Source organism: Lepus europaeus, chromosome 17 (genome assembly GCF_033115175.1).
Source record: "Lepus europaeus isolate LE1 chromosome 17, mLepTim1.pri, whole genome shotgun sequence".
Taxonomy (NCBI): Eukaryota; Metazoa; Chordata; class Mammalia; order Lagomorpha; family Leporidae; genus Lepus; species Lepus europaeus.
Window position 1 is genome coordinate 16,114,331 of NC_084843.1, and position 144,179 is coordinate 16,258,509.

At 41.7% G+C, this 144,179-nt stretch overlaps 3 protein-coding genes across 4 annotated transcripts in view; 1 reads left to right on the forward strand and 2 right to left on the reverse strand.

Moving 5' to 3' along the window:
* Positions 1-3,759: 3,759 nt before the first annotated feature.
* NHLRC2 (NHL repeat containing 2) lies at positions 3,760-62,385 on the reverse strand. Its single transcript, XM_062214928.1, has 11 exons — positions 61,999-62,385; positions 58,136-58,288; positions 42,617-43,072; positions 39,688-39,809; positions 30,307-30,436; positions 19,768-19,867; positions 14,749-14,980; positions 14,048-14,170; positions 11,784-11,993; positions 10,557-10,776; positions 3,760-7,570 (listed from the first exon to the last, which is right to left on the reverse strand). Exons 1-11 carry the CDS (start codon positions 62,174-62,176, stop codon positions 7,314-7,316), a joined length of 2,181 nt encoding a protein of 726 aa, XP_062070912.1. The 5' UTR covers positions 62,177-62,385; the 3' UTR covers positions 3,760-7,313.
* Positions 62,386-62,408: 23 nt separating this feature from the next.
* Positions 62,409-90,839, forward strand: DCLRE1A (DNA cross-link repair 1A). 2 transcript variants are annotated; one of them, XM_062214927.1, is made up of 11 exons: positions 62,409-62,672; positions 63,132-64,121; positions 65,755-67,458; positions 70,631-70,764; positions 72,157-72,275; positions 74,856-74,996; positions 76,842-76,987; positions 77,922-78,076; positions 88,793-88,934; positions 90,275-90,474; positions 90,621-90,839. In XM_062214927.1, exons 2-10 carry the CDS (start codon positions 63,656-63,658, stop codon positions 90,433-90,435), a joined length of 3,168 nt encoding a protein of 1,055 aa, XP_062070911.1. In that variant the 5' UTR covers positions 62,409-62,672; positions 63,132-63,655; the 3' UTR covers positions 90,436-90,474; positions 90,621-90,839. The 2 variants fall into 2 exon arrangements, with proteins under 2 accessions (XP_062070911.1, XP_062070909.1); XM_062214925.1 differs by having other exon boundaries at positions 90,275-90,839.
* Positions 90,840-137,537: 46,698 nt separating this feature from the next.
* Positions 137,538-144,179, reverse strand: part of PLEKHS1 (pleckstrin homology domain containing S1) — a 26,077-nt gene continuing 19,435 nt past the window's right edge. The window contains exons 9-12 of the mRNA XM_062214929.1: positions 143,779-143,985; positions 143,023-143,124; positions 141,662-141,797; positions 137,538-137,714 (exon numbers count right to left, since the gene is read on the reverse strand). Of these exons, the coding sequence (XP_062070913.1) occupies positions 137,538-137,714; positions 141,662-141,797; positions 143,023-143,124; positions 143,779-143,985 (622 nt within the window). The remainder of the gene's footprint in view (positions 137,715-141,661; positions 141,798-143,022; positions 143,125-143,778; positions 143,986-144,179) is intronic.

The window sequence follows — 144,179 nt, forward strand, 5'->3', positions numbered from 1 at the left end:
GTCTTCTGCTCACAAATGCATTTGAAAAAGTCACTGCAGAATACAGTCTTGAAATACATGTAGAAATACACTGTATAAAAATATATTAATCTGTCTATATAGAACGCTTAAAATACGCACACCAAGTAAAGTCTTTCAGAACTAGACCATGTTGAGAACTTGTAAATTAGGCTTTCATTGCATTTTCAACCATTAATTTAACAACAACAAAAAAATCAAACCTTTGGAATGACAGGTATGAAGTCAGCACAGCAGACCAATTCTTGTGTCAAGAACAAACCCACACGCTTTAACCACACAGAAGGTGAAAAGCAGTCTGAGTCTCTACAGTTTGAGAAGTCCATGAAATGTTACCACTGGAAACACTGATACACATACACCTCCACCACACAGCACACTTTGACTTGTCCACAGCCCACAGGTGAAGTAACCAGAGCAGTCACCTTTCTCAGCTGGGTCTTCGTGCAGCCTAACAGTAAGAATTCAGATGTGTGGGGTTTTTTTTATTAGCCTATGTAAAATATCGTGAAATAGAAAGCAGAAAGAAATCATCTGAAGTCACATAGGGTATTTGCTCCCTTCCTTTTGAAAACAGGTATCAGGAATTCTAGAAAACAAAACAATTCTGCCATATTTGGGATTGTGTAACCAGATTTCGTCATTGACACTTCTACAGGAGCAACCACTGTTTTTAAAGAAAGGGAAGCCTAGACGTGAAGAGGAAGTGAGAGGTTATCCTTGACAGCTAAATTTGATGATGAGTATCACAGGCATGCATGCACAATAAATTTCAACTCCATCCAAACAAGAACTTGCTGGCATTTTAAAAGCAAAATGAATGGTTCACAACAGGCAGCCCATCCTGTACATGCTCAAAGAATGAGTATGTTTCTGGTGGGACGAAAAATAATGCCCACAAATTCTGAAAACACAAGACAGTCACATGGCAGAGTCCCAAATTTTCAGAAACGAACTTGTCTGTCGTTTCCATTACTAGCGTAATCTATCAACTAACGTTTTGCCCTATGTACTTCAACATGTGTTTCTCAAAAGCACAGCATTCAAAAGATTAGAAAAGGATAACAAAAACACTGGTTAAATTGGTCATATTTAAATGTGAGGGCTGATTTTCTCCATTTCTCAGCATTATGAGGTCTTACTCACTTAAAAGTATGTAACCAAGGACATTAAACGCAAAAGGTAGTAAAGTCATTGATTCGTATTACTCAGAGTTTCAAGTGTTTAACATCAAAAGCATCTGACAGTTTTGTTGAACTCTGTATGATTTAAAACACTAGACCTGTAAGTTGCTGTTTAAAGAGAAAGGTACCACACTCCACGCCCTGACAGATACAGGAATGCTGCTGGTCTGAGGCTGTGAAGTGCTCCGTCGTGCTTGTTTGGTGCTCTTCAGTGTCTGGTTGCTAGCACAGGTAAGGGGAGGAGGCCTGTGAAATGTTCCTTTTGGTCCTGGGGTTTTCAACGGAACAAAATGTCCTTTGGTGCACCTTGAGAGTGACATGCCAGCAGAGGAGAGGGGTACACCAAACAATGACTAAGTCGTTACTAGGCAAACATGACACAACAAGTGTCTGGGGTTTTAATTATCTAACTCTAGCCTTTGAAAATAACTGAACTGAAACCTAAGAGATGGAAGGGTGCAGTTAGAAAAGCTAAGTAGGGCTGGGCTGTCTCCCTGTTACACTTTGCCAGGCTCTCTGCCATCAGACCAGCCACCTGAGAGCTGGAGATAGGCAGTCTAAGCTGCAGGTCTAATGTGTGAAGGGGTCAAGGTCTGTCAATCATGGAATAAGCCTCCAGCTTTCAACACTATACTTTATATCACCCTCTTGCAAAGAAATGTGAAACTGCAAACTTAACTATTCATGACAAAATAGTGACCTATGATTACCGTTAATTCTTCACTTAAATAACCTTTGTCTCACAGGAGGAGGAAAAGGCATCTTGGTGACTGAGTGAATTCCACTTTTATTATAATAATAATAATAGTAGTAGTAATAATATTACCACTTTCTTAAATTTTCTTATGGGTTTCAGGAAAGGGATTTTTACCACAGAGTTAACAACTGCCTCGCTGCACTGCTCCACTACTTCATTAGCAGACTATTTCACAATGGAAAGTGTCTGCTTGTGTACCTGAATGGTCATGAGTTACACCTGCTGGTATGCAGCATTTGGCTTCATTGTTTTTAATGTTCCGAATGCTGGAATAATAGGTTGGCCCTGGCAAAATTTTTCCTATAATAGAATTGCATATATTTGAGTCACTGTGTATGTGTGTGTTGTGGTGGTGGGGAGCCTACATACCAGTGTTATTTACAAAGCAACGAAGCTGGACAAACTTGGTATTTCTAGAGATCACTTTGGCTAATGAAACGAAATTTTAAAAAGATATGAATAAGCTTGTTAGGGTATAAGACAATCCAATGCTAAGAATTCAGTTATTCTTTACAAATAGGTCTAAATTATCTTTTGAAGATCAACTGGAAACAGCACTGTTAAATACTAGCACTAGATAGCTATTTCTTTAATGCTCCATTTGTCAGAAAAATTAGATGATATCTGAAACTAACAAAGAGCAGTACATACAATCTTTTTGGATATGACAAAGACCTGTTCCGAGGCCCGAATGGTAACAGTATATAAAGAAAAGTCACATAATTAAATGAATTTATTTAAATTTCAAAAACAATTATTGGTAGGACTTTAAGTTATTATATAAAGCTATTAAAGATTTATGTTAAAAAAAATGGCTCTGAGGGCCAATATAGAGGTAGTTGACCTGTCATGTAGGCTCTGCTACTTCTGTGTGATATGGATTAAGCTGGGGTGCTGCTGACCCTCTCTGTGTCTGCTTCCTCATTGGTCAAACAAGCAAAAACAGTACCACTACTCATAAGGTTATGAGAGGATTAAAGAAGTTAATATACACCAAGCACTGAGAGAAGTCCTGGCAAACAGAGCTCAATGCATTTAGCATGTTATTCTTTTTATTCTAGTGTAAGGCTAGGTAATTGCAGACCTGGATCTGAGTAAGATTCCCCACTCACTTCTCATACTCAAGCCATTCGACAGACCTAAGCGTTGGCTGGCACCAGGCCTGGCACTGGACATCAGGCACAGTCCCTGGAGCTTTCTGGCCTTCAGATGTCACCAATTCTTCCAAGGCTATTTCCTCATCTACAAAATGGACACCTACCTGTCTCATAATGTCACTGTAAGGATCAAATGGAGCACCATACGTGAGAGCACTCTGAAGACTTTGTAAAGCATCATCGAGTGAGACTTCTTGGTTAAGGTGTAAGTATTCTAGGGGCCAGTGCTGTGGCGTAGTGGGTAAAAGCCACCACCTGCAGTGCCGGCATCCCACATGGGTGCTGGTTTGAGTCCCAGCTGTTCCACTTCCCATCCAGCTCTGTGCTATGGCCTGGGAAAGCAGTGGAAGATGGCCCAAGTCCTCGCGCCCCTGCATCTGCAGGGCAGACCCAGAAGAAGCTCCTGGTTCCTGACTTCGGATCAGCCCAGCTCTGGCCATTGCGGCCATTTGGGGAGTGATTCAGCGGATGGAAGACCTCTCTCTCTCTGTCTCTGCCTCTCTGTAACTCTGCCTTTCAAATAAATAAATAAATCTTTAAAAACAAAAAAGTATTCCGGTGTAAGCTGCTGGACACATGTTACAGGAATGTGATTCAGACTGGATTTTCTCAAGACAAGCTTATTACTCACAGTTCCAGAAGGTCCTTTAAAAATTTTTAATAATACTGTAGGAATGTTTCTTTGTAACTATAAGATTATTTATACAATACTAATATGATTCATTATAAAACTACATTTCTCTTCTTGAGCCTTAAATTGATGGAAAATATTAATGTATCAAATAGTTGGTAGAGAAATAATCACCTTTAGAAATTGCAGTTGCAAAGAAAATGTCAAGCTATTTGTGCCTATGGCCACAATTTATTATTATTACTAAGCCAATAACTAACAGTTTTATAAAATACTAACCGCTCAATGATAAGGCAACTATGTAAGCCTCATTTTAGAGAGTCAGAATCCAAGTCCATGCTCTGAACCGCTGCACTACATTATACAACAGAAATACTAGAAGGAGAAAGCCATAATCATTTCTGTCTTCACCAGGTCGTATACTTAAGGAAAGAGAACCAGTAGATCAAAGGACACCAAACAGTATTCTGATCTTTGGTAATAAAAGTGACTTTAGGGAAGTTATGTAAGTGCTTATGACTCAATTTTAAGTACTTAAAAAACTTTAGTTCTTTTCCACTGGTTTTAAGAATAACAAACTGTTCACTGAAAAAAAATCCAGAAGTGTAGAATTAAAATTAAAACATCCATCTGTACATGTTTTTAGGTAATTCTGAATTATGGAATCTAGTTGGTTTTTGATGATTGGTCTTAAGCAGGAAGCCAACTATGATGGATAGACTGAAGTGTTTTTAATTAGCAGATATAAACTAGTAGTCAATATTGTGCAGGTAGAAAAGAAAATTATATTATAGAGGTAAGTATTTTCAATATCTTCCCCAATCTTTCAACTATGGAAAAACAAGCAAAGAACAACCTGGTTCAGTGGAATTAGCTTCAAAGTGTACTGCCCATCAAAAGAAACATGTAAGTAATTCTTGAATGGATCTTTTTCTCTGTGTATACATACACACACAGACACACATACTCATCCAGACACAGGTTAGGCTGTGTTCAGATGTACAGTTTTTTCTGAAGGCCTGATAATAGAACATCTAAATATATTATTCAAATAGTAAAGGAGAAAACTCATTGAACTTTGCCAAAGTTACACTTTACAGGTGATTAAACTGCAAGGTGTTCCTTTGTGAGTAGGTTAAATATTTGCTTGAGATAGAATATTCAAGATAAGCAAGATTCTTCATAGGGATATTAATCCTGAGTACAAAGTCAGAAAAAATCTAATAACTATGAAATATCACAAGGATGGAAAAAAGTTAACAAATCAGCAGAATAATTTAGGGCAAAGATTAGGTATTATGTTGAAGTGTGTGTAACGCTACCTCACTGCCATTTTGATTAATGTGACCTACACTCTTTAAACTATCACCGAACACAATAATTTAGAAAGGGAGAAAAGCACAAATTAAAAAAGTATACACAACCCTTACAGAAAACAGAAGGCAGACATGGATCAAGAAGTTTTAAAAATAAACTGTGTAGTACTTCCTCTTATATTAGAGGCTTATGCTAGTCATAGATTCTTGGAACCTATTTACATTGCTTTAGTGTGACTTATCAAAATAATACCAATCCACTATAAATAATATTTTCAATGTAAAAAACAAAGCAGAGTGGCAGTGGGTACGGAAACAAATTCAATAAAACTATACTTTGAAAGTCAAGAAAAGGATAAACTTAACAATAACCTAAAACTCTGTTTAAACAAAGGGAAAATTAAGGGACTCTAAAAGATATTTCTGGATTTTTAACATATATGCAAATATATAATATATACTGTATGTTTGTATATTACACTGAAAAATAAATTATTAGTTATTTCTAAACTAGCAAGTTAAAATTAAATACACTTCTTTTAGAGAGTGAAACTGTTTATGTCCTGAAACAGGAAGTCTTTGCATCCTTTCAACTAAAATGAGATTAACTAAGGCCTATTTTCCACAAAAGAGAATGTAAATGTTACACATCCTTTTATGACAGAACATTTTTTTCCTGGTTATTTGTGGAGAGAAAGGTTTATGAGGTAATTACTTGTGCATATAATTTTTAATTTTACATTGATGCTTCTCTTAAAAACATATTAGAAGGCTACTAAGTAAATCAAAGTCGTAAGCTATACATTCTCTTAATTCAGAGATTTAACCTTATGAATAAAAGAAGCGAATACTATATTTCCAGAAACAGTGAAGTGGGCAGATGATGGTGCTAAAAAGATTACATTTCAAATACAGCATTGTTTTTGAAGGAGGGGAAGCATATTATGCCATACTGTCTATAAATATTTATTGAATAAATAAACATGGTTCACCTGTTGTTTTAAAAAAATCCTATAAGTGCCTAAGTCACAAATACGTTCAATTAGTTTTAGGAAAAACAGGAATAGGCTAAATTATGGTAATTCAAAAAACTACCTTCAGTGGCTTTTTCTTTTGTGGTTAAAAAACCAAGAAAGCAGTGTCATCAAATCACTACATATTTCAGGCTTAATATATTCAAGAGTAATATATTAGAATATACTATACTTAATATAGTATTTTGGTACTATAGTATTATAGCACCATAACAGTATGAAAGTATTTCACATTGGAAATTTCACTTTGACGAGTTAAAAGTGATATTTAAAAACATCATAGCAAGTGATCATAATTTAAAATTTGAATATAAGAACCACAAAACCCAAAATCATAACCTAGCAAACCTTCATTGAATACTTACAAATGAAATGTAAGTGCTAAAACAACACATATACCCATTCACATGAGATTCAGCTACACAATAAAGTCTTTATCACACACAGTAATGTATCCTTATGTCTCTTTCTCCATGGAAGTCATAATACTTCTGAGGACTCATTTGTTAACTGGAAGAAGTTTAGAGGAGTGGGTCTATATGCACATAGAGATTCTATGTTCAACTGTTTCTGTATAAAGTTACAAGGCATTAATAATGGCATATTAAAACAAATAATTTATAATAAAAATAGATAAAAATTATCTTTAAAAATATCTCAGTAGAGAAAATCACAGAATAAAGATCATATTTACCAGCCATGTATTCTTCAGCTTCTACTGTGATGGAAATACCTTTAGTGGGGCAGAAAACAGACCTCATGTCTTGAATGGCAGATGTCCTTATATAAACACGTGGACTAAAGTGTAGGCTCTTTCTAAAGTTACTGTGAAATGTACACGTTCAAGTGTGCCAACAGCTATTAATAATGGTAGCAAAAGTAGGTTAAAATACCTAGTATTACTATTATCAGTATTCACTGCAAATTGTGATCATATTCTCTCCTCTACTGTGGACTTCAGTCTTATGCAAAATAGCAGCATAGATTATATTACAGTTCAAATGATGGTCAGTGAGTTAGCTTGCACACAGCCAGAATGAAGGAATTTTTTTTTACAATATAAAAAGTAAATAAAGAGCATGGCTTTATTTTAGTAACATTTGCTAGAAACGGGGAATGGTGGCTTGGTTTCCAGAGGCAGAAACTAAGTTTTCCTCGTAAGTTATAGTGACGGTCAGGAAGGATGGGGCTGTGGTGAGGACTGCCAGCTGCCTTGCTAGAATACATGCCTGAGCTCTACAGGAGCTGCGCAGCCCTGCTGCGTGTCACTTATCTGCAGAGGCTGCCGGAACAGAACTCCCTGCATCATACAAGCGCCACTATCCGCACTGCAATAATAGAGCAGAACATTGACACATACAACAGCTTCAAGTGACAAGCAATGGCCAGGAACTTGCAGTGAAATTGTTGGTTGATTGGAAATGCTCTCTATGTCTCCAGATGGTATCTGTCCTTGAAGAAGCCATTCATTGCCTAGAAAACAAAAAATTAGTAAGACTGTAGGAAATTAGAAAAAAATCTCATGAAGACTTGTACCAACAAGTATTTACTGAAAGCACCTGAGTGCCAGGCATTCTGCTCTGTGGGAAGACCAGGACTACAAATAAGAGGCAGTGTCCACCCATGAGCAGTTCCCAATCTGACCATTTTGAATGCAATTATTATAATTCTTCCCTTTGTTTAAACACTACAAAATAAATTATAAATTTATTTCTATTGAAATCAACTTAAATATTGCAAATATGGTTATAGATCCCCAAAGATAAAAGTTTTAGAAATACAAAAGATGTTGGAGAAAAAGACCACTTTTATCAAATATATAAATCTTCAGAGACATAAAAACTACAAAATAGACTTTATATAGGGAATACAAATAAACTTTATAATTCTGCAATGACTTTCTAGTTAAAATAATGATGAGTTATTGAGTTTCCAAAAGTAATAAAGAAACCACTGATTTCTTTAGAAACAGGTACAGGGTATACATATTCTCCATGGACTCCCATTGTCTACCTGATTCTAATATGTAAAATTCTTCTTAGACTTAAATACAGATTATCTAACAAAAGTCTAGCAAACCACTTAAAATTGTTTAAATAGTCTGGTGTCAAGGTTTTCTTTAAATGTCTTTCTTCACCTCAAGGCTTCTCTCAGAGGGTACACACACGTGCTTCGCAGCGAGAAGGTGCATATGTAAACTGACCATCAGCTCACGCAGGGGTAGGAGCAGTCTTCCAGTCATTTTACATAGAGTGCAGTGAACACAATCTAAGACTTATGAATGCCCAGGACATCTATACACAACCTACACCAGTCCTCTACAATCTCCTTTAGTTTACTGCTTATAGGATTTTGCTGACTGAAAGGAAAACTCAAGAAAGATATTTTACATAAGAAGGTTCAAGGCAACAACATAAGTGCGGTGCTTTTATGTAGGAGCTTTTAAATAATTTTTTAAAAATTCTCTATAAAATTCTTTGGCATGCTTTCTGTTTTATTTAATGCTTAACTTTGCTAGTAAGAAAATCAGTAAAGAACTTATATTTTAAATCAGAGTAAGAAAATAATAAACTATGTTATTTTAATGTCCAAGTCTAGAAATAAAACAAAAATGTTTTAGATATTTCTCACATATATCATAGGGTTTGTAAAGTTATAACAGGAGGGGCCGGCACTGTGGTGTAGTGGGTAAAGCCGCCGCCTGCAGTGCTGGCACCCCATATGGTTTGAATCCCAGCTGTTCCACTTGCAATCCAGCTCTCTGCTATGGCCTTGGGCTCCCGCACCCATGTGGGAGACCTGGCAGAGGCTCCAGGCTCCTGGCTTCAGATCGGCACAACTCTGGCCATTACAGCCAACTGGGGAGTGAACCAGTGGATGAAAGACCTCTCTCTCTGCCTCTGCCTCTCCTCTCTCTGTGTAACTCTTTCAAATAAATAAATAAATCTTTGAAAAAAAAGTTACAATATGACAATGGTGTTATTACACTGCTTTTTTGAGGGGAGCAGGAGGACTTAAAAACTTTCACATATTCTAACTACTTTAAATTATAGGGACCAAAATTCAGTTAAAAATAAGTGCTTCCATATCTATTTAGCCAACTAAGAGAAAATGTTTGTTATTATAAGTATACAAATAAACTCCTTGAAATGGTTCGCAAAACCCTAAATTATTTGGCTAAACCTTATTTGCCTAAATTAAAAGAATGAAGCTGTTATCTTGGGTAAGTGATTAAAAAAGCTAAATATTTTCTCTATAGACTTTTTCACTTTCCTTTAATACTATCCATAATTTATGTTCAAAGAACTCAATTAATTTGTGCATCTGACAAAACAGTTAAAATAAACATACTAATTTGTCAATATGCTATTTTAAAAATTAACACACTATTTGTTAACCACACAGTGAATACAGAATGCTTTCAGACAGAAGTTAAACTGGCACCTATGATTTGCTGTGAACCTAGCAGGCTGTGGAATGGCCAGAATCTAAGTACTCTCTCCACAGGGGTACTCCCAAACGTCAGCGCCACGTGGTCGGCCTCTCCCTTGTGAACGGTAAGATGGTTCGGTTTCCCCGAGAGCTCAATCCCAAGAGCCAGCCTCCTAAACTCTCAGAGGCGGTTCCTCATGGCTTGCCTACTAAGATATCTTCGGCCTCTTGGTTTGGACACAGGGCTGAGAGTTACAGGCCAGCAGCTGCTGCCCCTGAGAATGTATGAAGGTAAGAAGGCATGGGGCAGGATTTCGGTCAAGTACAGAATAAAAGTGTGCGAGAGGGTATGAGGGAGGAGGAGTTGGGGAGGAAATGAAAGATGGGGTGAGAAGGTGTGAAATGAGCATGGACAGAGGAAGACCATTAGGGACAAGTAGTCATGCTTTAGAGCTCTGGACCACTACTATTTGACTTTAAAACCGCTGGCCCCTCTGTACAGCGTTGGAAAGCACAGCCACAGGCAAGCAGCCTTCTGATTTGCCATCATCAGTTCATGAAAGAAGGAGCTGGCTCACACTGATTCACACACAGGAAAGGAACGGAAGAATGAATAAAGGGGACTGGGAGGCGGGGTTACAGAAAAAGACGCTCAGTAAGAAGAATCTGCATTGTTGCTCTACTTCAGATCCGAACTCTGGGAAGTCCACTTTGGGAATAAGAAAAGAATAAAGACCAAGGTTAGAATAGGGGAAGAGGTACATGAAATCTTACACTCTAAGAAAGCATGCTAAAAGCTGACACGTGACTTCCGGTGAGTCACACTTTTCTTTAATAAAAGGAGGGGAAAAGATCTCAAGGAATAAAGAAAACTGCCAAAGTGGAGTTAGATCTGGATTTGGTTTTTCACATTCTCTCAATTTTGCTCAATCACAGAGTGAAAATGTCTCAAACAAATGAGAAAAAGTACTAGATTAAATATCAGGAATTTATGAAGTATTTCCACTTGCAAGATTAATGCCCATACCTTCAGCTGTCACAAACCAGCAACTGGGCATTCCTTCGGTTAGCTTCGTTCCCGATGGAAGGTCGAGCCGTAGCTTGAACTGAAGAGTCTGGCCAGGACGTGCGGTCACAGGGGAAAGCCTGATGCTTGCGGCAGATTTAGGCAGCTTGGGTAACGTCTTCTGTGTTTCTCCCGGAACTGGACCATCTACCACAGAACTTGCAGATCTGAAGATGGGGAGCTAAGAAATAAGAAAATCTGTTACTAAAGTATACTTCGTAGTACTTGTGGAGTGAGGAAACTTATTTTTAGACTTTGGAAAAAAAATGAAGTTCTGTATCAATAACCTAATTGCCACTCTACTCTGAGTTAGAATGTTTACGTAAGACACCCTCAACATTATTTGGAGGTGCAGAAAACTAATTTATCTTAGCAAAAAGATTATCAACTTGGGAAAGAGACAGCATTACATTAATTGTCCAATATGTTTACAGATGATGGGAAATGAAAACTGAACTATGAGTGCAGGAGAGACATTCTCTTATGTGTAACTGTATTATTCATCTTATATAGAGATCTGTATGAAGAGAAATGACACTTGTGATGATATACCTTGTAAATTACTAGAATGTTAGGGAACAAAAAGCTTTTGTATTTTTTCCAGTTTCACCAAGAGGCAACTTTTAATAGATGTTTCTCTTGAAAATTCTATTAGAGACTATGTCCATATTTTTAAAAACTGATTATAATTTAAGTTTCTTCCAATCTTATTTTCAATGTCTTGAGAAATGTAGTTTTTAAGCTCCCTTTGGGCAATTATTCAAAATGGATTCAGCACAGGAAACAAAGTCTTTACATTAACCCAAGGATCACTGAAAAGACAAAACAAAAAGCTGAACAACCCAATCTACCCTGCACAGCATGAGATGCAGCGAGCTTCAGTATGTCTGCATATTTAAACACTTATCTGAATCTTTATTTTTCTTGAAAGTTCATCAAATTCTTTCCAACTTCCAGTATCTTCGTCAAACCCTCAGCATACAAGATAGAACTTGTATTTTAAAAATAACAGGATTTCATTAAAGAAAGCCTGCAGGCATAGTCATCAAAGAAAATAATGCGGGCATCTACTTCCTGCTCTAAGTGTATTAATTTCATCACTGGAGATGTCCTAACCCAAAATGCCTCTGTCAGTGCTGTGGGGATCTTAGCATAGTTCTTAAAACCTTAGGCTTCGAGATTACTTACCACAGAAATCGTTTTTGTTTCTAAATCCATCACTTTAATTTGATGATTATTGGTGTCTGCTACATATAACAATTGACCATTTTCTCCAACACACAAGCCTCCCGGCTCATTAAAAGTTGATTCGGTGAAACTGGAACCAGTAACGTTATCTGTGTTTCCAGTTCCTGCTAATGTTGTACAGCTCTTTGTTTTAGGATCCACAATTTTAATCTAAAGAAAAACAAAAATGTATATATCTTTAGATCAATTGCATGCTTGTAGTATGAAAGTGTATAGTATCAAACAAAGTAGAGAGTTCCTGATTGCCATTATTATTAGTAAGAATCAAAAAAGGTAGTTCTATATATTTTTAAAAAATTCAAACATTAAAATTACACAGTCTAATGAGAGATATTCCATTCTAAGGGCTAAAAACTTTGTAAAATCTCAGTTAAATCTTGCCTTCTAGAAGCAATCTTTGATGAAGCCATCTGGAATTAAAAACAATTAAATTTTATTGTTTTTCTTCACAATGGGACACGTTTCCAAAAGTGAAGTGACTTTTTTTTTAAGGATTTAATTGAAAGGCAGAGTTACAGCAAGAGAGAGGGAGGGAGAGAGAGAGAGAGAGATAAAGATTATCTTCCATTCACTGGCTCACTTCCCAAATGGCCACATTGGCTGGGGCTGGGCCAGGCCGAAACCAGGAGCCAGGAGCTTCATCCAGGTCTCCTACATGGGTGTAGGGGCCCAAGGACTTGTGCTGGCTTCCAGTGTTTTCCCAGGCACATTAGCAGGGAACTGGATTAGAAGTAGAGCAGGAGCTGGCACTGTGGTATAATGGGTTAAGCAGCCGCCTGCAGTGCTGGCATCCCATATGGGTGCCAGTTCAAGTTCTGGCTGCTCCACTTCCAATCCAGCTCTCTGCTGTGCCCTGGGAAAGCAGTAGAAGATGGCCCAAGTACTTGGGCTTCTACATCCACGTGGGAAAACCTGGAGGAAGCTCCTTGTTCCTGGCTTTGGACTGGCGTGGCACTGGCTGTTGCAGCCAACTGGGGAGTGAACCAGTGCATGGAAGACCTCTCTCTCTCTCTCTCCCTCTCTCCCTCCCTCCCTCCCTCCCTCCCTCCCTCCCTCCCTCCCTGTGTAACTCTAACTTTCAAATAAATAAAATAAATCTTAAAAAAAAAAAAAAAGAAGTGGAGCAGCTGGGATTTGAACCAGTGCCCATATGGGATGGGCATCACAGGTGGTGGCTTAACCCTCCATGCCACACTGGCCCCACAGTGACCTGCTTTTTCAAGAGCATTTAGCATTGTTTGATGATTTTCTACCTTTTTTAAACTTACTGATTATTAGTTATATCCCAATTACATTAAATTTATGGTCTCTTATCATGAATAATTAACATTTACCATCTACTGATTTTCTTTTCTTTCTTTTTTTTTTTTTTAAACAACAGCCTTTGTATATAAAGACAATGCAATGGCTGAGAATAAACTTCTTTTTTTCTTTTTTTTTTTTTTTATTTGACAGGCAGAGTGGATAGTGAGAGAGAGAGACAGAGAGAAAGGTCTTCCTTTTTGCCGTTGGTTCACCCTCCAATGGCCGCAGCAGACGGCACATCTTGCTGATCCGAAGCCAGGAGCCAGGTGCTTCTTCTGGTCTCCCATGCGGGTGCAGGGCCCAAGGACTTGGGCCATCCTCCACTGCCTTCCCGGGCCATAGCAGAGAGCTGGCCTGGAAGAGGGGCAACCGGGATAGAATCTGGCGCCCCAACCGGGACTAGACCCCGGTGTGCCGGCACCGCAAGGCAGAGGATTAGCCTGTTAAGCCACGGTGCCGGCCCATCTACTGATTTTCTAAAAAAAGTGCAATAAAAATGAAAGAGCTGAATAGACAAAAATGGAAAAGCTGCTGAAAAATGGAATTATTTGCCAACAGGCACTGCATCTATTTAATAGTTTAAAAATGAAAATTTGTTAGTTAACATATTGATTTCTCAGCTATCTGCCTCCCCTTTATCCACTGAGCGTATTACAAAGCAGTTTTGATGGGTCACAGCCACTAGAATTGGATTGGGTGCTTCCCCAGAGAACCATCACAACTTCTTGGCAAAGAAAGGACCAGAAAAGAAAAGAACAAGCTGGTGTCACATATGGTGTCAAAAACTGCTGTTCCTCTCTGTATTTTAGAGTGGTACTTGTAGAAGGCCCACAAGTCTTTCACCACTTTAAATAGCACATACAAAAGGCAAGGTGTTATATAATTTTGTCAGGACTCACCTTGTGATTATAGGAGTCTGCCACATAAAGTAAATTCCTTTTGTTGTCCCATGCTACTCCAAGTGGGTGCTGAAGTTTTGCGTTGATTCCTACTCCATCAGCATCACCAAAAGCAAATAAATTCTATTAAAAAAAAAAAAACAGCAGTTATTAAGATTTTTATGCTGCTTTGTTAGGCTATAAAGTGAAAATTAAGATAGGTGAATATGCTATTACAGTTAAAGGTGAAAATCTGATTTTCATAAGAATAGAGCTAGGTATATAAATAGAGCTTTCTTGATTCAGACCAGTGAGAAATGACAGAATTTAGAACCTGTATTAATCTGTGCTGCTTTGTAGTTTAACTCACAATGGTCACAATAACTGATCAGGTATAGGCCAAGTCTGCTAGTGCAGTGCTTTTTCCAATCCACTGCCAAGCATCAAATTTACATTTTTCTCTTCTCTCCAGTAATCAATATTTTATCCATTCTTTCTCCCTGAAGCCTTAACATTTACATACAATCAAGCAGAGTCAGTTTAACTTTCCTAGATGGTCGTGTTATTTATATTTCTTTATATGCACATTTCCTTCAGTGTGAGTTCCACTGAAACTCATGGATAGCTCAAGAATGATCTCCCCTCAATTGTATGAACTCTCCACACTTCAAGACCTGCCAGCGTGGTCAGTGTCTGAACGCACATGTGACGCGATGTCATACCATGGGGTCTCTTTCTCCTCCGACAAGATGCTTCACTGCTCCATCCTTCAGTGAGATGGTTCTCACAGTACTGCTCTCACTGTCCGCTACAAAAAGGCAGTTCCAGGGCTCCTCAGAGGCCAGAGAAAGACCTGAAGGCTGGGCAAAACCTGCCTTGTGAGGATAGGCGTTGTTTCGATTCTCTTCATTTCCACTTCCAGCAAACCGAAGACAGGTTCCCTTTTTTAATTCACTGAAAGACAAGTTCATAGATGGGGTCAACATGTGGTATGTTGTGTCCACTATAGTTATTAAACACATGAATGCAAATGACTGAATCACTGGTGATAGGCATTGTTAAAAACAAAAGCAAAAACAAAAACTAGTGATTTTGGCTTAAACTGTGCAAATCAGCATTCACTGTGCTTTTTCTTTCTTTCTTTCTTTTTTTTTTTTTTGACAGGCAGAGTGGACAGTGAGAGAGAGAGACAGAGAGAAAAGTATTCCTTTGCCGTTGGTTCACCCTCCAATGGCCGCCGTGGCTGGCGCACCATGCTGATCTGAAGGCAGGAGCCAGATGCTTCTCCTGGTCTCCCATGGGGTGCAGGGCCCAAGCACTTGGGCCATCCTCCACTGCACTCCCGGGCCACAGCAGAGAGCTGGCCTGGAAGAGGGGCAACCAGGACGGAATCCGGCACCCTGACCGGGACTAGAACCTGGTGTACCGGCGCCGCAAGGCGGAGGATTAGCCTGCTGAGCCACGGTGCCGGACCACTGTGCTTTTTCTAATTGTTGAATTATTTAGCCACTTCATAGGGATCTGTTCATTTTTCTTCGAAAATACATAAAACTGAAACTACTCTCAAAAGTCAGACAGGAAATCCCTGACAGGGTGAGAATTATAAAGTAATAACAGTGATCAGATTATTGATGAGATAGTTATTTCTCTACCTTACCCTCTTGACTTCCAAGCTTCATGTAATATTAGTTTCTAAAATGGAACTAAAAAGATTATCCTGATAGTGTAAAACATAAACTTTCATTAAAATGTTTTGTGTTCTTATTTATAAGTAGAGTCTAGCAAAGGAATTAAAGAATAGTTTTTGAAAGATACTCCTCAGGTATTATAATCTTAAGAGAACAATACAAGATAATTACGTTGCTTTAACTGATCAATTTCTAATATACTAGGAAAATTTCTATTGAAACAGCTATTGCAATGATTCCTTTTGTAATGCAGAGAAAGCTTATATATCTATCTATCTATCTATCTTTGTTTACACCAGAGGGAATGCAGAAGCAGTGTAGTGTGTTCATGAAAGGGAAGAAGTTGACTTAGGATGCAAAGTGGGAGACTATAAATATCATTTCTCAATAAGGCATAACATGCAAAAATCTAAAATGACTGTCACTTATTTGTTGATATGTGGCCAACTCTAAGTTAGTAGGGAGTAGGATACAGAAGCAATGGTATACACAATGCATAAAATATCATCATTTATTCAAGAAACTTATAAAAATAAGCTTACCAGAGAGATATATGTAATAACTAACACGCAGACCAAATATACTTGGAGTCTTAACACTTTAAAGCAGGAAACGCTCTTAAATAAATAAAACAGTGGGGAAGGAGGTAACTTCTAAAATGTTAGGGGTCATTACCATCTGAAGACTGATATTAAATAAAGCTTCCTAGAAGTTAAGATGCAAGACAATGTGATCAGAGTGACTATTTTCCTATTATGAATGAGAGTGACAACTCTACTTATTAGGAAATTTAGGTAGCCCTTGACCATCTATGTCTAAAACAGCCACCACCCAGAACAGCATATTCCAGCAAGCTGTCACTTCTGCCTGCTTTTTATAGTTATGCCCACGTGCAATGTTACTGCTAACCTCAGTGCTCAGGTTGCTGTCATCTCTTGCCTGGACAGCAGCAGTACCTCCTCCAGGGACCTCTGTCTCTAGTCCTGTCCCACTCTTTCAAAAACACAAATCTACTCACGTCACTTCCAAGGTTAAAACTTTCTGCAAGGCACTGTGTGATCTGGCTTATGCTGACATGGTTAGTGTTATCTCCTGCCTAGAAAACCTCCCACTCTTCCTAATTCATACTTCTCTATCAGGTCTCAGTTTAGAATGCCTCGTCCAGGATGCCTTCCCTGAATCACAAACATTTTTAAAATATTTATTTATTTGAAAGGCAGAGTTACAGAGAGGCAAGGAGAGACAGAGAGACGGATCTTCCATCCACTGGTTTACTCCCCAAATGGCCACAATGGCTGGGAGCCTCTTCCAGGTCTCCCACATGGGTCCAAAGGCCCAAGAACTACTGGGCTATCTTCTGCTTCTTTCCCAGGCACATTTGCAGGGAGCTGAATTGGAAGTGGAGCAACTGAGACTCCAACTGGTGCCCATATGGGATGCCAGTGCTGCAGGCAGAGGCTTAAACAGCTACACCACAGCACTGGCCCCAGGATCTCAAATCTTACTGGCTAGTTCTCTTCTATAAGGGACAGTTTCAATGTAAAGGACTGCTACAGTGGCTCTTTTCACACATACTATTTTTAAAGTGTGTGCTGATCAGATTATCCCTCTGCAAGCCAGCTATATTCATGTTATCCTTAACACAGCAAGCCTATCATTTCATCACCACCACCTAGCATAGAGCCTAGCAGGTAGTATGTTTATTAATACTTGTTAGATGAATGATTAAATGTTATAAAACATAAAATAAATGCACTGCAAAGCAACATACATACACTATTAGGAGTAGCCAATATTCTTACAACAGTATTATACAACTGCTTCTTTCTACTGATAAAATAACTGAGATGACCAGCATTTAATTTCTATGTTGATTTACAGCCTTAATGGTCTATAACATTTTTCTGCAAATTTTTCCTGGGCTCCTACTATGTACCAGATTCTGTGCTACATATAGCAGACAGAAAAATGAATGGCACAGGGTCCCTTCCTTTAAGAGGCAGTCCTATAGTAGGAAATAGTTAAAAATGAGTGTAGGAAAAAAGAGAGAAGGAGAAAGATAGAAAAGGAGGGAAGGCAGGTGAACTTGTCAGTGCAGTGGGTACAGTGAGGTCACAGAGGAGAGCGTGGCCAGTGCTGCCTGAGGTGACTGGGAGAAGACGAAAGGCTGTATACGTAGGTATGAGAAACTTCATAGAGATGTTACTTTTATACCTTTATATGCCCTCCAGAGGCTGCAAAGCCACCCATGTTTACTGCATATGTCACACACTGTGCTGAGCTCTTTACACACATTAAGTCTCAAAACAAGTCTATAAAGAAACAGATTTAGAAAGCTGCAGTGGCCTCCTAAACTCACACAGATAACAAGTGATAAGCTAGGACTCAATTTCAAAATCTGAGCTATCAACCACTCCGCTTTGCTATACTCAACTGTTAAAACAAATGATTGGAGACACCTACACTACATCTTAAAAGACTAGGGCCTGGGGCCGGCGCTGTGGCATAGCTGGTAAGGCTGCCTCCTGCAGTGCCGGCATCCCATATGGGCACCAGTTCAAATCCCAGCTGCTCTACTTCTGATCCAGCTCTCTGCTATGGGCTGGGAAAGCAGTAGAAGATGGCCTAAGTCCTTGGGCCCCTGCACCCACGTGGGAGACCCAGAAGAAGCAACTGGCTCTGGCTTCAGATCGGCGCAGCTCCAGCCATTGCAGCCAAATGGGGAGTGAACCAGCAGATGGAAGACTCACTCTCTCTCTCTCTCTCGCTTTCTCTGCTTCTCCTTCTCACTCTGTGTAATTCTGACTCTCAAAAAAATAAACAAATCTTAAAAAAAAAAAAAAAAGATTAGGGCCCATCAAATATTTCCAGTTCTCTTTCTGGATGCTTGGGAAGATTGTTCTTTCTGGATTCACTGTAGGTGTGGCTTTAAGACTGGCTGGGGCTAGCATTGTAGTATAGCGGGTAAAGCCAATGCCTGCAACACAGGCATCTCATATGGGAAGTGGTTCAAGTCCTGGCTGTTCTACTTCCAAACCAGCTCCTTGCTAATGTGCCTTGGAAGGCAGAAAAAAGAAGGCTCAAGTCCTCAGGCCTCTGCATCCACATGGGAGACCTTGGAAGAAGCTCCTGGCTCCTGGCTTCAGCCTGGTCTGCCTCAGGCCATTGCAGCCATTTGGGAGTGAACTACCAGATAGATCTCTCTCTCTGTCACTCTCTCTCTCTCTCTGTAATTCTGCCTTTTGAATAAATAAATAAATCTTAAAAAAAAAAAAAAAAGGACTGGGTGATGAGATGTGAGAAGTGATATGTGTCACTTTTGAGTAGGTGCCATAGGAGCTGTAAGAGCCAGTGACTGACTCACCGCCCCCCTCCCTCTTACTCTGCCAGGATGACTGGCAAGGCTCCAGGCATTGGCCACTTGGTCAGCCTGAGTGGCAGAGTAGTACTCCCCAACACATCTATGTGATAGGCAAGAAATAAGTCTGTTTAAAGCCACTGGGAATCTGCATTGGTTGTTACAGAAGTATGACCTAGCATATCCTAACTCAAATAATGGGCATCATAAGGATGGAAAAGGGACTTCCAGAAATTCCAAGCAGTGCAGTCCACACAGAGAGACACAGGTGCTGGCACTGTGGTACAGCAGGTTTAAGTTGCTGCCTGCAACGCCAGCATTCCATATGGGCACTGGTTCAAGTCTTGGCTGTTCCACTTCCAATCTAGTTCCCTGTTAACGTGTATGGGAAAGCAGTGGAAGGTGGCCCAAGTATTTAGACCCTTGCACCCATATGGGAGACCTGGATGAAGCTCCTGGCTTCAGCCTGGCCCAGCCCTAGTTATTGTGGTCATTTGGGGAGTGAACTAAATGGATGGAAGATCTCTCACTCTCTCTCTGTAACTCTTTCAAATAAATAATCCTTAACGAAACACAGAGAGAGAGAGAGAGACAGAGGGAGGGAGGGAGCAAGGGAGGAAGATAAAGAGAGAGGGAGGGGAGGAGGGAGAGAGAGAGGAAGGGAAGGAGGGAGGGAGAGAGACACAGCCACTTACTTTTTCTTTGGCAGTTTGCAAGAGTCCAACAGGAGTGCCCATATCTGATGGGTCCCTGCCATGGCTATCCATAGAATGTCATCTCTTTGGACCTCTGAACCTTTAGAAAAATAGAGAGCAATTAGTACATACATAGTTGGTAAATAGGAACACTCCAATTGCTTCGGAAATCCAAACCCATGAAAGATAACAATATTGTTTATGACTCATTTGATACAAAATAAGATCATCTGCAATGTTTTCAGTTGTTTTGAAAATTTTCTGTTATCTTTGTGTATAAGGTCTGTTCTGTTTCCTTAGATTTATAATTTTACCTGTATTTCACAGGAATCCAAAGTATACTTAATAGCAACACATTCTTCTGTATCTCTGGTTACAATATTTTAAAAATTTTATTTCTTATTTTGTGTGGCGGAAGAAAAAGGCTGACACATACTCTTCAAAGAAACTCTTTACCAATCAAATACTGAGCTCTTATAATCTAAGATATATTCTTAAGTAACTGGTTCTTTGAATAATTTCAGTGAAAGAACTATATGTTTTAAGAATTTAAGAAATGTAGGCCGGCGCTGTGGCTTAACAGGCTAATCCTCCGCCTTGCGGTGCCGGCACACCGGGGTCTAGTCCCGGTTGGGGCTCCGGATTCTATCCCGGTTGCCCCTCTTCCAGGCCAGCTCTCTGCTATGGCCCAGGAAGGCAATGGAGGATGGCCCAAGTGCTTGGGCCCCTGCACCCACATGGGAGACCCAGAAGAAGCTCCTGGCTCCTGGCTTTGGATCATCCCAGCTCCAGATGTTGTGGCCATTTGGAGATGGAAGACCTCTCTCTCTCTCTCTCTCTCTCTCTCTCTCTCTCTTCTTCTCTCTGTTAACTCTGCCTCTCAAATAAATAAATGAATCTTTAAAAAAAAAAAATTCATGTTGGCAGGGCTGGCATTGTAGGGTAAGGTTACCACTTGCTATGCCAGCATTCTATACTGGAATGCCAGTTTGACCCTGGCAACTCTGCTTCCAATCCAGCTTCCTGCTAATCACCTGAGGATGCATTGAAACATGGTCCAAGTACCCAGCCCCTGCCACCAGTGTGGAAGAAGACCTAGCCTGAGTTCCAGGACTGACTGTTGAGGGTATTTGGGGAGTAAATCAGCAGATGGACAATCTAATTCTCTGCCTTCCTTTCAAATAAAATAAAATAAATAAAAAATGTTGAAACATCATTATTTGGGGGTGGCTAACAGTTAAGATGCTAGCGTCTCATATTAGAATGCCTGGGTTTGATCTCTGACTCCACTCCTGATTCTAGTTTCTTGCCAGTGTGGACAGAACCTGGAGAGTAGCAGGTAATATTTCAAGCAGTTGGACCCCTGCTACTGGGAGCGCTGGATAGAATTCTTGGCTTCTGGCTCTGGATCACAAAAGCAACGAGGTAAGTAATGTTAGCAAGCACAGTTTACAAATGAAGGAACCAAGGCTGAGGAGGGTTAGGTAACTTGCCAGGATCACGGAACAAGTAAATTACAGAACTGGAATCTGAACCAAGGCAGCCTGAGAGAAAAACCTACACCCTTAATCATTTCACATGTTGCCTGTTTTTAACACTATCTGATAAAGCTAAAAAAAATTTTATTTTTTACTTTTTTATACTCAATTATGTTTGTAAAGTTAAACTGTACTAAAAGTGACAATGATGTCATATATTCTGGGAAGTCGCTGCCTAACTGCCTTCAAACTACATATAAATAAAGCTTTCCATAATTAGTTTTTAACATACAAATTACTCTTCTGGTCATTCTAGGGCCACAAAGTGGGACTATTAGAATAAATAAGAAACCTAAGTCAATAAAGCATTATCTGGTATGTTAGAGATAAGTGACATTCCAATGAAAGATGGACGCATGTGATGCACATAAAACAAGGCTTGGAGATGACAATGCTCAAATATTAGCCATGATCATATAATGAATCTGGATCTGAATTCTACAGCATCCCAGGAGAAGTATCCCCCATGGACAGGGGACACTACAGTCATGCTAGAACATTTACATAAGGAATACATTATTATAAAATACTTTTATGCTTAAAAGCTATGTAAATTTTTTAAAAGAAAAATATGTGCATGTTGGTGAATTATATTACTTATGAATTTAGGTATGATAAAGGAAGCTTTTCAAATACTTTGTTACAGGAAAGGGGTTTGGAGATCTTACAGAGTTGAGAACTCATATACAAGTAAAATTTGCCATTATCTATAACAAGTTTCCATTCATGACAAAAAAAACTCTTAGCAAACCAGGATCAGAATACAACTTACTTAATTTGAGAAAAAGTATTTTTTAAAGAACCTATAGCAAACATCACATTTAAAACACTGCAAACATTTCCTAAGAAACATACCTACTATCAACACCTCTGCTTAGCATCATATAGAGGGTCTAGCTTGGTAACAAAGTAGGAAAAAGAAGTAAAAACCACAAAGATTATAAATACATTCTAATTATCAGCAAATGACATGATTATATACATAGAAAATCTTTAAAATTTTACAGAAAATTCCGTATGCCTGTGTATGTAAAGTCAGTAAGCAAGAATAAATCCTACTTCTATACTAGCAAACAAATAGAAAACATACTTTGTAATGGCATTAGAAACCCATCAAATACCTAAGGGTAAATTTAGCAAAATATGTATACAAGCCTTTGCCCTGAGCATCGTTACTGAGGGAAGAACCACAGGTTTTTATGCAACTTACTCTCATTGAAAAGTGAGCGTTGGCCAGTGACAGAATCAGTTAACAAATGGATGAGGCATCAAAAATTAAGATAAAATGACTCCATTCTTTCAGCTTCTAAGGCCATAAACCCTGGAGTCATCCTTAATTCCCCTTTCTGTAACATGCCACAAAGCACTCATCAGCAAATTCTGTTGGCTGTCTGGAATCCGGCCAATTGTTACCTACTTGACCTTGATCTAAACCACCAATTACTGCAAAGATTACCTCCTACCTGATCTGTCACTCATTCCCATCCTGATCATGGCCTCCATATGCATATCCTAGAGTAAGAAAATCTGGGACGGGTGAGTTAAGCAGATTTAGCTAGACCAGTACTAGTGTGTATCTGACTGAAGGACCAAATTTGGTCTCCTTATCTATTTCTCCCATTAATGTAGCTGAGCTTCAGTAATAAAATATAAGCATTTATTTGTTCTTGGTCTTTCTTTCTTTCTTTCTTTCTTTCTTTCTTTCTTTCTTTTTTTTTTTTTTTTTTTTGACAGGAAGAGTGGACAGTGAGAGAGAGAGACAGAGAGAAAGGTCTTCCTTTGCCGTTGGTTCACCCCTCAATGGCAGCTGCGGCCGGCGCACCATGCTGATCCAAAGCCAGGAGCCAGGTGCTTCTCCTGGTCTCCACGTGGGTGCAGGGCCCAAGCACTTGGGCCACAGCAGAGAGCTGGACTGGAAGAGGAGCAACCGGGACAGAATCTGGCACCCCAACCGGGACTAGAACTGGGGGTGCCGGTGCCGCAGGTGGAGGATTAGCCTAGTGAGCCGCGGTGCCGGCCTGTTCTTGGTCTTTGTGTCCCACTACCTTTAGAAGCCCAAAGAATGAGAAAATGTATAGAAGCAGAGGCTGGCTCAGGCCAAGACTAGGGTGTGAGGGTTCTATACCAACTGGGGTTGGTGGTGGTAACGATAACCGTCCAGAACACTTCTTTGGTTAAGGCACTGAGCTGAACACTATTATGCAGTTTACTTCCTTTTACGTAACAATTCTAAGTCTTATTAGCATCACCTTCATTATATAAAGAAACAGAAATTCAAATTTAAATAATTCACTGAAATTCACATGGCTAAACTTGAATGTGAGTCTCACTGGCAAATCCGACTCAGGATCACAGGTGCTCTGGTTAAGACCGAAAGAACCGTGGAAGCTGAGTTTGTGTTCTGTCCAGTTCTCTGCTCAGACCCATTTCTTCCACCTTCTGCCTCTGATCCGTGGATGTGGCTCTGGCTTCAAGTATACCAGGGCATTTTCATTTGTGATCAGAAGTAGGAATTTGATCGAATGTACCCACAGCTAGCTACTTGCTGCAGGATTTATAGCTGAGTTAACCCCTGTCTATCTTTCTGTAGCCTCTTAGAGTGTTCCACAATGGTTGGATAATCTCCTAAAGGTGTATTTTCCAGTCCCTTGACTTCCCTTTTTTGCTTTGGTTCAGATTATCAACATCTCTTGATGACTTTTATGACAAAACTGTTTTACAGCAAACAATGATAACAGCAAGCACTTAAATAGTACTTTCTACGCACCAGGCACTGTTGTTAATTCTTATAATACTCGGCGGATGCCGTGGCTTAACAGGCTAATCCTCCGCCTTGCGGCGCCGGCACACCAGGTTCTAGTCCCAGTTGGGGCGCCGGATTCTGTCCCAGTTGCCCCTCTTCCAGGCCAGCTCTCTGCTATGGCCCGGGAAGGCAGTGGAGGATGGCCCAAGTCCTTGGGCCCTGCACCCGCATGGGAGACCAGAAGAAGCACCTGGCTCCTGGCTTCGGATCAGCAAGATGTGCCGTCTGCTGCGGCCATTGGAGGGTGAACCAACGGCAAAAAGGAAGACCTTTCTCTCTGTCTCTCTCTCTCACTATCCACTCTGCCTGTCAAAAAAAAAAAAAAAAAAATTCTCATAATACTCTCATAAGCCGTTGAGTAGTTACTATTTGTATCTTCAGTTCAGATGAGGAAACTGAGACACGCAGAAGCCAAAGACCTTGTTCAGAGTCACACAGCTCTGAGACATGGAGCCCAGGCAGTCTGGTCTCAGAGCCCATGCTCACAGCCACCGCCAGAAGTTTTCACCCTGCCTCATCTTTCACTGAGCGCTACACAGTCTGTTCTTGCAAACAACATGAGCTTCAAAAAGTAAACAAATAAATAACAAAAAAAAGTGGCTCAGTATTCACAATGTCCATGAAACTAGCAAGGATCAGAGCAATCTAGAACACACAGCTGCACCACTGAGTAGGGGCATTCGTTTTGCTCCTTCAGCCACTCAGCATTTCTAACACTGGACAGTCACAAATTAAAAATTAAAAAGAAGAAAAGACAATGCCAAAAGCTGGAAGTGGGTTGGGAATAAATATTTTTGAAGGTAAAGCTGCTTGTAATTATCAATAAGGATCATAGACTTTCAGAAAAGAATAAGATCAACAAATGAAATATGAATATTACTTAAAATTCAGCTTTAAAAATATCTGTTATTTTAAGCAACTATGACTAGAACCCTCTTAATAGCATCCTTCTAGTCTCTAAATCTCCTATGAGGCAAAGCCTTAAGCCACTAGGGAAAAGCAAAAAAGTCATCCCTCAGGGAACAGGAAAAGAACAATTACAGCCAGGGGACAGCAGATGAAAACTCTCTACCCCTGGGGAGGGGCAGGGAACTGTCTTCTGCCCCAGAGCCATCCCGACACCAAGCAGAGGTCTCCCTCTGCTGGGAGAGAAGCTGGACACTGCCCAAAGCAACCACAGACACAAGACAGAGTTCAGCTGCTGCAGGAAGGAGGGATGGGATCCATGAAGAAGCTCTGCACCTTCCTTCCTCCAGGCACTCAGGGCCTTCCTAAGAACTACCGCTGACCAAAACATGGAGGACAACCCCATCCTGAGGGCAAGCCCGGTACAGAGTAACAAGAGCAGCAGCCTGTCCTTGGGGAGCTGTCAGAGTGCAAGGGCACACTGTAGGTCAGTGGAGCAGGGATGGCTGGCCAGGACCAGCGCCTTCAGTACTCAGTGAAGCCCCTCCTGGCCACCCCGCCCAGCTCAGGCCACATCAGGAGGCAACAGCAGCCTGTCCTTGGGGGAGCTGTCAGAGTGCAAGGGCACACCGTAGGTCAGTGGAGCAGGGATGGCTGGCCAGGACCAGCGCCTTCAGTACTCAGTGAAGCCCCTCCTGACCACCCCGCCCAGCTCAGGCCACATCAGGAGGCAACAGTAGCAGCCCAGCAGAGGAATCTGAAGGCCAGGCCTGCTGACAGTGACCACAGCAATCGACAAAACCGGGTCCGGCTCAGCTTCTGACCCAATTCACGCAGACTCTCACAATAATGCCATAAAAATACTAGTGATTTCAGCCTCCACAGTTCCACACAGAATGAAAAGACTACATAAAAGCAAGAAAAAAATTAACAACTTTTGATTGGTAAGAGAAATCAATAGACCCAGACTCAGATAAAACCTGAAATTTGGAACTATTAGACAAATATTTTGAAATAACTATGCTCACTATATTAAAAGACTAGAATAGAGGATGGCCTATATAGATGGGGAATTTCAGCAAAGAGATGGAATTTACAAGAAAGAGTACAATGGAAGATGAGGAACTATAAAAAAAGGCGGGGGGGGGGGGGCTTATAGTGGAGATGAAGAATTCCTTCTCCAGTCTCAGCTGACAAGACACAGCTGAGGAAAGAATGAGTAATCCTAAGATAAACCAAAGGAAATGACCAAGTTGATAAAAAGGGGGAAACAAAGAGTGAAATAAAAATAACACAATATAAGAGTTGATAGATAATATACCAAATAATCTCACACATGGGTAACTAGTGTCCCAGAAAGAGAACAAAGAGAGAAGGGAGCAGAAGAAACATTTGAAGAGGTAATAAATGAGGATTTATTGAAAATAATGAAGGACATCAAACACAAACCATTGATTCAAGAACTCCAACAGGTTAACCCTTAAATATATCAGGCACACTGCTGAAAAGCAAAGATAAAATCTTGAAGGCAACAAGAGAAAAAACATATTTTACATGTAAAGAAACGAGGAAAAAAATCAAAGCAGATCTCTTGTGGAAAACTATGCAAGCCAGAGAACAGGGTGATATCCTTGAAGATTTAAAAGAAAAAAAAAAAAAAAAAAAAAAAACAGTTCATACAGATACAGAGTAAAAGTATCTTTAAAACCGAAGGCTGATACTTTGCAGACCAGAAAAAAGCCGAGAGAAATCTCTGCCAGCAGACCTGGGTTTCAAGGAACATTAGAGAAAGTTCTTTAGGCAGAAGCCTAAATCCCACAAAAGCTGGGGATTCCAAGAAAACAGCTATTCTGGAAAACTGACAGTTTTAAGTAAAATTACAAATAACAGTTATCATACGACCCAGCAATCTCATTTCTAAGCATTTTTCCCAAGGGAAGTAAATATAAATTATCACAAAAAAACTTATAGACAAATGTTTACAGAAAGATTTATTGTTCACAATCACCAGGATATAGAAACACCTAAAATGTCTATCACCCCCAAATGAATACATTATAGTATACCATGGACTACAACTCGGTAATAAAAAAAAGAGCAAATTATTGATACGGGGAACAGGAATCAATTTCAAAAGCATTATGTTAAGTGGAGAAGCCAGAAATACTATGTAGAACTACACATTCACAGCGGCTGGAGTGGGTAGCAGGATGGTGGGGTAGGCGGAACAGAGGATCTTGACAGAGCTTCAGGGGATGAAGGAAATGTTCTGTATCATCATTGTGGAAAATTAGAAGCCTGTTTAGATCTGTCAGAATCATAGAACTATAAGTCTATACCCAAAGAGGGTAAATTTTACTTTATGTAAATCAAACCTCATTAATCTAATTAACAAATTTAACACCAAGACAATTTTAGAAATTTTGGATAGAAACATACAACTGTTTTCCCAAATAAAAATGGACTAATTGAATAAAATTTATTCCTTCAAAATTTTCTTATCATCTGATTTTTTCTAAAGCACAAGTACTTCATGCTATTTTATAGCACATTAATGGAAGTCACACAAGTACATCATCTAAGCACACGAGGACCAACACTGTAGATTATCAGACAGGCAGGCTAAATAGCTGATTGTCACCCATTAAAGATTATATAAGAAAAGCTAAATTTCGACCTAGGGAAAATGCTGATTAAAGGGTGAAGGACGGCTAATGGAAATCAGGCACATTATCCTTTCTATAAATGATTCTAAATCAGGTAAAGTCTGAAGTGCTTAGAGACTGGCAGGGGTTTTGATTTTCATGATAAAACATCTTTCAGATTATTGTTTGCATGAGTGCAGTTGACACAGACCCAATCCACAAGGTACATGTTAAAAAATAAACTCATTATATTTAGTAACTATTTTTGACATATGATGAAGAGAACTTATTTACAACCATATTTAGAGCAACAATAAAAAAGAAAAATGAACAAAGATGAAATACTTTTGAAAACATCATGTTATGCCAATTATTTTTATGTTTTTATCACTGTAATGGCATAGTTAACTATTCAGGTATTATTTTTTAATTTTACCTTTCACTTTACTTTTTTTAATATTGTCATGTCTGTTTTGTCTTGACCACTACTGCATTTTCTAAAAAAAAAAAAAAAACTACATTGTAGGTTTTATACATAACTTGCTTTTCTCACTCAAAAATACTCTGGGATGGGCTTCTGCTGAAGTGGTTAAGACACCGCTTGGATGCCATATCCCATACTGGAGTGCCTAAGTTTGGATTCTAGTTGTTTCTGATACCAGCCTCCTTCTAGTGTGCATCCTGATAAGCAGCAGGTGATGGCTTAAGTATTTGATTCCCTGCCACCCATGTGGGAGACTCAGATGGAGATCCTGGCTCCTAGGACATCAAACCATTTATTCAAGAACTCCAACAGGTTAACCGCTAGATATATCAGGCACACTGCTGAAAACCAAAGATAAAATCTTGAAGGCACCAAGAGAAAAAACATATTTTACATGTAAAGAAACAAGAGAAAAAAACCAAAGCAGATCTCTTGTGGAAAACTATGCAAGCCAGAGAACAGCCTGGCACAGTCCCATATACTGTGGGCATGTGAGGAATAAAACTGGCAGAGATTTTTCTTTTCTTTCTCTGCCTTTCAAATAAATAAAAATAAATTAAAAAATTTTTTTAATTTAAATTTTAAAAAATTTAAAGACTCTGATACCTGTCCATGCTGCAGTGTGTATCTGTGGTCTACTTACAAGGCAGAGAAGCCCATTAATAAGCACAAAGGTATCACAGTACCTCCTGTTAATTCTACCCTGTCTTCCACTCATAACTATGGTTGAATTTTAGAAATACTCCATGAAATTTTTAAAATATTAAAAAATTTAACTGTTTAAAAGGCAAACACTTTTTTCAGATAAGTCTCCTTCAAGTTGTGTTTAGTCCCACATCTATTTAAATCACGTGTACCATTATGTACCCCTCCACCTGAGACGCCTGTATTCTGTATCTGAGCGATGGCTGAGTCTCCACTACTCTGCTTCCAATTCAGCTCCCTACTTATGCACCTGCAAAGCAGCAGATGATGGCTCAAATACTTGAGTTCCTGCCTCCCTAGTGGGAAACCCAGACTTTGGCCTGGCCCAGCCCCTCTATTACTGCCATTTGGAGAGTGAATCAGAGAACAGAAGAGCTCTGTGTCTCTCCCTCTCTGTCACTCGATCTGCCTTTCCAATGAATCTTGAAAAAAAAATTTTTTTTTCATAAAAACCTAGTGGATTTCAGCCCTCAGATTTCATTCAAGGGTTTTAAAGTTTCACCACACTTTAAGGAAAAACTATCAGGAGTTGTTTCAAGAATTGAAAAGGCTTTATTCCCACATCAGAACATTGGCTTAAAAATGAACATTTATATTTCTTAAATATTTTTAAAATTTTTTTAACAATTTCTAACATAAAAGTTTATTTTTCTATAAATGGCAATGGTAGCAAGATTTATAAAAGTTAATGAAATTAAAGAAAATCTTTGAATTGTAACCAAATTGGCATCATACGAGTAATCTCAAATGTAAAGCCATCAACTAAGCTAGTACTTATTCACTTTTTAAATACATTATGACCACACAACCATTTAGTTCTCAAATTCATCTTCAATGTGGTCTGCCTTCTTCATTCATCTGACTTAGACATGCAGATAATCATCTTAACATTGAAGAGACAATGAAAAATTAGGGCACTAACAAGAAGTCCTGGATTTTAGTCAATCAATATAAGTATCAGAAATGATAAAATTAACAAGCTTCATTATCAATATCAACATAATCCAGTAGGGAAAAAGTTTTAATTGCTCAACAGAAGCTATCCCATTTAAATAATTCACAAATTTTTAAGATCTAAACAAAAGTAGTTGCCTTTTTGAGTTGTATTTTTTTCAAACTAGAGTATTATAGTTCATAAATCACCTTTTGAAATTCTGAAACTGTAACTCTTTCAATTTAAGAATATCTAAAGCTCCATAATTGTCAGATGCAGCTAGGATGAAGTTACCGAACTCTATACACTATCTCCCATGTAACATGTCATCTGGTGTCAAGGAATATATTCTGTCTTGTAAAGATTACTAATGCCTTCGTTTTTACACCACTAACTCCCAAGCCATAGGTATCAAAGTATAAAATAACCAGCAAAATAAATCCAAGTGAGTTCTCATGAAAATTTAATTATTCTGCATTTATCCAGCACGGTTTACTTACATTCGATATTAACAGGGTACTCACCTGATGTTCCAAATGTCACGTCCCAGGGGGAGCTAATGGGCTGCTGCTCGCCTTCTGCCCCTCCTTCTTTATCTGTTCCTTGAATTCCAATGCCAGCCACAGTGCTCACCTTCTCAGCTTGCAGGTCAATCTATGGGAATTTAAAGAATGTTTTATGCAATCCAAGTTGCTTTTCATTTTTCTTTTGGTATGTGAATATTTCCAATAGAACATGTAGAAGATCTGCAACAGAATGTTTTTTAAAACTGCTAACTACAGGGTGAACCTGTTATTCAAATGCACAGAATTAGTCCTACTCAATTCCCCGCCTGTCCATTCCCCTACTTTCCTCTTCTTTCTCCCCACCATGCCTCCACTAACACTGCTGCTGACTTTATCTTAACAATAAAATACTTTAACAGGAAGTGAAACTTTAAGACATAATCTAGCAAAATGTTTAAAATGTTCAATGTACATATTTCAGTTATGCTCATCTGGTAACTGACACATACAGGACTTAATATGTGCCAAGCACTGATCCAAGAGTGAGCCCAGTCAGCCAGTCAGCAGGCCTCATCACAACCCAGTGACTGTAGGTTTGATTAGATATAAAGAAAACTGAGCCACAGATTGTTAATTTACTTTCCCAAGATTCCATGGCTAAGTCAGCAAGGACATGTTGACAGTCAGTTCTAGGACATGCTCGAGTCCAGTTCATGAACTGCAAAACTAAAGTACTTCATTAGAAAAAGCAGACGCTCTGCTTGAATCTTCTAAGATCCCTGACCCAATATTTTACCATGCAAACATACAGAAAAACGAAAAGAATTTTACGGTAAGCATCCAGATACCTACCATCTAGTTAGATTCTACTATCAACACTGTACTAATTTGCTTTACCACATATTTTACCCAGGTATCAGGCCCTCAACTTAATTTATATTTTTTTGGTGCATTTCAAATTAAACTACAGACATCAAAACACTGTCAATAAAAGATCAGTAAACCATTATGATTTTAATTTACCCTTCTTCACTCACGATGTTGAACTTTTATGTGCTTGTGGTTGGTCTTTTGAAAAATGTTCAAATTTTGGCCTGCATTTTTATTGGGTTGTCCTTTTTTTTTTTTTTTTTTTTTTTTTGACAGGCAGTTAGACAGTGAGCGAGAGACAGAGAGAAAGAAAGAGAAAGGTCTTCCTTTTTCCGTTGGTTCACCCCCCAACTGGCCGCTATGGCCAGCATGCTGTACCGATCTGGAGCCAGGTGCTTCCTCCTGGTCTCCCATGCAGGTGCAGGGCCCAAGGACCTGGGCCATCCTTCACTGCCTTCCTGGGCCACAGCAGAGAACTGGACTGGAAGAGGAGCAACCGGGACAGAATCCGGTGCCCCGACTGGGACTAGAACCCGGGGTGCCGGCTCCACAGGTGGAGGATTAGCCTAGTGAGCTGCAGCACCGGCCCCTCCCTCTCATTTTTCAATTATATATCATGAATACTAGTCCCTTGATTTGTGAATTTAAAAACAAACTTATTTATTTGGCAGGCATAGAGACAGAGGGAGACATCTGCTGGTTTACTCTTCAAATAACGTAAGGAATCAAGAACTCAGTCCATGTCCCCCTCGTGGGTAGTAAGAACTCAATCACTTCAGCAGAGCCAAGACTCACAACCAGGTACTCCAATGTGGCATGTGGACGTCCTAATCTCTGTCTGTTACCACTAGGCCAAATGCCCATCCCTGCCGTGTGGATTTTTATTCATATTTTCTGACAGCTGTGGCTCATCTTTTCATTTTCTTAACAGTAAATTTTAGTGAGAAAACATCTTAAATTTTAATGAAATCTTTCTTCTTTTTAAAGATTTTATTTATTTATTTGGGAGGTAGAGTTACAGAGAGAAAGAGGTAGGGACAGAGAGAAGCGTCCTGAATCCACTGGTTCACTTCCCATATGGTCACAATGACTGGAGCCATTCGAATCCGGGAGCCAGGAGCTTCTTCTGGGTCTCCCACGTGGGTGCAGCAGCCCAAGCACTTGGGCCATCTTCCATTGCTTTTCCAGGCCACAGCAGAGAACTGGATCGAAAGAGTAGCAGCCAGGACACAAACTGGTGCCCAATATGAGATGCCCGCACCACAGGCGGGGGTTTAGCCTACTGTGCTAAAGCGCCAGCACCTAATCTTTTTCTTTTATGATTATCATTTCTGTTTCCTGTTTTGAGGAACCTTTGCCTGGTGGCAATCAAGAAGGTACTCCTAGTCACTCCACAGTGTGTGAAGTGGCTTCCTGGAGTTTGATATGCATTCCCTTGATGACTAATACCATCAAGCATCTTTTCTGTGCTTATGGGCCACTGGCATCTCTTCCTATAACGAGTGTCTTCTGGAAGTGGTGAATCTTCAATGGATGCTTGTGTACTGTATGTGAAGTAGAGTGCGTTTCTTTTATTCCACACAGGTTTCTAGTTGTTCTAGTACTATTTGTTAAATGATTTTCCTTTCTACATGTGATTGCTGTGATGCCTTTTGGGAAATCAGGTGATCGCCGGGTAGGAAGCCACTTCTAGATTCTCCGCCTCTCTTTCTAACCTGTATCTCTACACTTGTGAAAGTACCACACTGTCTAGATTAGTGCAGCAGATAGGAAGTTTGAACTTTGTTCTTTTGCAAGACTGTTTTAGATATTATAAACTCTTCATTTTGCATTTTCATCAAAATTTTGGAATCTACTTGTCAATATCTATAAAAGAAAGTCTGAAGGAGTTTTGGCTGGGATTGTATTGAATATATAGATCAATATGGAGAGAACTGACATGTTAGTGTTAAGAGTCCTCAATATTAATTCTATTTAGTATATCTACATTAATTAATATTTAATATTGGATTGATTTTTGCCAAATTTTGTAGTTTGAAGTACTCACTCCTCAACATCAACAGAGAATTGGTTCTAAGATCCCATAAGCATACCAAAATCCTCAAATTCCTTACATAAAATGGTTTAGTATTTGCATATAACCTATATACGTATATGCTATATATACTTTGAATCAGTTCTAGATTACCTGTAATACCTAATATAATGTAAATGCTAGTTGTTATGCTGTATTGTTTATGAAATGACAAAAAAGTACATATTTTCATTAAAGATGGAATTTTTCTTTCCTGAATTTTTTCATCTGTGGTTGGTTGAATCCCCAGCTGTGGAACCCACAGATATGAAGAGCTGACTATCTAAAAGCTTTGCGTGTGTTTTGTTTAATTAATTCCAAGTACTCTGTTTATTGCTATTGTAAATAGAATTTTTAAATTCCAATTTCCAATTACTACTACTAAGTAAAAATATAGTTGATCTTTTTATATGGCCTTTATAGTCTGTAGTCTTCCTAAATTCACTTATTAACTTTAGTAGCTATTTTGTAGACTTCTTAACATTGTCTACATACATGACATGTCAAAGGCAAATAAAGACAATTATTCTGGGCTGGTGTTGAGGTATAGTGGGTTGTGACATCAGTAACCCACATGAGTAACTGTTCGAGTATCAGCTGCTGTGTTTCTGATCTAGCACCCTGCTAATGTGCCTGGAAAAACTAGTGTAGGATGACCCAAGTATCTGGGTCCCTGCCACCAAATGAAAGACCTGGAAGGAGATGCCGGCTTCAGCTTGGTCCAACCCTGGTCACTGTGGCCACCAGGGAGGGAATCAGCACATGGAGGCATGTGCTTGTGCACACATGCTCTATCTCTCCCTATAAAGCTGCCTTTCAAGAAAAAATCAATTTTTTTGAACGATAGCTTGTTTTCAACCTGTATGCCTTTTATTTCTCTTTCCTGTCCTATTGCAAAGGCCAGGACTTCAATACAATTGTTCCCAATCTTAGGAGAAAGCAGTCAATATTTTGCATTAAATGAAGCTGCTGGTTTTTACCGACACCCTTTATCATAATGGGGGCATCCAGTTTCATTTCATGCTTGCCTGAATAGGTATTAAATTGTTCCAATTTTTTTCCCAAGTCTAGTAAAGCAATCATATATGGTTATTATCCCTTATTCTGTCACTCTGGTGATTTATTTTAACAATAACTTTTTGCATTATTCTTCAATGCCTGCTCTATAACTCCTGAGATTATAAAGCAAATTTATCAGTTTATACTTATCTATTATTTTTATTGAACTCAAACTATGAAAATGCAACAGGAAGAAAAAAATGCAATAGGTAGCTAGGGATGGGCCCTACAAAATAGATCTTGATTTAAGAAATATATTACAGAAATTGACATAATGAAAAATTCCTTTTACAGAAGGTATCAGGTCAAGGTAAAGTTATAAGTGAGGTCTAACAAATGTTCAAAAAGTAGTAATTCCTATATTAGGCAGCCAAAAAATGGAAAAAGAATGAAACTAGCTCATTTGATCAGGTCAGTGTTACTCTTATTCCTATACCAGATGTGAACAGTTACAATAAATTATAAATTCATAAAATTATTATAAATCATAATTTATGAACACAAATTTTTAAATATCATAATTTTAGATAACCAAATCTAATTTTATTTTATTTTTTATTTATTTTTTTTTGACAGGCAGAGTGGACAGTGAGAGAGAGAGACAGAGAGAAAGGTCTTCCTTTGCCGTTGGTTCACCCTCCAATGGCCGCCGCGGTTGGCACGCTGTGACCGGCGCACCGCGCTGATCCGATGGCAGGAGCCAGGTGCTTCTCCCGGTCTCCCATGGGGTGCAGGGCCCAAGCACTTGGGCCATCCTCCACTGCACTCCCTGGCCACAGCAGAGAGCTGGCCTGGAAGAGGGGCAACTGGGACAGAATCCGGTGCCCCGACCGGGACTAGAACCTGGTGTGCCGGCGCCACAAGGCGGAGGATTAGCCTATTAAGCCGCGGCGCTGGCCTCTAATTTGATTTTTTTTTAAAAAAATTCATGATTACATAAGGTTTACCTCATGAATAAAATGATAGTTCAATACCAAAAGAATCAATCAATATAATTCATGACACTAATAGGCCAAGGATAAAAAATTATATATATATTTATTTATTTCAAAAAAATGTAGAAAATGCATTTAACAATATTATATAATCCTTGTTTTAAAAATTATTTATTTGAAAGGCAGAGTTATAGAGAGAGAGTGGGAGAGAGAGACAAATACAAAGAGAGAGAAAAAGATCTTTCATCCACTGGTTTACTCCCCAAATAGCTTCAACAGGTCAAAGCCAGGAGACTGAAACTCCATCTGGGTGCCCCATGAGGGTGACAGGAGTCCAAGCACTTGAGCATCTTCTGCTGCTTTCCCAGGCACACTAGCATGGAGCTGGACTGGAAGTGGAGCAGCTGAGCCTTGAACCAGCACACCTATGAGATGCTGGTGTCACATGTGATGGCTTAACCAGCTACGCCACAACGCTGACTCCAAAACTTTTTAGCAAGAAGGAATAGGAAAAACAAATTCCTAAATTCCTAGATATTTATCAAAGCAACTCAAATATTAAACATTTAGGGAAAATTTACATGCATTTGTTCTAAGATTATGAAATTGAAAAGACACCCACATCATTGCTAATGCTTAAAAGCAACAGAGGTCCTGGCCAGTGATATAACAAAAGGGATTAGAAAGTTTAAAAATTAGAAGGGAGGCCGGCACCACGGCTCACTAGGCTAATCCTCTGCCTTGCGGCGCCGGCACACCAGGTTCTAGTCCCGGTCGGGGCACCGGATTCTGTCCCGGTTGCTCCTCTTCCAGGCCAGCTCTCTGCTGTGGCCAGGGAGTGCAGTGGAGGATGGCCCAAGTGCTTGGGTCCTGCACCCCATGGGAGACCAGGAGAAGCCCCTGGCTCCAGCCATCGGATCAGCGCGGTGCGCCGGTCACAGCGTGCCAACCGCGGCGGCCATTGGAGGGTGAACCAACGGCAAAGGAAGACCTTTCTCTCTGTCTCTCTCTCTCACTGTCCACTCTGCCTGTCAAAAAAAAAAAAAAAAAAAAAAAATTAGAAGGGAGTTTGTTTTTGAGTTTGCAGACAATAATTTATATATAAAAAAAGTTATTGGAAGAAATGGACAAGCTGATCCTAAAAATCATATGGAACTGCAGAGGACCCAAGACAGAAAAAACAAAATTTGAAAAACAAAAAAATGGGAGGACTGGTACTAGCCGTTTTCAAATCTTATTCAAAGCCACCACAATCAAAACCATGGGGAGGGGGACTTTGGGTGAGGTATACCATTTTAGACCCTGGTTTTGACTCCACTCTCAGTTTCAGTTTCTCCTTGATGTGCACCCTGGAGTCATGAGGTGTGGGTCAAGTGGCTGGGTCCTTGCCACCCATATGAGCAATCTGAGTTGAGTTTTCAGCTCCTGCCTTCGGCCTAGCTCAGCCCCAGCTGTTACAGTTATAGGAGGACTTTCTGCCTATCTCTCAAATAAATAAAAGTAAATAAAAACAACAGTGTGGTATTGGCATAAACACATACAGATCAATGGAATACAACTGGACATCCCAAAATAAACCCATATATGTATGATTAACTGATATTCAATAAGGTTGCCAAGAGGATTCAACAGGGGAAGTATGATCAGTCCAATAAATGGTTCTGGGATACCTGCAAACCGAAAGCAAAAGAATGAAGTGGGCCCCTATCCTACATCATATACAGACATAAGCTCAAAAAAGAATAAAAGACTTACGTATGAGCCATAACTATAAAACTTTTGGAAAAAACAGGAGTAACCCTTGTGATCTTGGATTTAGCACTGGATTCTTACACAACACCGAAAGCATCAACAACAAAAGAAAAATACAGGTAAGTTAGACATTATCAAAATTTAAAACTTTTGTGCATCAATGGACAATAAAAGGCAAACCAAAGAATGTGAAAAAAGTTTGTGAATTATGTATCTGATATCTTTTTTTTAATTGTTATTATTTGACAGAGTTAGACAGTGAGAGAGTGAGAGAGTGAGAGAGAGAGAGAGAGAGAGAGAAGTTTTCCTTGCGTTGGTTCACCCCCCAAATGGCTGCCACAGCCAGAGCTATGCCAACCCGAAGCCAGGAGCCAGGTGCTTCTTCCTGGTCTCCCATGCGGGTGCAGAGGCCCAAGCACTTGGGCCATCCTCCACTGCCTTTCTGGGCCACAGCAGAGAGCCAGACTGGAAGAGGAGCAGCTGGGACTAGAACCCGGTGCCCATATGGGATGCCAGTGCCGCAGGTGGAGGATTAACCAAGTGAGCCATGGTGCCAGCCCCTCTGATATCTTTTTGACAGCAAACATTAACAATTTCTACAACTAACAATAACCCAAATAACCCTACTAAAAAATAACGCAAACAGACGCTTCACAAAGGAAGATACGCAAATGGTCCATGAGCACAGGAAAAGGTGCTTAGACAGACAGCAGTCCTCAGGGAAATGCATGTCAAAACAACGAGATGCCATAAGCATATATTCAGCAGGATGGCGAGAGTTTACAGGAAAAAAAAAAAAAAACTAACAAATGATGGTGACGGGAACAACTGTAACCCACAAATATTTCAGGCAGAAATGTAAAATAATGTGATTGCAGTGCCAAACAACTTAATAGAGTCTCAAAATTGAACACAAAACCTACAACAAAAATTCTAGTTCAAAATAGCTACATGAGAAATGAAATGTAGATGCCTGCAAAATGAACGTATGAATGCTCACAGCAGGAGCACTCATAATAATCAGAAAGTGTAAACAACCTAAATGTTCATAAGTTAGTGAATGGATAAAAAAAACTGTGGCATATACAATGTTATCAAGCAACACTGAAGAATGAACTACTGACACGCTATTCCATCAACAAACTTCAAAAGCATCACACAAAATGAAAGAATCCAGTACAAGAAACCATATATTGTGATTCTATCTATATGAAATATTAAGAAAAGGTAAATTCATAGAGATACAAAGTATGTTAGTGATTGCCCAGAGCTTGGGGTAGGAATGGGGATTACCTGTAATGTTATGAAGATCCTTAATTGGGTAAAAATTTTCTAAAATATAATTATGGTTATAATTTTAAAACCTATGAAATTTACTAAGCTACTGAATCACACAGTTGAAAACAGTGAACATTCTGACATGTAAAATATACCATAATAAACTTGTTTTTTTAAAAAAATCATGCACACAAAACACTATGATTCAGAAACACTATGTTTCTGTGGAGAAACAGAATTAGAAGGTAAGTTTAGGGTCCAGTGTTGTGGTACAGCAGGTAAAGCCACTGCCTGCAAAGCAGGCATCCCATAGGAGTGCTGGTTTGTGTATTAGCTGTTCTGCTTCCTATCCAGCTCTCTGCTCATGGCCTGGGAAAAACAGCTGAAGGTGGCCCAGGTGCTTGGGCCCCTGCACCCATATGGGAGACCTGGAAGAGGCCCCTGGCTCCTGGCTTCAGCCTGGCCCAGACCCAGCAGTTGCAGCCATCTGGGGAGTGAACCAGCAGATGGAAGATCTTTCTCCATGTGTCTGTCTCTCTCTAATTCTTTCAAATAAATAAATAAATCTTAAAAGATAATGTTATTTTGGTGCAAAAATTTTTTTAAATGCATGAATTCTTTTTCATAATACAAATTTTCCAAGCAGTTCTTGAAGACCCCTCATATCAGAATGGATGCCTGTAGATGTGTTCATGTAAGGGGATTGACAATGGGAGTGGAGAATGATGACATAGTGAAATTTATAAATCAATAAATATGCTATTCCAAACAACAGGAATCTGCTCGGAATAGCAGTGTCCATGAGCTGTGAATACAGGAGTAAGATCATCTTAATACTCTGTAAATGAGGTCTGATATAACAGCAGAATACAATATTCATATTTTTAGAAGGAATGGAGGAAATAATAGTACCAGCCCCTATTTTAACGGACACTATACTAAGTCTTACAATCCAAAACAACTTCAGGTAACCTAAGTTTGCTGAAACTGTGCTGAACACATAAGCTTTGAAATACAGCATCACTGCCAAAGCTCAAGAATAAGGAAAAACAGTGTACAATACAGAAAAAAAAAAAAAAAGCAGAAAAAACAGTGTACAATACAGAAAAAAAAAAAAAGCAGGAAAAACAGTGTACAATACAGAAAAAAAAACAGCAGGAAAAACAGTGTACAATACAGAAAAAAAAAAAAGCAGGAAAAACAGTGTACAATTCAAAAAGGATGAGCATTTCCCAACAACAAAATCTTAATGGTTTTTTTTTCCCATGGCAATTACATACTGATACTCAGATATACTTCAAAGTAAAGCAAATACCTCTGAAAAAGGATGCTCTGACATGCCTGAGTGTCACCCTTAAATTTCAAATATTAAATATAGTAATTGTCAGTATTTCTGATTAGAAATATTAAAACTTTAAAGTGGAAAATTACCTTTCTTATAAGGTGGTTCTCAGTATCTGCCACATATATGATATTATTCATTATGGCTACACCTTGTGGAGAATTAAAAGTTGCCTCCGAAAACATCCCATCCTTTCTTCCAGGGTTAGGTCCTAAAAGACAAGACAGTTATAAGACAAAATTTTTCCACATTAACAAGTTATTTTAAAAGGTAAATTCAAAGAATAACCAAAATTGCATTTAGTGCTGAGATTTTTTGTTTGTTTGTTTGTTTTTTGACAGGCAGAGTGAGAGAGAGAGAGAGAAAGGTCCTCTTTTTTTTCCATTGGTTTACCCCCAATGGCTGCTGCGGCCAGCGCGCTATGGCTGGCGCACTGTGCTGATCCGAAGCCAGGAGCCAGGTGCTTCTCCTGGTCTCCCATGTGGGTACAGGGCCCAAGCACTTGGGCCATCCTCCACTGCACTTCCGGGCCACAGCAGAGAGCTGGACTGGAAGAGGAGCCACCAGGACAGAATCCGGTGCCCCGACCGGGACTAGAACCCGCGGTGCTGGCACTGCAGGCGGAGGATTAGTTTATTGAGCTACGGCGGTGCCGGTGAGTGCTGAGATTTTTTTTTTTTTTTTTACAGGCAGAGTGGATAGTGAGAGAGAGACAGAGAGAAAGGTCTTCCTTTTTGCCGTTGGTTCACCCTCCAATGGCCGCTGCGGCTGGCGCATCGCGCCAATCCGAAGCCAGGAGCCAGGCGCTTCTCCTGGTCTCCCATGCAGGTGCAGGGCCCAAGGACTTGGGCCATCCTCCACTGCCTTCCCGGGCCATAGCAGAGAGCTGGCCTGGAAGAGGGGCAACCAGGATAGAATCCGGTGCCCCAACCGGGACTAGAACCTGGTGTGCCGGCGCTGCAAAGCAGAGGATTAGCCTGTTAAGCTACGGCGCTGGCCAAGTGCTGAGATTTTAACATGATACTCCGACAAACTAAAATGCTTCCCCAGTGGCTGAATTTTTCTCAAGAGTGAGTTTTACTAATACGGCTTATAGTATAATAGTTACCAGTGCACTTAAATATAGTAGCACGTATCCTAAGAAAACTATAAAAGCATTTTAATTATCTAGTCTAGGAAAAGTTAAAAATAATTTTAATCATCCAGCAGCTAATCATTTTGGACAATTCTGGAAGATATACTCCTTCAACAATACAATGTAAATTATGATCCCAAAAATGTTATAAATAATCTCAGATCCTGATGGCCATTCAAGCATTTCTTCAGTCCTCAAACACCAGGTTATGGATTCTTATCTTTAACTGTTCTATACCGTGTCCCATATCCACCCTAAGAGAAACAAGCAGTAACCCTGGTATAACGGCCTATCTCTCAGCAGTTATCTCTGTGGATTAGGGGACAAGCTACTCCAAGCCTTCAAGTCAGCAGTTGCAAACTGCTTTGCAGAACTCCATTGTCCTGCATGTCAGTAAAATAGGACAGTGCAATGTAGGCAGTAGTACATGAACTCAACACAACAGTCTTGGTTTAAATCCCAGCTCTGCTTCCTTATAGCTGATGACTTGGGCATGTTCTTTGCGTCTTTTAGTTTTTCTTCTGTAAAATGGAACAAATAATATTATCTAAGCATAGCACTGTGATAACAAAAATAAGTTACTACCAGTAAAATGCTTTGAATAAGCCAGGCGTATATTGTTTGCTATCATTACTACTATTAATATTATTGTTGCTAATATTGATGAGAGTTTCCTGGGATAGAAAAGGGGAGAGTTCTGTGGTTACTTCAGAAGTAAAATACTGCACTTTGTAACTTCCTCTGGATATTCATGAGGCACATCAAAGATCTAGGTCTTCTGACATCATCATTGAAAAAAAAGCGTTAAATCACATCAAATCAGTGTTTCCTCAGAGTATCTGACCAAAGAATTTTTTTAAAGTACAAGAATATTTATTAATATATTATGAAATAATAGTATTCCTAGGAATATGTTTGGGAAATGTAGCTTTTTGCTGCTTCTCTGTTAACAAAGAAGAACATTTCTATTACTTTGAAATTATAAAATCTATTAAAAATTCTTCAAATATTTAAATTCAAACTCCTACAAATTATACTTTTAGAGTAACAATTCTCAGAGCTGCCTATCACAAATTGAAACACCAAACAGCCAAAACAAACACCATAACACAACATATATTCTTAAAAAAAATCCACAAATATGAGACATAAATAATTCAAGAGCTAAGGGAATATCTTGGCATACTAAAAACAGCATCATGGCTTAAGAATACGATTAGCTTATTTGCAATGGAAATTCAGATATCCCTATCTTATGTATTAATGCTGCGTGTATTACTCAGGCAGGACTGGTCGCAAAGAGATACATCACTTTTTTCTTTCACTAATATATTTTTATATATCGGTTCAGTCTGAATAAACAGGATTAATAAGAATGCACTTAATAGATTATATTAATAATGCAGATGCAAATAAAAGGCATTTTTAGATATACGGCTAGGGAAATAATGGAGTAGAATGGCCTATACTTGCACAATCCTTATATTTTGCAACACCCAAAAGGAATGGAACCATAACTATGCTTAACTTTTTATGGAAGCAAGGAAAGAAGTAAAATTATGAGCAAATCCTAGTCTATCAATTTTATAACGTAAATGTCAAGTTTCTATATTATCCTGGTATTGAAAACGATTGGCTTTTTTAAATATACTTAAAAGTCATAACTTAGCAATTTCCTCCTTTTGACCTAGAGCTTTTTAGGTATTTTTATTTTTGAAAGAGTGAGGTTAATTAAGATACCATAAATTAAATAACAGTTCTGTGATGAAATCATATATATTGCCTTTTTATGGTTTCAAAATTTTCAATTTTAATGTGGATGCTTACCTGAGTTATTTAAACTATAAAACACATTATACAGCATGATTAGAAGCAAACTTTACCTCCAATGCTGTATTGAATTTGTCCATTCTTCCAGATGACCAAAATTCTATGATGTCCCGTATCTGCTATTACCAATCGATTAGTAACTTGGTCTACAGTTACTTTGCCAGGAAAGAGCAATGGTGAAGAGGGCAAAGAATCTTTATAGAGTTTTATCCCAATTTTATGATCTCTGATCTGACCCCTGTCTTTGTAATACTTCAAAGTTATTGAAGTATATAAAAATAATTTATCTTTGTGTCCTTCTCCAATCAAAGAAAATAACATGTTTCCACGAGGTCCAAGGATGACCAGAGTCGGCCAGCAGGAAACTTCTAATTCTTGCCAAAGGCTGGCGTCTGCATCATTAACCACAGGGTGGCTGATGTTGTAGCGAAGAACAGCACTCTTAATGTTGTCCAGGACTTTTTCATTTGGAAACTTGGCCGAGTGAACGCCAACTATCAGAAGACCATCTGAAAGGGAAAAATTGTTGTTTTAAATATCGTGAAACATCAAAGTATGAATATCATCATCTAGTCATTAGGTTTTGGATCATTAATAAATATAAATAGTCCATAGAATGTTAAAAAAAAAAAAATAGAACAAGGGTAGGCATTTGCATAGCAATCATCAGTTAAGACACCGCTGTTCCATGTGGGAGTGCTGGCACCCAAGTCCCGGCTCCAGCTCCTGACTCTAGCTCAAGTGGCTGGCTCCCTCCCACTCTAGTGGGAGACTCTGAGTTCCTGGCTCCCAGCTTCGGTCCCAGCCCAGTCCAGGTTGTTGTAGGCTTTGGGGGAGTAAACCAGAATGGCAGGGTTCTGTCTCTCTGCCTCTTAAGCAAAAATGGGGGTGGGGGGGCAGTAGACCTATGTTAGCATCTTCAACTGAATTTAAATGCATGTATAAACAATAAATTTAGCTCTTATGATAATCTTGATCATGACGTAAAAACAGGTGACCAAATGTATGTCACTACAGCAGGATTAAAATCCATTATGCCTTTTATTTAGATCAGGAGTGGGCGAACTTTTTTACTGCCAAGAGCCATTTGGGTATTTATAACATCATTCATTGGCCCTACAAAATTATCAACTTAAAAATTAGTCTGCTGGGGCTGGCTCTGTGGTACAGTGGGTTAAAGCCCTGGCCTGCAGTGCTGGCGTCCCTTATGCGTGCAGGTTCTAGTCCTGGCTGCTTCTCTTCCTGTCTAGCTCCCTGCTAATTCACCTGGGAAAGCAGCAGAGGATGGCCCAAGAGTTTGGGCCCCTGTTTCCAAGTGGGAGACCCGGAAGATGCCTCTAGCTCCTGGCTTCGGATAGGCCCAGCCCTGATCACTGTGGCCATTTGAGGAGTGAACCAGCAGATGGAAGATTATCTCTCTATCTCTACCTGTCTCTGTAACTCTGCCTTTCAAATAAGTAAAAATAAATCCTTAAAAAAATTAGTCTGCTATACATTTATTGAATTTCAAGTCCTGCCTGCAGTTGCCTTCCCAGGGCCAAATGATTTCATGGGCCTTACAGCCTGTGGGCTGGACATTCCCCACCCACTTTAGACAAAGCTATTAAAAAAAAATAGTGTTTGTTTTCTTATGAAGAAGTTGAAGGGGCCAGTGCTGTGGCGTAGTGGGTAAAGCCACTACATGCAGTGCCAGCATCCCATATGGGCACCAGTTCAAGTCCTGGCTGCTCCACTTCCAATCCAGCTCTTTGCTATAGCATGGAAAAGCAGTGGAAGATGGCCCAAGTCCTTGGGCTCCTGCACCTGCGTGAGAGACCTGGAAGAAGCTCCTGGCTTCAGATCGGCGCAGCTCCGGCCGTTGTGGCCCATCGAGGAGTAAAGTAGCAGATGAAAGACCTTTCTCTCTCTCTGCCTCTCCTTCTCTCTGTATGTAACTCTTTCAAATAAATAAATAAATCTTTAAAAAAAAATAGAAGTTGAAATAATTTCCACATAGAAAAAGTCCCTTCAAAATTCAGTGACTATGGGGAACTTACCAACATATTTGTCACATTATTCTCTTACATTTTTCTGATCTAACCTTATTTTAATTACTGATTAATGAGTATAAGCAAGTAATTTCCATAAGGATTTTTATTTATTTAAAGGTCTTATATACAGTTATTAGGACAAATCTTCTTATACACAGTACAGCTGCTGGACACAAAACAAATTTCTTTTACCTAATTAATATTTTTTCAAGAAGTTAATATAGAAAAAAATGGGAGAAGAATTAGGTTGGATTTAAGGGAAAATTCAATATTGCCTACCAAGGTGTCTCCATCAAAAACTACTCAATTCAGCATGAAAAATATAGCCATACACATCAGAAGGTATAATTCCACAACAGCCCATCCCTCTATTATAACTACTAACTCTAAAACAAAACACATGGCAACCATACATATACAAATACCAATGTTGGGGCTGGCACTGTGGCGCAGCAGGTTAAAGCCCTGGCATCCCATATGGGAACCAGTTCAAGTCCCGGCTGTTCCAATTCTGATCCAGCTCCCTGCTAATGCACCTCAGAAAGCGGTGGAGGATGGCCCCAGTCCTTGGGCCCCCGCACCCTCTGGCCATTGCGGCCATTTGGGGAGTGAACCAGTGGATGGAAGACCTCTCTCTCTCTCTCTCTCTGGGTCTCTATCTCTCTCTGTAACTCTTTCAAATAAATAAAAATAAACCTTAAAAAAAATGTGTGAGGCCTGAGAAAGTAAACAAAAAAAGGCAGATTACAGGAGAGGAGGGTGTCAAAACTCAGATAGGCACTCATGTAAGGGAGATTTCCCACATTCATTTTGTCCCCTCCCTTCCTGTGGCTTTGCCTGTAGAACAGACTCTAGTTTTGGAGCCACATACTTGGCTTAAACACCAAGAGAAATCCCACTGTGGGGAACGAGGGAAGTAGGAGAGCCTGGCAGAAGCTGAATGAGGGGAACAGAGCTGGACAAAGTGATTCCCCACTCTGAGACGAACACTCAAATTACACACGGGTGAGATAGACCCAAAAAAGAATGGAAAATACTTGGAGAACTGAATTACTGAGCTGACAGAGGGACACAGACGATGAAGAATGAGACAGATCTTATAATCTGAACTACAATGATTGAATGTCTCCTAAAACACAGCTATTAACGTTCTCCAGGTGGCTACAACAGGATCCAGAGTCTATAACAGCTTCCAGTGTCTAGAATACAACACCAAATTACTTGATGTTCAAAGAACAAAGTAATGTGACCTATTATCAAGGGGAAAAAAATCAAATACCAATGCTGAAACAAAGCAGATGTGTGCATTAGCAGACAGAGACTTTAAAGCAGCTATGATAACTAAACTCCACAAGGTAAGGAAAACCAAATATAAGATGAATGAAAGTACATAAAACATAAATAGAAAATATAAAAAGCTAATAAAAAATTTAGAACTGAACTATTTGTGTAGTATATTTGAAATAAATTTACTGAATGAGTTCAATGGTAAAAAGGAAGACAGAAAAGTCAGAGACTAAAGAAAGTTTAACAATAATCAACAAGCAAAGAAGATTGAAAAAAAATGAACAGAACCTCAGGGACCAGTGGAATAGTTTCAAAATATCTAATATTAGGCCGGCGTCATGGTTTAACAGGCTAATCCTCTGCCTTGTGGCGCCGGCACACCAGGTTCTAGTCCCGGTTGGGGCGCCGGATTCTATCCCGGTTGCCCCTCTTCCAGGCCAGCTCTCTGCTATGGCCTGGGAAGGCAGTGGAGGATGGCCCAAGTCCTTGGGCCCTGCACCTGCATGGGAGACCAGGAGAAGCGCCTGGCTCCTGGCTTAGGATCGGCGTGGTGCGCCGGCTGCAGTGCGCCGGCCGTGGCGGCCATTGGAGGGTGAACCAACGGCAAAAAGGAAGACTTTTCTATCTCTCTCTCTCACTAGCCACTCTGCCTGGAAAAAAAAAAAAAAAATCTAATATTGATGTAACTGGAGTCCCAGAGAGGAGAAAGAGATTAGGGCAGAAAAACAAATCTGAATAATGCCCTACTTCTGAAATTTGATTAAAGATTGACAAATTTTCAAATTCAAAATTGGCACATATCAAATAAAAGAAAACCATTTCTATACACATCATAAACAAACTGCTGAAAACCAAACACACACACATATACAAACACACACATCCCTGGAACGCAGCTAGAGAAAACTACACAGTGAAGACTGCTTGCCTGGAACTGGGGGGAGTGGCGGTGGTATAGGGAACAGGAAGGACTGCACATCTGTTATCTTAGGCAAGTTGTCTAACTTCTGTCCAAGAGTTCTCCCATTTGTAAAATGAGGGACATAATAACTGCCTCACAGTGCAGACTAATTAAGATGATCAGTGTAAGGCATTTAACACAGTGTTCCGTATACAGTAAAACCTCAATAAATCTTATGTTTATTTTCTAAAGTCATAAATATAACAAAAAAGAAAAAAATACTTTTCAAAATATCAAAATAACCCAGACAAAATAGCAAAGAAATTACATCACCTTGAAAAGCAACAAATACAACTTAATAAGCATAATAGCACAAAACTTGTAACATTCGTATGAATAAAAATGAATTCATTTTCTAAAATAAAAAAAAAATTGGTTTTGTCCAGCAGGTTAGGCCAGGGCTTACAATGCTGCCACCCCAATTCAGAGCGCCACTTTGAGTCCCAGCTACTCTGTACTTCCCACTCAGCCTCCTACTATTATGCCTGAGAAGGCAGAGGAAGCTGGTTCAAGTATCTGCACCCTTCCCACCCAGGGAGAGACCAGGATGGAGTTTCTGGCTCCTGGCTTAGCCTGACCAGACCTGGTTGTTATGGCCATTTGTGGAATGAACACAGATGGAAGATCTGTCACTCCTGCCTCTCTTCCTTTTAGATAAATAAATTTTCAAAACAACTACGAATAATGGGATAAGTAAAGGTACACAAGGCAAATCAAAACAAGAATACAAGGGTTGCCAGTCTGCTCCCTCAGCTTCAACTTGTGGGCCAAGTATTAAGGCCCATCTGCAAGTCACCTTATTCCCTATTTATATGGGTTCTAGTTCATTCTTGTGGTTTCCAGCATATGCCTGCAGGTTCTGGTTTGCCCCTACTCTCCCCTACTTCTTCTTCTTCTTCTTTTTTTTTAATTTATTCATTTGAAAGGCAGAGTTACAGAAAGAGGACAGAAAGAGAATCTTCCATTCACTGGTTCACTACCCCAGTGGCCACAACAGCCAGGACTTTAGCCAGGATGAAGCCAGAAGCCAGGAGCTCCTTCCCAGTCTCCTACTTGGGTGCAGTGGGCCATCCTCCACTGCCCTCTCGGGTCACAGCAGAACACTGGACTAGAAGAGGAGCAAAGGGACTAGAACCAGTGCCCTATGGGATGCCAGCACCGCAGGCAGAGGATTAACCAAGTGAGCCACAGTGCGGGCCCAACTTCTACAGTTTCAATGTAGTTTGTCCTTCAAAGTTTCATGTGTTGAAGGTTTGGTTTTCAGTGTGCAATGCTGCTTCAAGACCATAAACAGCAGATATGTTCAAAACATGACAGTAATGGGAAAAGACATCTAGCTGCAAGAATGCGTATTTAATTTAGTGACAGTTTAATGAACTTCTATGTAATAACTTGTGTATGTCTGCTTTTGTAAACATAATTGAACTTACTTCTGATTAATATAAAAATCTCTTTTTAAAAATTTTTTATTTATTTGAAAGGCAGAGTTACAGAAAGGCAGAGGGCAGAGGCAGAGAGAAAGAGAGAGAGAGGTCTTCCATCTGCTGGTTCACTCCCCAAATGACCGCAATTGCTGAAGCTGGGCCAATCCAGGGCCAGGAGCCAGGAGCTTCTTCCAGGTCTCCCACATGGGTGTAGGGGCCCAAGGACTTGGGTCATCATCCACTGCTTTCTCAGGCACATTAGCAGGGAGCTGGATCAGAAGTGAAGCAGCCAGGACTCTAACTGGCACCCATATGGGATGCTGGCATTGCAGGTGGTGGCTTTACCTGCTATGCCACAGTGCTGGCCCCTAAAATAATTTAAGTTAGGATTTTCATGTAGTAGCCAATTATTGAAGTAATGTTTCCTTGAAATTAAAAATGCTAAGACCACTTACAAAATTCATTTTTAAATGCTAAAAAATTTATTGACAACAATACCTAACAGCCAAATACATAAAACAGATTAGTCACCATTCTACTTATCTAAAAAATGACATATTTGGGTAAAAGATTATATCTAGTAGTATGCTAGTAAGCCAGCTCTTTGAAGGGGGCAGGCAAAAGACAATGTAAAGGGGTGGGCACTGTGATGTAGAGGGTAAAGCCAGTGACTACAGTGCTGGCATCCCATATGGGCGTGGGTTTGAGACCCGGCTGCTCCACTTCCAATCTAACTCTCTGCAATGGCCTGGGAGGCAGTGGAGGATGGTCCAAGTCCTTGGGCCCCTGCACCCACATGGGAGGCCTGGAAGAAGCTCCTGGCTCCTGGCTTCAGATCGGCGCAGCGCAGGCCGTGGCGGCCACCTGGGGAGCAAACCAGCAGATGGAAGATCTCTCCCTTTCTCTCTCTCTGCCTCTGCTTCTCTAAAACTTTGCCTTTCAAATAACTGAATAAATCTTAAAAAATTAAAAAATCACTCTGACTTACGGCATTTGTTGACTTCCATGATATAAACACTGCCATTGTGCCCAATTTTAAGCTTATAACTGGCTCATAAAAATTCCTAGATATTTAACAAATGGCTGTCACCAGCCTGTGGGAGCCAGCTCCAACACACCACTGACTGTACCCTTCCCAGTGGGCACAATTTTGCCCTTATAACATTCATTTTAGAATCAGGGATTAAACTCCAGTTTTGTGTTGAGTTTTTTCCCATAAACTTTACTATCTTAACCAGTTTTAAGTGTGAAGTTCAGGGAATTCAGTACATTCATAGTCATGAACTCTTTCCGTCTTGCAAAACAGAAAAGGCATTCATCAAACAAGAAGCCTCCATCTTCCCCTTGCCACCACCATTCGACTTCCGGCCTCTGAATTTGCCTATGCTAAGTATCTCATCTAAGCGGAATCATACAGTCTTTTGTGGCTGGCTTATTTCACTAGGTACATTGTCCTCACAGTTCATCTGTGTGCTCAGAATTTCCTTTAAGAGTGAATAATACTCTATCACATAGAAATACTGTATTTTACTTATCCATTCATCTGTCAATAGACATTTGTGTTGGGTCCTTATCTTGGCTATTGTGGATAATGCTTTGCTATGAATCTATTCAAATTCTCTATTTCTTTGTGGTTATGTCTTGGTAGGTTTTGTGCTTTCTGGAATTTCATCTAGGCTATCCAATTTGTTGGCATGCAATTACACTCTTATCTTTTTTTGCTTCTACAGAACTGGTAATAATGCCCCCACTTTCATTTCTGATTTCAATAATTTGAGTCTTTTTATCTTAGTCCATCTAAATAAAGGTTTGTCAACTTTTGGTTTCATTGATTTACTCTATTTTTTTTATTATCTACCTTTTTTCACTCTGCTTCAATCTTTATTCCTGTCCTTCTGCTAGCTTTGGATTTAGTTTGTTCTTCTTTTCTCAGTTTCTTACACTGTAAAATTGTTGCTTGAGATAATTCTTGTTTGTGTTTTAATGTAAGCATTTATAATTGTAATTTCCCTCTCAGCACTGTTCTCACTATGTCCCATAAGTTTTGGTATGCTGTGTCTTTCATTCATTATTAAGTATTTTTAAATTTCTCTTATGATCTCTTCTTTGGTCCATTGGTTAAGTGTGTTATTTAATTTCCACAAGCATGCTTCATTTTTCCTTGTTAATAATTTATTTTTTTAAAGGTTTATTCATTTATTTGAAAGTCAGAGTTACACATAGAGATGGAGAGGCAGAGAGAGAGAGAGAGAGAGAGAGAGAAAGAAAGGTATTCCATCCACTGGTTCACTCCCCAGTTGGCCACAACAGCCAGAGCCCCACATGGGTGCAGGGGCCCAAGCACTTAGGCCATCTTCTGTTGCTTTCCCAGGCCATAGCTGAGAGCTGGATCAGAAGTGGAACAGCTGAGACTAGAACCAGCACACATATAGGATGCCGGCACTGCAGGCAGTGGCTTTACCCATTACGCCACAGCACCAGCCCTATCCTTGTTATTAATTTCTAAACTTCATCGTCTTGTTATACAAGCTATCTTAAATATTTTAAGTCTCCTGAGACTTAATTTGTGACCTAATCTATAGGCTATCCTTGAAAATGTTCCATGTCTGCTCAAGAAGAATCTATTCTGCTGTTGGGTAGTGTTCCATATCTATTAGATTTAGTTGATTCAACTGTATTTTCAATTCCTCTATTTCTTTACTTTTTTCTACCTGGTCATTCTACTCATAATTGAGAGTGGGAAACTGAATTCTTTAACTATTTTTATAGAATTGTCTATTTCTCCCTTCAATTATGTCAATTTTTGCATCATATATTTTGATGGTCTGTTATTAAGTACTTAAAGGTTTACAATTACTGCATCTTAATATTATTTTTACAAATAGTATATAATGTCCTTCTTTGTCTCATGTAATTTTTTTTTTTTTTTAATTTAGAGTCCATTTTATCTGATACTAACATAGCCAATTCTGGTGTTCTGGTTACTGTATATGTGGAATATCCTTTTCCATCCCTTCACTTTCAGTCAACCTGTGTGTTTTGCTGTTAAGCTAGTCTCCTGTAGACAGCATATAATGGGATCACCCTTTTCTTACATTCTGCTAATCTCTTTTGATTGGATGGTTTAACCATTTACATTAAAACAATTATCGGTATAGAAGAACTAAACTGCCATTTTGCTTTGTTTTCCACGTGGCTTAGAGAAATTTTATCCCTTATGTCCTCCATGACTATATTTGTATTTAGTTGGCTTTTTTTTTTTTTTTTTTTTTTTTTACAGGCAGAGTGGACAGTGAGAGAGAGACAAAGAGAAAGGTCTTCCTTTTATTGCCGTTGGTTCACCCTCCAATGGCCGCCGCGGCCGGTGTGCTGTGGCCAGCGCAACGCGCTGATCCGATGGCAGGAGCCAGGTGCTTATCCAGGTCTCCCATGGGGTTGTAGGGCCCAAGGACCTGGGCCATCCTCCACTGCACTCCCTGGCCACAGCAAAGAGCTGGCCTGGAAGAGGGGCAAACGGGACAGAATCCAGCGCCCAGACCGGGACTAGAACCCGGTGTGCCGGCGCCGTGAGGCAGAGGATTAGCCTGTTGAGCCGCGGCGCCGGCCAGTTGGCATTTTTTAAGAACACTTAAATTCCTCTCTTATTTCCTATTATGTACATTATTTAGCTATATTTTGAGTGGTTATTATGGGTATTACACTTAACAACCTAAAAAGTAACACTAATTCAAGCCGGCGCCGCGGCTCACTAGGCTAATCCTCCGCCTCGCGGCGCCAGCACACCATGTTCTAGTCCCGGTCAGGTGCCGGATTCTGTCCCGGTTGCCCCTCTTCCAGGCCAGCTCTCTGCTGTGGCCAGGGAGTGCAGTGGAGGATGGCCCAAGTGCTTGGGCCCTGCACCCCATGGGAGACCAGGAGAAGCACCTGGCTCCTGGCTTCGGATCAGCGCGGTGTGCCGGCCGCGGCGGCCATTGGAGGGTGAACCAATGGCAAAGGAAGACCTTTCTCTCTGTCTCTCTCTCTCACTGTCCACTCTGCCTGTCAAAAAAAATAAATAAATAACACTAATTCAAATTTACACCAGATTAATTTCAGTTATATACAAAAACAATGGTCCTTTAACAGCTCCATATCTACTTCTCAACTGTTGTCACAAAATTACATCTCTATACATTGGATGTCCAAAAATATAAATGAATAATTACTGTAATGTGTAAGTCTCTGAGACCATGAAGAGTGGAGTTACACCATTGTTAAATTAATAGTGTCTTTTGTAATCATCCATGTTTTAACTTCTTCATAGATTTTGAGTTATTCTGTAGTATCTGTCATTTCAGCTGCAGTTTCGGCATTTCTTTCAGGGAAAGTTTAGTGATGAACTCCTTCAGTTTTTGTTTATCTGGGAATATCTGATTTTCTTCCTGACTTTTGAAGGATAGCTTGCCAGTTGTAGGATTCTTAGCTGAAAGTGTTTTTCTTTTAATAATTTAAATATATTGGCCTTTGCCTTCTGGCCTCCATATGATGAGAAATTTTGCTGATTATCGGAGATTCCTTGCATATGCTAAATTGTTTCTCTCTTGCTGCTTTCACAATTCCATCTGGCTTTCAGCACTTGGATTCTAATGTATCTTGTGTGGGTCTCTAAGCTTCTTGGATATTTACATTTAGGAAGTTTTGGGCTGTCCTTTCTTCAAAGATTCGGTCACAAGGTGTACATTTTTCTACCTGGTGGTGTGCCCTAGCCCCTTTGGCACCATTCCTTTTTCTTTCTACTTTTCTTCAATCTTTTTTGTTTCTTAGGCTCAATACCTTCTAGTTCTTCAGGTTTGCTGATTCTTTTTTCTGCCTACTCAAATCTGCCTTTTAATTTCTGTAGTGAAATTTTCATGTCAGTTAGTATACTTTTGGCTCATAAAATTCCTTTTGGGATTTTTAAGTTTTCTCTTTATTATTTCCACCTTGATCATATACTGTTTACTTGTTCTATGTCCTCCTTTAGTTCTTTATCTTCATGACAGCTGTTTCTTGTATGTTTTGTGATTTTTTTTTTTTGTTAAAAACTAGACATTTGCATCTCAAAACATCAGGTTGTCCTTTTCTCCCAAGGTCTGCTGGTTTCTGCTTTTCTGACTGTCACACTCTCTGCCAACAATCGCTCTGCGGAGTACATTTAAGGAGTTTTCAGGTCTTTTCTTAGCCTGGACCTCCCCTGGGTATGTATAATGACTTTGCAAGTTCCATTGAGTGTGCTGCTGCTTCTCAATGTTCTAATCTTCAATGTTTGCCTCCCACAAGAGAAAAATGAAGGGGAACAAAAAAGAAATGGTCTTTTAAATGCCCTTTTAGTCACTTTAGCAAGGGAAGAGTGTTGGGGGGGGGGCTTACAACAATGAGGGAAGGTACAACAATTAGAGAAGGTACAACAATGAGGGAAGGTACAACAATAGCCATTGTCTTTGTCTCTATCTCTGTGATCAGTAGAAACAATCCATGATCAGAACACAGATCCCTGATATGGGAGAACAGGGCCCTTTTGCCCATCATGGCATCCAGAAGCTGCAAGCAAGCTGCTCCAGGAATATATGCACCACTGCCTGCGATGGAGCTGGAGCTAGGTGGTGGCTATTGTGGTAAGAGCTGACATTTATTGAAATGAAACTCATTCTATAGTTAAAATCGTCCCCCTGGTAGTGGTAAGCCTGCAATATAGACTCCAGAGTTCCAAAGCAGTTATATGAGGTGGATTCTACTGGTGTACTAGTTTAGGTAGGGACAGATTTCTGCTGCTTCCCACTGTTCCACCTTCCCAGAATCCTATCTCTATTTTTTTTTTTTTTTAACAGGCAGAGTGGACAGTGAGAGAGAGAGACAGAGAGAAAGGTCTTCCTTTGCCGTTGGTTCACCCTCTAATGGCCGCCGCAGCTGACACGCTGCGGCCGGCGCACCGCGCTGATCTGATGGCAGGAGCCAGGTGCTTCTCCTGGTCTCCCATGGGGTGCAGGGCCCAAGCACTTGGGCCATCCTCCACTGCACTCCCTGGCCACAGCAGAGAGCTGGCCTGGAAGAGGGGCAAACGGGACAGAATCCGGTGCTCCGACCGGGACTAGAACCCGGTGTCCCGACGCCGCGAGGCGGAGGATTAGCCTAGTGAGCAGCAGCGCCGGCCCTATCTCTATTTTTTAAAGCATTTTATTTCCCAAAAGTGTATTTGTATGTAAAAAAATTTTTTTAAAGATTTATTTATTTGAAAGGCAGAGAGGGAGAGGGCGAGCCTCCATCCACTGGTTTATTCCTTAAATGGCCACCAACAGTCAGGGCTGGGCCAGGTCAAAGCCAAGGCCAGAGTTTCATCTGGGTCTCCCACAGAGGTAGCAGGGGCCCAAGCACTTGGGCCATCCTCTGCTGCTCTCCCCAAAAAATATTTTTAGTTTTTTGTAACAAAGTGCTTTACAAATTGTTTCTAGTAAACTGGTAGAAAATTACAAGGATCCATTCTAGGAAGTCACTGAATTTGCTTCTGATATGGACTTAACCAATTAAGTTAACCAAATCAGCCTTTTAAGGGTGATCTTGGGTATGGAAAAGGCTAATTTTGGTATTTTTAACCTAACATGTATTGCCTAACATACAAATCTTATCATCCTTCTACTAAAAACAAATCAAAATCTACTTTTGGGGGACAGTGTAGTGGTATAGAGGGTAAAGCTGCCCTTGGGGCACGGGTTTGTGTCCCAGCTGCTCCACTTTTGATCCAGCTCCCTGCTCTCTCTGCTAGTGGCCTGGGAAAAGCAATAGAAGATGGCCCAGTATCTGGGCCCTTGACACACATGAGACCTGGATGAAGCTCCTGGCTCCTGGCTTTGGTCTAGCCCAGCCCTGGCTGTTGTGGCCATTTGGGGAGTGAACCAGTGAACGGAAGATCTCTAACTCTGACTTTAAGTAAACAAATAAATCTTAAAAAAAAAAAAAAAAAAGGGTAGCACCTACTCTCAAGATCTCCATATTCTCAAAGGAAGAAAGAGTCTAAACTATTAAGAATGCCATACAACGTACTTCGTAACATGTTCCTTATCTAACCTATCTCTGTCTTCCTTTACGTTCACCACAAGCCCTATGATCTTCACATACTAAATTACTTACATGTCCCTGGAGCAAGATGAGGCCATCAAGTGGTGCTGGGGGGTGGAGTCTGTGGGCCCCCAGACGTGGGTAGAATGTTCTTCACAACCAGGCTGCCAGCTGTGCCTGGGAAGCCTGTCTCCAGACCAACCGGCATCTCCCCCACTAACTGCTGCATGTGTGACCTTGCGGCTTTAAGTCACACCTTTGAGGGGGTGCAATCTTTCACCCAGAGCTGGCAGAGGAAGGGGCTGAGACCCTGGGGAGAGTCAGACTGGCTCCGGGAGATCCCGGCTATCTTATGTGACCTTGCTGTTTTAAATCATGCCTTCAAGTTAGTTGCAATCTTCCACGCAGAGCTAGCACAGGAGGGGGCTGAGCCCCTAAGGGGGAGACAGGCCATCTCCAGGAGACCCCCTGCTATCTCCATGCACTCCAAGCCAATCAACATACTGTATGTGGAACTCCCATCCAATAGGCACCCCCAATAGGACGAGTCAATGAACAGACAGTAATGTCTTAAAAACCCTGGATACTTCCTCAAAACCAGCACTTGGTCTCCTCTCGGACCAGACACTTTTCTGTCAAATAGAAGTTTCTGCCTATTTGCAAATCATTTCCTGGCTGTTTATTTCTATACTAAGCTGAGGAAAAGAAGCCAGCGAAACTCACTCCTGTGACCGCTCTCCCCTCCGTGACCGGTAACCCAGGATACGACCGCTCCTCCTCTGTCCTTCCACTCCTGACCGGACACTTCCTCAGCCAGGAGTACTCCTTCTGCCTCATTTTATCTCCGCTGGCACTCTAGATTGTGATTCAAGTTCTAGCTCAATTGTCTACTTCACTGAGAAATATTTTCAGTGTTTCTAGGCAAAGTGAGCTACTCATTGCCTCAGATTCCATCATGCTTTTCACTCAACTTTGTTACATATTTTCTCAGCAGTTAGCAGAGTACCCTGTACATAATATGTACATAATGTGAGGGCTTGAACAAGAAACATAGGCATCCAAAACCTAGCAGATAATAAGATACCCATATTTCCCATATTTCTTTCTTTTTCTTTTTGACAGGCAGAGTGGACAGTGAGAGAGAGAAACAGAGAGAAAGGTCTTCCTTTGCCGTTGGTTCACTCCCCAATGGCCACTGCGGCTGGCGCACCGCGCTGATATGAAGCCAGGAGCCAGGTGCTTCTCCTGGTCTCCTACACGGGTGCAGGGCCCAAGCACTTGGGCCATCCTCCACTGTACTCCTGGGCCACAGCAGAGAGCTGGACTGGAGAGGAGCAACGGGGACAGAATCCGGCGCCCCAACCGGGACTAGAACCGGGTGTGCCGGCTCCGCAGGCGGAGGATTAGCCTATTGAGCCGCGGCGCCAGCCGATACCCATATTTCTTAAATCCATGCAGATGAACTTTCGAAAACAAGATTTAACTGCTAGGAACATTCAAGTTTTCAATACATCTTTGGATTGGTAATTATAATATAAAACCTATTATACAATTTAAATAATTTATTTTTTATTTTAAAGGCAGAGAGAGATGGAGACAGAGAGAGATCTGTTGGTTGGTTCACTCCCCAGATGTCTACAACAGCTAGGGCTAGGCAGAATGACACCAATAGCCTGGAACTCAATCCCGATCTCCCACATGTGTGGCAGGGACTTAACCACAGGAACTCTCACTGCTGTCTCCCAGGCTGTGCATCAGCCGAGAGCTGGAACTGGAGAGGGGCTGGCAGCTGAACCCAGGCTCCGATACACAATGTGGGCATCCCAAGTGGCATCTTAACCACTGTCTCAAATGCCTACACCAAGACATAGTCTATTACAATTTAAAAAGATGGAATTTTACTTGTACTATCGTTTTTATATCATCCCTTTTTAAAGCTACGGTTCAGGATATACTACAAATTTTTGTATATATATGAGGGTTATTAAAAGTTTCATGGAAAATTTGCTTTATCTTTAATACAACTTTTCCATGAACTTTCTGAAGTACCTACACTTAGTCTATTCCTATCTCTAGTCTCACAAGATCAATGTTCTTATCTCTTTTTTTTATCCACTCCAAAAACAGAGTTCCAATTCATTTTAACGTAATTAAGGAGAACCTTTAAATTCATTTCCTGACTAGCTTCATAAAAAAGTAAACAAGAAAAAAGATCTAAAAATTTTTCAAAATTCTAGAGCAAATACTAAGTGAAATCTTTTATAGTTTCAGAATGTGTAATACCATAAAAGAGGACTTTCTGTGTACTGTGGAAAACATTAGTTGTAATAAATCATTTTTAATGAAGCAAGGTCAAAAAGGTTATTATAATATTCTGCATTCCATTGTAGTTCATGTCATCTGATATTAACAAGAGTCTAATCACATTTCCTAATAAGAACTTCAAACCTTGATATCGCAGTGAGATGAATACAAAATTAGGGTCATATGTTTCTTTTTTTTTCATAGAACACCATAAAATAAGTCTAGAAACACAAAAAGATCTTTTAAAATACTTGTTCATAAAAAAGTAAATTATGTCCTATCTTCAGAGAAAAGCCATATCGAAATGCTGGTTTTTTAGGTAAGCAAACCATGAAGTTCAACCCTTCTTGAGAAGGCACATGGAGTCCCTAATTCATAGGCTGGAGACTCCTTGTAGTACCACTGACGTCTTGCCAAAGGTCCATTCTCCCATGAGCAAATGAGTCAGCTACTCTCTGTGCCTATGCCAGGAGTGAGAAACTAGAGAGCAGGTACCTTTATCAGAATAGGTGTGCTCTAACGCATGGAGATCCGGCAACAGGTGGATACAGTTTATGCAGCAGTAGGTGAAGAAATCAAGGACGACCACCTTGCCACACAGGTCCTTGTAGACAGAAATGGGCTCTTCTGTGTTCAGCCATTCTAGTCCTGAAATTCACACAAAAGACTGATTAAAGGAAAAGACAAAAAAATTGATCTAAACTTCCCCCAATACATGTGAATCCGTTTTTTGTACAACTAGCGCACACAGTCAAGGGACTACAGATTTAGCATCATTCAGGCTGTGGTGAATTTACTGTTATTAAAGAGCACCTTTTTCTATCAGTAAATAAAAGACATGATGTCTCTTCATGACTGTGACAAAACAGGCGTTTGTGACTGGAAGCAAAAGACCAAGAAGGCAGGACTGTAGAGATTCAAAGGTGGAAGCAGGAAGAGAAGGAGGGAATGGCAGCACAGCTAAGGGAAGTAGGAGGGGTGGAGGATGGGAAGCTGCTATCAGGAGGCATCCGCAAACACAGCAAGAAAAAGCTACTGAATTCCTTCAGAAATGTGTGATAGTCCATGTATGAAAGAAAAACAACACAAAAACAAGAGGAAATTTCAAATATGCAGAGAACCTAACTGCATACACAATTAGGTATTAAGAATGAAGATCAAGCTTAAAAATAGTAACACAACTAAACCTCAAAAAGAGTGAAATGTATGCAAGGATAAACATACACAATGCCTAAGCCAATTTCATAAGAGAAGCTGGAATGTCCTGAATTTAGATGAGATACTAAATAGAAAACAAAATATCGGAAATGCAAAATTCAGAAAACACAGTTACTGTTACAGATTTCAGGGAAGCAACATTAATATTGATGAAGAACATGTTCCATCTTTCCAAAGAAAACATCTCGTTAATCTGTACTTTTGGAAATCAGAATTTACAATTACTTGACTATGAGTCACAATTTTAACTCCATACTTATGCAGAAAGATTTTGTTAAACTAATATTAAAAATACAGCATCTTGATTTAACCATTTTAAGAAAACACAGATATTAACTTTATTGGTCCTAAGTGAGTAAGTGCAGATATTCAAATTACTCATACCTTAAAGGAGGTATTTGGAAACATTTTATAGAAACCTAAAGCCAGTTCCCCTCTACTCAGAGGGGACAAATTCCAAGACCCTGATTGGATGCTGGAAACAGTCATATGGCCAAACCCTACAATGCCTTTTCTATTCAATTAAGCACATATTGGGCACAGTGTCTGATAATTTTTTGCAGTTTAAGGTGCAACTGGAAAACTAGCACTGATTTCTTTGTAGTTTTCCCAATTTCAAAGACAGAAGATCCTTTCTTATGTAGATCTTAGAAACCTCCACAGGGGAAACACCTTCTTCCCTTTAGTGGAGAACTTGCACCTTTTCACTTAAGGCAAGCGCTGCTTACATTCTCCGGCATGTCTGATTTGTCAGCAGCACTATTCTTGTGCTTTGGGGCCGTGATTAAGTAAAGCAAGGGTTACCTGGACAAAGTACTGTGATATCCAGAGAGCTGATCTGATACTGACACAGCTCCTATAGTATGTGGTGCAACCGAGGATTCAAACCCTGGGCGCCACGCAGCAGGAAGGCATGGCGGCACAGCATTTCAGTGCACCACGCAGAATGAAGTACAATTAAAACTTATATTTCTGGAATTTTCCCATGCAATATTTTCAAACCACATCTGACCACAGGTAACTGAAAACAGATAAACAGGGATGACTGCAGTAACTAATGCCTAATAATAGTAAATGCAGATGCTCAATTATGACAAAACTCTAGAAAAAAAAAAAATCTGAAGCCAAACTAGTATTTCTGCCACACAGTCCAAACTGTGAGGTTTCAGAGTAGTGACCCCTTAGTTATCCATTCTGACAGTTAGTCATATACCAGATCAAGTATGACACGGAACACAACACTAATTAATGGATACTCGGATTTCACATCATATTTGTCAAACATGTGTTTATGAATCTGTCTTCTATGACTTTTCTGTAAAAGTCAAGAGTGACAGATTGAGAGGTAGGGAAAGAATCAGGGGCCAGCACTGTGGCATCGTCGGTGAAGCCTCCACTATGGCGCCAGAATCCCATAGGGGCGCCGGTTCAAGTCCCAGCTGCTCCTCTTCCAATCCAGCTCCTGCTATGGCCTGGGAAAGCAGTAGAAGATGGCCCAAGTCCTTGGGCCCCTGCACCTATGTGGGAGACCCAGAAGCCGCCTCCGATCCTGGCTTCAGATGGGCTCAGCTCCAGCCATTGTGGCTACCTGGGGAGTGAACCAGTGGATGGAAGACCTTTCTCTCTCTTCTCTGTCTGTAGCTCTACCTCTCAAATAAACAAAATCTTAAAAAAAAAAAAAAAAAAAAAAAAAACTTCAGTTACTGTGCTACGTGCTTACCAGACTTAATCATACTAACAGTATATTTTACAACAACAATTAATACAATAAACTACTAACACTTTGTAAGCTGTCTTCTGAATTAAGAGCTTTCAATGTTACCTCTATACCATAACTCTGAAAGGGAAATACTTGTTCCATTTTACAAGTGAGAAAAGTAAGGCTTGGATAAGTCAAGTAACACATTCAAAATTACATATAAGGAATGGATTAACAGGGATTTAATCCCAGGTCTGTTGGGATCGAACCACTACACTGCTCTGCCTGCCATACACTTTTTTTTTTTTCTAGAAAATGAACAGTGTTGGAGGAAGGATATTTATGACTTCCCAATTACAGTTTACTGATAAAGAAACCAAGGAAATGAATATTCATTTTTTCTAGAAGTCTGACCTCAATAATCAGGCCCAGTACAAAATCTGGTTATCTCAAAGACAAAGCCTGAATATGTGTATTACTTGTGGGTCACAGAGGTCATAGCTCATGGCAATAAAAATACACTCCCTGTAAATACAAACAAGAGAAAACAAGCCCCCTCCCATCCTAGCTGGTGGTCTGCTTGCTGAGGGCAGTGTACAATGTAACAACCTTCTAAGTTTTCCAAAAGCATGTATTTACTGAGGTTTCTTTGATGTGGTAACACCCACTCAATTCTGCTGTAAGGATTCCACAGTATTTCAAATCCAATATAAGATTAATATCAGAAAAACTAAGCCCTTGTCAGCGCCAGTGCAAAAAGCTTGGAAAAACACCCAAGAAAGACTGCAGTCAGAAGCAGGGTCTTCCGTGAGATCACTGAACCCTGCCGCATCCAACCAATTAACTATACATGTGGTGTCAGAGCGATGCCAGGACACAAGCCAACAGCACCAGGCAAAAACGACGCCACTCCCAACCACGGGAGGTACAGTTTCATTCCAAACAGCGCTCCTGGGCCAAAGGCTCACACAGGTGGGCCCGGCTGCCGTGGACCCGGATCTTAACAATGAGAAGGCTGGGGGCCTGGAGCGCAGAGCGCGCGGCCGGTCTGGGGTCCGCAGGTTGGCACTGAGCCCTGGCAGCTACTTACGGGCGAGGGAGGCCCGGGACAAGGCACTCGGCCAGGTCCCCTGGGGGAACCCCCCTTCCTCACCTGCGAAGCCAGCGCCTCCCCGGGCTGCAGGGACACTAAATAAGGTGACAGGCGCTGGCACGGGGACAACTGCGTGTGGCACACGGGGTGATCTGTGTCAGCTAGGACGACGACGCTGGGAACCCGCCCGAGGGCGAGCGGGTGGCCCGGAGGCCACTGTACACTCCTGGAGAGTCAGGCCCCCGCCGCCCGGGGACAGCCAGGCCCCGCGGAGCGCGCGACCCCGCCGCGCCCCCCGCCCCAGGGGAGGAGGGGAGGCCCCAGGAGGGGCGCGCCGCCCGCGCTCACCTCGCGGGAACTCGGGCACGGCCAAGTCCTGCTCCCAGCCGTCCACCTTCTGCAGATACTGGTAGACCAGGCCGTCCTTCTCCTGCGGCGTGACGGCGTCGAGCAGGGCGTACTCCAGCGAGGTCTGCGCGGGCAGCAGGCCCGCCAGGCTGCAGCCCCGGGCGCCGGGCGCCGCCATGTTCCCTCGCGGCTCCCGAGGCGGCCGTGGGAGAGGACGCGGTCACGGGCTTCGGGTTTCCGGCCGGCACATTCACCTCACCCGCCGCCTGACCCGCTCCACCCCACCGACGCGTGCTTCTTTTGTAGGCATGCGTACAAATGCCGAAGTCCAAGTAATCGCGATTCCCAGGCACGTAGTTAAACTCTTCGTCCCGACCCACCCCGCCCTTCCTCGGTCCCCTGCCGCCGCTAAGCCTGGACATTCGGAGCGCCAGATTCGACATGGAAAAGGCTCCTGGGACACCGTCCTAGATACTCTAAGGGAACATTCCCGCCACCTCCACTTTGGAAACCAGCAGGGGTTAGAATAGAACATTTGAAAATAGTCCGTAGAGCTAAAGGACACACTAACGAGAAACTTTTTAAATCCCCCGCCTTTAGAACGCTACCCGCAGATTCGACACAGCTTACGCAGCCGGGAAGCTTTTCCCGCCAAGACGCGGAAGGTCACAGAGGTAGGGGTATCCTCAAGGGACAAGGCTTTTTAAGTTGCGGGTGGCTGGCCAGCGCTTTGGCTTGTACATACACACGCTGGGAGTGCGGAAAGTGCGGGCGCGAATGGACTGTCAGCCGAGCCGGGAAGGGGGCCCCGGAGGGGAGCGGACGCAGCTGGAGCTGCTCCCTCAGGGCGCGGTGGCAGGTGGGCGGCGGGGTGGGGACGTGGGGGCGTGCCGCTGAGCCTGCAGAAAGCCGGGGCTCCGGCGGCTTGTGTGGGAGCTGTGCTGAACCTGCCGAGGGCGAAGGTCCCGCTCAGCGGCTCGGCGGCCTCGACGTTCCGAGGAGAAGCCCGGCCGGGGGTGGGGGCCGGGGTCCTGGAGTCTCATGGGGGGCAGGCTGGCTGCCTGCAGGACTGACCGCCTCCGGGGTGCCCTCCGTGCACACGGAGCTTCACCTGCGCTCTGTTCACTGTGCAGGGGCTGCCCTTCGCTGCCGGAGAGGAGGACGGGCCGGGAAACTGAGGCTGTCAGATACCGGGCCTCTGATGACGGTGTGGCTGATGGAGTAGCCGCTTCGTGTTCGGGACACTGGCGAAGCCGGCTGGACAGGTGTCCGCTCGAAAAGGAGGTGGCCTTTGCTCCCTCACGGTTTTCCAGCGCTCCTAGGATTAAGCTGTTGCACCTGGCGCTTCACTTGCGAAGTCTCGCTGATTCTTTTGAATCAATACCCGGACAAGGCCTGACTGCCTGAATGAGATAGAGCCACAGTGGGCCACCTCGCAGATGCTGCCGCTGGGATAGGTCCTCGTAACTCTATGGTGGTATTCATGGAACGGCAGTGTTCTCATTCCCAGCGCTGTAGAGATCCACGGAGTTAGTGGATACCTTGTTGCCTTGGTTTACTTATCCGCAAAACAATTCCATTGAAAAACTTGGCAACAAGAAATGGACTCTATGTATTAAAGGTTAGTGCTTCTTTTAATGATAAAAATCATTTTGCTATGTTGGAAGACACAACTTTGGAAGAAGATATCTGGGAATACAAATCTAAAAGAAAACCAAAACCAGTACATCCAAGTGGTTGCTCTGAACATATTCCAAAATCCGGTGAACAAGCAACAGATGGAAGAAACCAGCCGAAACCAAACAGAAACAAAAAAAGAACCAAAGGAGCTAAAGCAAAGGTGAAAGACCATGCAAGGCTCCTTGGAGAAACAGACTGTCAGACTTGCATAGCAGCTAGCCAGGGTTCCGACTGTGGAGATGGGATTCCGCCGTCCCAAGACACACAGGGCACACCACGAAAGCGCTGTAGGACTCGCCCAAACAAGCAAGTGTCCCCAAAGACACGGCCAGTTTACAGTGGACACTGTCCAAACTGCCAGATGCCTTTTTCTTCGCTGCTGGGCCAAACCCCCCGGTGGCATGTTTTTGAATGTTTGGATTCTCCTCCCGTCTCTGAAACAGGTAATACAAGAGAAAAAGTAGGGGTCTCCACATGTAGGTTAAAAGGTCTGCGTTGGGTCAGACACATCATTCCAGTGATCTGAAGAGGGCAAGCCGTGAACAAGCCAAAGGATGAGACCCTGCACCAGTCAGTGGTATGATTGCGAAGTTGCAAACCTGAGACAGTTTAAGTGCATTTTATTTCATAAAAATTCACAAACATAATTGTTTTCATAAAGGTTAATTGAACTCAGTAATATTAGGTATTTTCCTCTGACAATGACCATAATAAAGTAGGTGGTATTTTCATTTTGTAGATGAGGGTTCTTAAAAGTTAATTGCCCAATTTATGAACTTTTGTGGAACTATATAGAAAATTACAAATATAGCCTGGTTTCTAAGTACGGTTGTGTTGTAATCATCACGCAAGTGTGCAGGAAGAGAAGTTAGGAAGGAAAGGTAGTTGATTAAGATTCTAATGCAAATGCATCTATATGTTTTCATTATCTTTAACAATGTATAATAAATGTTGAATTTCACATGTAGAGATTCCTACTTAGAATATGTGGAGAATGGGTTGTGATTTGCATATTTTAAACCTATCTCAATTTTGTGAAAAATTTGAAAAACAGTCTAAAAGAGTATTTAATTTTTTTAAAAAAATATTTACTTATTTATTTGAGAGGTAGAGTTTCAGACAGAGAGAGGGAGAGACCGAAAGGTCTTCCATCCGCTGGCTCACTCCCCAAATGGCCACAATGGCTAGAGCTAGAAACTTCTTCTGGGTCTTCCACATGGGTGCAGGAGCCCAAGCACTTGAGCCATCTTCTGCTTTCTCAGGCTATAGCAGAGAGCTGGATCCAAAATGGAGTAGCCAGGATATGAGCTGACACCCATATGGAATGCCAGTGCCACAGGCAGAGGCTTAGCCTATGCCACAGTGCCGGCACCCAGATGTTTGATTTTAAAATAAGTATCTCTTGCGGCCGGTGCCATGGCTCAACAGGCTAATCCTCCGCCTTGTGGCACCAGCACACCGGGTTCTAGTCCCGGTCGAGGCGCTGGATTCTATCCCGGTTGCCCCTCTTCCAGGCCAGCTCTCTGCTATGGCCCGGGAAGGCAGTGGAGGATGGTCCAGGTCCTTGGGCCCTGCATCCGCATAGGAGACCAGGAGAAGCACCTGGCTCCTGGCTTCGGATCAGCGCAATGCACCAGCCACAGCGGCCATTGGAGGGTGAACCAATGGCAAAAAGGAAGACCTTTCTCTCTGTCTCTCTCTCTCACTATCCACTCTTGCAAAACCAGATTAGATCAAGGGTTGGTATTTTTTTAAAACTTATTTCAAGAGAGGTCTCTGGTTCAGTCCCCCTCCCCACCACCTGAAATGCCCACCACAGCCAGGGACTCAAACCCAGGCATTCCAACATGGAACGTGGTTCTCCCCAGTGGCATCATGACAGCTGTGCCAAATGCTGCTGCTCCGTCTCCCTCAACAAGTGTTGGTATTTGATGATGATCTTGATCATGCAGTTAAAAATAACTATTGTCATGAGGCCTCAAAGTAGGACGGGTGATTTTCTACCTGTAGGGTTAATTTATAGTGCTGATGTTGTCAAAGCTTATACTATATTCTTTTCTGTTTTAAAATTTTCAGAGTGTCCTGATGGTCTTCTGTGTACCTCAACCATTCCTTCCCATTACAAGAGATACACTCACCTCCTGCTTGCCCGGAGTAGGGCTGGTAATAGTCCCCCCAGCAGCCCAGTGCGGGAGTCAGGTGGTGGCTTCAGTGAGACTAATTCAGGCTTGCTTTGTTCCCTTGAGGAAAAATGCTCTCTGTATCAGAAACAAACTGGGAACTTAAAAAATGTTTCAAACGATCCCTTGTTAATGACAGAATGTCTAAAAAAATCTCATTCTCCTACTGAAACTGATAAAAAGATCTCTTCTACAAATTCTCAAATGTCCCAGCAAGCGCTACAATTTACAGATGCTGTTAAGAAAGACAAATTGGTAGGAGTTGCTTTGCCTCTTGCCGATGAGATGTTAAACAGCCAAAGCAACTCAAAACATATAAATTTGTCATTGCCAGAAAATGATGTTAGCAACTGTGAAATCTCCTATTCTCCACTTCAGAGTGATGAAGACACTTCTGATACAGATGAAAATCTGGATGGTTCACAACAGGAACTATTTTGTACTGAGAGCTCTAAAGATGGCAGCCTAGAGGACAATGGCAACTCTACTTCATTTGAAAAACTCCATGGGTCCTCACTGCAGGACCAAGAGGAGAGCTCCCACGAAGCAAATAGCTTCTTAACTCAGGACAAGTACAATGAAGAAGTGTACAGGTCCAGTGCTCTAAATAATTCGTCTCAGCTTATCCCCCCAAATAATGAGAGTATTATTTTATATGATGAGTCGGCAAGTAATGATGTTTATTCTCTGCTGTTTCCACCTGCATTAGCAGAGGCGTTTGCTGCCTCTAATTATCAGGCCCCTAAAACAAAACTCGATAAGCCAGAATTTCACTCATCTCAAAGGGATAAACAGAAAGAGCGGACTGAAGAGTCAGCTGTTCACAATCAAGCTTCCCTTCCAGCACTTAAAAGCGAAGAGTCAAAAGCTTTGGAAAACCAGAGAGGAGGGTATCTTTCTTTGCATCCAAGTCAAAGTAAAATTAGAGCGTTATCGGGTGAGAACCTCAGTGCTAAGAACAATGCGAATTCAGCATGTTCCTGCAGGAAGACATTAGACAATAGGCCAGATGGTGGTAAAGTCACAGTTTTAAATAGAGAAAGAATTTCTAGCACACCTCCTTCGGCTGAGTCTTTGAAAATATTGCCCTCTGGTCCTAAGTGTGATTCAAGACAGCCTTCTACTAAGGTAATGAAGCAGACGGACATAGGTGTGTATTTTGGACTACCACCCAAAAGAAAAGAAGAGAAATCGCCGAAGGGAAGTGCGTTAGAAGGGGTGGACCTAAACCAAGCTCAAAGTCCCAATGCAAAGAGGTCCCGGCAGTGCAAGAGGAAAGCAGAAACATCTTTAAGTGATTTAGAACTTGATGCAAAGAATGTAAACGAGAGTCCGCTCTCTGTGGAGCTTCCTAACGAGAGATCACAGCGTCAGAGAAAGCGACGTAAGAAGTCAAGTTCGCTACAGGAAGAAGTATGTCAGAAGAGGTCAGATCACCTTGCTAGTAATCCACTATCCAGAACAGTCAATTTAAGTGGAGACGAAGTCTTCGTAAGATCCGCTCATGGTGGGCTACAAAGAAGAAACTCAAAGATCTCAGAGTCGTCTGCTGCAAGAGAATTAAGAAAAAGGACATGCCCGTTCTATAAGAAAATACCTGGTAAGTTGAAATATCTGCTCAGTATAACAAAAGACAATGTTTTATTTAACATTATGATCATTGATCCTGGTGTGTATGACACAATTTGTATTGTATGTATTTTCTTTCAAAGATTTATTTATTTTACTTGAAAGAGTTACACAGAGAAGGAGAGGCAGAGAGAAAGAGAGACAGAGAGGTCTTCTATCCACTGGTTCACTCCCCAATTGGCTGCAATGGCCGGAGCTGCACCACTCTGAAGCCAGGAGCCAGGATCTTCTTCCAGGTCTCCCACGTGGGTGCAGGGGCCCAAGGACTTAGGCTATCTGCTGTTTTCCCAGGCCAGAGCAGGGAGCTGGATCAGAAGTGGAGCAGCTAGGACTTGTACCGATGCTCATGTTGGATGCCGGCACTGCAGGCAGCAGCTTTACCCGCTAAGCCACAGCGCTGGCCCAGATGTCAAAATTTTTTTACACCAAACTAATTTTTTTTTTTAAAGTATTTATTTTGAAAGAGTTACAGAGAGAGAGGGGTGAGAGACAGAGATCCTCCATCTGTTAGTTCACTCCTCAAATGGCTGCAATGGTAGGGGCTGAGCCAGCCCAAAGCCAGGAGCTTCATCCGGGTCTCCCGCATGAGTGACAGGGACCTAAACACTTGACCCATCCTCTGTTGCCCTTCCCAGGCCACTAGTAGCCAGGAAAGGAACCGGCGTCCAATGTGGGTGCCAGGGTCTCAGGGTCTCAAGCAACGGCTAAGCCACATTGCTAAACTTTTATTTATTTATTTATTTTTTGGACAGGCTGAGTGGATAGTGAGAGAGAGAGACAGAGAGAAAGGTCTTCCTTTTTGCCATTGATTCACCCTCCAATGGCTGCTGCGGCCGGCACATCTCGCTGATCCAAAGGCAGGAGCCAGGTGCTTCTCCTGGTCTCCCATGCGGGTGCAGGGCCCAAGGACCTGAGCCATCCTCCACTGCCTTCCTGGGCCATAGCAGAGAGCTGGCCTGGAAGAAGGGCAACCGGGATAGAATCTGGCGCCCCAACCGGGACTAGAACCCTGTGTGCGGGCGCCGCAAGGCGGAAGATTAGCCTGTTAAGCCACGGCACCGGCCAGCTAAACTTATCTTTTAACTCCATCTCCTACAAACTTTTTGAAGCATGCTCTAGGTTTTTTAATGTTTTTTTTTTTTTTGTCGAATTTTTTTGCTCCATTCAATTCATAAAATTTTTATTAAACATATTCTGTGTATAAGTTACCATACTAGACAGGAAGATATTACAGATTATAGAAAGATTAGTAGGAAAGCAATAGGGATTCAGTTGCATGCAGAAGAAGGGACGGCATCTCTAGCTATTTAAAAAAGAAAAAGGCAGTGTCTAAGCTCTTGTGAGAAAGTACCAAATACTCACATCTTCAAAGAGAGAAATATGTGTATTTCTGTATGTGTATGTGTACATATAAATTCCAAACATTTTAAATCATATTAGAACTTAGTTTTTGCATTTTCATAAGATTATAATTTCTTATGCCTGCACAGATGAGTTGGTAGAAAAATGTGTCATGAATTGAATTGAATTTTAAAAATTCAGTGTTCAGTAACTTCTGAAAAAATATAAAATAGAGCAAAAATATACTTGGTTTCAGAAAGATTTTGAAAAAGTATTTTATTAATTTCTAGATCTTTACTTTGTTCAGATTTTTGTGTAGATAGTAGCATTTATATGTCATATCAGTTTTGTTTTTAATAATTATTTCTATTTTTTTTATTTAAAGAAAAAAAATCTACTTATTTGAAAGGCAGAATTAGAGAAGGAGAGAGAGCTTCTATCCACTGTGTTGCTCCCCAAAGGGCTGTAATGGCCAGGGTTGGACTAGGCCAAAGCCAGGAACCTGGAACTCCATTCAGTTCTCCCACATGGGTAGCAAGGGCCCAAGCACCTGAGCCATCTTTTCTTTTTTTTTTTTCTTTCTTTCTTTTTTTTGACAGGCAGAGTTAGACAGAGAGAAAGGTCTTCCTTCTGTTGGTTCACCCCCCAAATGGCTGCCATGGCCGGTGCACTGCGCCAATCTGAAGCCAGGAGCCAGGTGCTCCTTCCTGGTCTCCCATGTGGGTGCAGGGCCCAAGCACTTGGGCCATCCTCCACTGCCTTCCCGGGCCACAGCAGAGAGCTGGACTGGAAGAGGAGCAATCGGGACAGAATCCGGTGCCCCAACCGGGACTAGAACCCGGGGTGCCAGCGCCACAGGCAGAGGATTAGCCTAGTGAGCTGTGATGCTGGCCCTGAGCCATCTTTTCTGCTTTCCCAGGTGCATTAGCAGGGAGCTGGATCAGAAGTGGAACAGCTGAGATTCAAACCAGCACTCATATGGGGTGCTGTCATTGTAAGCATTGGCTTAACTTGTTACACCACATTGCCAGCCCCTTGATTAATTTACTATACTTTAAATGAGCCTAAAACTAATAAGCCATATGTTGAAACCTCAGTAGACCTGTGAAATTCTGCTTATTTACTTGCATACCAGCTGTCAGCACCCCAATTATTTCCTGAGCGCATTTTAGAATAGAATTTATTGGCCCTTTTTTCATTATTGCTCCTTTAGTGGGATGCCATAGAAGTTTTCTCTTGTCCCCAGCCCCATACCCATACCTACTTCCACACTGCCATGAAATTCAAAGACCATAGGTATCTTTTATTATTCTGAGGCTTTTGGAGGGCCACAGACTTTTATAATATTTAAGGTTATTTTGGCCCTCAACCACTTTTTGCCCACATAAAAGCATATTCATGGTGTCCCCATTGGGAATTCATGCTTTAAAAGAAAGTTAGCCTTGTTGCTGTTTTGCATAAGTAAAGAATTTTAGCTGCCTGGCATGTGTCATGAAGCTATTCACTAAACAAGCGATTGATTTGTAGCATTAGGATTTTGATTTTTTTTTTTTTTTTTTTTTTTTTTTTTGGTGGGGGAGAGTGCAGTTATTTACAAGCACAAAAATCTCTGGGGTTGTTCAGTAGAAATATGACTTGTTCCCATTTCTGATATAACTTTTTGCTAAATTTATGTGTGATGCATTTTTAAATACATTAGTGTTAAATTGGAAATGAGCTACAAAGAGGATAGAGGGCTCGTTACGATCACATTGACACCTTGTTGGCGCTCGCTCATCCTGCCGTGTTGCTGTCTATTGCAGAAGCTGGCTTTACGGTGGATGCCTTTCAGTATGGCGTGATTGAAGGCTGCTCCGCCTATTTTCTCACACATTTTCATTCTGATCATTATGCGGGGTTGTCTAAAAACTCCACATTTCCAGTTTATTGCACTGAGGTAAGTTTTAGTGTTCTAAATAAGGACTTTGTACATTGGGGCAGATTTGTAAGCAAGTTGCTTAAAAGGAAACAAAAACTGTAAGATCTGTCATTCTGCTAGAAAAGATAGGGGATTCCACATTGAGGTTCTCTTTTTTTTTTTTTTTTTTTGACAGGCAGAGTGGACAGTGAGAGAGAGACAGAAAGGTCTTCTTTTTGCCGTTGGTTCACCCTCCAATGGCCGCCGCGGTAGGCACGCTGCGGCCGGCGCACCGCACTGATCCGATGGCAGGAGCCAGGTGTTTATCCTGGTCTCCCATGGGGTGCAGGGCCCAAGCACTTGGGCCATCCTCCACTGCACTCCCTGGCCACAGCAGAGAGCTGGCCTGGAAGAGGGGCAACCGGGACAGGATCGGTGCCCCGACCGGGACTAGAACCCGGTGTGCCGGCGCCACAAGGCGGAGGATTAGCCTAGTGAGCCGCGGCACCGGCCTCTACATTGAGGTTCTAAAATGAGTTGATGTCAGTTTTTAAGAAACATGTTTTATTACAAGGGAAAAATTGGTATACCAAAAAAATAAAAAACCTCAAATGCATTCTGTAGACATTCTTTGAGTGCTAAATAGATACACATGGCAAAATGCCTGACTTTTAAGGAGCTTGAAGCCCCCAAGAGAAAGATTCACAAATGAAAGCATACCAGGACTGAAGTGTCAGCAGAGAATGAGTAGAGTGCCTGGGAACAGAGAGAAGGGAGTGCCTTACTCTCCTCCAGGCTCAGGTTAGGAGAAGTTTTGTAGGGGAAGAGATACTTTGAACTGATTATTCCGAGGTACACATTTTAACCTCTGAAACTCAGGACTGTAGCTAGAATTTGTCTTAATCCTCACGGTGCTCCTGAAGTGTCTTGTTTTTATTAGTGAGGCTTCTGAGGTTTGGAGAAGTTCAGTGACATCTGCCAAGTCATAACAAGTGGCAGAGCCCGAGTTTGAATGCAGATCCCTCTGATTCGGAATCCAGCAGAGGAAAGAGGAGAGAGCGTTACAGGTGAGAGTAGAGTTTATGTGAAGAACGGTTAACAAGCCTTTCTAGGCATTTCAGATAATTCAGAATGGTGAGAACTGGAGACAGGGAGTGGCGAGAGAGAAACCCAAAGGAATGAGCAGGGACCAGATCAAAAGGGGTTTTGTACCTCATACTGGGAATGATGGACTTTCTCCAGGTAAGGGAGAGCCAGTGACTGTTCAAGCAGGGGAGTGACATGATTGAATAAAGAAGTTGTTCTGGCGTGGTGGTGTGTTTATGTGAATCTAAGTGGAAAAACAGGGAGATTATTAAGATACTGAAGTTCTAAATTAGATATGAAATAAAATAGTGTTTATATCAGCAATAAGCATATCCTGTTTTGCAGATAACTGGCAATTTGTTGAAAAACAAGCTTCATGTGCAAGAACAATATATCCATACATTGCCAATGGACACTGAATGTGTAGTGAATGGTGTGAAAGTTGTTTTGCTTGATGCCAATCAGTAAGTATTAAAAGTTATATCAATAGTAGCTCATTCTTTAAATGTTCAAAAGGAAAACACACTGGCATGGTTATGTAACAACTTTTTTATTAAAATTAATGTGGTTGATATTTCTTACAACTTGAATAAAACATTTCTATTTTTGAAAAAAAAAAGTTCTCAGCCTGCGCTGTGGCATAGTAGGCTAAGCTTCTGCCTGCAGAGCCCAGCATCCCATATAGGCTCCAGTTCAAGTCCTGGCTGCTCCACTTCTGATCCAGCTCCCTGCTATGGCCTGGCAAAGCAGTAGAAGATGGTCCAAGTGCTTGGGCCCCTAAACCCACATGAGAAACCTGGAAGATGCTCCTGGCTTCAGATTGTTCCAGTTCTGGGCATTGCGGCCATTTGGGGAGTGAACCAGAGGATGGAAGACCTCTCTCTCTCTCTTTGTAACTCTGCTTCTCAAATAATAAATAAATCTTTTAAAAAATAAAGTTCCCAAATGTAGAATCAGAAATGAAATCTAGATAGCTTCTCAATGTTATCTAACCCATTTTTATCCAGTTTAAATTGCTATATTTGACGTATGATATTCGATCTTATTACTTTAAAAACACTTTAACATATTGCTGCTAATCTTCACAAGATCACCATTTGGTATTTTATTTATGTAAGTTAACAGCTTGTATTCCATGTAATTCCGAGAATTGCCCGTGCACATTCTTGTGCACACACACTCACACAAACACACACACACGCAAACCAAGAAATCTTTCAGGCTTTAGCTATTCAAGATCTGGGAGATTTTTTTTCTTGCATATGATACTGTTAAACTTGGGCTTGGGCTGCTCAGGCTGAACAGCCAATTCACCAGAGATCAGAGTTGACACAAAGAAACAGGTTTATTCAAGAGGCTAGCATTTGGGAGAAAAGCAGAGAACTTCAGTCTCAAAAGGGCTTTTCCCAGTTTGTAAATTAGCAGGAGGACTTTTTTTTTTTAAGATTTATTTATTTGAAAGCCAGAGTTACACAGAGAGAAGGAGAGGCAGAGAGAGAGATCTTCCATCCACTGGTTCACTCCCCAGAGGGCTGCAACGGCCGGAGCTACGCTGATCCGAAGCCAGGAGCCAGGAGCTAGGAGCTATTTCCGGGTCTCCCACATGAGTGCAGGGGCCCAGGGACTTGGGCCATCTTCTACTGCTTTCCCAGGCCATAGAAGAGAGCTGGATCGGAAGTGGAGCAGCCAGTACTCGAACTGGCGCCCACATGGGATGCCAGCACTGCAGGTGGCTGCTTTACCTGCTACACTACAGCACCAGCCCCACAGGAGGACTTTTGAAGGGAGCAGAAAGGGGAAGTAAAGGGAGAGTCAGAACCAAGGGAAGCAAGGGATAGGGCTGGCTGCCTGCTGGGCTCCAGCCAGGTGAGAAGGGGCTGGGTAGAGTCACAGCGGGTACTTGAGCTTGCAGCCACAGATCTAGTCCTCCGGTCATGCTGGCTGTAGTGAGCCAGATTACTCTGCAGCTTCAGCTGCCTCACTCAAGGCTGCTTTCTGGAATTCTCAAGCAAGCACTGTTTATTTATTGAACTGAACAGACATTTTAATTAGTCACAAGATGAGCAGTTAGCTTTTTGTTAATTAAAATGTGAAAGGGAAAGGAAGATGTATTCATTATGGTTACAGAAATGGGTTCCATTTTTTTTTCTTTTTTTTTTTTTTAATGTGAGTACTCAGTGATGCCAAAATGCAGTTGTCAACTGTGCTTCTTCCTGTTTTCATAGAATGTCAGTCTCCTATACCAAAGAGATTGCAGATGTTTAAAGAAAAATGTGAGACTAAATCTAGGTTTCCTAAAATCCAGACCAATGCTATTTAGGTTGCCTTTAAGTTTTTGCGTGCTTTTTTCTCTTACCTCTCAACTAGAGTGCTGATTAATGTTTTATTAATTTGAGAGACCAAGAAACAGCTCCTCCATCCACTTGTTTACTCCTGCAAATGCCCACAAGAGCCAGGGGTCAGACTAGAGGCCACAGCTGGGAACTAGGAACTCGGTTCAAGTTTCCCTTTGGGTTGTAGGAACCCAATCATGTGAGCCATCACCTGCTGCTCCCCAGGGTCTATATTAGCATAAAGCTGAAGTCAGGAGCCAGAGCCAATGTCAAACCCAGGTATTTCTACAGGATACGATCATAACTCACAGGCCGAATGCCCTCCCTGAGTTCTAATTTATTTAAGTCAACTTTATTGAGGAATTCAGTATAGATCAGGTAGTTAGCATAACCTGTTTGATCAAGTTAGTACCACAGAGCCATGCCTCAAACATACAAAACACTTCTCAGGCACAGTGTTTGTATTCCAGGGGCTTAGCTTGGAATTCCAATTTCCCAGGAGCCAGCCAAGTGCTAGTCCTGAAAGCAGGCTTTCTTGCGAACGTATGAGTTTGAGCAACCCAGACTTGCTAAGTGTAAATTTCCTCTAAGTATTGGATTTCGTCTGTAGTTCAATGCTGTGTTGCGATGGTCACCTGACAAAGTGTGCTAACTTGTTGATTTAAGTGCTCTGTGTTAAGAATATTCCTTTAAGAAACTGTTTGTGTCCAGCTGTCCAGGTGCCGCCATGATCCTTTTTCATCTTCCTAACGGTACTGTCATGTTGCACACTGGAGACTTCCGGGCAAACCCCAGCATGGAACGTTCTCTTCTTGCGGGCCAGAAAGTCCACGTGCTGTACTTGGACACCACGTAAGAGAGCCTTTGGAGGCTTCCATTTCTCAGGACAGCGCTGGCTCAGTATTTCATGAATAATTTGAGTGTTCGCGTAGGTCATCTAAATGATGGCTTATCGCCTCTTTTTACTTTAAGGCTGTTTATCAGAAAGATGCTATTTTAAAAAATCTTTGCTTAAGGGCAAATTTGTTATTACATGACTTAATTGACTACAGTTCAATTATTTTGCCATTTATTTTTGAAAGTACATTTATATAAGAATCTTATTACTGATGTAAGGAAGAAGAATTTGAAGGACAGCCTTTAGGAAAGCAGCCATTTAGATTAACCATTCAAAGTATCTGTGTAGCTGTTAAATATAATTGTGAAGAGAAAACAGAGGCCAGAATTTGATTCTGATTCTCAGTATTTAAAATTAGTTTTATTCTTTTCTCAGAGAGGTAATATATAAATAATAACTTTGAATTCCTAAGTACTATCAATATTATGACATAAGCTATCGTATTATAGTGTTATATGTATTTCTTTGCACCTTTATTAAGTCATAATTGACAGATAAAAGATGTATGTACTTACATTAAATTACATATATATAATATACATTAAAATACCTTATCAATTTGTTAGAGATAATTAACTATTTCAACTTGTTTCAAGAAGTAGCTTTGGTGGGTTGGCTTTTCCACATCTAGTTTTCTCACACTATATCTAATTTTTCTGTTCTTTTATATATAATTTAAGTAGTAAATTATGTAACAATAAGTTTAAAAAAACTACCTTGCTACTTGATACTCTTCTACATGCAATTCTGAATTTCTTTGTGGATTTTTATAAGTTAAAAGACTAAGTTTTTTCTTCTTTCCTGGTGGTTAACTATCAAAAACAATTTTCAAAATTAGGAAAAATGTTTCTTTGGTATTTGTAGTTTATTATTTCTTTTTTTTAAAGATTTATTTATTTATTTGAAAGGCAAGGAAACAGTGAGAAAGAGGAGAAACAGATTTTCCATTCACCAGTTCACTCCCCAAATAGCCACAATGGCTGGAACTGGACCAGGCCAAAGCCAGCAGCCAGGAGTTTCTTCCAGGTCTCCCATGTAGATGCAGGGGCCCAAGGACTTGGGCCATCTTCTGCTGCTTTCCCAGGTGCATTAGCAGGGAACTGGATTGGAAGTGGAGCAGCCAAGACTTGAACCCGCACCCATAAGGGATGCCAGTGCTACAGACGGCAGCTTAACTTGCTGGGCCACAGCACCAGCCCCAGTTTACTAGTTTTTTATTGAAGAATTGCTTACTTTTCATTCCAAGTGTATACAGGTAGTAGTTTAGGCTTAATTTTTCACTATGTGTGTCAAGTTAGAACTTACTGGATATGTTGTATTCCTGTATCTGTAAGAAGAGACTGTATCAACCATGTATTAATTGTTTGATCTAAAACCACTTTATTAAATTCATGTTTAGTTTCAAAAGTTTAATTCTTTCTAAAGCAGAACTCTTTAGTCCAAATATAATTACTATCAATATTTTCTGTGATAGTGACTGAGGTTATAATTCATAAGTGAAATAGCTATCTGGCTAGAAACAGTCTTGGAAGAAACAGGTCTTCGGATTGCAGTTTTTTAAATTGAGGTTAATGAAATGAAAAATTTATGTGAGAGCTTATAATTCCATCACAAGTTAGCAATAACTGGTAATAACTATTTTAACCTCAGACAGTAAGATAAAAGATAGCTGTCATGGTTTTAACATATTATACCACCATTGTATGGGATTTGCTAAAGCTTATTTTTCTAAAATAGGATCCAGTTTAAGACTATGGCTTTGTAGTTGTTCTTTTAATAAGTACGTTTCCATATTTCAGGTATTGCAGCCCAGAATATACCTTTCCATCTCAGCAAGAGGTTATCCAGTTCGCCATCAACACTGCCTTTGAGGCTGTAACTCTAAACCCACGTGCTCTCATTGTCTGTGGCACCTATTCTATTGGAAAAGAGAAAGTCTTCCTAGGTGGGTGATAGCTGTATCTAATTTACATTAATATATTATACAGTTCAGATTCTTTTTTCATAAAGCCCTTTCAGTCTCTGTGGTTGCACTTGGCATTTATTTCCTGAAATGATTCAATGTTACTTTTAAAGCTGAAGGAAAATTTAAAAGTTTGAATCATGTGAACTTCGAAAGGCTTAACTTAATGGGAAAATCATAAGTATGCTTACCTTAACCTTTGTATCTATAAGATGTTTATGCACAAATATCCATGTTCCATTATTTTTAAATAAACTTTAACAAATGGTTAATGCGTAGTTAGTTATAGTGCTGTATTCTTTGAGGATAAGCATTTAATTATTTTAAACAACAGTTTTAATTTTTGTTGGTAAATGACCTCTGGGTGTGTAACTGCAGTTTGCCTGTAATCTGAAAATCTACAATCCAAAATATTCCAGAACCTGAAACTTAATGTTGTTTACCTAATCAAAGTATTTTAGGTTCCAGGGCCTTTGGGGTTTTGAATTTTCAAACTAGAGATTTCAACTGGTAAAGTCTTCACAAATATTCCAAAATCTAAAAAACTCAAACTTGAAATACTTCCGGTCCAGGCATTTTGGATAAAGGATGCTCAACCTGAAAGAAGTGAAAGTGTCAGGATTTTAAGTTTCCCGAATCAGTTCTTCCCTTTCACTACCCCTTTCTAAATATCTTTTGAAGTTTTCAAATAATAAGTAACAAGGCTTTAAAAATAAATTATTTGACTTTCCCACCATTTATTTTATCCAGTCAACCTACAGAATTGTTCGGCCTTTTTAATATATCATAAAAGTGTGAATATTTTGAATTTATTTTTATTTTGTAAATTCTTATTTTAAAAATTAACTCAGTTGTGGTTTTATTATTTTTTCACAAGCTGTCATTTTACTGTTTTTAACATTTTCCTTTCCCTCAGCCATTGCTGACGTTTTAGGTTCAAAAGTGGGTATGTCCCAAGAAAAATATAAAACATTACGGTGCCTCAATATACCAGAAATTAATTCCCTCATCACTACAGATATGTGCAGTTCATTGGTTCACCTTCTCCCAATGATGCAAATTAATTTCAAGGTAAGCATCCAAACGCTCTGTCTTCTGAGACAAACTTGAAAAGAATGTGATGATTGTGTACCCTGAAGTTTTACGGAAGTGAACAGAACAGACGAACAGAAGATAGCAATTAACAGCAGAAAAGGATATGCAGATTTATCAATTGCCCAGAGGACATTCACAGGAGTGTGGTTAGCCAGTGAGAACCACATGCCTTTACACTGTTCCTCACTGGGGAGAAGGAGAAGGGAAGTGTGACAATTTTGAGGTGAAGTTCATTATTTTGGGTGATAAATGGGCCGAATACTCATACAACAATGAATGATTCAGTTTGGGAATTGAATGGACCTGGGGACAGAGAATAGCTTGTGACAAAATCCATTTGTGGTTATATTCTTTAATCTTCCTTCTTGCAGAATGAGTTTAGCTAGCGAAAACTCTGAACGGACCAAAGGTAATTCTTTGGCGGGTTTGATCTGTTTTTTTTTTTTTTTTTTTTTTTGACAGGCAGAGTGGATAGTGAGAGAGAGAGACAAGGAGGAAGGTCTTCCTTTTTGCCGTTGGTTCACCCTCCAATGGCCACTGTGGTCGGCGCATCATGCTGATCCGAAGCCAGGAGCCAGGCGCTTCTCCTGGTCTCCCATGCGGGTGCAGGGCCCAAGCATTTGGGCCATCCTCCACTGCCTTCCCGGGCCATAGCAGAGAGCTGGCCTGGAAGAGGGGCAACCGGGATAGAATCCAGCGCCCCAACCGGGACTAGAACCCGGTGTGCCAGCGCCTCAAGGCGGAGGATTAGCCTGTTGAGCCATGGCGCCGGCCAATGGGCTTGATCTTTAAGTAGATAAAGGAGTATCAGAGTGAAGTCTCTTCCAGCATCTGCTCTTCTCCAGAGGTCTTTAATTTAAAATAATCAGCATACCAAGGTGCTGTATTTTGGAGTATTGTTTTCTGAGCCCGAATAATTGTAAACTGCAATCCCATTTTATATTCATTTAACTTAGAGGAACACAATTACAGTAGAGTTACACCTATAGTAAAATTTTCCCTAAAAAATCTTTTAAAGGGGATTGTAAGTGCTTTTAGTTTTTCTGTATGTGCAGCTGTATAGTGTAATTTTTGTGCCCACCAGGAATTTAAGAACTAGAGAACTAGCGTTTCTGTATAGAAAGGGACAAAAATAGAAAAGAATGCACCTGTCTGGTCATTGAAACCTCGTGGTTTGAAGACAGTTTTCCAGTTCTTTCTAGGTGAATGGGGAAATGAGTAGAAGACTCTCTGGAGGTCTTACGTCAGGTCTATTCTGTTCTGTGTTAGAGTTTCTAAAACATTGACATATTGAAAATTGAGAGAATTAAATAAAATAGTGAAAGTGTATCCTGAGAAAAAGTTCTAGTATTCATTCCAAGGGATAAATTTGCTGTGTGTTCATGATATAATTTATAATGAATTTTTTGAAATAATTCAGGATGCTGACTCCTGTGTCTGTCTTATAAATAATAATCCATGTTGTACAAAGAAAATTAATGTTTTAGGTCTTTCCCTTGAGTAAGGAAATTCTCTGTAGTATAACTGCTCCTTTGTTCGTGAGATTAAGGTAACATTTTTGTGGCTTATTTTCATAAGTATGTAATTCATAAAAATTTTAGGAATAACCAAGGTATAATTTTGTCCATTGTTGTTTAAGCTAGCTTTGCAAATCTATTTTAAATTTGAGAGGCATCCAATTTCTCTGGAGACTAATGAGACGCCAGTTAATCCTAACAATGAAAACTGCTATCCAGAGGAGGGTATACTATCTTTTATTATTTTTAGTTTGCAGTTTTATTTCCCTCTAACTTTGTTTGTTCCAGCTGAACAAGTTATTGGGGTGGAGGAGTCAGGGTATTATATAAATGAGAGACATAAAGAACTTTCAAGAAAGAGTGTCCAGAAGTACTGTATGCTCCAGAGAGATCAAATAGAAGAGAATGACAATTAGAACTTCTTTGATAACCCACACCAAAACTGAGTGAAGTGATGTTAGAGGAAGCCAGATGGCAAAGACTTGTGGAATAAATGAAAAGCTAGTTCACCAAGGAAGATGCTCAAATGGCCAATAAGCATGTGAAAAGAGACTCAGAGTTGTTAGCTATCAGGAAACTGTAATCCAAAGCACAGTAAGATGTGGTTAGCCAGAAGTAACCACAGAATGGCTACAATAAAGACAGACAGCAACAATCGGTGAGCATATGGAGAAATTGGGAGCCTCATTCTTGGCTGGTGAGATTGGAAAATGGTACAGCTGCTTTAGAAAACAGCCTAGTAATTCCTTAAAGTTGAGTGTGGAGTGACCCTATGACCCAGCCATTCTAGTCCTGTGTACCCAAGAGAACTGAAAATATAGGTGCACGCAAAAACTTCTACAGGAAAAAATACGTAGCAGTATTATCTATAATAGCCAGAAGATAGAAATAATCCAAATGCTCATCAAATTATCAATGAATAAATAAAAAATAAAATCTATAAAATGAAATAAGGTCCACTGTGAGTGGACCTTGAGGTCATCATGCCAGGTGGAAGAAGCCAGGTACAAAAGGCTACATATTTTATGATTTCATTTGTCTGAAATGTCCAGAATGCTGAACTCCGTAAAGACAGAAAATAGACGAGTGGTTGCCAGCTCTTAAAGAAGAGTCCTAGGGAGTGAATGCCAGTAGGTGTAGGGTTTCTTTTAGTAGCAGTGTAAATGTTCCAGAATTAGTACGGTGTTAGCTCAACTTTGCGAATATATTAAAACTTTTAAATTATGAAGTTGAATAAAAAAGAGTGAGTTTTCTGCTTTCCAGAACAGAAAGGAGAAGAGTGAATAGGAAGTGAGAAATGGAGACAGGAAGCAGAGCTTGGCCAAGAAGAGGATCCAGATATGCTGATGGCAGAGGGAGGTGCAGAAAGGGAGCTGCTGTAGTCAGAAGGGATGAAGATTTTTATATTGTGAGAGGTAAGGAGAAATTAGATGAGATAAAATTGATCTAGTAATATTTCTGAGCAAGATCTGAAATGCAGGCAGGGAAACTGACTCATCAGCCTGGCACAGGAATCAGTTCCCTCACCGCCTGCAACTTTGCAGACTGGTTTCTGCTACCCGAGGCCTTTTAAAGATCATATATTTACAAATTCAAACTTAGCAAAAATTAAAATTTCTAGATAGCTATAAATTCAGATTGCTTTTAGTGAATAAAATTTTGAATTTCTTTAAGGCTTATGTCCTTGAAAAGGGAGTGATCTGGAGTTATTCAGCCTATTAAATTTTTTGTTGTTATTTTGAGACAGAGAGAATTCCCAATAGCTGATTCACTCCCCCAGATGCTGGCAAGGAGCTGGGAATTTAATCCAGGTCATCTGTGTGGGTGGCAGTTACCTATCACTTGGTCCATTACCACTGCCTCACAGAGTCTGCATTAGCAGGAAACTGGACTCTGAGTTGAGCCAGGACTAGAACCTAGGCACTCTGATGTAGGATATGGGTGTCCCAAGCAACATTTTAACCACTCTGCCAAATACCTTCCTCGAGTATATTTTCAATACTCATTAAATCTGCATTTATCACTTCTAAGATTTCATACTAAAAAATGAGTCCTTTGTGAAAAGATAACCCTGAAGGCCCCTATGAGCTGATGGTGGCATAGATAACGAGAGTTAGAACAAGCTAAGAAATAGCAGTTGGAGGTGGGCGTTATGGTGCAATGAGTTAAGCTGCTGTTTGAAACTCCCACATCCCATATCAGAGTGGAAGCAGTGGGTGATGGCTCAAGTTTTAAGTTCCTGCCACCCGTGTGGGAGACCTGGTTGAAGTTCTGGCTCCTGGCTTCAGCCTGGCCCAGTCTGGGCTGTTGTGGCCATTTGGAGAATAAATCTGCAGACAGAAGATTGCTGTCTTACTCTGTGTGTGTGGGTGTGGGTGTGGGTGTGTGTGGTTCTGCCTTTCAAATAAATAAATAAATAATTTCTTAAAAGTAGGTGGTGGTTTCTATTAAAAAAGACCCGGAAGCTGGGGGTTTATTGCCCTCTAAGTGGAGATTTATTTACTGTAAGCTTCCAGAAGGTGAAGACTGTGTCCACTGCTCCCCTTCTGACGTTAGCACCTGATGTAATTCTGGGACAGATTTTTCCTGGGATTGCCTTCAGTAGTTCTGCCCCTTCCTCGATTAATTTCACCATGTCATGGTACCATTTTAAAAAGATCCTGTATTTTCAAAACACAGGCCAGAAGTTGATCGTTACCGTGCTATATTTTAGTTAGTAATTGCAGCCAATTTTGTACCAGCCAGAACTGTTTTGTTGCAACAGAGGTGATGATTTTTTGTGAAGAGGTAAACCTAAAAACAGTTTACAGGATGTGCAAGGCATGCTTGAAAACCCATGAAACACTGTCAATAGTACCATTCCTGCTGTCTGGTTCACCAGCATCATTTTTTCTAGATCTGAGAAGAATGTTGTCAGTGTTTTGATTGGTATCCCCATTGAATCTGTAAATTGCTTTTGGAAGAATGGACATTTTGATGATGTTGATTTTTCCAATCCATGAACATAGAAGATTTTTCCATCTTCTTTTTCTTTCTTTAATATTTTGTAATTCTCATTGTAGAAATCTTTGACATTCTTGGTTAAATTTATTCCAACGTATTTTTTTTTTTTTTTTTGTAGCTGTTGTGAATGGGATTGATCTTAGAAGTTCAATCTCAGCCTTGGCATTGTCTGTTTATACAAAGGCTATTGATTTTTTTTTCTCTAATTTTAATTATTTTTCTCCTACTAGTTTTGGGTTTGGTTTGCTGTTTTTCTAGATCCTTGAGATGCATTGATAGGTCATTTATTTCATGCCTTTGCAATTTCTTGATGTAGGCACCAATTGCTACAAACTTTCCTCTTAACACTGCTTTTGCTGAATCCCATAAGGTGTTTTTTTTTTTTTTTTTTTTTTTTCTTTTTGACAGAGTGGACAGTGAGAGAGACAGAGAGAAAGGTCTTCCTTTTGCCGTTGGTTCACCCTCTAATGGCCGCCGCGGCTGGCGCGCTGTGGCCGGCACACCGCGCTGTTCTGAAGGCAGGAGCCAGTTGCTTATCCTGGTCTCCCATGGGGTGCAGGACCCAAGCACTTGGGCCATCCTCCACTGCACTCCCTGGCCACAGCAGAGAGCTGGCCTGGAAGAGGGGCAACCAGGACAGAATCCGGCGCCCCGACCGGGACTAGAACCCGGTGTGCCGGCGCCGCAAGGCGGAGGATTAGTCTGTTGAGCCACGGTGCCGGCCAACTCCCATAAGTTTTGATATGTTGTATTGTTGTCTCCATTTGTTTCCAGAAGTTTTTTGATTTCTCTTTTGATTTCTTCTATGACCCACTGTTCAAACAGGAACATGTTGTTCAATCTCCATGTGTTTGCATATGTTCTAGAGGTTCCTGAGTTGCTGATTTCCAGCTTTATTGCATTGTGTTCAGAGAAGATGTGTGGTGTGATTTCAATTTTTTGAATTTCCTGAGACTTGCTTTATGGCCCAGTATGTGGTCAATCCTAGAGAAAGTTCTGTTACTCCCAAGGAGGATGTTTATTTTGAAACTGTAGGATGAAAAGTTCTGTAGATATCTGTTAGATCCATTTGTTCTATAGTGTTTATTAAATCTGCTGCTTCCTTACTGATTTTCTGATTGATCTGTCCATTGCTTAAAGTGGGGGTATTGAAGTCCCCCTTTACTATCGTATTTGAGTCTGTCTCTCCTGTTAGATCCTTTAACATTTCTTTTAAATAGCCAGGTGCCCTGTAATTAGGTACATATATGTTTATAATAGTTATATCTTCCTGTTGAATTGATCCCTTAATCATTACATAGTACCCCTCTTTGTCTCTTTTAGCAAGTTTTTTTTATTAAAGTCTATCTTCTCTGAAATTAGGGTGGCTACACTAGATCTTTTTTGGTTTCTGTTGGCATGGAACATCTTTTTCTGTCCTTTCAGTCTGCATGCATCTTTGTTGGTGAGATGTGTTTCTTGTAGGCAGCAAATAGATGGGTGTTGTTTTTAATCTGTTTAGCCAGTCTGTGTCTTTTAACTGGAGAGTTGAAGCCATTTACATTCAAGGTGTCTATTAATAAGTAACAACTTTGCCCTGCCTTTTTTGCAAAAATATTCCTATGTTTTACTTTGAATTTCCTTTGAACTTTCACTGGGAGATTTTCTTTCTTTACCTTCTTTCATAGTGATGCCCATGTTTCTGTGTTTCTGTTTGCAGCACATCCTTAGGCATCTTTTGTAGGGCTAGACGGGTGATGGCAAAGTCTTTCAATTTCTCTTTGTTATGGAAGGTCTTTATTTCACCTTCATTCATAAATGAGAACTTTACAAGGTAAAGTATTCTGGATTGACAGTTCTTTCTCTTAAGACTTGGACTTTATCTCACCATTCTCTCCCAGCCTGTAGGGTTTCTGATGAGAAGTCTGCTGTGAGTCTAATTGGAGATCCTCTGAAAGTAATCTGGTGTTTCTCTCATGCACATTTTAGAATTTTTTCTTTATGTTTTACTGTGGTGAGTTTAATTATGATGTGTTGTAGTTATGATCTTTTCTGGTCATGTCTATTCAGAGGTCTATGTGCCTCTTGTACTTGGGTGTCCCTTTCTTTCTCCAAATTAGGGAAGTTTTCTGTTATTATTTCACTAAAAAGGCCTTCTAATCCTTTCTCTTTTTCCATGCCTTTAGGAGCACCTAGAACCTGTATGTTGGGTTGTTTGATAGTATCCTGTAGATTCTCAACAGTATTTTTTAGTTTTCTAATTTCCTCTTCTTGTTTTTGGTCTGACTGTATAATTTCATGTGTTTCGTCTTCTAAGTCAGATATTCTTTCTTCTGCTTTACCGATACTGTTAAGGCTTTCCACTGCATTTTGTATTTGTTCTATTGAATTCTTCATTTCATTTTGATTTCTCTTTAAGATCTCATTTTCATGGGAGAAATTTTCTTTCATGGCATGTACGAATTTTAGTAGTTTGTACATTTGTGCTTCTGATTACTTCTATGTAATCTTATGATCAACTTTTTGAATTCCATTTCTGGCATTTCTTCAATTTCATCATCTTCATAATCTAGTATTAAAGTATTGTGATCTTTTGGGGGTGTCATATTGTCTTCCTTATTCTTGTTTCTTGAATTGGTGTGTTATTCAGCATTTGTGGAAATACTCATTGGTTTCTTCTTTGCTTTTTCCGCTGTGGTGGCTTTTGTCTTTGTACTATTCCTCTGTAGATAAGTGTGAGTTTCTGCTTTCAGTGAATATCTGGAGGTGCGTGGTGGGTGTGGCCAGGGAGCTCTGTTCAGTTCTCCAGGGTGCAAGGCATGTCTAAGGTGACATACCCAGGTTTGACATGGTAAATCTTTTTTTCTTTTAAGTCAGAAGGGAGTTTTTTCTGCTCAGCTGAGCTCCTTTCCTCCAAGGAGACCTGTGTCTGAGTGCTAGCCCCAGTGCATATAATATTTGTCTGCTCTACCCCAAGGACCACACAAAGGATCTGTGCAGTCCTCAGTGTAAGCTCAGATTCCCCAGCAATGTCCCTCACCAGGTAACCAGGATGTCCTGAGCGTGTGAAGTCTCCCACAGTGACTGCCCAGAGTCCCAGCCACACCGTGAGTCCTCCCACACAGCTCAGTTTTTTTCACAGTCCCGGCACACAGGCCTCCCACAGTCACAAGCACCCAGCTCCCTGTTAGTTCTCCCCATCAGAGTGAGGAATCTCCACTTGCTGGTTGCTGCGCGCAGAAATGAGCTGGCTCAGCTGTTAGGTATGTCCAAAATGGCGACTGCTCTTTCGGCTTGTTACAGGACACTGTTGTAAGGTGATTGGGGAGAGAGAAATGTGTCCCTCCTTTTTTTTTTTTCCTCCTCTAGTTTGGCAGATACGCTATCCCCTACGGGGTTCCAAGCCGGGTTCCCTCTAGGCTCTTCCTGCAGCTTTATCACCAGTGGCTTGGGCTGCTGCAGTCTGGTCCCACCTCACACTCCAATGCTGGTGGGGAGGGTCTTGGCTGCTGGGGTCCTGAGTTGTGGGCATCCATGCCCTTCATGTAGGTTGACTGTGTCCCTCTAATTTGCATAGAGTTTCCTCTGCTGTTTTTTCCCTAACTCTTCTCTGAGATTGTACTTTTCTCTGCACTTTTTTTTTAATTAATTAATTTATTTGAAATCAGAGTTACACAGAGAGAGAAGGAGAAGCAGAGAAAAAGAGGTATTCCATCCACTGGTTCTTTCTCCAATTAGCTGCAACAGCCGGAGCTGTGCAGATTTGGAGCCAGGAGCTTCTTCCAGGTCTCCCACAAGGGTGCAGGGGCCAAGGACTTGAGCCATCTTCTACTGCTTTCCCAGGCCACAGCAGAGAGCTAGATGGGATGTGGAGCAGCCGGACTTGCACCATCGCCCACGTGGGATGCTGGCACTGCAGGCAGTGGCTTTACCCACTACGCCACAGCACCAGCCCCTCTGCACTTTTTTTAAACTATCTTCTCTTAGACTAGAGCAGTAAGCTCCCTCCCTACTCTACCATCTTGTAACTGTCTCCTAAACCATTCTTAATAAATTTCCTCAGGAAGGTAGTTCTCAAATTATGATTTGTGGGTTACTGGTGACTGTTGACAGTTTTATGCAGGTCTGGCTTATATGATAGCATCCTAAATGTTTGTGATACCAGCCTGTGCCACATGATGTTTTTTTGGTAACTGCTTTGTCTCATAAAAGTAAAAAATTTGTTCTCTAATTCTATATGTTTTTGCAGAGACAAACAGATATGGTGACATGCTGGCATTCTGATTCTCAGTTATAATATTATACTTACTCTAAAACTCAGTTACTTACTATTTCCTGTCTTTGTGAGGACAAGAGTAGGAACAATAGCAATTAAGAAAATAACTAAACAAATAACATTATATTAGTGAGGTCCTAGAGTGACCAAGGCAAAAACTTAAAAATTTGCAGTACCAGAGAAATTATAATGGAAACTTAGTTATTTAAACTTTCTTTGGTAAGCATAGTAGTTGGTAAGAAAAAGTAAAAATAAAAAAGGCTGTTTTATAGTAGCTATATTTCACTTCAGATTAATAAAATGTTTTCTATAATACAAAAGAAACCAAAGGATTTTTATCAGTTTATCAGTGGAATGAATTTTATTGTTAAAGCCTTTAAAACTGGATTTTCATCTTAAGACAAAGAAATTAGTTGCTTTATATTCCTGTGCCATTTCTTTTTAAAAAGATTCACTTATTTATTTATTTGAAAAGCAGAGCAACAGAGAGATGGGGACAGAGACAGAGATCTTTCACTCCCCAAATGGCCGCAGCAGCCAAGTCTGCGGTAGGCTGAAGCCAGGAACCAGCAGCCAGGGACTCCATCTAGGTCTCCCGCAGGGGTGGCTGGAGCCCAAGTACTTGGATCACCCTCTGCTGTTTTCCCAGGCACGTTCACTGGAGGAAGCTGGATCGGAAGCAGAGCAGCCAGGACTTGAAGTGGCAGTCTGATGTGGGATTCCTTCGTGGCAGGTGCCAGCGTAACACACTGCACCAAAATGCCAGCCTGACCTTGTGTTGCTTTTGTCTTCAGCATTTGTCTTTCAAAGATTGAACTCTGGTCATGTTTTTTCTAAGAATTTTATCAAATGTCATTGTGTATTATGACTTTAGTTTGAGGAAGTTCTGTTGTGCTCACGCTTTATGAAGGGAGCATATTACTTCCAATTGTAGCATGAAGGGTTTTTTTTTTTTTTTTTTTTGACAGGCAGAGTGGACAGTGAGAGAGAGACAGAGAGAAAGGTCTTCCTTTGCCGTTGGTTCACCCTCCAATGGCCGCCGCGGCTGGTGCACTGCGGCCGGCGCACCGCGCTGATCCGATGGCAGGAGCCAAGTGCTTCTCCTGGTCTCCCATGGGGTGCAGGGCCCAAGCACTTGGGCCATCCTCCACTGCACTCCCTGGCCACAGCAGAGAGCTGGCCTGGAAGAGGGGCAACCGGGACAGGATCAGTGCCCCGACCGGGACTAGAACCCGGTGTGCTGGGGCCGCAAGGCGGAGGATTAGCCTAGTGAGCCTCGGCACCGGCCACATGAAGGGTTTTAAAAGTAATCTTTGTGTAGAAAAGGATTAAACACATAAGAATGCTATTATGCTTTTGTTTAAATGTATAACTCTACTGAGTATAATACCATTCTTATAAAAATTATTTCTATCTTTCTAACCATCTCTCATCTTTTGTTGGTGGATATTCATGGAGTTACGTTTGTATGTATGCTTACCAGTCTTAATGTCAGTATCTCTGTAGAGTAGCTTTTGGAAAGAGAATATTTTTGGCAACTATCACTTATAATTTTATACATAATTACATATATAATAAGTATTTTATATATAATTATGTGTGTGTATATTATATAATTACATAATAAATTTTTATGATTTTTATACATAACTAGTTATGTTTAAAGTCACCTCATTTTTTTCCAGACTAAAGTTTATTCAACTTCAGATAAGTAAAGCAGAAAAAAATGTTTTATATATATATTTTTTCAGTGATCCTTTTTCTTTAGAAGTATGGCATGAAATTGTTGCAAGCTAATGTTTAACAAGTGAAAAACTCCCTGTGACTGTGCTAGCGTAATATCGTTAATCATTCCATTTTATTCCACATAACCTATCTCCATTGACCATTAAATTATATGTTATTTTCATTTCACAGGGATTACAGAGTCATTTGAAGAAGTTTGGTGGGAAATATGATGAGATTTTGGCATTTCGACCAACAGGATGGACTCATTCTGACAAGCTAACAACTATGGCTGATGTTATTCCCCAGACCAAAGGAAATATTTCAATATATGGTATAATTATTAAAATTTGTCATGCTTAATGTTTATAATGACTTTAAATTCTTTCTGAAATGCTATAAAACTGAGATTCAAGAAAAATAGGCACTCAATAGTAACATCTCCCTGCAGCTCTAGTCCTGTCTCATCCATTGTAAACTGATATAAGGAGCTTGACAGTAGGTAGATGTTGACCTACACAGGTCATTCATCTGTGTGATCAGTGATAGAGGAAATTCAAGAATTTCTTGGAAGGAGGGTACTGTAGTTTCGTGCTAGAAGTCCAGATGACGCTGAGATAACAAGTGCTGGAAGAGGAAGGGCACGATGTGGTGATAACAAGAGGTATAAACCCAGCTAAGCTTTTCTTCCCCCAGAGGAGCTTTACCATGTCCCTGAGTTGGGTTAGTATGTGGCTGGAGGGAAAATGTTTACTGCATGGCTGCCGGTGACTCACCCTCAGCCTCGTCTGAAAACCACAGTTTACTCAAAGCAGAGTCTTTCCTCCCCTTTTTCTGGGTACCCGATTTTCAATAAAGATATGAAGGGATTATTAGGATTTGGTTTTCTTTTTCTTCTTTATTATTTTTTGTATATGCCAGGGTTGTGGACTGGGATCTGCTTACCCACACTGAAAATCAAGTCTTCTGCTTGTTATTCTTCACATTTTACCCATACTTCTAGATTTTCCTGAACTTCATTACTGAGTGAAGTGTCTAAGAGAAAGAATTTTTTAAAAGAAGAAAATTCTAATTAAACAAGGCTCTGTAAAATGCATGTTATTAAGTAAATATGTAGAAAAGTAATAGTTTCTTTTTAAAGATTTATTTATTTTGCTTGAAAGTCAGAGTTACACAGAGAAGGAGAGGCAGAGAGAGAGAAGTCTTCCATCCACTGGCTCACTCCCCAGTTGGCCGTAATGGCTGGAGCTAAGGCAATCCGAAGCCAGGAGCCAGGAGCTTCTTCCAGGTCTCTCACAGGGATGCAGGGACCCAAGGGCTTGGGACATCTTCTACTGCTTTCCCAGGTCGCAGCAGAGAGCTAGATCAGAAGTAGAGCAGCCAGGACTCAAACTGGAGCCCATATGGGATGCTGGCACTGCAAGCAGCGGCTTTACCCACTACGCCACAGCACTGGCCCCAAGTAATAGTTTTAAACTTCTAAATTTTATGTTATTTTACTTTATAAAAGATGTCAACAATGTAGTTTCTTTATGAAAGATATCAACATGGTATTTTCTAAAGCACTAAAGAGTTTTTGACAAAAATACTCTGGAATGCTTTTCTCTTTTATGCTTTTAAATTCTTTTATTAGTTTGGTTCTTAGTAGAATATGTCTCTTCTTTGATGTTGCAGGAATTCCTTATAGTGAACACAGCAGCTACCTAGAAATGAAACGCTTTGTCCAGTGGCTGAAACCCCAGAAAATCATACCTACCGTAAATGCTGGCACTTGGAGGTCTAGGAGCAGAATGGACAAGTATTTTAAGGAGTGGAAATTGGAAGCTGGATATTGATGAGTCCATGGAGGACTCAGTCGTAGCTAAGTACTTGAGGTGTGGCTCGTGAGTAGTGGTATCTACAGTGATATGAAATACACTTTATGGGAAAAACCTCATGAAAATCACTCATAGTTTTTATTTTCTCATTTATGTTCGAACAACTTGTTCATGGTGCTGAATGCCCCTCATCATCCTCAAAGAACTGAGACTGGGATCTCTTTAGTACCCGGGATGCTGGATGCAGCTGTATTCTGCGCAAAGCCTTAAGGGAGGAAGCAAAGGCAAGTTCAGGGACCAAAAGGATTCATGACAATGGATAAACTAGATTGACAGCATAATATATAAGTAATTATGTATCTTTAAAATTATGAGATTAAACTTTTATATATACATACTTAAATAAAAGTTAATATGAGCTTTTCTATGGTGGCTTTGGTGTTTTGTTTTCTTTATTTTTTTTAAGAGGGATTTTAGGTACACAGCAAATCTGAGTGGAACAGTCTGTCTCCCCCACACATGCACAGCCTCTCTGATTATCCACATCCCCCACCCTAGTGGGGCATTTGTTGCAGTTGATGATCCCACACTGACACATCATAATCACTCAGAGTTCTTTATTTACATTAGGGCTGACTCTTGGTGTTGTACGTCCTCTTGTTGTGACACATGGTCATTGACATGGGTCTACCAGTGTCCTGTCACCCAAAATCGCTGCCCTAAAACTTCTCTGCTTGTTCATCCCTCCCTCCCCAGTAACCCCTGGCAACCACTGATCTTTCTCCACAGTCTCCCCTTTTCCAAAATGTCTTGTAGTTGGAATCCTACAGTAGCTAACTTTTTCAGATTGGCTTCTTTCACTTAGTGAAATGCACTTAAGGTCCCTGCGTGTCGGTTCATAGCATGGATAGCTCCTTTTTTTAGCGCTGAATACTATTCTGCCAGGATAGACCCCAGCGTGTCTACTCACCTATTGAAGGACATCTTGTTGCTTCCAAGTTTTGGCAGTTGTGAATAAAATTGCTATAAACATCTGTATGCAGGTTTTTGTGTGACACAGTGACACATTTTTTGAGTTCCTTTGGGTAAATACAGAAGGATTGAGATTTTTGGGTGTATGGTCAGAGTGTGTTTTATGAGAAACTGCCAAACTGTCTTTCAAAGTGGCTGTATCATTTTGCATTCTATCAGCCATGAATGAGAGTTCCTGCTGTTCAGTATCCTTGCTAGTATTTGTTGTCATCAACATTCTGGATTTCGGTCATTTTCATAAGTGTATGTTGGTATCATTTCCATTTGCAGCTCCAACATAGTATATGAAGTATCTTTTAATATGCTTATTTTTTATTTATATAATCTTTGTTGAGGTATGTGTTCAGCTCCTCCCATTATTAAAATTGGGTTCATTTTTTTGTTGCTGAATTTTAACTTACATATATATTTTTTTAAAAGTTTTTATTTAATGAATGCATTTTTCATAGGTACAACTTTAAGAATATAGTGGTTCTTTCCCCCATACCAATAATTTATCAAATACATGATTTTATTTTTTAATTTAAAAAAAATTTTTAAATTTATTTGAAAGTCAGAGTTACATAGAAAGAGGCAGAGAGAGAAAGAGGTCTTTGATCTGCTGGTTAACTCCCCAGTTGGCCACAACGGCCGGGGCTTCACCGATCTTAAGCCAGGAGCCAGGAGCTTCTTCCGGGTCTCCCACTGGACTTGGGCCATCTTCTACTGCTTTCCCAAGCCATAGCATAGAGCTGGATTGGAAGTAGAACAGCTGGGACTTGAACTGGCGCCCATATAGGATGCCAGCACTGTAGGCGGCAGCTTTACCCACTGCACCACAGCGCCAGCCCCCAAATATGCCTTTTGCAAATACTTTCTGCCAGTCTGTAGTTTGTCTTATTCTCTTTAACAGTCTCTTCTGTAGAGCAAAAGCTTTTCTTGTGTTGTAAAGGAGTGGTGGGAGGATACATCCTTGCCTTATTACTGATGTTACTGGGAAACAGTCGATTTTCTCATTATTAAATATGATGTTGGCTGTGGAGTTTCTATAGATAATTTTTATAATGTTGAGAAAGTTCCCCTGTATTCATAATTAACTCAGAGTTTTTAGAATGGATCAATGGTTGTTGGGATTTGTAAAGTGTCTTTTCTGTATCTTGATAATCAGTGAGTTTTCGTCTTTGGCCTTTAAAAAAAGATTTTTTTATTTATTTGGAAGGCAGAATGGCAGAGAGGAGAGGGAGATCCTCCATCTGCTTGTTCATTCTCCAAATACCTGCAGTAGGTAGGCCAAGGCTAGGCCAGGTTGAAGCCAGATGCCAGAAATCCAGGTCTCCCCACTGGGTAGCAGGAACCCAAAGACTTGGGCCATCACCTGCTCCCTCCCGAGCACGTTACCGGAAAGCTGAGTATCCAGGACTCAAGCCAGGCATTCTGATACAGGGCGCTGGCATCCCACAGGTGAATTAACCTGCTGTGCTACAAGACCCATCCCTTGTTTGGCTTTTTGATGTGACGTATTACATTAGTTGATTTTTCAAGCCAGCCTTCCATACTAAGGATAAATCTCACTTGATTTTAATGTACAGTTCTTTGTTTGTTTGTTTGTTTTTAAAGATTGATTTATTTATTTGAAAGTCAGAGTTACACACAGAGAGAAGGAGAGACAGAGAGAGAGGGGTCTCCTATCTGCTGGTCCACTCCCCAGTTGGCCTCAGTGGCTAGAGCTGCGCTGATCCAAAGCCAGGATTCAAGAGCTTCCTCTGAGTCTTCCCATGCCGGTACAGGAGCCCAAGGACTTGAGCCATCTTCTACTGCTTCTACTGTTATTTGCTTCCAAATAAATAAAAAATCTTTTTCAAAGGCCAAAGACGAAAACTCACTGATTATCAACAAATACAGAAAAAGTACTTGACAAATCCCAACAGCCATTTATTCTAAAAACTCTGAGTTAATTACAAATACAGGGGAACTTTCTCAACATTATAAAAAATATCTACAGAAACTCTACAGCCAACATCATATTTAATAATGAGAAACTCTTTACCAGTAACATCAGTAATAAGGCAAGGCCCCAATAATGTACAATTCTTTATTTACACATTGTTGGATTCTATTTCCTAACATTTTGTTGATATTTGTGTTTATGAAAGATAGTGACCTGCCATTTTCTTACAATTCCTTTGTTTGCTTTTTATAATAGAGTACTGCTGGCTTCATGGAACAAGTTAGGTAGTATAACTTCTTCCATTTTTTTTTAAAGGTTGGTTTGTAGGAAAGGCAGAATGATAGAGAGGGAGAGATGTAGATTTTCCATCTGCTGGTTCACTCCCCAAATAGTCTTAACAGCTGGAGCTGGGCCAGATTGAAGCCAGGAGCACAGAACTCCCTCTGGGTTTCCCACACTGGGTGGCAGGGGACCAAGTACTGGGACTGTTTTCTGCTGCTTTCCCAGGCACAGCAGGGAACTGGATTGGAAGCAGAGCAGCTGGGACTCCAGCCAGCATTCTCTGCTCCCATATGGTTCACAGGTGGTGGCTTTACCTGGTGCACTGCACCGACCCCTTCCCTCTTCCTTTATCTTCCAAAAGAGACTGAGGAGAGTTGATAAAATTTCTTAAATGTTCAGTGTAGCTCTCCGTCTGAGTGAACCCATCTGAGACTGGTGCTTTTTGTGTTAGAAGTTTATTTATTATTGTTTTAATTTTTCAATAGATGTAGGCCAATTCAGATTGTGTGTTTCCTCTTGGGGAATTTTGGTAGGTTGTATCACTGAGAGAATTCTCATTTCATCTAGATTATCAATTTTTTTTCTTTTATTATCTATAGCTTTTATATTCATACAATTTTCTAGGCTCCCAATGAAAATAATTCAATATTTGACTTTTAGAATATGATTCCCAGAGCTAGGTAGTGATCCAGTAAAAGATGTAGACAAGTTTGACTAAATGGTATTTGACTATTAAGACATCTGGTAACTATAAATTTTAATTATAGTGTTACTGTTTTTTTGAAATGACACAAATTTATTTATGGATCTTAATCTCTCCAACATGGATTAAGTAGTTAATTCAAAGAGAAAAATTTCAGCCAATGGATGTTAAAACTGTTTTTATGGGCGCCAGTGCTGTGGCCTAGCGGGTAAAGCCCCCACCTACGGTGCCGGCATCCCATACAGGCGCCAGTTCAAGTCCCAGCTGCTCTACTTCTGCTCTCTGCTATGCTTCCAGCTCTCTGCTATGACCTGAGAAAGCAGCAGAAGATGGCCCAAGTCCTTGGTACCCTGCACCTGCATGGGAGACCCAGAAAAAGCTCTTGGCTCCTGGCTTTGGATCAGTGAAGCCCGGCCATTGCAGCCAACTGAGGGGTGAACCAGCGGATCAAAGACCTCTCTCTGCCTCTCCTCTCTCTCTGTAACTCTTTCAAATAAATAAAAATAAATATTGAAAAACCCTGTTTTTATGAAGTCTGAATAAGAAAACAGTACAATGAACATATGCATGTTTGTGTATGTGTGGTCTTACATTTACTCTAGTAATGATATTAATTTGGGGATTTCTTAACAATTAATATAAATGTTCACAGAAAATTTTCAGTAATAATTTTGGTCACCATAAGGTTGGTATTCTCCATGTTTTATTTTTACCTGCCGAGATTTTAATTTGGATGGAGGTAAAAGTTGTAGGATCACATTTAGGGGAAGAAGAACTTCTTGGGTAGGGAGAATGGTAGCATTTATGTTCTCAGTTGACTGCAATTAAAAATTTAAATGATTGTAACTTGCCTTAAAAACTTGATGTCGTTAACTTTTGTAAGTTATTAAGAATTATAACTAGAAAAACTTTATGCAGTCTATCATAAGTAAGGTACATGGTTATTTAGGGTCATTTTTATTTATTGAGTGTTTTTTCCCAAGAATTGTCATTTTTTCATCATTTTCAGTGTTTACTTTGAAAATCCAAGCTTTAAAAAAATTTTTTAGTTTAATTTTTATTTATTTGAAAGCCAGAGAGAGAAAGATTGATTTTCCATCCACTGGTTCATTCCTCAAATGCCCAAACAACCAGAGTGGTCCAGGCTGAAAACAGGGGCTCAGAACTCCATCTGGTCCCCCATGTGGATGGCAGAGACTCAGGTACACGAGCTGTCACCTGCTGCCTCTCGGGGTGCACATTAGCAGAAAGCTGGATCAGAAGGGGAGTGGGGACTGGGACTCAGGCACTCCGACATGGGACATGGGCGTACCAAGCAGCGTCTTCGCTGTGGCAGATGCCTCCAGCACCCCCTCCCCAGCAATATTATATTAACAGCAGCCTCAGCCTTTTATTGTCCCTTGCAAAAAAATCTTTCCACATTAACACCATTTATGACAACTTGGAATGATTTTGTTTTTGCTGCTGTTGCATGAAAACATGCAAAGCCTCATTTGAGAACATACCAAATAGTTTTATAAATAAGTCACAACCACACTCAAATTTTCTAGGCTGCCTTGAGAGCTGTACATGAAATTTTATTTCAAATACCTAGCACTTTTTGGTAGATAAAAAGTTTTCAATTTTAAAGTGAAATGCAAAAAAAAAAAAATCAACTCAAAATTTTTAACATCCTAAAATATAGAAAAATGAAAGTAGAATCAGACCAGCAAAGAGGGAAACATTTTACTTTATATTTAACACTTGAAAGTTTGATCCAGTAATTAAAACCTTTTCCACTCTCTATCAGTACTTTTTAGATCTAGTCATCACTCTGTATTTAATTAGTTACCTAAATATGAAACTGCTGTTCAAGACAACTAATTTAAACTATTGCTCTGTTCAGTTACTGATTTACATATTCCTGTGGATCAAGTGTACCAGAATCCCCCGATTTGGTTCTGAATAACCGTCAAGCAACAGACTAAGAAACTCGGAAAAGAATAATCTTCAGGTACTAGTTTCCAAAGTTGTCTATCTTGAAAGAGTGCTGATGTTAACTTGTATCTTAGCTGATTGTTTTATTCTTACTCATTTGGTCCATTTGTTATTGCTCTTAGAAATGAAACTTTATGACAATAAAAAAGTGACTTGGAGTCAGCAAAAGCACGAGCTACTGGTATGAATAATAAAACAGTGTAGGAATGAGAATTACTTCTGTCTGACCTAAATACTTAGAAGCTTTTAATTTGGTAATGATTTAACATGCTTAATTGTTTCATCTCTCCCTCAGTATCTATCCTTCTTCTCAAAAAGCAGACTTTGGCATAGTAATGCATTCTCCCTATGAGTTTGCAGTTGTTTTTTTTTTTTTTTAAGATGTATTTATTTATTTGAAAGACAGAGTTACAGAAAGGCAGAGGCACAGAGAGAGAGAGAGAGCGCCTTCTATCCGCTGGTTTACTTCCTAAATGGTCACAATGGCTGGAACTGTGCGGATCTGAAGCCAGGAGCTTCTTCCCAGTCTCCCATGCAGGTGCAGGGGTCTAAGCACTTGAGCCATCTTCTACTGCTTTCCCAGGCCATAGCAGAGAGCTGGATAGGAAGTGGAGCAGCGGGGACCAGCTCCATATGGAATGCCAGTGCTACAGGCGGCAGCTTTACCTGCTATGCCACAGCACTGGCTCCACTTCTGTTTTTGATAAAACAGAATACCTTACAAAACATTTATTATGGAATATACCAACTGAACACAACCAAGTATAACAGAAAATTTCCGTTTTCTTAAACATTCACAGATGGGCCAGAACTAGGGCAAAGCAGGGGCAGTGCCTAAGTTGCTAGATCTAAAGAGGCACTCCTTTCCCAGCTGACCTTGCACTTGTAGGGCCCTGGCAGTGAATGCCTCCTTGAGTTTTCTGCTAGGAAACCTTTACTGCCTTACCCTAGGCCCAGCTGTGATTCATAGCATCTGACTATGCTCTTTTGATGTTTGCATGAATAAAAATTGTTTTCTAATTAAATATTATTGTATTTTGTATAAGTTGAAATACAAATATAATCTGAATTTAAGAGAGAACATTGTAAGAAACTTCCAGATTCATCAATATCAAGCTACTCAGTACCAATTTTTTTGGAGTATCAAAACCCAGATTCCTTTGAGATCCTTCCCTCAGTATACTGTAAACACTTAGGAGGCAGGACCCACGTCTTACTAGTGTTATGACTTCAGTGTGTGGCCCAGGAGTAGTTCTCATAAATAATAAATGCTTAAGTGAATCTTGCATAAACAGTGACAAATATCTATCTACATCCTAAGAACTGACTTCCAAATTTCTTTTATTTGTTTTTCTTAGGTGAAAGTGGTTTTATTCTCTAAAAACTATTGAAAATAAAATAGATCCAACCTGGCCAGCGCCGCGGCTCACTAGGCTAATCCTCCGCCTTGCGGCGCCGGCACACCGGGTTCTAGTCCCGGTCGGGGCACTGATCCTGTCCCGGTTGCCCCTCTTCCAGGCCAGCTCTCTGCTGTGGCCCGGGAGTGCAGTGGAGGATGGCCCAAGTGCTTGGGTCCTGCACCCCATGGGAGACCAGGAGAAGCACCTGGCTCCTGCCATCGGAACAGCGCGGTGCGCCGGCCGCAGCGCGCTACCGCGGCGGCCATTGGAGGGTGAACCAACGGCAAAAGGAAGACCTTTCTCTCTGTCTCTCTCTCTCACTGTCCACTCTGCCTGTCAAAAAAAAAAAAAAAAAATAGATCCAACCTTATTCTTAGTTAATGATTTGGGTACATCAAAGCATCTGTTACTGAAGTCCAGTTCAGTGTAGGAAGAACTTAAGAAAGTTCGCTTTTATTTTTGTTAATATCTATCACTTTAGCTTGTCACTCAATTCAGTCACTGAACATCCCTCCAGGAACTTAGGTTCCAGTCTATCAGTCAACTGTTCTGTGCTCTCTACAGTTTTTAGATAAGAATAATTCAATCTAGCTTGCATTTATTGAGTGATTTTCTGTTTTGGAAAATAGAAACGAATATTCTTTGTTAGGGGATCCATGCATAGTCTCGGACATGAGAGAATGAGGAGAGAAAGCATGTCTCTGCCGGTGCCGTGGCTTAACAGGCTAATCCTCCGCCTTGCGGCACCCGTACACTGGGTTCTAGTCCCGGTTGGGGCACCGGATTCTATCTCGGTTGTCCCTCTTCCAGGCCAGCTCTCTGCTATGGCCCGGGAAGGCAGTGGAGGATGGCCCAAGTGCTTGGGCCCTGCACCCGCATGGGAGACCAGGAGAAGCACCTGGCTCCTGCCTTCGGATCAGCACAATGTGCCGGCCGCAGTGGCCATTGGAGGGTGAACCAATGGCAAAAAAGGAAGACCTTTCTCTCTGTATCTCTCTCTCACTATCCACTCTTCCTGTCAAAAAAAAAAAAAAAACAAAAAACAAAACATGTCTCTAGATTCCATATAAATCACACTGTCATAAGGGGTATATTCCTAAACAAAATGGATGTGAGCATTTAAAAGGAAGAGGTTAATTCTGAGAAGGAAGGATCCAGAGAGACAGGACTTCTGATGTGGACAGTAAAAGCTGAACAGATTTGTTGTAGACTGAAGAGCAACCCAGGGGCTGGCAAAGGCATGGAGGTATGCGACCATAGGTGTGAAAGGAGCTGTGTTTTGTTGGTGTTGACACATGAAGCTCAGGCTAGCAAGGACAGGTGGTGAGGAGGGCAAAGGTTCGAATTCCATACTCAGCAGTTTGTAAGGTGTTCTAAAGACAGTTGGAAGTTCTTGAAGATTTGGGGCAGTCCACATACATTTATGTATTAGAAAAGAAGAATGAGTAATAGATAAATAGAAGATAGATAGATAGATAGCTATATAGATACAGCTACATAGAACAAACAGGATATGTACTGTAATTAGACCAGAGAACTGGCCCAAGCTTTGGACCTTGAGAAACTATTGCAATTGTGGAGTCTCTGTGAGGTATTGAAGTTTAAGACAAGGTCTTTGTCTTTGAGAAACTTAGAGTTTCCTTTAGGAGCTGAGTAGATGTTAGTATTTGTAAATTATTTAAGAGAGAAATTTGATTTCATATTTGGCAGGTTGAGCATGTATGATTTATTTTATTAATTTGAAAGACAGAATTACAGAGAGAGGTAGAGACAGAAAGAGAGGTCTTTCATGCTGATTCACTCCCCAGATGGCCACAACGGCCAGAGCTGCGCCTATCCGAAGCCAGGATCCAGAAGCTTCTTCTGGGTCTCCCACGTGGGTGCAGGGGCCCAAGGACCTGGACCATCTTCCACTGCTTTCCCAGGCTGTAGCAGAGAGCTGGATCGGAAGAGGAGCAGCCGGGACTAGAACTGGCGCCCATATGGGATGCCAGCACTTCATGCCAGGGCTTTAACCTGCTGTGCCACAGTGCTGGCCCAACAATTCATAATTTGTAACTGAACTGATCCTTAAATAGGTCATTTGATCGGTATTGAACTTGGTATTACATAAGTGCTACCCTTAAGTTTTGGACTCTTTTTTTGTGTGTGTATGAGTTTAAACTTTCATTGAACTATAGTAGATTATGTAGGGATTTAAAAACACTATTTGCTTTGTTCCAAATATGGTAGACTTCTTTTTTCAAGGAAAAGAGAAGTTTAGTAAAGCCAAATTGCATTGTCTGTATAAGCCCTTCTGTTATTTCAAAATAGAAAGCAAGAGCTTAAGATCATAAAATGGCATCAAAGCAGGGCTTTAATACAGTATTAGACAGTGATATTAAACTGTTTTTTATGTTCATTTGAAAGACATGTGATAGACTTCCTGTTGAGGCTCCTAGCTCAGATAACATATCACATGGGATAAGCATATAAAATGGTAACTGAACTAAAAGCAACAGTGTGTGGAAGGGAATAAAAGCCAAATACACTTCTTTTGCATATGTAGCCAATTTTTTATTAGTGTCTTTTAGCCATGAAAAGAGTCCCAAACTCTATTTAAAAAAAAAAAAATTTAGCAGTTTTTATTGAGGTATAATTCACATACCATGCTATTTACTCACTTGAAATATACAATTCAGTAGTTATCTTTTTTTTAAGATTTTATTTATTGTATTTGAGAAGTAGAGTTACAGATAGTGAGAGGGAGAGACAGAGAGAAAGGTCTTCCTTCCGTTGGTTCACTCCCCAAATGGCCTCTATGGCTGGAGCTACACTGATCCGAAGCCAGGAGCCAGGTGCTTCTCCTAGTCTCCCATGCGGGTGCAGGGCCCAAGGACCTGGGCCATCCTCCACTGCACTCCTGGGCCACAGCAGAGAGCTGGACTGGAAGAGGAGCAACCGGGACTAGAACCGGCACCCATATGGGATGCTGGCGCTGCAGGCAGAGGATTAGCCAAGTGAGCCACGGCGCCAGCCCCTCCGGTTTTTAAGTCTTAAAAGTGTAGCATGCTATCAGCTATCTCTGAAAGCTGGATAATGAAATAGATAACTTATCTGGGCCCCTTTAGCCCTAAATCCTGTAATGATATAATTCCTGGTTAAGATTAAACTTTTTAAAAAGCAGACATGGTAAAAGCGTAGTCTTTTAAACAGCCCATGTCGTGAGAAAAGAGAATCAGCCAAGAAACTTATCTTTTTATTTCAAAGCTGTTGACTTTTATATTAGGACCCTACACTTATTCCAGGTTGTGTCCTAATAATTTATTCATATGTATTAAAATTTTTAACAAGTTTCTGACAAAGAACAGATGAAATAAGCCAGGAGTCGTTAGAAGTTCAGCACTAGGTTTTTTTGGTCACCATTTGAAGTCCCTGGGTGAGAGGAAGCAGATGGACTTGGTTACATTATCCTTGTTGTGCAAAGAGTTGGGAAAAACGTTAAACACTTTGGCTATCTGTCTGCTTCTAGGCTAGGAATGGCACTTAGTTTACTATGCCAGCCTTTTCAACTGTTTAATATTTAATGATAGGAGCTTGACAAAGTCTTTGTGTTGTGTGTGTGTATGACAGTTCATCGGCTCCTCATTGGGTAACTCAGTTTATTCAGGAGACCTTTACTGGGTGCTAATTATGTGTAAAACACTGCTGGGCAGAGAATGGGGTTTGGGTTCCTTAGGGGAATTTTCAGGGAGAAGGTACCATTTGAGGCAGGTGGATTTTATTTTTTTTTAATAAAGATTTATTTCTTTATTTGAGAGGTAGAGTTAGAGAGAGAGGGAGAGACAGAGAGAAAATTCTTCCATCCACTGGTTCACTCCTCAAATGGCCCAGTCTCCCGCGCAGGTGCAGGGACCAAAGTACTTGGGCTATCTTCTTGCTTTCCCAGGCTATAAGCAGAGATTTGGATCAAAAGAGCAGCTATGGGGTTGGTCTGTGATACAGTAGGTTAATCCTGCATCCATGGGGCCAGCATCCTGTGTGGGGGCCACTTCTAGTCCCAACTGCTCCTCTTCTGATCCAGCTCTTTGCTATAGCCTGGGAAAGCAGTGGAAGATGGCCCAAGTGCTTGGGCCCCTGCACCCATGCAGGAGACCCAGAAGAAGCTCCTGGCTCCTGGCTTTGGATCAGCTCAGCTTTAGCCATTGTGGTCATTTGGGGAGTGGACCAGCAGATGGAAGATCTTTCTCTCTGTCTTTGCCTCTCACTGACTGTAACTCTACCTGTCAAATAAATAAATAAATAAATAAATATATTTTTAAATGAGGAGCAGCCAGGACACGAACCAGCACCGATATGGGATGCCAGCACCATAGGGTACATGGATTTTTAAACAAAAATACAAATGAGATAAAACCTAAGAGTAAAAATTGTAACTGAAAAATACCATCATAGATGGTCGTGAATAAAATCTTCCTCTCAAAGAAGATGTGGACAGCATGCCTGTATCCAAGAAATAATTTCAGATTGCACTGAACAAGTGCAGGCAGTCAGGTGAGTCATTGGAAAACAGCCAAAAAGACAGCGATGTCAGCTTTTAAAAGTCCAATGGAATACAGTACGCTAGCATGAAATCATAATATGCTGCAGCAAGAGTAGATTGGTGGGGCAGAGGCAGAGTCAACGCAGTGGATGCAATGATGAGGAAGAATTGGACCCTGTAAAGCCGAGCCAGCTCATCATCCCCTCCTGGCCTTCAGTCACATTCGAAGGAACAATAACTTGACAATGACATATTGAAAGCCATTTTAATCTTTTCTGTAGCCTCACAAAAATGTCAAAGGGAGAGTCTCATTTTCAACGCATATAACAAGGTTAAAGGTTACCGTAAGAGGAGAGCATTCTTCAGCTAAAATATTAATGGAATTTTAATTAAGCTGATGGAAAGGGCATGCTTATTTTTCTCCTCTAGATCCTAAGATTTGCTAACATGGTAGTGAAAATATTTAGAAAGAGATTCACAAGGGTAAGAAGATAATAGGGAAGACATCAAGGAATGAGATATTTAAACTAGATTTTAGAAGACAGAAAAACATAAACTGGACAAAATAGATGATTTAATAGATGATATGATTAGGAGATAATAAATTGAAGGGGTGTGTGTGCACATGTATATGTGGTTATAATCATGTATGAAAAATACAAAGGATGTTATTAACTTAAGGCAAACTAAATGCTATACAAAACAAGGAAATGCAGCCATAGCACACTACTTGGTTCTGCAATGAACATTACTTACATACTCACCATGATGTGAATAGTGATTGATGATTTAATTATCAAAAATAGTGATATAACGCTATTAAAGATTAGGGGATGTGGGAGTGTGGCAGGGAACAGTCAAATCAGCTCCCTGCTGAATACTCTCCCATGGCTCCCAATATTAATTAGAACAATGAAATTTCTTGCCATGGTTTAAAATCTCTGCCTTGCGTGGTCCTTGTCTGCCTCGCTGATCCCTCAGCTCCTCCAACTCTCCTCCTCTTTAGCTTCTGTTCAGTGATGGTGATTTTCTCTGCATTAAACAAGTCAACTTTCCCTCCTCACAGCCTTTGCCATTTAGCTTTCCTCTGTGTAAAAATGTTCTTTTGCCAGAAAAATAAGTTGAGTCTGATACATGTTCTCATCTTCCAAAGTAAGAGAATTTTAGCTTAGCACATGGCTACCCAGAATGAAAGCTACATTTCAAGTTTCTCTTACAGCTAGGTGTGTCTGTGTGAAAAAGGTCTGGTCCAAAAAATGTGAACAGAAGAGACAGGGAATTGCTGACCTATGCCTTTTTTTTTCTCCATAGGAGATGCAGGCAGTCACTTAACCGCTATACCACAACACCGACCCCTTTATTTTTTAAAGATTTATTTATTTATTTGAAAAGAAGAGTCAGAGAGAGAAGGAGAAACAGGTCTTCATCTATTGGTCCACTCCCCAAATGGTCACACTGACTAGGATTAGGCCAGGCCAAAGCCAGGAGCCAGGGTCTCTCCCACATGGAATAACTAGGACTAGGCCAGGCCGAAGCTTCCTCTGGGTCTCCCACATGGGTGCAGGGTCCCAAGCACTTGACTATCCTCCGCTGCTTTCCCAGGTGCACCAGCAGGGAGCTGGACCAGATGTGGTGCAGCCAGGACTCAAACCAGCACCCACATGGGATGCTGGTGCCACAGGCCGTGGCTTTAACCCACAGTGTCAACCCCTGAGCTGTGCTTTTTTATAATTGAGTTTGACCCACACCTCTTTCCTCCATCTTGACATTTGCAGCACAAATGTGGACTTTTCCAGATGAGGGCCTGGAAGAGAAGATGGAACAAGAGCTCCTGAGTGCATCCACCCTCAGGCTACTACAGGAGTCAGTACCAAGAGCCCGGCAATGTGGCTTACTAAGCTAAGCCTCTGTCTCTAAGCTCCTGGCTCCTGACTTCAGGTTGGCTCAGCTCTGGCCATTGGGGAGTGAATCAGCATATGGAAGACCTTTCTCTTTGTCTCTCCCTCTGTCTGTAACTCTGCCTCTCATATAAATAAATAAATCTTTTTAAAAATAATAAAAAAGATTAAATAAAGAGATTTCACTAAGACATTGTTACAGGGTCTCTGTGTCACGCATCCAACCCATATTCTAACTACAACTCTTCCCCTAGATCTTCACGTTGCGGGCCTTTCTTATCAGTCAGGGGCTGACATAGGTGTCACCCAGTTTTATTGTCTTTAAGACACATAGTGGTATATTAAATTGTTTTATTTAATTATTTGCTTTAAAAAAAATCTTTCTCCTAGAACTTAAGTTTCATAAATGCAGTGACGTTGTCTGTCTTGTTAATCGCTAAATCCCTAATGCCTGGACCAGTGCCTGGTATGCCGTAGGTGAGCAATGTCTCTATGTTGAACAATTGACTGCATCATACTGGGCAATCAATAGCTAAAAGTGTATGCTACTTTTAATTGATTTACCTATTTTAGGAGGAGCAACAGTTAAAATATTTTTTTAAATTTTTTTTGACAGGCAGAGTTAGAGACAGACAGAGAGAGAGAGAGAAAGGTCTTCCTTTTCCATTGGTTCACTCCCCAAATGGCTACTACGGCTGGTGCACTGCGCCGATCCAAAGCCAGGAGCCAAATGCTTCCTCCTGGTCTCCCATGCAGATGCAGGGCCCAAGCACTTGGCCCATCCACCACTGCACTCCCGGGCCACAGCAGAGAGCTAGATTGGAAGAGGAGCAACCGGGACAGAATCTGGCACCCCAACCAGGACTAGAACCTGGGGTGCTGGCGCTGCAGGCGGAGGATTAGCCAAGTGAGCCACTGCGCTGGCCAAAATATTTTTTTAAATATTGACATCTGGTGACCAAGGCTGAAGTTGGGTCATGTGCCACAGGGTTGCTTTTGTTTTTTATTATAAACCTTTTTGATACTATTTGCCTTATTAACATGCACATATACCACTTTGGAAAAGATCAGATTTGAAAATAAATCAGGGAATGGGCACTTAAGCTCATGATTAAGATACCCTTGTCCCACATAAGAGTACCTGTGTTTGTACCCAGTCTGGCTGCAGATTTCAGCTTCCCACCAATGTAGGCCTTGCAAACCAGGTGGAAGATCTAGGTTCAGGTCCCAGCTCCCAGCTTCAGCCCTGACCGAGTCCTGGCTGTTATAGATGTTTGGGGAGTGAACCAGCAGATGGGAGTTCTCTGTCTCTCAAATAATTAAAATTTTGAAGTATTAAATAACTATGCAGTCATTAAAATGATATAGTAGAAATACATCTAATGACATGGAAAGACTTTGAAAAAAGGAAAGACATCTATAATCTTAAAACTTAAAAAGGAAATTATGTAATATCAATATGTAGAACAAAATCCCATTTGTACACATGTATGCAACACCATATGCATAAAAAGGTATTATGTTTTAGTTAATGCATATGTCAAATCCCTAATTTTGATATAAGTGGATATCCTATTTTTATTAATGGAACCAGTGTTTCCTACCTAACAATGCTAAGAGATTATTTAGTGAGATTTTGAAGGGACACAGTTTTGATTTCCTTCCCAGGGTTCCTATAGGCTTTGACCCAGCCCTTCTTCTGAGCCATTTAATGGAGAGTTTTGTACTTATCCTAAGAGCAGTGAGGAGCCCCTGCAGTGTAGTAAGCAGAGGAAGTATAATAACGTTGGTTTTAGGCAGATTTGTGGGGATGGTTTGGAAAGGCATGCCTAGACTCAGAAATAAATTAGAAATATTTTAAGGAACTCAAAGCAAGAGTGGATGGATGCCTACAGTGGGAAAGCAGCATCAGGTACAACATACAGAGTTAGGTGGGTGAGAGTGAGTGTCGTGAGGGCAAAGATGGTTTGATCTCACTTCCCACTTCATCCTGGGGCCTACCTAGCACAGACTCTGGTGAATGTCGACCCTCAGTAATGTCAGTGACCTAAAGAAGAGGAAGGGATGCAGGAAGCAGCTCAGGAATGAGTTGAGGTGAGCTGTGGGTTGTTCATTGAGCGGTGACAGGAGGGCCAGCGTGGGGAGAGGGAGACCAGTGAGTTCAGCTGGGACACACTGGGCTATAGGTCCTTGGTGTTCTTTCAAGTGAAGGCAATCAGTGAATGGTTGAATATTACAGTCTAGAACATCTGGGTTAGAGAGAGCGTGGAGGGTCATCTACATCCAGATAGTACTTATAGCAACAGTACGTGGCACTGCATTAGGGGAATATATAGTGTGAGTGGAGGAGAGAGGACAGAACCTCTAAGCCACTCCCAACTCCAACGATAGGGGCCCAGGGAAGAGAATAAAAAGGAGCAGCTAGAGGGGCAGGAGGAGAATCTGCTGTCACAAAGGGGGTGGCAATGAGCAGTGAGAATCACTGAGGTCAGTTCTGGAAAATGCATGTTGTATTTAGACCAAGAATGAGTGATCCAACACCCTTTCCTCCATTTTGATTTTTTTTTTTTTACCTCCAATTTGAATGAGTCTCTGAACTTGCCCCGTGGCTAAATTGTCATCTTCTTATCAAAGTTCCAATGACTGGTTTGGCATCAGGGAGGTTTTTCCACTGGGTCACATTTGTAATCTCTTCAGCACCAGCTGGCTGCGCCTAGCCTGTGCCCCCCAGATTCCTGGCTTTCGTGCTTTGTGATCATACTCACAGTCCATGTGTGTCATTTTAATCTTTCCTGGAATAAAAACACACACACACACACACAAACTCTGGAGAAGGATGAGTTTTATAACATTAAAAATGTGTTGTCATCATATTCTTGATTGCTGATTGATACAAGGGTGCTTCAAGATATTTATTGAAAAAATGAAATTAAGAAAGAAATTTATTCTGGTGCAAAAACTTGAAATCCATGCATAGTTTATTTTCATAATAAACAATTTCTGTGGACTTCTTAAAGATCCCTCATATGCATAGATTTTAATAACTTGCATCAAAATAAGCCTATCTTTTAATTTCACTTTGCACAGGTGTTTTGAAGCACTCTTGGATTGTGTGTTTTTCTCAAAATTTTTGACCCAGGATATTCTCTGTATGTAGTTATTCCCTGAGTACAGCTTTAATTCCCCCTTTTCTTTCTTCCTTCAAGATGCTATTTGTCTTTTTATTTGCAACCCCAGGATATTATTTTTCCTTTATAATTAACCAACACTGTTTTATGCTTCTACTTGAACATGAAATCTCTCTCATCTTTCCATCTTATATATCTTGATTTTCTCATTGTAAGTAACTCTTGGAAGCAATACATTATTTGGTAAATTACATGGGGATATTAAGGGCATGATTGTTTTGTGTCAGAGTGTACAGAGTGTTCAGAGGAAATGATTTATATATCACCTGTTTTGTTACTAAAATATTTACTCAGAAGACACTTTCCTGGACTTCCTCTGGGTGTGGGGCACATGGATGTGCTGTTGATATGAACAGTAACTATAGGCCGTAGTTCAGTGCCTGGTACCTAGGAGCTATTCAGTTTATGAATGAAGGAGAAGCCCCAGGTGACCCTGATACTGCCATATTTGAGAAAGGGATGAGATGAAGTTACATCCCACACCAGGAAAGCCCCAGAATACAGCCATGACAGAGAAGTGGTGGTCTCTGCCATAGCTGCCTGCACAGGGTCAGGTAAAGTGAGGATGGCAGGTAGTGAGCATCAGGGGTAAAGTACCCACTCCCCAGCATGGCTCTTGCATGATAAAAGCCTTTTGGTTGGAAAGGTTACTATCCAAAGAAGAGAATTTTGCTAGCTCCAGTTAAACAAGGTGAAATTGGCCAAATGAAACGGGAGCATGTCTTAGTCTGTTTGTGCTTCTATTACAGACTGAGTTTGGGTAATTTACAAACAATAGAAATCTGTTTCTCTCAGTTCTGGAAGCTGGAGAGTCCAACATCAATGTGCTGACAGGTTCAGCATCTGGTGGGGCCCACTCTGTGTGTTCAACATGGGTCTTTGACCATCAGATCCTCACATGTGGAATGGATGTAAAAGCCAAAGGCCAGACCATTTGTGCAGCCTCTTTTATAAGACCCTTAAAGCAACTTGAGATGATGAGCCTATAGCCACACAGCAGCCCATCAGTAAGTGAATGAAGACCAAGTGAACAGTGCACATGTGAACATAGTGCTGTAGTCCCTTCACAGTCTCAGGGTATAGGGAGCACAAAGGAGCCAAACAAATCCACAAATGCAGATTTTTTTTTATTTTGATAAAGAATGTATGCTTCAAATAATTGACAAAATCTATATATGACATCAAAAAATGATGACATACATCAAAACCATTTAATTCAAGCCATTTACTTTAAAACCAGATTTAATTGAACAGTGCAATCCATGAACATGCTTTGGCAGATCTATGGAAGCTCTTTGGTGATCGCTGCTGGGCGATATGACGTTGTGCTGCCCACTCCTCCTCTGTGCAGTGAGCCAGTGGTCCAAGAGGCCTGAGTGGAAAGCATTTAGCTGGAGGCTGGAGAGGGCATTGAGAAGAAATTGAAACTGCTCATTCCTGCCCATGGGAGGGACTACTGCCTGTCATTCCTTCCTGTGCACTCAGGATTCCCCCTTGGCCAGGGGTAGCCAGGTTCCCAGAAGGAAATGGCTTAATTTCCTATTCAGAAAGGCACTATAGGAGCCTGGCTGCTAGTGGAAGCACAGAGCACAGAGCTATTCTGCTTTTGGAATTAGAACAGCTTTGTAAATTCCAGTTTTCTGTCTCCCAGGATTGTTCTCGCAGGATAGCACCTTTACTATGAAGAGGTAGGTCCAAGCACTGCCCGGATTCAAACCCCACTGTTACTCATTCACCCATTTTTTGCAACACCTTTCTTTCCATTCCAGCAGTTAAATGTCCGAAAGACAATGAGCATGTCCCTCTGTTTATCCCCCGAGGGGTCCAGGGAGACATTTTTTCATCATTTCCTGGCTGGGGGAGAGAGGCTGTTGTGAACTGCCATCTCCCTGCTCAGATTACAGTGCCAGGAATCACAGGCAGCTGGTTTGCTTCACTGATAGAAGAATGACAGACCTTGCTTGTAAATAGCTTTGTCTGCATTCACAGCCTCTTAAACTAGCCATACTGCCCTCACGTCCCAAAGGCTGCTTCAGGAGCTCTGCCCTCTCTTGGGCTCTGAGCTACCCTGTTACAGATCTTGACCGTGAGTTCCTGAAGGTTTCCTCTGTGGCTGCCTTAGAGTCCTGTGGCCACTTTTTCCTTAGCTCCTGTGTGTGATGGCTTTCAACTTGGTGGAACTCTGTAGACTGCCATACATTTGCCTTTTCCTATCATAGCAGGGGGTGGTGGGGAACTATGGGAGAGGAGTGCTCACTGGCTAAAGCCTAAGCAATGGTGTGCTATTGAATTTCATCACTGTTTTGCAGTGTGCCTATCAAAGTCATCTTAAAAATAAGAAAGATAGTTTGTTTTCAGCCTGTTCCGGCATGCTTGTGATAGTTGTCTCTTGGCTTTTCCGGAGCTCTGAATCCCCTCTCTAAGATCTGTGAGCCGTTGATTTTGCATACCTACTCCATCTTGTTAGAAATAGTTACCTGGCAGACTTCATGTCAGCCTCCACAAAAGAGGGTTGGATAATGATAGAAGAAAAGAATGTCTTGTTGAATGAACAAAAGAGAAGGAGGAGGAGTGGATGGAGAGGAAAAGGTAGGAAAGAGGCAGGACAAGGAGGGAGAGCAGGAGGAGGAGAAGGCAATCAGATGATGAAATAAGGCCCTTTTTTGAAACAAAGCATTTGTCTGTTTCTCTTCCCAAGACATCCAGAGCCCTCCCATTGCAGAAAGCTAGGTTCACTAACAGAAGGGCCTTTCAACTCCCCGTGGATTTCATTCTGAGCCTAGACAGAAGTTACTCTGATGACAGCTTGGCAAGTGGGTGAGAACAGCTAAGACAGCTCTTCTTCATAGTAGCATTTCTCAGCACAGGATCTGTGGGCCTTTCTCATAGTTACCAGAGACCCTAGTTTATATAAACAACAACAAAAGCAAACAAAAAAGAAGACACATTCCTAGGCCTAAATTGTTATCTCTGGAGGGGGAGGGGTCCAGGAATGTACAATTTTTAGAGGTTTTGTTTCTTTGTTTGTTTTTGCTTTTTTAAAAAAAAGATTTATTTATTTACTTGAAAGTCAGAATTACACAGAATGAGAAGGAGAGGCAGAGAGAGAGAGAGAGAGAGAGAGAGAGAGAGAGAGAGAGAGAGAGAGATCTTCCATCTGCTGGTTCACTCCCTAGTTGGCCACAACTGGAGCTGTGCAGATCCGAAGCCAGGAGCCAGGAGCTTCTTCTGGGTCTGCCCTGCAGATGCAGGGGCCCAAGGACTTGGGCCATCTTCCACTGCTTTCCCAGGCCATAGCAGAGAGCTGGAGTGGAAATGGAGCAGCCAGGACTTGAACCGGGGCCATATGGGATGCTGGCACTGCAGGAGGTGGCATTATCCACTCCGCCACAGCACTGGCCTCATGCTTTCATTTTTAAGATGGAAGGCCCCAGATGATTCTTGGTGCCAACAAAAATTTGGGAATCATTGCTTTCATCCATAGAACCCAGATAAGTGATAAAAAAGTTAGCAGTGTTTTTTTTTAAGCCTTTGAATCATCAAACAAGAAGTGTGAGTGTTGTTTAACTCAGCATCCTAAAATATGTGTCTAAAACTATTGGAAAAGGAAAAAGTTGCCACATTGCTGTGCCACCCAGCCAGACATCATAGAAGATAGCAGTGAGATGGACCACTAAAGAATAAGAATTAGGAACCTCACCTGCTGGTAACTTTAGAGGGTTAATTATGGATACAGATAAAGTTGACACATCTGGAAACAAAGTTTGAATAAGGAAGTATCTTAGGGATATTTTAGTAGCGAATTCCTACACCAGGTGCCTCTGTCCATACTGGATATACTTTTTTTTAAAGTTTTTTTTTTTTATTATTTTGAAAGAGCTCCAGAGAGGCTGGCACCGCAGCTCACTTGGCTAATCCTCTACCTGTGGCACAGGCACCCCGGGTACTAGTCCCGGTTGGGGTGCTGGATTCTGTCCGAGTTGCTCCTCTTCCAGTCCAGCTCTCTGCTGTGGCCCAGGAGGAGTCCTTGGGCCCTGCACCTGCATAGGGAGACCAGGAGAAGCACCTGGCTCCTGGCTTCGGATCGGCGCAGCGCTGGCCGTAGAGGCCATTTGTTGGGTGAACCAATGGAAGGAAGACCTTTCTCTCTGTCTCTCTCTCACTGTCTAACTCTATCTGTAAAAAAAAAAAAAAAGAGTTCCAGAGAGAGAAGTAGAGACATCTTCTATCTGCTAGTTTAATCCAAATTGGGTAGGAAACAATTCTCCATGTTTTATTGATAAATTTTTATATTGATAAATTATGGAATTTTCCATTTTTATTCTATCCTAATAGATTTTGGCTAACTTTGCTTACCAACTGATCCAATATTTTGCACTTTTGTTTTTCTGAAGAGAAGGCAAATGAGAAAGATCTAGTGGCAAAGGAAGAAGGTCAGAAGTTGGTTAGAAAGAACGATATGCAGACCTCTTGCTGTGAGAAAAAGCTTGGGGGCATTTGAAGTGCTCAGCGGAAACCAGGGTGGACATAGTGTGGGAGCCCAGGCTGCGGGCAGTGGTGCTGTCACACAGGGCCTGATTGACTATGGCAAGGACATGAGGTTTCCTGATAAGGGGAATGGAATGCCACTAGAGGGCTCTGGGAGTGACCTGACCCACATATTCAGGTATAAACTTGTCTCTCAAAACTTTCAATAAGTAAAATAGAGTAAGAAGAAAATATAATCATTCAAATTTTGTTGTTATCTTGATTTTTTGATTGATCAACTCTTTGTGGCCACTAATTGAGTAGATCTGCTATTATTTTGAAATAAAGAGATATTTCAAGCAATTACAACACTTTTTTTTAAAACTGGTCCTGCCAATACTTTTTTTTAATAAAAATTTATTTTTATCTATTTGAAAGACAAAGTTACAGAGAGAGGTAGAGACAGAGAGATCGTCCATCCGCTGGTTCACTCCCCAGATGGCCACAATGGCCAGAGCTGCGCTGATCCGAAGCCAGGAGCCAGGAGCTTTTTCCGGGTCTCCCATATGGGTACAGGGGCCCAAGGGCTTGGGCCACCTTCTACTGCATTCCCAGGCCATAGCAAAGAGTGGATCAGAAGAGGAGCAGCGTGGTCTAGAACCGGTGCCCATATGGGATACTGGCTCTTCAGGCCAGGGCTTTAACCTGCTGCGCCACAGCGCTGGCTCCCAACACTTTGGGGATAACTAAAAATATAGCAAACAAGTGGTACTGGACTCTAGGTCATAGGGGCTATTGGATGATTGGTTATTGTGAGTGCAGATCATGCTAACTTCAGTCTGGGAAGGAGACATACAGATGATGAATATAAATCAGCCGTGGCTATAAACCATCAAAAAGGATGCGTGAGAAACAACAGAAGATCTTGTCATAAAACGGCTACTACATTTCAGAGCTGTTAACTACACATCTTTTTACATAATTTTCCCCCAAAATTGGTGACACCCAGATACCTAATAAATAATAATTTCCCAACTAAGCTAGACCCTAATTCATCCAGTGCAGAAATGGCTAATGGGGCTGGCGCTGTGGCATAGCAGATAAAGCCATCGCCTGTGATATCAGTATCTCCTATGGGTGCCAATTCCAGTCCCAGTTGCTCCACTTCCCATCCAGCTCCTTGTTGATGTGCCTGGGAAAGCAGCACAAGAAGGCCCAAGTGCTTGGGCCCTTGTACCCACATGGGAGACCCAGATGAAGCTCCTGGCTTCAGCCTGGCCCAGTTCTAACCATTGCAGCCATTTGGAGAGTGATCCAGTGGATGAAAGACCTCTCTCTCTCTGTCTTTCCCTCTCTGTAACTCTAATTTTCAAATAAATAAAATAAATCTTTAAAAAGAAAAATGGCCTATGATAGTAATACTGCAGGGTGTGCTTTCAATGCTGTGCCCTCTCTGAAGGATTAGAGAAATCCCAGTATCTTTCCATAAGATGTTGTCAACTGAAAATTGACTTAGGACTTTCTTGAACTTATATATGTTTTCAATCTATAGTTCCAGGTAGGATGAGGAATTCCTTAACTTTATAAGTGTGTAGACATTCATTTATCTTAAATTCACTTCTTTCAAATTGTACTTTCAAAGTATCAGTTCTGCTCTGCTCTCAGTCTACCCAGGCTTGGTGTCTTAGTACCCTCCCTGGCTGGGCGAAACTGCATGGACAAAGGGGGACAACACTCCTTCTGAGCTCCCAGAAGAGAGTTAGTTGAGGAGGGGACTCATGTGTAGGGGCATTGCCCAGACACAAATCAAAAAGGAGCCACTGATTACCAGTAGCTGTAGTCTGGACGCCTGAGGAAAAAGGAAATAAAACTGTTAAGAAAGCCTTAAAGAAGGCCGGCACCACGGCTCAATAGGCTAATCCTCCACCTGCGGCGCCGGCACACCAGGTTCTAGTCCTGATCGGGACGCCGGATTCTGTCCCGGTTGCTCCTCTTCTAGTCCAGCTCTCTGCTGTGGCCCGGGAGTGCAGTGGAGGATGGCCCAAGTCCTTGGGCCCTGCACCCACATGGGAGACCAGGAGAGGCTCCTGGCTTTGGATCAGCGCAGTGTGCCGACTGCAGTGCGCCGGCCGCAGCGGCCATTGTGGGGTGAACCAACGGCAAAGGAAGATCTTTCTCTCTGTCTTTCTATCTCACTGTCCACTCCACCTGTCAAAAAAAAAAAAAAAAAGCCTTAAAGCAATTTAGTATAGTCAGAGGTTCAGGATCAAACAGCCTTGGCTGGAATTCTTGCCCCTGCGTGGCATGTTATTTTACCTCCCGATGCCTCAGTTTCTTCTATAAAGCAGACTAGTCATTAGGTCTTATTCATGAGATGGTTGTGAATAAAAATAGAGAAGATGCACGTATGTTATTTGCTTAATACAGAGCAGATGCTATCAGCGCATTCAAATGTTTGCTCTGATCCTCCCCAGCCACGTTCTTATTTTCCAGACTGTCATCTGGCAGCCCCTCCAAGTTTTATCCTGAGCAACCCTGACGTGGCAACCCCCAATGCTTCAGATTCAGCTCTGACCCTCTCCAGAGAATCTGAGAATGTGGCGATTGGTTGAATGATTCTGGTACATGTCAGTTAGTATGGACTCCAGTTTGCCTATCCCTTTCTGAGGACACTTTACATTTTCTCAATGCTTACTGTTAGGAAAAACTCTACAAGAACAATTTCCCTGTAGTCTGTGTGAGAGCTGGATCCCAGGACTATCTAAGCATGGTTTCCTGGGTGTCTTAGCTACCTGGAGAATTTTCTCCTTCCACTCTGATCACTCTCAGAACTCAGTGAGCTCTTGTGCCATTCCTTCCTACCAGTTGGGCATTCCGCTTTTGAGAAAGGCAGTGTGATGTGCAAACTTGGAGATTTCAATTCTGGATCACCAATAAAAAATGTAGGACTATCCTAGCACAGATGCCCGAGAGGCTGTTAATGCGTGTCGTTTTCAGAGGTGAGTCATCCATCTCTCCTTCATCTTTGATTGGGTTCTCAGTGCTTCTGACTCTGGTTTATTTTGGTTTGGGTACCAAATCCATGGGCCAGAGCTAACTTGCATGTTAGCTTCAGATGCTCTCCTGTTGTGTACTTGAGGTTTGGGCGCAGGTCGCTTTAGGCTCCTGGGACCCGTTACTGAGGATGAGCTGAGCGGTCAGCTGAGGTCTTCTCTGAGCCCCAGGAGCACACCGTGGTAGTTGTTCCTCCAGTTCTCTTCCTGCCGGGCATCCTGCCACCATACACGTGTGGCTCTAGTGCCAGGGAGACAGGAATTACAATCCTAACTGTTTTGCTATCTTTACCACCTCAGGGACTACTGGTCAGGAACCAGGCAGCACTGCTGAATTTGATACTTATATTCCCAAGTGCCAGAATGCTCCCAAATCACTAGGTTCCACACGGATTACTTGCAAAGCTCTCCCTCTGTTTGTGGAGTTTGCCAGCCTTTGAAATATTAACCCTGTGAGATTTTAATCCAGTAAGAGATACGTGTGTCCTTTGTGCCTTAGAATGAGAAATTAGGGAAGGAGTATAGTGAGCCATGTCTTCCCTATGGTGAAGGGAACAAGTGTGGCCACTCTGTAGTTTAAAAGCCAAGACTGCAGGCCAGCTCTCTGCTGTGGCTAGGGAGTGCAGTGGAGGATGGCCCAAGTCCTTGGTTCCTGCACCCCATGGGAGACCAGGAGAAGCACCTGGCTCCTGCCATCGGAACAGCGCGGTGCGCCCGCCGCAGCGTGCTACCGCAGCGGCCATTGGAGGGTGAACCAACGGCAAAAGGAAGACCTTTCTCTCTGTCTCTCTCTCTCACTGTCCACTCTGCCTGTCCAAAAAAAAAAAAAAAAAAAAAGCCAAGACTGAATCCTGTCGTATCCTTGGCGCTACTTTGTTCTGACTCCAAATTTGGACAATACCAATGAAAGTCAAGCCTTTCATGGATTAAAATAAATGATGGTCAGTAATCTTCTTGCTTGGCTAGTGCTTTATTATTTACAAATCCTGGTCTCACTCGTCTCACTTAGCCAAATCCAGACCACTATGTGTAGATATCCTGAAAGCCCTCTTCAGAGCTTTGGCAAACCAGTTGCTCTTTCTAGAACCAGGTCTGAGCCAGCTAGGAAAGTTCCTGGAAGTAGTCTGGGATGGAAAAACACTCCCATATTTTTCCCCATATCCCTCTATCTCCACAAATACCACTATTTCTGCTTTTGTGTGTTTTACTCAGGCTTGTAACCTGCTGTCTTTATGTTGTAGGGACCGTGCAGGGAACTGGAGGGAGAATGACTTCAGACCTTGTATTCCATTTCAGTGGCAGTCTTTTAAGCCATCAGATCTCCTATAAACTTCTTATGTTTCTTACCAATTCACACAACAGATCTGGAGTTAGGAGTCCTAGGTTCAAGCTATCATTTTTCTACCAACTGAGTAACATTCTAAAAGTCTTTCAACTTCCTGGGGACTTCAAACTTTATGCCACCTGTCAGAACATTAAATCTGATGGCTCCCACACTCATTCCAATCCCAAACCTCCATGTATTGCAGAGAATCTCTGTGTGTCTGCTATGGAGGATACAGAAGTCTGGTGCCCACTTGTCAGTAACTGTGGGACCATTAGGGAGTTAAGACACACGAACAAGTTTATGAATCTGGGGCCACGTGTTATGAAATGCCCAAGCATCTGACTGCTGAGGCTCCCAATTTTGATTGCAAAGCCTGAAAACAATACTGAATGCAGTTTGTAAACAAATCTGTGAGCTCTTGGGAGGCCAAATATCATCACCAGTCTTTTGCAATTTATTGGAGTCGGGACAGACATCTGCAAATTGTAGATATTTACATAGATGAAATGCAATACTCCAAGGGGATTAAGCAGCATCTTGGTAAAAATGAAATGTCCAGTCACCATATTGTAAATTTAATTCCAACCAATTTTTATTAAGCCCTTTGGGGCAAGAGGACATGGGGTTATAAACATTTTAAAACTCGGCTGCTCTCCAAGAGCCAGCACTCTAAAATGCAGCAGTTCTCTTTCCAATTGCAGGAATGATAATGTCCTATTTTAGTCACATTTAAGTAACTTTAATTGAGCCATTAACTCCTTATTAGCTAGTTTTTCAATCAGGTAAAATCAAGACCTGTACAGGTATTTAGAACAATGACTCCATTTTTGCTGAGTGTTGTTAGCCTTGCTTGATCATGAAACAGGGTCCTCATAAAACAACAGCCTTTAGTTTAGGTCTCGGTACAAAGTAGACCACCAAAAAACATTATTGTTAAGGAATCAACTTGAAATTCCAACATACTGCAAAGCCAACTTGAATTAAGGAAAATAATTAACATTTGTACACTGGAAAAATTTTAAGTCCTTAGCACTTCCATTATTATCATATAAGCACCATTTTACCAATGAGGAATCTGAGATTCATAGAGATTAATCTGCTCAAGATCACATTTTCATGGCATCAATATTCCTCTACCTCGAACTTTAAATTCTGTGATTTTTTTGAAATATCTGATGAAGTTAGATAACATGTAACCACAGATAACTGTATATAGATGTTGGCTTAAGTATGCAAGATTTCATGTACATAGAGGAATACGTTGAAGAGATCTCTTATACAGTTTGATGGCTAATAATGCATAGTATAATTGAAAAGTTCTGCAAGTAGATTTCAATAATTTTTTAAAATTTGTTTTATTTATTCGAAAGGCACAGAGGCAGAGATAGAGATCTCCCTCTCTATATCTATATTTGGGTTCCCTCCCCAAATGCCCACAACAGCCAGGGGCTGGGCCAGGCTGAGGTCAGAAGTCAGGAACTCAATCCAGGTCTCCCGTATGGTTGGCCAGGACACAAATACTTGAGCCATTACCTGTTGCTTCCCAGGGTGTTCACTTGCAGGAAGCTGGAATGGAGAGTGGAGCCGGGACTCAAACCCAAGAAATCTATGGGATGTGGGCTTCCCAAGTGGTGACCTAATGGTTATACCAAATGCCCTCTTCCAAGAGTAGATTTTAAATGTTCCTATCACAAAAATAGTGAATCTTTGACATAATGAATGTTAATAGTCATTCTACAATGTATACAAAACATATTATATACCATAAAATAAATAGAGAGAATTTCTCCTAATAGCTTGTCATCCTTTGGAGGCAAAGAAACACAATTTATTTTCTGATTTTATTCTCCCCACCCTTTTCTAGATGTTCATAGACCTTGGTTGTATGCATTGAGCTTGCCAAATATCAGACCCACGCATAAATTTAAGAAAAAAGGCAAAAAGACACAACTGTAAAAATAGTTGAAATCCTTCAGTCCTTAAAGATTCCTTCTGGTGCCCAGTGTGTGCTGACCGGACTTCTTAACTAGGGCTGGCACTGGCCCTCTACTGCTATCTGCTGGCAGTACATCTGTTTATAGTGTTGTTCAGAACACAGTCCATGTAACCACGCATGTGTCTCCATTCTGACTCTTTGCAGAAGTTAAATCAGTGCTTCTCAACGCTGGCTACATATTTGAATTAAACAGGACACTTTCTAAAGTCCTGATGCCCAAGTCTCACCCCTGGAGATTCTGATTCTATTTGATCTGAGGAGGGTCCTCATGCTTTTTTTTTTTTTTTAATAAACTCATCATAGAATTCTAATATGTAGCCAGAGTTGAAAAACACTGACCTAAGCAATAAAATCTCACCAGCACAGACAACAGGAAGGTTCATGTAACTGAGAAAAATCTGGATTCAATTTTGTCGTATCTATACAGTTCTCCAATTCATTTCATTCCTTCAGTACAACTCACTTCACCTTTATATGATTTTTATGGATTAAGAAAAATTGAAATCAATTATTTTCTCTGAAAACTTTGAGGGTTTTCCTCAAGACTAAACAGGAATCCAGCCTAAAATAAGTCAGCTTTATTATTTCACCACTTTTCTCATTAGAAACTGTGATAGAAATGGATACTAAAAATAACATAAGTTATGAAAAATGTATAATTTGGAAAGAAGCAGGCTTGCATATCATATTAATGATACTGTAAACTCAGCATTCCTTTATCATGAGTTCTGTGTTAGACTAAGAAATCGGAGGCCTGCTTGCTTTCATAAGCAGGTTGATTGAAAAGACAATTGAGTTAAGGTTGAATTTCTGCCCAGTCATGAGGAAAAACTGAAAATTTACAGGAGAAAATAATATAAGCTTCACACACACATACAAACACACATGAACAGGCGCATGCCTCATGTACAGATCTTATGTGTTTTCACATATGACAAATGAGTGGGAATAAAGGTTTGATTTTCTTGGAAGTGAGGTTAGCAAATGGTCCAGGGAACATCCGCTCAAATCAGCACGTATCAATCCTGCACTCCCAGTAGATATTTTAGGTCTGCGGGTCAGTATGTTCCTCCATACCCCAGCAAACCGCAGCCTCAAGCGGCCCAGATGAAAATGTGGCATGCTTACTCTTCCAGAGTATTTATTGGATGCTTGCTATCTTGTGGTCACAGAATGTCAGTCAGCTGTCCCTGACTGGTCCTGAACCTCTGACCGTTAGACCCTTTGGAATGAGAGAAACTGCAACTGTGGTGTGTTTACCTTAATTTTGTGAGCTTTCTGTAAAAACAAAAAATGATCAGCCAGTCAAAGAAAAAAAAAAAAAACTAACTAGTAGCTTTAGACTTCTAGACCTTTCCTTAGTTTTAAAGATTTTTAGAAACACTTGAAAAATGTACTATGATGTCATAGTCTAATGAGGGCGAACTGTCACAGTTTCAGTGCCAATTCTGTTGTGTGGGGGGAATTAATAATGGAATATAACCCATCCCTCAGCAAAGTGGATCTGAAATTTTTACTGAAAACTTTTCCAATAAATGCAATTCTTACAAAAATTAAAGAAATGTGAAGGAGAGATAGAATAAATTCAGTTATTTTTCATCTTATTTTCTGAATCCAACCTGATCTAAGTTCTGGAAATATTGTGCAATCATTTGTTTTCATGGTTGAAGAAATGAGTTACAAAACTAGGGAAATCTGATCTTGAAATAATTTGAAAACAACCCACTTGCCCAGCTCTAACCCTCATTTTATCTAGAAGATGAAATTACTATCCTGTGACTTTCCCAATCTTCTACTTTTGGATTTAGCCAAGATTCCAATTCTGATTATTCAGAGCAGATCCTGGGTGGATAACATGATTTAGAATTTTCTGTTTAAATTATCTTGCACATGGAAGGAAATCATTTCAGTGCCTTCTGATACTGAAAAGTAAACATCCAGTTCTAAATTCCTGAGATCAGTGTCAGTAGCAACCAAAATGTTATCAACTATAGTAATTTTTTGTACCTGGTTCTATTAAAAACTAAGTGGGATTACTCACAGAGAACTAGTGGACTAGATGTAAACATTGTCAAACTGTTTGGGAGGGAAAACTCATTATTTGGAGGTCAGATGTAGGTTTCAAATGGAGAGAGGGTGGGGACCAGGAGAACTTACCTAGTTAAGGCTTTATGACTTCAGTGAGTCAATGGTGAGGGTCGGGCTAAATCCAGATGTTTTGCTGATCGTCAATACCCCCACTGCCTTGGGAACCCCACTGTTGAATTCACTGGTGGCAGTCCGTTCTTTTTAGTTTTTTTGATAAATGCAAATGCCCACTTTTTATTTTTGCCAATTTCTTACCTTTTCCAAATAGTGCACTTTATCACTTGAATGTTAAAATCCAGAGCTCTTTATATCTAAAAGATGTTGCTAGGGAATGTCTGAGCCATTCCAACTACCTTGCAGAAATGCAATAAATTTATGAAGTGAAAAATATTTGGGGCCTTTACAAGGGTGCACATGTGGGATTGCTATTTTTCAGGACAAAAACAAGTTATTCAAGAGATTACATTTGTCAGAAAGAGAAAGCCAAGATTATGCGAGGCAGCAGAAACCATAACCCAGCAGGATTTTAGGAATAACAGAAAATCCACAAAAAGATTGTGATGTTGCCAGCATGTTAAGTATATTTAAGATATCTAAATGGTTAATTGAAAATATATGTATTTAATACACAGCATAGTTATACTTAATTTTAGTATAAGTACACTGTTCATTTTTCAACTAAACGTATAATTAACTTAAGTGGTAACCAGAACACATAATATTTTAATTTCAATACATATGTCAGTCAAAAAGAATTCCCTTAAAAGAACTGGCAGAAAACATATAGTCTCTAACATATAGTCTCTTTCATTGTACAGAAAGCAGATCTATTATCATAACTTGATGTTGAAAGTGATTTTTTATGCAAATGTAAGCCCCTAGAGATCAGCAACTTTTGCTTCTTTGGTCTGGTGCTATCGCACTGGTGCCCTGAAAAATACAGGAATGAAATGGCGCTAGAACTCCAAAGGGCTTCAAAATTTCATGGGAAATAGAAATAAAAGATGCTTATTTGGTGTAAAATATTTTGAAAGCCAGGCATAGTCTTTTCATAATACACATTTTTACAAAAATCCCCTCATTCTCAAGAAGGTACAAATTGACTAGCAAGTAAATAAAACCAAAACTTTGTAGGGTTTACTGAAGTTAAAGAACGTCTGCTGTTACGATTTTAGTCCCACTTTTTATTGGTTTGCAAGTAAGAAAGAGAGACTAGCTTTGGCCTTGATTTGTTGTTTTCTAAATCTTTGACCCAAGTATTAGCAGCCACCTAATCACATTGACAGTTGGCAATGCCAGAGTGACAACAGAGGGAAGGGTTATATTTAACCCATTTTTTGTGTCTGCATCTTTTTTTTTTTTTTTTAAACACAGTGAGTATTTAATGCATGCTGATGGAGCTGCACTGGAATAGGCAAGCCAGCGTTAAGTGTAGCTTTCTATTTTTCTGGGCAAATGTTAGTCTGGGAACTCATAACATAAGGACTCAACACATAGACATGTTGTTCTCCAGCCCTTCCACAGTGATTAAATCTGGTTTCATTTCCAGATCTGAAATGGAAAAGCAGTTAACATATGGAAAAAATGCTCCCCAATTCCTCTCCACCTGCCAGTCAGTTTCAAAGAAAGTGTTATTTGCATAGTTTTCCATGTGTTTTTTACAGTGGAGGTGTATGTTGTTTTAAGATACTGTGGTTACTAAGTAATTCAACATGAGGTCTCTCCAGGTAGGGTGACACTTATGGGCTAAGCTCGCTCTGCACTGCCCCCGTCTAAGCAGGATTCACCTCCTGCTTGGCTGAATGTCCACTAAAGGTCACCACAGGGAGATGGGCACTCAAAGGGAAGGCATAGAGAGTATGTCCCCACCTCCTCACTACACCTTCCTCTGTCAGGCCACATTCTTCAGAGCAAACGCAGTGATTATTATTGAATGCTGATTTTCATCACACTTTGCTTCCTTTCTAAAGGGTAATCTTCAAGTCTAGAGCAGGAAAGACTTCTGCTTTTGCTGGGATTTGCTTTAGTTTTTAACATTTGGCATCCCAAGAGAATCAATGCAGTATATCACCATAGCAGTTTCACCTGTTGATCCCCGAATCTTTAGGGACTGCTGGGGGCCCCACCTTGAAGGTCCAAAATTTGTGCCATGAAGTTGGGTGACATGTGTACTGACTGTGTGCCATTATGGATGGACAAAACCAAAGTGGCTGCTTCAAGCACTGATGGTCATCTAAAGAATAGTTCTTTCCGGCTGGTGCCGTGGCTCCATCCTCCGCCTGTGGTGCTGGCACCCCAGGTTCTAGTCCCAGTTGGGGTGCTGGATTCTGTCCTAGTTGCTCCTCTTCCAGTCCAGCTCTCTGCTGTGGCTCGGGAGGGCAGTGGAGGATGGCCCAAGTCCTTGGGCCCTGCACCCGCATGGGAGACCAGGAGAAGCACCTGGCTCCTGGCTTTGGATTAGCGTGGTACACCGGCCGCAGCGGCCATTGGGGGATGAACCAATGGAAAAGGAAAACCTTTCTCTCTGTCTGTCTCTCTCTCACTGTCCACTCTGCCTGTCCAAAAAAAAAAAAAAAAAAGTTCTTTCTGACCCTTAATGACTCAGTTGACCAGAACTGGCTAATTTGAAGCTGGATCACTTCTTACCGAACTCAACCAGTCACAATGTTGGATTATTCCAATTGTGGAGGTCACTGAGGAAGTGACTTCTTTGTTCATGTATGTCATTTCTATAGAAGGCGTGTAGTTTTAAATTCTTGAACTGCTTAGAACACAAGGACTGACTATGGGACAGAATCAAGGCTTAGAAATGAAAGAATTGTATTGGTTGAAGGGCTCAAAGAGATGAGCAACAGGTCCAAAACCAGGGTGAATGATATAGAGGGGAGAAATATTAATATGCATAAGAGAAAATTAGTCTAAAATAGTAATAAGAGAATTTGGAATCATAATGAAACTAAAAGAACTATAGACGACAAATCAAAGAGTTGAGGAACTCTTCCGCTTAAGAATCCCCAGGAAATGTGTCTCTGGAAAGTACTGTGTGTACTTTCATGTGGCTGCAACCTATCAGATGAAATTAAGGAAGTAAATCTTTGTATTCATTGACCAGCCAAGCTCTCATTATTGTTCTTTCAACATGGAAAAATGATAAATGATTAAGTAAAAAAGTTATCTGTTATTAATTTTAAAAAGAGAAGAAAGGTTAATTTGCAAAACAGGAAGAAAAATAGGTACTGGAAACCACCTTGACTATGTTGGCACTGAGATATAACAAACAAAACAGGAAATCTATTGACACTGGCAAAAATGAAATGATGTGGCAAATACCCAGGAAAGGTCAAGTTAAATGGGATGGATATGTTGTTTCAACCAAGGAGAGGAGCAGTTTTAGGAATCTGGGGAGGTGTATTTAAGCCATTGCATCTCTGAACATTTTGTGGAGAAAATTAGTTCACATAGACTGGTGGTCCTAGTGACTTCTGAGGCCTCCTAGCTTTCTATACTCCTGTCTATAAGTTCTCTCCAATGTGTGGCAATTTTCCTACTTAGTCAAGAGCATATTTTCAACCCTTAGTTCTACATCTTAGTAACTGTATGCCCCTGGCCGAATCATGTTACCACTCTGAGACTTAGTTGTCCCATCATTAAAATGGAAATAATCCAACATAAAACTTGTTGGGAGGATTAAATGGCGCAGTGCTAATGAAGCAGTTGCCATGCTTCCTGCTGTACAGTCAGTACTCACTAGATGCTATTCTTCATCATCTTTAGGTAAAGTGATGTCTTCGCCGTCCCGCTCACTCTAAACTCTTCTCCCTTACTCATTCTGCTCTCTCTCTCGCCTTTCCAAATGCTATCCACTTGTTAGTTAGAACTGAAGCCCTGTCTCTTCTAAAGAACTCTCTGAGTACGTTAGTTTGAATGCATGTTCTCTGCCTCTGAATCCCTGCGTGACTTAATGGTTTATATAGATTTTGGCTCTTCAGTACTTCTTTCTTATTTTCCACAATACTTGTTTCATTCAATTTTAAAAAATATTTATTTATTTACATATTTGAAAGGCAGAAATATAGCGAAGGGAAGAGAGAGAGAGAGGAAGGAAGGAAGGAAGGAAGGTAGGTAGGAAGGTCTTAATGGTTTATATAGCAGATTTTGGCACTGAAGTACTTCTTTCTTATTTTCCACAATACTTATTTCTTTCATTTAAAAATATTTATTTATTTATTTATTTATTTGAAAGGCAGAAATACAGAGAAGGGGAGAGAGAGAGATAAAGAAAGAGATCTTAGGCCGGCGCCGCGGCTCACTAGGCTAATCCTCCGCCTTGCGGCGCCGGCACACCGGGTTCTAGTCCCGGTCGGGGCACCGATCCTGTCCCGGTTGCCCCTCTTCCAGGCCAGCTCTCTGCTGTGGCTAGGGAGTGCAGTGGAGGATGGCCCAAGTCCTTGGGCCCTGCACCCCATGGGAGACCAGGAGAAGCACCTGGCTCCTGCCATCGGAACAGCGCGGTGCGCCGGCCGCAGCGCGCCAACCGCGGCGGCCATTGGAGGGTGAACCAACGGCAAAAGGAAGACCTTTCTCTCTGTCTCTCTCTCTCACTATCCACTCTGCCTGTCAAAAAAAAAAAAAAAAAAAGAGAGATCTTAGTGGTTTATATAGTAGATTTTGGCACTTTAGTACTTCTTTCTATTTTCCACAATACTTGCTTCTTTATCTTTTTTTAAAGATTTATTTGAAGGCAGAAATACAGAGAAAGGAAGAGAAAGAGAGAGATCTTCCATCTGCTGTTTCACTCCCCAAATGGCCACAATGTCAGGGGCTAGGCCCTGCCAAAGCCAGGAGCTAGAGCTTCCTATGGGTCTCCAAAATGGGTGCAGGGGCCTAAGAGTTTGGGCCATCTTTTGCTGCTTTCCCAGGCATATTTGCAGCGAGCTGGACTGGAAGTGAAGCAGCCAGGACTTGAACTGGTGCCCATATGGGATGCCAACACTGCAGGCAGAGGCTTAACCTTCTACACCACGGTGCTGATCCTAGTACTCATTTCATGATAACTGATCATACCTCCCTGACTGAGGGTTACAAGAGTTCCCTAAAATATTATCATTGTCAAAAAAAAAAAAATCCCATTTACAAATGCAGTAATTGAGGCTCAAAGAGGTGAAATGAATTTTCCAGGCCCAAGATCAAACTGCAACTAAGTAGTAGGTCAGGAGGGCTCCAAAGACCGTGTCTTATGTGGTGGTGCATGGACACTGGAGGCTGGCCAAGCTGGCTTTGACTTTGTCACTTTGAGACAGTTTTATTACCTCTCAGATTTATTTTTCTCACCTGTGAAATGTAGTTGATGGTTCTTACCTTCAGAATTGTTGAGAAGACTAAATATACATAGAGCTCTCAGTGTAGTGCCTGCCACTGTTGAGCAGATGCTCAAAAAGAAAGATCCCTTTCCATTCCTTTCAACATCTTCAAGGAGAAAGAAGGTGTCTGGTATGGCTTACAACTTTAAACCTGAATGAAGCAGCACTGAACAAATGCTTGTGCTACTGACTCAGGTGCAACGTGGAGGACTTTTGCCAGTGGCAAAGGCTACAACTCCATTACCTCTAGAGTCTCAGAACCATACAGCTCTAAGAACTCATCTCTCTGGCCGGCGCCGTGGCTTTACAGGCTAATCCTCCTCCTTGTGGCGCCGGCACCCCGGGTTCTAGTCCCGGTCAGGGCGCCGGATTCTATCCCGGTTGCCCCTCTTCCAGGCCAGCTCTCTGCTGTGGCCTGGGAGGGCAGTGGAGGATGGCCCAAGTCTTTGGGCCCTGCACCCACATGGGAGACCAGGAGAAGCACCTGGCTCCTGGCTTCGAATCAGCGAGATGCGCCGGCCGCAGCGGCCATTGGAGGGTGAACCAACGGCAAAAAGGAAGACCTTTCTCTCTCTCTCTCACTATCCACTCTGCCTGTCCAAAAAAAAAAAAAAAAAAGAAAAAAAAAAAACCCTCATCTTTCTGACCAATGCCCAGTTGAGACTTAATGTGCCTCTGGGCATCATTGTAGCACTTCGGGGAAGGATTGGCATTGTGAGATTGTGACCTTGTATCTCACTTTAATTTGATGTGCATTACTATTCTGGGCATTCTGAATGACTCATAAATATAAAAGTGACCAAAATAGGGCTTTGCCCACAAATAATCCTCAGACCTGTGGGGGGTAACAGATACATTGACAGATGACCTTAATAGAGTTGTGTGCTACAGGGGGAATGGATACAAAGTCACCTGAAAGCATAAGTAGGGCCCTCAATTTTGCCCCAAAGGAGAAGCTCGAAGAGTGGTAGAGAAGGGTGACATTTGAGCTGCATCCTGTGGGTTCAATGTCTTCCAAGGAAATAAACATTCCATTAAGAGTGCTGTACCATTGTGATTTGCTGCCCCCTTATTTGTCCTAAAATCCCTATATCAGAGAGAGGGAATCAGGCAATTCGGATATGCCTTGAATGGTGTGGGTGGTCTCCACTCTGAGTTCCAGCAAATGGAGAAGGGAGTGTGAGTGCAGGGGAAGGGGGTTTGTGGAATGAAACCATAGTGAGGAAAATGAATCATGGGCAGATGCCCCACAGCCAACAGAAGACCAAATGAAGGGAAGCCTCTCTCCTCAACCGACGGTGACATAGTATCAAGTCTATTTATATTGCTCAGTAAATAAATACTGCATTAAAAATGTTCACAGCACTGCCTAATAAATCTACGGCCCCGCTCGAGTGTGGCTTATGTAAGCTGGGAGGAATTCTGGCAGAGTTCTTTGCAGTTTCGCCCACTTTCCTTGGAAGTGTGAGATATTAATTAGAGAGAAGCTGGGTTACAGCATCCAGGCTGACTGGGGCTGGTAGCATCCTGCTGGATAGCTGTAATTGGTGAAGACTGATTTTTCCAAAATCTTTCCTCTTTGTGAGTTTGAACCCTAGGCCTCTCCCACTAAGTTTATTGCTGGAGCATCTGGTCTCCTCGCTAGGAATTTGGTCATGATTGAGACTTTTCCAAGACCATTTTTACTGCAGTGTTAAATTTTGTGTGGCAAGATAATGGGATTGATTACAAGACAGCCTATGAGAAATCAGGGTTGGATTAGCCTGTAAGACAAACACACTTGCGTGCATGCGTGCACGCACACACACACAAATCTGATCAAGGATTTAAGCTTTCCTTAGAGCACAGGGGAATACTACCAGTCCTAAATATGCAAAGTAGCCCCCATGTTTTCTCAATAGTTCCTGAAGGAGGAGGGGGTGTAGTTTCCAGCTAAAAAGATAGCTGTAGTTCCTGAAGGAGGAGGGGGTGTAGTTTCCAGCTAAAAAGATAGCTGTTGCCGGCGCCGGCACACCGGGTTCTAGTCCCGGTCGGGGCACCGATCCTGTCCCGGTTGCCCCTCTTCCAGGCCAGCTCTCTGCTGTGGCCAGGGAGTGCAGTGGAGGATGGCCCAAGTGTTTGGGCTCTGCACCCCATGGGAGACCAGGATAAGCACCTGGCTCCTGCCATCGGAACAGCGCGGTGCGCCGGCTGCAGCGCGCTACCGCGGCGGCCATTGGAGGGTGAACCAACGGCAAAAGGAAGACCTTTCTCTCTGTCTCTCTCACTGTCCACTCTGCCTATCAAAAATAAAAAAAATAAAAATAAAAATAAAAAAAAGTTTAAAAAAAAAAAGATAGCTGTTGCTAGGTTGAGAAATGTGTTTATTGTCTTGGTTGCTTTATTGATGTCTTTCCTGTTTGCTTTTTTTCTGTGCACGCCCTGCCCTTCTAGGCGCTGAGTGCCCCCATCTCCTCTCTTGCCATCCTTTCACTTGAAGTTCAGGCATTTCAGTAGAATCTCTAGTCATCGGGAGTAATCTCATTTTGAGTGATGATTATAAGAATTATCACTTGTTGGAAGTTAAAGAGTCTCATTAGCAGTCAACTGCTTTCTTACACAGGGGTACACTTCCAGGTTCCCCTCAAGGAATGTTTTAGAAAAGGCTAGGTTAGAAAGGTAGCTGCTGTCTTTAGTCTTTGCCAACTGTGCATGAAGCTCATCTCCAAGGCCGAGGGGATGCCTTGATATCTAGTTTCTCTACCTGTTCCAGTTTAGAGTCTAGTCTATGAAGAAAATTTGCTTTTTGTATTTACTTGATATTTAATTTACATGCCATGAAATCCACCATTGTAAAGTACACAACTCAATTGCTTATAGTATTTCACAGAGTTATACATCCATCACCACCATCTAATTTCAGAACATTTTAATCATCCCAAAAGAAACCATTAATACATTCTCTCCTTCCCTACTGCCAGCAGCCGTTAATCTGCTTCCTGTCTCCATGGAGTTTGTCTATTCTATACATTTCATGTAGACAGGATCATACACTATGTGACCTTTTATGTCTCTTACTTAGGATAGTGTTTTCAAGGTTCATCCACGTTACCGCATGTATTATACTTTATTCCTTTTTATGGCTAAATGATATTCCATTATATGAATATATAACATTTTATTTGTCTATTCATCAGTTTCTGGACATTTCTACTCAGGCTATTATGAATAATGTTTCTATGAACATTCATGTACAAATTTTTCAATATTTCAATTTGATAAGGGATAGTTTTACAACTATAATATTTTTACCTTCACATGCTTAACTAAACTAATCTCCTTTATGAGGAATATGTTGTATTCTTGCTAATACCACCAGTGCTTGGCATGTGCCCTGATCCCATGTGCTCAAAAAGTGCTGATGGGGACAACTGGAAGGAGTGAATGAGTTCTACAGGGTCCTTGAGAACTTCGACCTCTTCACTGAAGGTCTCTGAAAGCTGTGCACCACGGGGTTGGCCTGTTCTAGACTATCAAGCAAATTCTGTTCATCTTCCAGATGTAAGCTTCCCTCCCAACACTCCCCCCAAATTTGCTCCTCCCATGAAGTTTTTTCCAAACTTCCCAGCTAGGATTAGTCTTACTGTAAATCCTTTATGGTTGTAATTCTGAGGACTTAAGATAATCAGAGTTGTCTTATAGTTATCAATGTGTGTGTTTGTATTACCCCCACTCGATGGGAAGGTTTACAAAGTCAGGGATTCTTTATAACTCATTTCCCATGCAGAGAACCAGCCTAACACCTTTGTTATGCTTTGATTGTTCCTAAATTTGAATGCCATGTAGTGCCTCCTAGAAGGAAGGGTATAAAACTTGCTAATCAGTCATAACAGGAACCTCTGCAAAATTCCCCTGGTTCCTGGAGTGTGAGGCGTGGACTTTTGTGGTTCTCCTGGGCAAGAGGCCCAGAGGTGAATGCACACCCCTGAAACTGGAGAGGCGTGAAAACGCTGAGTCACTCCCTACCGTCCTTGTTCTTCCTTGGAAAGTGCAGTCCAGCCTCGCTCCTGTCTTTGCCACTGTCCCTCGTTGGATTATTTTCTTCCAGAGCACAACTTCACCTCCCCTTCCAGAAGGGTGGGGTAGGAAGGTCCTGTGGGCTCCAAAGCCAGCCTGTCCAGTAGGAGTTCTGGCTGTGTCCTGCACTTGCCATATCCTTGAAGAAGTAGTTTTGCTTCTCTGTGCTCTGGTTTCCCGGGCAGAAGTTGGGGGTGGTAACAGTCTTGGTCTCACAGGGTTGTTGCCGTATTCAGTAGTGTCTGATTCAAGCCTGGCACACAGAAGGTGCAGTGTTAGTCATGAAAAGCTTTGCGCTCCATCATCATCTCTTTCCTTCCTGACCTCCTCTGTCACCAGTTTGGTAGTTAATTGTTCTCTAATTTTTCCTAGAGGATAATTTTAATTAGTCCCCTGGCATATTTCTGATGGTCTCATCTGTCTAGAGCACACAGGAGAAACTAGAGGCAAGCAAACAACAGAACTACCACCACCATCACCAAGCACCACAAATTGGTGTTGCAGAAGCTCTGTATTAAATTTTTTTTTTTTTTTGACAGGCAGAGTGGACAGTGAGCGAGAGAGAGACAGAGAGAAAGGTCTTCCTTTGCTGTTGGTTCACCCTCCAATGGCCGCCGCGGCTGGCGCGCTGCGGCCAGCGCACCGCGCTGATCCGATGGCAGGAGCCAGGTGCTTCTCCTGGTCTCCCATGCGGTGCAGGGCCTAAGCACTTGGGCCATCCTCCACTGCACTCCTGGGCCACAGCAGAGAGCAGGACTGGAAGAGGGGCAACCAGGACAGAATCCGGCACCCCGACTGGGACTAGAACCCGGTGTGCCGGCGCCGCAGGCAGAGGATTGACCTATTGAGCCACGGCGCCAGCCTGTATTAAATTTTGAATGTCCTTTACTCATAAAATAAAACCTCTTGCCCTCAGGTGCACAGCCCCTCGACTCAGTGTGTTCATGGTTCGAACAAGCCACATTGCCTGCTTCCTGAGCTCCTGGAGTAAGCAGAAGCAGTCCAGGACCAGTTGGCAAGGGGGAAGATGTCAGGACTCCTTAGGAAGTACTTAGAGCATGGTGAATACTGGAATGCTCAGAAGCATGGAGTTTAAGAATGCAAGAAAATGTTAACAAATTTTAGAAAGATTATTATTGACATAATTTAAAAATTCAACTTACAGAGTGGCACCTTCCCAGATGGTATCAGGTCAACAAAAGATCACCGGAAGGTCATTTTTCCTTCCCATGTGCTAAGCTCTTTGTTAGAGAGCTTTAGACCTTATTTTCTTTTGCATCCTCATAACAGTTCCCAAGTGTATTGACTACATCACAGAAACCTGTTATTGTAGAGAAAACAGTTTACATTAAAAATGCCCAGGAGTAGGCAGTAGGTACACAGATAAAACACTGCCTGGGAACCTCACAGCCTATATGAGAGGTTCTGGTTTGAGTCTTGGCTCTACTTCTGATTCCAGCTTCCTGCTAATGTGCATGTTGGGAGGCAGCAGGTGATAGCCCAAGTATGTGGATCTCTGCCACCCATATGGGAGACCTATACTGAGTTCCCAACTCCTAGCTTCAGCCTGGCCTAGCCCTGGCTGTTGTGGGCATTTCAGAAGTCACCAGCAGTCACTCTGTCTCTGTGTCTCTTTGCCTTTCAAATAAAAATAAATAAATAGATATGTTTTGAAGGGCCAATACTTTGGTTTTTAAGATAAATGGATCTGGGGGCCGACGCATCGCTCACTTGGTTAATCCTCTGCCTGTGGCACTGGCATCCCATATGGGCACTGGGTTCTAGTCCTGGTTGCTCCTCTTCCAGTCCAGCTCTCTGCTGTGGCCCAGGAAGGCAGTGGAGGATGACCCAGGTGCTTGGGCCCCTGCACCTGCATGGGAGACCGGGAAGAAGCACCTGGCTCCTGGCTTCGGATCAGCGCAGCTCTGGCTGTTGCGGCTATTTGGGGAGTGAGCCAATGGAAGGAAGACCTTTCTCTCTGTCTCTCTCTCTCACTGTCTATATCTCTACCTGTCAAATAAAAAAAATGGATCTGACCCCAGACTGTATCTCCCCCTGCTGCCAAATATGTTACCAGAGTCACTGATATGAATATTTTATCTGAAAACATTATCAAACTAGAATGATATTTATGAATCAATATGTAACACAAGTTTTAGTGATTCCTTCTCTCAGTATGTATTTATTGAGTGTTTGCTATGATTTCTTCCTCATTGTATTTATGTGCTGGGAATATGGTGGTGATTTGTGAAATGATTTCCTTTTGGGGCTTGGGACTCCACAGCAAAGCTGTGCACTGCAATTTTCTGACGATGGACATATTCCATATCTATGCTGCCCAACATGGTAGCCTCTTGCCACACAGAGCTATTGGACACTTCAAATGTAATCAGTGCCCCTGAGAAGTTGAGTTTTTAAGTATTAGTTCATTTAAATTAGTATAAAGTTAAATAGCCACATGTGACTAGTGGCGGAGCAGTGCAGCCCCAGAGACCAATACTCTGAGTGCAAGTTTTGCTTAAACCCTTAGTTTTCTAGAACCATTCAGCCAGCGCTGATATGGAGCATGGCCCCCAAATCCTACTGGATCCTTGATCATTAGACAAAGATCTCATAACCTCAGACATTTAAAAAAGCTTTTTCAATACAGCACATTTCTTGCATATCTACAAATCCAGCTGAAGAACTTCTGAGTTAATCCATCTGAATCCACAAGCCTCCTCCTTATGGGTTGTTTAAAATGCTTGAAATTCTTAACATCCCAAATGTAAGTCACTTGGCTCAGGTTCTGAAGAGAAAGGGGACATTGGGGGTGGGGGAATTGTGAGACTTCTGGTTCTCAGCTTATAAAAGAATCATTGTGCCCCCTATCTGTCTTCTCTGCCCCCAGTATAGATTTAAGCATTCCTAATTCTACGGTGGAATACATATGTGTGCATGCTCACACGCACACAGGAGCATACATTCAAATGAGCAGCGGTTCACTGTCTACGGAAACATGGATGCCTTCTTGGGATCCCCATGCCACGTTGGTAGCATTAAGTGAGAATGGATGCATGTGGCCCCATGCATTCCTTCCCTAGCAAACCAGCTGCCTTTTAGATTTCACTTTGAATACCTTGCATATTCAGTTGAGAGATCACTGTAGAAACTGTAATACAGACTCCCTCCAAGGCCGGTCCAAGAGACAGGAGGCAGTCTTAGGGAGAAGAAGCAGGCGAGGGAGGTGGAGCCTCCATACACCTTGCAGAAAATCACCAAGTGCAGACATGGTGCTGGCCTGGGAGCTGGAGGGCTGGCATGGAGTAAGGGGTGCCCAGGGAAGTGTTTGCACATTTCTCAGCTCTGGATTCTCCCCCAGCAAGACTGAAGAGCTGCACCTGATTTGGGCCGAGTGTATGATGGCCAAGAATAGCTACTGTTCATTTTCATCACCTCCTTTCTTCCAGAACTAGGCCCATAGGAGAGCTAGGCCTCTCGGGGGCAGCTGGGCCGGGCACTCTGCAGTCTCTACCCTCAGTGTGGCCGGAGGAGCATCAAGGGCAGCTCTGACCTGGGGACGGTCACGGACCCCTGCGCCGAGGCTGGGTGAGGCTGAGCTGCAGGTGCATGGAGTGTGAGGAGCCATCCCGCCCTCAGCACTGGTGAACTGATGCACACACATGGAGGCATCAGTAGTTTTTCAACCCCAACCTGCAGATCTCCTCCCAACTGCATAGCCTCAGCCAGGTAACAGAAGAGGGCTCTGGGACAAAGGCTTGGCTGCTGGTGGCCAGTTCTGTGAGGATCTTTCTTTGGTGCCAGTACCATTGTTAGAAGAAAGAAGTTGTATCTTAGAGAAGTGTGGCAACCTCTGGTTCTGGAAAAAGGGGAGCACAAGGGACAATGAGGACCTAGACAAGGAGGCTCGCAGGCAGAGGTTACCTTGCCCATAGCCTGAGCTGAGGACACTCTACTGCCCAGCAGCTGAGGCGGTGGCTAGTCCAGGCAGAGCCGCTTCTCCCAGGACCTGGTTGCACTGTTCTCCAAGCTGCAGACAGACAACCTGGAGTGGAAACTAAGCTTCTTCCTGGAGAACTGAGTTATTGTGGGAGTTGAGAAGGGGATGATGGTCATTAGCCTGTTATAGAACCACTGAAACCTAAGGGTCACTCCACAAAGGACTCGTGTGCCCCTCCACAGACCCCCAGGCACGAGTTCACTCACAATGTCTGTTCCCCAGTCCTCTAGTGGTGACTGTTAGGATGCAGATTCTAGGGCCGCACATTGGAGCTACCAAATCAAAATCTTTGGGCTTGGGGGACATTAGCACCTGCCTTGAGATTTCCTCTTAGGAACAAACCCCCCTATGGGAGAACCCCCAGAGCAGACTCCTCCTCACAAGTACCCTGGCTGGTTGACTGCCCTCCCCGGGGTGTGCTGGGAAGAGCAAGGGACAGGGAGCCTGGAGTTCTGCGATCTTGTTCCAGCTCTTTAAGCCTCGGGCTCTTCTTTCCCCAGAGAGGGGGTGGAAGGCCCTGATGACAGGTTTGTCCCCTGCTCTATTTAGCTTTTATTTGCATCGCAGTGTATTCTTCTGAGCATACCGGGAGAGGGATGTTTGGGCTTCAAAGTGGTGTGTCCACCCACATGGTTGACTCTCAGGTGGTCTTACCTCAATACTTTAAAAAATAATTAACTTTTAAAATTAACTAGACAGCCAGAGGGAGAGAGAGGTCCCATCTGTGGCTTCACTCCCCAAACACCTGTAAAAGCCCAGGAACTCAATCCAGGTCTCCCGCATGGGAGGCAGGAGCCCAGTTACATGAGCCATCACCTGCTGCCTCCCAGGGTCTGCATTAGCAGGAAGCTGGGGTCAGGAGCCAGAGCCAGGAATCAAACCCATGCACTCCAATGTGGGACGTGGGTGTCTTCACCACTAGGCCAGACACCTGTTCCCCTTGACATTTTTTTAATTCTTTCATTGAGGTAGCTTGGTCTCTTGCTTATGAAGGCTTTGAAATACACACACACATGTTTTATGTTTGTATATTTTTTATTATTAGGGTGACATGCTCATTGCAAAAAAAAAAAAAAATTCAAAAATCTCTTCCTCCATAGCCAACCCTTATCAAATTCCTGAGAGATAATTCCTAAACCCCTAAAGGTGCATTATTCTACACAAAGAAAGAAAAGAATGTCAGAGCAGCAGCAGCACAAGTAATCCCGACTGTTAGGATATGGCAGGCAATGTATTTATTTATTTTTAAAAATGTATTTATTTGAAAGTCAGAGTTACACAGAGAGAGGAGGAGAGGTAGAGAGAGAGAGAGAGAGAGAGATCTTCCACCTGCTGGTTCACTCCTCAGTTGGCCTCAATGGCTAGAGCTGCATCAATTCGAAGCTAGGAGCCAGGAGCTTCTTCTGAGTCTCCCATGTGGGTGCAGGGGCCCAAGGATTTGGGTCATGTTCTACTGTTTTCCCAGGCCATAGCAGAGAACTGGAGCAGAAGTGGAGCAGCCAAGACTTGAATCTGTGCCCATATGGGATGCCAGCACTGCAGGTGGCAGTTTTACCTGCTATGGCTGAGTTGGCCATGGACAATGTATTTAAACTTTACAACTGCCCTGTAGGGGAACTCTCTCCCTCATGGAGGTGGGGGGGGGATTTTATGTACATATTTACATTCAAGGGTACTTCAAAAAATTCATGGCAAGTTTGGTGGGCATTTAGCCTAGTTTTTAAGACACCTGTATCCTACTTTGTGGTGCTTGGGTTCAGTTCCCAGCTCTGGTTCCTGACTTTAGGTTCCTGCCAATGGAGATCCTGGGAGGGCCTGATGGTAGCATAGGTGATTAGCTCGCTGCCACCCACAGGGAGACCTCGATTGAGTTCCTGATTCCTGACTCTAGCCCAGCCCAGACCCTGCTTTGCTAGCATTTGAGGAGTGAACCAGTAGTTGAGAGTTGGTTATGTCTACCTCTCAAAAAAAAAAAAAAAAGAATAAAAATAAGTTTATTTTGATACAAAAAATTAGTATGAAATGTAATTTTCCATAATACACATTTTTCATGAACTTTTTGAAAACCTTATATATTCATGGATTTCAATTATTTTTGCTACTAAATACATTTATCTTTTAATTCCATTTCCACCAATTTTCAGAAGCACCCTTGTATATACAAACACCAAAAATGTATTTTTTAATTTTATTTAAGTTATACAAGTTTCATGTATTACATATATATTTAGAAACATAATGCTACTTCCCACCCACCCACACTCCAACCCTTCTTCCTCCTCCCTCTCCCATTCTAATTTTTACAAAGATCTATTTTCAGCTTACTTAAGATCTTAAAGTTAACACTATACTAAGTAAAAGAGATCAACAAACAGTATGAAAAAAAAAAAACACTTCCTCAATGGAAGAGACAAGGGCTGTAAACAATCATCAGATCTTAAAATGTCCATTCCACTCCAATGCACTACATTTTAGGTACTCTATTAGTTACCTCAGATCAGGGAAAACATATGTCTTTTGGGGACTGGCTTATTTCACTAAGTATAATGGATTTTTATAAAAATAGGATAAAGTCATAACTATTGTACTGCAAATTCCTTTTTTTAGTCTTAATATATCATGATGATTTTTTTCTGCAACTGTACAACATGTCAAATTTTTTAACATCTGTGGTGTTCAATTATATGAAATCATAATTAAGCAAAAGACATTTATAGAAATAATATTACAAATAATGCCACAGTGCTACAGTGAACTTTTTTTTCAGGTATCTTTGCATCATTGGATGAGCATTTCTATTGGATGCATTTTTAGAAGCATTTTTAGAGTGCAGTAGGTTCAATAGAGCATGTCCATGAGAATGTTGTACGCTTTCTAAACAATTTAGATGACAATGAACTACATTTGAGTGTCCCTTCTAAGTGCTGAAGGACTCTACAAATCTAAATTGAAACACCAGATGAAGTTCAGGATGTTTGTTTCCTACAGCTGGCTTTAGATTCTCGGTTCTGCCCCTCCAAAACTCTAAAACTTGGAACTACCAAGAGGGCACATCACTCATCCTTGGAGGCCTTGATTTCTTCCAGGTGAAATGACAACATGGTAATTCACGCTCTCCAGGCTGAAACGTCCCCGTGCTTTAGCTCTTTGCTTTCGCTCTCCTCCTTATGGAAAATGATCTGGTTCCCTTGGCCTTCCAGGATCCATTTGTTAATGCATCAGTGAGTTAAGAATTCCCCAACCTAGAGATGCTAAGTAATTTTCCTGTTACTTGGAAAGCAGGCAGGTCTTAGCAGGTTATGACCTAAAATGCTTAAACTTCTCAAACAGCGACTGGGTCTTTAAGAAAACCAGATCTTTCCTGATTCCAAGAGGCCACTTGGTGTCAGTATCCTGGCCCCTGGGGATGAGAAGTCGCAGGAGGTGTTTGAGAAGGCTGACAGGGTATCACATCCCTCTGGGGAATCTTGCTTTCCCGGAATGAGTATTTCCAACTGTACAGGCCCTGACAAAGAAAAGATTGTGTGGACCACGATCTGACAGAGCACGTAGCATGGATCAATTAGATGAGGGGCTTACCCAGTCTGTCTGTGGTGTTTGGGACAATGTCTCAGATAATAAGGCTTTCCGTTTCCATGGTGTTCCCGAGTCATTATCCCACTTGACCCCCTCAACATCCCTGTTGCAACGGCCAGGAAAGGGATGGCCATACGCACTGTGGAGATGCAGACATGGGATTCATGGAGATGTGCTGGCTTGTCTCACATCCCAGGGCAGCAAGTGGCCGAGGCAGGCACACAAGCTAGACTCCAGCCTGGTTCTGCCACAGTGGGCCCTTGGCAGGCTAATCTTCAGCTCCTTTTTGCTGGCCCTTTTTCTGGGCTGGACTCCTCTTTAGGATCCTTTCCAGATCAGACTTCTGTTGAAGAGCTGCAACGCCTTGGTATTTTAGGGAGCAGGTACAGGCTAGACCATGGAATTTTTCTGAATTTGGGATCCGGCCGATGGTGAGTTTTACTTTCTAAAACATAAGAAGCAAGAAAATTAATGATGCAAGATTGTCCTCAGGATTGCTGTGTCTTGATCTGTCCTCAATGACACCCCTTAAAGATGTTTTGGAAGAAACTCCTTTAATAGACTTCAGTATCCGGACCTGAGGAGGCTGGGGTGACTTGCATATTCAGGTGGAAGATGGGTATTTTTCTGCATCCACTAGCCTGAGTGTTTCAGGAAGATCCAGAGAGCATAGGTGGTGCTCCGAGAGGCTGACGGGCACCAGAATTAAAAGGGCCTCTTTTTTTTTTTTTAATTTTTTTTTGACAGGCAGAGTGGACAGTGAGAGAGAGAGACAGAGAGAGAGAGCAAGTTCTTCTTTACCGTTGGTTCACCCTCCAATGGCCGCCATGGCCGGTGCACCACGCTGATCCGAAGCCAGGAGTCAGGTGCTTCTCCTGGTCTCCCATGTGGGTGCAGGGCCCAAACACTTGGGCCATCCTCCACTGCACTCCCGGGCCACAGCAAAGAGCTGGACTGGAAGAGGGGCAACCGGGACAAAATCCGGCGCCCTGACCATGACTAGAACCCGGGGTGCCCACGCCGCAGGTGGAGGCTTAGCCTAGTGAGCCGCAGCATCGGCCAAAAGGGCCTCTTGAAACCAGCAAAGAGACTACGAGGAGCAGCTCCAGATACGGTTAGAGGAGGTGGAGGTTGGATGAATTTCTCCTGCTGTCTGGCAGGTCCTCCTTCACACCTGCACCTGCCCCTGCCTGTTCACGTCTGCCCCTGTCTCCCTTCACTGTCTGCTCTTCAGCCCCACGCCAGCTCCGCGTTCTTCTCAGCTGTAGCCCAAAGGAAGGGAAGGAAACCTGATGGACTCAGGTGCTGCTGAACATTAGGGATTGATGGGCATTCCTCCTGTCTTCTACTCCCTCTTCTAACCTCTTTTCCCTTCCAGGGACCAGGGGTCTGAATTTTAGAAGAGAGTTGGGTATCCATTTTAATACCAAGAAGTGAGCAAGGATGGTGGAGGGGACAGAGGGCCACTTCCTGATTTTCCAGCTGACCTGGTAGGGGAATCTCCCATCCCCCTTTATTTCTCCCTAACATCCAGTTAAAATTTCTTTAATTAATAAATTCTTCTTCCCCTGAAAACTTCCTCCCCAAAATAAATATTCCCTCTCCCTTTGGGGGCTGAAGAGATCTGAGTCTTAGGGCCAGCCCGTGTGGAAGGCCAGCCCCCTAGTGTTACCAGCAGGCTCCCTCTCCCCTAGGCTGGGGACCCCCATGGTGGAATTTGAGGACATCAGAGTGGGTGGGGCCTAGTGATGTATCTGGCCCCCAGGGCATTGGGTGGGGGGAGACCCCCTTGTGCAAATGCTACTGTTTCTTGTGTCATCGGTTTGGGGTGAGCCACCAGGCGGCTGCCTTGCTGCAGGCCCTGTTTTCTCATTGAAAGAGGGGGGAGGTCGAATGAGCCCAGCAGAAATGCCGGCGCCTCCTCCCCTGCCTGTGACTGCACCAACTAGAGAGGCAAGCGCCTCCTCCCCTGCCTGTGACTGCACCAACTAGAGAGGCAACCGTGACAAAGAGCAGTCATGAGCCCTCAGGTAGGGTTCCTGGATCTGCTATTCCCAGGCAAAACCTCTTCTCTTGGTTTCTGAGCCAGTGGCTAGATCTCTGGGTCCGAGATTACTTGCAAAATTTCAGAATAGTACAAATGTTGATGTTGACCACTTGATTCCAATGTGAGTCCTTGGCTGAGGCAATGTATTACGGTTTCCAGCTGGTTGGATTGTGTCCCTAAAAGGTACTCCCTTTTCCCCACAGAAACTTCTCTCCAGTCTTCAAAGCCTAAGACAAACACCACCCCTCTGAGACACCTTTTTGACCTCTCTCAAATAGACCTCTCTCTTCATTCTTCCTCTCTGCTCCCATGGCCCTCTGTTCATATCTTGGGGCACACACTGTGTCATAAGTAGTACGCAGCATGCTTGTTTTATCCACCAATCTATTAGCTGCTTAAGCCCAGGCTGAGGCTACTTTTGCAGCTCTAGAACTTAGCACAGCGTCCAGCAGAGTGGATGTTCCCTAGATGGTGCGTGAATGAATGGATGTGACCTTTGTCTGCCACTTACTTGTTATGCGTCTTTGGTAACTCCCTCATCCTTACTGGTTTACCCACTTAGATAATGTGAATAATAAGTTTAATCCAACCCACAGGGATATTGTATACTGGAGAGGAGACAAGACATATAGGCAGTATACACTTGACACTATGCATAAACCCTCAGAGCCAGAAGAACTCTGGGAGCCCATTCAGTTTAGTGGTTTTCTGAAAGTTTAAGCCAAGGAGCAGTTTCTTCAAGGAAGGCTAACAGGATAGAGCAGTATTGGAGGCTTATCCTTTCAAAGAAATGTGAATGATAAAGGTGGACTTCTCAAGTTGAACCCTTAGCGTACTGTCCTCTTCTTGTCCTCTCTCCCACCCCTATCCCAGGGCTCCAAGAAGTGCAGTTTGAAAATCAGCCCTCTCACTTTAACAAGAAGAAACTGAGACCCAGAGAAAGGCAGTGATTTTCCCATGACAGTGGGGCCCATGACAAATAAAATTAGATGAATGAAGGAAGAAGATGGAGACTGTCTTACTAGGCAAGATCATGACAAGCCTCCCTCCTTTTTAGATTGATTGATTTACTTGAAAGGCAGAGGTACAGAGAGAGAGAGAGGGAGGGAGGGAGAGAGAGAGAGAGAGAGAGAGAGAGAGAGAGAGGTCTTCCATCCTCTGGTTTGCTATCCAAATGGCTGCAATGGCTGGAACTGGGCCAGTCTGAAGCTAGGAGCAGGAGCTTCTTCTGGGTCTCCCATTTGGTGCAGGGGCCCAAGGACTTGGGCCATATCCCACTGCTTTCTCAGGTGCATAAACAGAGAAATGAATCAGAAGTGGAGCAGCCAGGATTCGAACTGGCATGTATATAGGACACCATCGTAGCAGGTGGCAGCTTTACCTGCTATGCCACAACGTTGGCCCTGTGACAAGCCCTTTAAAAATATACACACCCAGGACATACCCACGTATTGTAGCTGTGAACTCTCAGAGGAACATATGGCTATATTGACTTCTTAGGAGAGGAAATGGGGGCTTGAAAAGTTGAATCTGTCCAACATTCCAGGACCTACAGAAGTTGAAGTAAAAGTAGGGTGGATGCTGTGGCACAGCAGGATACTTGCATCCCACATGGTGTGCCTGGAATTGAGTCCTGCCCCTATTTCTGATCCAGCTTCCTGCTAACGTACACTTGGGAGGCAGCAGGTGATGGTTCAAATATTTGAGTGTCTGCCACCAAGGACGGAGTTCCTGCCTCCTGGTTTGACACTGGCTCAGGCTCAGCGGTTGTGGGCATCTGGGAAGTAAGCCAGTTGATGGAAGGGCTCTGGCTCCCCCTATCCCCTTTCTTTCTCACTGTCACTCTACCTTTCAAATAAATAAACTCTACAAAAAGAATTAGAAGTGAAAATAATAGTAACTGTACCAAGCACCTAATACATGCCAGTCACTATTGTAAGCACATTACACATACCATTTCATTTAATTCTCCAACAACTGGTACTGTTATCATCTCTAATTTCACATAAGAGAAAACTGAAGCGCAGATTGACTAAAGGAGTCAAATTAGTTTGCAAACCCTGAGCCAGTCTGAGTCTATGAAAGCCCTGTTTGCCACCTTGTGCTACTTCTGAGGTCCCGGACCCAGGTGCTCTCTCTCTCCTAGCCTGGTGCTTGTTCTAAATCTACTTGATAGGAAAGAATTTTGGAAGAGTACTAAAAGACCATCCTGTTATTCACACTTGGTGGCAGAAGAAGGACAAGCCTCATCTGTATTCTGATACCTTTCAGGCTCAGTGTAAGACCTTGTTCTTGTTCCTCCTGGCATAGACCTACCTTGGCCAGAGTTGATCAGTAGGACTCACCTCCTTCTGGATGGAACGGGTGAGAAACAAGGAGACCTCCTCCAGGCTCTGGGGCTTCAGGTCATTCACTGCCAAAACATGATCTCCGTGGCAGAATAAGCATCCCAGGTGTGGGGGGCCTTCCCAGCGAGCCACGCTGCAGAGGGAATACAGTAACCAACACCAGTGTGAGACCAAGCTCCCTGGGAGGACAGGGCATAGGTGGGGCCTGGAGCCCAGCTATGTCTGTTTTCTACTTGGATTCGCTATTCCTCTCTCACTATGGCTGGAGCCTACCCTTTCTTCCAAGTCCAGATCAAATCACACCACCTCTACAAAGTCCTATGTTCCATTCCTTTTCTATAATGAACCGCCTCCGTCCTTGAATCTATTGTATTATGGACATACCTCATTTTATTTATTTACATATGTATCTTATATATCTTTATATATATATATGTATATATATATATATCTTTACCTCTCACTGTCTCTCTGTCTCTCTCTCTCTCTCTCTCTCTCTATATATATGTATATATATGTGTGTGTGTGTGTGTGTGTGTCTTTAAATGCATTGCCAGACTATGTGTGGTGTCACCTTTTATTTTTTTAATTTTTATAACCCCGTAGTTCCAAATAAACAGATGGTACTCAGTAAGTGTTTGTTGGGAATTAGTACATAATGATTACACAATAAATACCTAATAATCAAATTAATGAACTAATGAAAGCGCAAGCTCAATCACAGAGAAGTCCACAGTCTTGGTCAAGCATTTATTGAGCCTTAGATTATGGGAAATTTGTAAACATGGAAGGTTGTGTTTCCTACTCACTTAGAATTGATAAGACAACTCACGTGTGGTGTTTCCTTCCTTATGAAAGGGTAACCTCCCATCAAAAGGAATTGGAAAGTCATTTTTAAAATGTGATTTCTTTAATGATTAAGGAAATTCTCTACCACATGGTCTCTGTGTCTGAGTCACCTGCCAGCAGATGTTTAGCTGGTATCTGGAAATCTGAGTCACTGGTAGGCCTGTTTCTGTTGGCCCTTTGATTCTCATTTCCCCCACTCTCGCTCATCATCGTGCCGTGAGTGGGAGTGACGTCCTTGAACCATGTGTACTCCCTGCTATTCTTCCTTACCTTTGAGAAATCAGAAGTCTGTTTCTTGGACTTTTGGGTCCTCTTCCACCCACTCACCTCCCAAACAACTCTCTGTGCAATACCCTTCCTTTTGCTTCCATCAAAGATTTGTGACAACAAAACACAACAGTCCAAGTTCCGTGGTCAGTCTTGTCAAACACAGTATTCCGAGCTATAACTGATCTCTTTTTGTCCATGAAGCCCATTTATAAGCAGTAACAACCAAAACTCTGACCTACCATATTCGTCCTGCGGCTTCTATGAGAGCAAGATAGTTTATGATATCAGGAGGAGAAAGGAACACGTTCAGTTTCTCCACTTGGCTTTCATCAGGGATGTTACTATGAGACAAAACATTTGTAAAAGTCATATCAGGCAAATGGTCCCTGGCTCTGACCTGCACTTTCTGAGAAGACTTTTGGCCTCGATTTCTGAAATGATATTTTCCAGTTCAATGTTGTCTGAAACATATTTGTAGAAAATATGAATTCAACTCATCAACAAGTAATCACTAAAGTCCTCCCCCACCCCCCGGAGAGCCGTAGTGGATGATAGGCAATGGAAGGGAGGCAAAAAATGGGCTCAATTGGTCAGTTTGCATATTTCTGTGATAGCAGTGATTCCAAGGAAGAAGGGACAGAGAAGAGCACCCCCCTCCCCCAGGCTACACCCAAACCTCCTGTGACTTGCATACCTGTAATTGTGCTAATGTAAAACTTGGGTGATAGGCCATTCAGATGAGTGTATGTCCAAAGATACAGTACCCTAAAGACTAGCCAGGGAAAATTTTTTAAAATACCACTCCCAGCCCAGGGGACTGCTTTGCTTCTAGTTCTGTTAACTGTCCTTGGCCACAGCATCAGTGACAGGGAAAAGCTGGTCAGATTCTTGGCTCACCAGGAAATTTTTAGGAACTATTTTAAAATTTAAGAAAAAAAGAAAGGAAGACTGCCTTGCTCTTAGGGGCCATACAGTTTTAGAAAGAAGAGCTTTACTTGATTAAGATAGACAACTGCACAACAGTGAGTGAGGCCAACCCCTTTTTGTCATTTGTGGTCTGTGCTTCTGTATTGGCAGGTGTAAGACACGAATCACTTCCCAAGCCTTGTTCCTGCAGGTGAAGTCCCCTATCTTGGGTCTCTGGAAGAATCTGGAACTCTTTTTGGTTTTCAGCAGACTCCTCGGGTGTTTCCTCGAAAAAACTGGAGTATAAGAAGTTAAAACAAACCCTGTTTTAGCATATCTGCTTACACAGTTCTGTTGTGTGTGTCATTTAAGTAGCTAACAGCCATGTGAAAACTAACAAGGGCTTGAAGTATGTCCAACTATCAAAATCACAGCCACAGTTAGAATCAAATCCAATAAACCTTCCTTCTAAAAATGGATGTGGACTCAA

Coding starts and splice junctions, on each gene's coding strand:
- DCLRE1A (XM_062214925.1), top strand. CDS start 63,656: ATGTTGGAAGACACAACTTTGGAAGAAGATATCTGGGAATACAAATCT. Junction 72,276..74,855: donor GTTTTGCTTGATGCCAATCA/GTAAGTATTAAA, acceptor GTTTGTGTCCAG/CTGTCCAGGTGCCGCCATGA. Junction 74,997..76,841: donor GTGCTGTACTTGGACACCAC/GTAAGAGAGCCT, acceptor TCCATATTTCAG/GTATTGCAGCCCAGAATATA.
- NHLRC2 (XM_062214928.1), bottom strand. CDS start 62,176: ATGGCGGCGCCCGGCGCCCGGGGCTGCAGCCTGGCGGGCCTGCTGCCC. Junction 10,777..11,783: donor AAACAAAAACGATTTCTGTG/GTAAGTAATCTC, acceptor CTTATTTCTTAG/CTCCCCATCTTCAGATCTGC. Junction 7,571..10,556: donor CTGGTTTGTGACAGCTGAAG/GTATGGGCATTA, acceptor TTTGTTTTCTAG/GCAATGAATGGCTTCTTCAA.